The sequence below is a fragment of the Crotalus tigris genome, unplaced genomic scaffold (assembly GCF_016545835.1).
Source record: "Crotalus tigris isolate CLP2741 ecotype Arizona unplaced genomic scaffold, ASM1654583v1 scf7180000020722.197326, whole genome shotgun sequence".
In the NCBI taxonomy this organism is placed as follows: Eukaryota; Metazoa; Chordata; class Lepidosauria; order Squamata; family Viperidae; genus Crotalus; species Crotalus tigris.
Window position 1 is genome coordinate 67,267 of NW_024098150.1, and position 130,060 is coordinate 197,326.

General features: G+C 45.1%; 2 protein-coding genes across 3 annotated transcripts in view; both read left to right on the forward strand.

The window, feature by feature from the left end:
- Positions 1-19,210, forward strand: part of NARS2 (asparaginyl-tRNA synthetase 2, mitochondrial) — a 52,972-nt gene extending 33,762 nt beyond the window's left edge. For both annotated transcript variants that reach the window (XM_039368220.1, XM_039368221.1), the window contains 7 exons: positions 367-465; positions 3,312-3,349; positions 4,102-4,168; positions 7,026-7,163; positions 8,460-8,557; positions 14,875-14,901; positions 18,978-19,210. In XM_039368220.1, coding sequence (XP_039224154.1) covers positions 367-465; positions 3,312-3,349; positions 4,102-4,168; positions 7,026-7,163; positions 8,460-8,557; positions 14,875-14,901; positions 18,978-19,122 — 612 coding nt within the window. In that variant the 3' untranslated portion in view covers positions 19,123-19,210. The remainder of the gene's footprint in view (positions 1-366; positions 466-3,311; positions 3,350-4,101; positions 4,169-7,025; positions 7,164-8,459; positions 8,558-14,874; positions 14,902-18,977) is intronic.
- Positions 19,211-32,736: 13,526 nt separating this feature from the next.
- On the forward strand, positions 32,737-120,231 carry LOC120319396 (GRB2-associated-binding protein 2-like). Its single transcript, XM_039368219.1, has 3 exons — positions 32,737-33,069; positions 118,785-119,085; positions 120,197-120,231. The coding sequence occupies exons 1-3, from the start codon at positions 32,974-32,976 to the stop codon at positions 120,229-120,231; spliced, it is 432 nt and encodes a 143-aa protein (XP_039224153.1). The 5' UTR covers positions 32,737-32,973.
- The last annotated feature ends 9,829 nt before the right edge of the window (positions 120,232-130,060 follow it).

A 130,060-nucleotide genomic window follows, 5' to 3' on the forward strand; every position in this document is an offset into this window, starting at 1 on the left:
CAATGGGCCACAAACTCCCGGCACCCGACGATGCATAAGTGGGTTTTGGGTTGCAGTTTGGGCACTCGGTCTCTAAAAGGTTTGCCATCACTGATCTATTATCTATAAATTTGTCTGTCTGTCTCTCTATCCACTTTACTTTTTACAACCCAACGTATATAATGGTCTCACTCTGTGAAATGGGTTTAGGGCTGAGAGAAAGCGACTGATCCAAAATCACCCCTTCAGGTAAGTCACCAACTTACCTGCTATGGTAATAAACCTGTTGCAATTGATTTGTCACGTATTTATTTTTAAAAAGTAGGACGTTTATTTGGGGTTATATTCTTCTCTTTTAACCTGTTTATTTTTTTCCTCTTTCCTTAGATTATAGAAGATCTTTTCAAGACCGTGACAGACAGAGTGCTAGCCAAATGCCCTCAGGATGCTGTCCTTTTTCATAAACGTATAGCTCCTGGCCATGAGGTAAATTTTTTCTAATATATATATAATTTCCTGCTACCTTTCCTGTAACTTAATTACAGCCAGGCTTAAATCAATTTTTTTAGTGTTCTCTCGGACACCAATATTCTTCTCTACCTTTGGATCATTTATGGCTCTTTTGATTCAGGGACGTGATGCCTTCAGAGGGCATCAAATGAAGATACCAAGCAATGGGACCCTGGTTGAACCAGGCCAATGAAGGGGGGGGGGGGGCTATGCAAATACAGATAGCCCTCAACTTACAACAGTTCATTTAGTGACTGTTCAAAGTTACAACGGCACTGAAAAAGAGCGATTGATGACCATTTTTCACACTAATGACCATTGCAGCCTCCCCATGGTCACGTGATTTACATCCAGATGCTGGGCAACTGGTTCACGGTTACGACGGTTGCAGTGTCCCGGGGTCATGCGATCCCCTTTTGCGATCTTCTGACAAGCAAAGTCAATGGGGAAGCCAGATTCACTTAACAACCGCATTGCTAACTTAACAACTTCAGTGGTTCACTTATCAAATACGGCAAAGAAAAGACATAAAATGGGGCAAGACTCACTTAACAAATGTCTCACTTAGCAATGTAAATTCTGACCTCAGTTGTGGTCCTCGAATTAGGGCTATAATTGAGCCCAGAATTATGGTCCTATGTCATGGTGGTTGTTAAGCAAGCTACCACGTAACTGTGCCTGATTTTACAGTCCTTTGTGGAGGTTATTAAGTGAATGCCCTGATCATTAGGCTGCATTAAAAGAGGGAAAGAATCAAGATCACATGAAGTGTTAATACCACTTTACAAGGCCTTGGTAAGGCCACACTTGGAATACGGCATCCAGTTTTGGTCACCACGATGTAAAAAAGATGTTGAGACTCTAGAAAGAGTACAGAGAAGAGCAACAAAGATGATTAGGGGACTGGAGGCTGAAACATACAAGGAACGGTTGCTGGAATTGGGTATGTCCGGTTTAATGAAGAGAAGGACGAGGGGGGACATGATAGCAGTGTTCCAATATCTCAAGGGTTGCCCCAAAGAAGAGGGAGTCAAGCTATTCTCCAAAGCACCTGAAGGCAGGACAAGAAGCAACGGATGGAAACTCATCAAAGAGAGAAACAACCTAGAACTAAGAAGAAACTTCCTGACAATGAGAACAATTAACCAGTGGAACAACCTGCCTCCAGAAGCTGTGAATGCTCCAACACTGGAAGTTTTTAAGAAGAAATTGGACAGCCATTTGTCTGAAATGATATAGGGTTTCTTGCCTGAGCAGGGTTGTTGGACTAGATGACCTCCAAGGTCCCTTCCAACTTTATTATTATTGTTAAGTGAAGTCTGCACTCTTTACACAGGACTGTTTTTTCTGATGGGGGGGGGTTTTGTTTTGTTTTTTTGCTGGGAACCAGAAGTAAATGCTGAGAAACCATAAACAAAAAAAACCAGTCTCCTGACTGTGGGATGCAACAAAGGCAGATTCGTTGCTAAGCACCCAAATTTTCAATTATGTGACAGTAGGGAAGCTGACATGGTTACACAGGTAGTCCCCGACTTACGACGACAATTGAGCCCCAAAATTGTATTGTTAAGACATGTGTTAACTGTTTTGCCCCATTTTACGACCGTTGTTGCCCCCGTCATGAAGTGAATCATTGCAACCAATAAGTTAAGTCAACCGATTGTGGAGTGAATCTGGTTTCCGCATTGAGTTTGCTTATCGGAAGGTCGCAAAAAGGGAATCGCGTGACCCCGGGACCCTGCAACCGTCATAAGTATGAGTCAGTTGCCAAGCATCCGAATTTTGATCACGTAGCCGTGGGTTTGCTGCAAAGACGGTAACCGTGAAAAACAGTTGTAACTCTGAAAAATGGTTGTAACGGTGAAAAAGGTCATAAGTCACATTTTTCAACTTTGAACGGTCACTAAACAAACTGTTGTTAAGCCGAGAACTGCCTGTACTTGCAAGGCCCAGTCATAGGTCTAACGAAACAAATGGTTGTAAAGCTGAGTATGTGGAGAAAAATAAAGCTACTAATGGCTATTATTTCTAAGGATCCAAGTTATCATTGATTATCCTGGGACATCATTATTTTGTTCATTTTCTGTGTGTGAGCCTGTTCCGAGCCTCATATAATTGGCTGCCCTGAACACTGAACTAGACAAGCTTTTTGTGTAGATTTGTATGGTTTCTGTAAAAATGCAAGAATGCTTTCCCTTGTTTGAAATAGTTTAGGCCAGGGATAGGCAACCTTGGCTCTTTTATGACTGGTGGACTTCAACTCCAAGAATTCCTGAGCCAGCCATGCTGATGGGAAAGGGAGAGGTTTCCAAGCTGAGCCATGCTGGCTGAGGAATTCTGGGAGTTGAAGTCCCCAAGTCATGAAGGGGCCATAGTTCCCCCCTGCTGGCTCAGTAATTCTGGGAGTTGAAGTCCATGAGTCATGAAGGAGCCATAGTTCCCCCATGTTGGCTCAGGAATTCTGGGAGTTGAAGTCCACGAGTCATAAAAGAGCCAAGGTTGTCTATTCCTGGTAGATGCCACATACGGTACTTTATTAATTCAAACCACATTTAAAATGCTTCAGGTGGGCTTATCTAGATGCAAAATTTGCTGTCCTTTGACTCTTTGGATTTCTCCAAGGTTTTCACAGATTTTTCTCAAGTTTTTTCCCCTCAAATTCCTTAGTTTCTCCTAAAACGGAAATTGTTTGCTTTCAGTTTGATGCCTTTGAGCAGCCCAATGACTTCTGAAAAACTTCTTTTTTTTTTCCAAAACCTTATCTGTTTCTGACACTGTCAATTTTAATTTTTCCTTTCCCTTCTGTTCCCTATCCTCATTAGGCCAAATTAGAAAAAATGTTGAAGAACCGGTTTTTAATGTAAGTATATTGAAAAGAAAAAGGGGTTTGTTGCTGTTGCTGCTTAATTCATAAAGATACAGTAGTGGCCAAAATTGTGCACAATAGAAATGCCACCTTTGGTTAAGTTTCCACCCATTTTTCTTCTAATTTCTTTATAACTGTAGCCTCGTTCACTTAATAATACTATTTTACATCGCTTTCTGGGTGACCAGTCAGCTCTTTGCACCATGACTTTAATTTTATTACATTTACAAGCTCACTAAATGAAAGAACACAAAAAAACCCCCCAACCAACTGGATAGCGATCACATAACACACTGACCAACATCTTCCTCTCAGCTTCAATACATGACATCAATCACTGGATCCTACTGTGATCTGATTGGCTCATGGCCAAAACAAGATGACACCCGATTGGCTCTCTAAACACTCATGCTCATTGGCTACAATCAGATGAAGGAAAGCTACCTGAGATCAACTTGAGCAAGTTGTGCTTCCTTTTTCTGGTTATTTGGCTAGAACTTTTCGTACGATACAGTACAGATAATTGAACAAACTGTGTTGCATTACAGTCTCGATTAAATTATCTTTCCATTGATATATAATTTTATGGTACTACTCCCCCCCCAAAAAAGTGGTGTTATTAGCCCTCAAACCTCAAAAATACACTTTTCCCAAAAAGGTTTCCACAATTTTGGCCACTACTGAACACATGTACCTTCTAGCAAATAATTGCCTATACTTACGTTTTGTTTTGTTTTGTTTTGAAGAATGTCCTATACTGAAGCCATTGAAATTTTGGAGAGGTCTCACCAAGAATTCACTTACAAACCAGCCGTGAGTATTTGGGGGAGATGTTTATTGGTTATGGTGGGGGGAAGGCTAGGTAAAACTCAGGTATTTAGAAGGTTGATAGAAACCTCCTAGAGTGCTGAGGAATTCTGGGAGTTGAAGTCCACAAGTCTTAAAGTTGCCAAGGTTGAAAACCCCTGTTCTAGAGTTGCTTCTCAGAGTAATGAAAAGTCATACAGGTAGCCCTCACCTTAAGGGGCCACAGTCGACCCCAAAATTTAACGTTGCTAAGTCAGACATTTGTTAAGTGAGTTCTGCCCCCCCCTCCCCGTTTTACGACTTTTCTTGCCACGTTGGTGAAGCGGATCACTGCAGTTTGTTAAATTGGTAAGCGGGTTGTTAAGTGAATCTGGCTTCCCCCGTTGATTTTGCTTGTCTGAAAGTCGCAAAAGAGAATCACGTGACCCCAGGGGACACTGCAACCGTCATAAATATGAGTCAGTTGCCAAGCGTCTGAATTTTGATCACGTGACTACGAGGACACTACAACGGTCATTGTAGCATTGCTGACCCATTTATGTAGATTGTACCGCATCACGGTGATCAGTCTAGATCCAACTTTCACTATTGTGCATTAGAGTCTCCAGATAGGATAGGATAGGATAGGACAGGACAGGACAGGACAGGACAACAGAGTTAGAAGGGACCTACAGGTCATCTAGTCCAACCCCCTGCTCAGGCAGGAAATCTTATACCATTTGAGACAAATGGTTGTCCAATCTCTTCTTAAAAACCTGGAGTGTTGGAATACCCACAACTTCTGTAGACAAGCTGTTCCACTGGTTAACTGTTCTCACAGTCAGGAAATTTCTCCTTAGTTCTAGGTTGTTTCTCTCCTTGATTATTTTCCATCCATTGCTTCTTGTCCTGCCTTAAGGCGCTTTGGAGAATAGCTTGACTCCCTCTTAATAATAATAATAATAATAATAATAATAATAATAATAATAATAATAATAATAATAATAGTAAAGTTGGAAGGGACCTTGGAGGTCATCTAGTCCAACCCCCTGCTCGGCAGGAAACCCTACACCATTTCGGACAAATGGCTGTCCAGTCTCTTCTTAAAAACTTCCAGTGTTGGAGCATTTACTGCTTCTGGAGGCAGGCTGTTCCACTGATTAATTGTTCTCACTGTCAGGAAGTTTCTCCTTAGTTCTAGGTTGCTTCTCTCCTTGATTAGTTTCCACCCGTTGCTTCTTGTCCTGCCTTCAGGTGCTTTGGAAAATAGCTTAATTCCCTCTTCTTTGTGGCAACCCCTGAGATATTGGAACATTTACATTCTCTTTCACCCTAATATACAAAGTTTACAAAACTGTGCATTCCCTTGGTGATGTTCTCCTTCTGAACTGGACCTCTCTGTATTTTTCTGTTGCTTTCCGTTTTACTATCATTGTAATTACGCAACCATATTTATTTATTTAAACATTTCTACCCTGCTGGAACAAAATAAAACAACATTCCACATCTTACGCACTACATGGCAGAACAATTTAAAACATCCGTGATAAGCCAAAACTGTAGAAGTACACACCGTTAAAGCAGTAAGTGAATATAAACCGCAAGTTCAACAGTAACAATGAACATTAAAGATAGACTCCTAAAATCAGGGACAAGCTCCCCAAAACAACTGCCTCTTTAGCAATTTCCAAAATATAAACACAGAGGCTGTTTCATAGTAGATTGGCCAAAAAGGCCAACACAGTGCTAGGCTGTATTAACAGAGGGATAGAATCAAGATCACATGAAGTGTTGATACCACTTTACAAGGCCTTGGTAAGGCCACACTTGGAATACGGCATCCAGTTTTGGTCACCACGATGTAAAAAAGATGCTGAGACTCTAGAAAGAGTACAGAGAAAAGCAACAAAGATGATCAGGGGACTGGAGGCTAAAACATACGAAGAATGATTGCATGCAGGAATTGGGTATGTCTAGTCCAATGAAGAGAAGGACGAGGGGTGACATGATAGCAGTCTTAGAATATTTGAGGGCTGCCACAAGGAAGAGGGAGGGTCAACCTCTTCTCCAAAGCACCTGAAGACAGAATAAGAAGCAGTGGATGGAAACTAATCAAGGAGAGGTCAAACCTAGAACTAAGGAGAAATTTCCTGACAAAGAGAACAATTAACCAGTGGAACGACCTGCCTCCGGAGGTTGTGGGTGCTCCAACATTGGAGATTTTTAAGAAGAGATTGGATAACCATTTGTCTGAAATGGTATAGGGTCACTTGCCCGAGCAGGGGGTCAGACTAGAAGACCTCTCTATGTCCCTTCCAACTCTGTTCTGTCTACTTAGAGCAGTGGTTCTCAACCTGTGGGTCGGGACCCCATTTGGGGTTGAACGACCATTTCACGGGGGTCGCCAAACCATGCAGTCCGCCATTTTTTTCCCCTTTTCCTTAGCTGTGCTACTCCCTTTTATTCTATTGGCTCTTGAAAACCAATAGAATAGACTCTCTTGAATAGAGTCTAATTCTATTGGCTTTCAAAAGCCAATAGGAATTGTCCAGGCTGTCTCTGCCCTGCTGAGCCCGCCAAAAGTCTCATTCTGCAAACGGTGCTGCACCCGTTGAGTAGTCCTCGACTTACGACCGGTTGAGTAGTCCTCGACTTACGATCGGTTGGGGGTCGCGGCATTAAAAAGGTTGAGAACCACTGACTTAGAGCAATGTTTCTCAATCTTAGCAATTTTACACTGTGTGGACTTCAACTCCCAGAATTCCTCAGCCAGCTTCACCATGCTTTTAACTAGTTTGCAAACCTAAAGCAACTTGATAGTATTAGGGTTTGTTCATTTTACAACCTGCTTTTTTTTTTTAAAAAAAAAAAACTCTTTTCTTAGTGGGGGCAGGATCTCCAGAGCGAGCACGAGAAGTACCTGGTGCAACACTGTGGCGACGTTCCCGTTTTTGTGTACAACTATCCCTATGATCTGAAGCCGTTCTACATGCGAGACAACGAAGATGGACCTTGTAGGACTGTAAGAACTTATTAATTAAAATGCTTTGATCAAGGCAGACATGCCCTCTTGATTTCTTGCTTTGCCCTTTTAAGCTTTTTGGAATGAAATAAATTGTCTTCTAGGACTAAATTGGTTTCTGCTGACAGGTGTTTAGATTGCATTTGGGGGCTGCTTAATGCTAGGTTAGAGATGGGAGGAAAGAGAAAAAGTTGATTGACAGTAAGTGTGTCAGCCTTACCAGGTAGATCAGGGGTAGGCAACTTCGGCTCTTTTATGACTCGTAGATTTCAACTCCCAGAATTCCTGAGCCAGCCATTCTGAGGAGAAAGGGAGAAGTTTCCATGCTGAGCCATGCTGGCTCAGGAATTCTGGGAGTTGAAGTCCACAAGTCATGAAGGGGCTATAGATCCCCCATGCTGCCTCAGGAATTCTGGGAATTGAAGTCCACAAGTCACGAGGGGGCCATAGATCCCCCATGCTGGCTCAGGAATTCTGGGAATTGAAGTCCACGAGTCATGAAGGGGCCATAGTTCCCCCATGCTGGCTGAGGAATTCTGGGAGTTGAAGTCCACGAGTCATGAAGGGGCCATAGTTACCCCATGCTGGCTGAGGAATTCTGGGAGTTGAAGTCCACGAGTCATGAAGGGGCCATAGTGCCCCCATGCTGGCTGAGGAATTCTGGGAGTTGAAGTCCACGAGTCATGAAGGGGCCATAGATCCCCAATGCTGGCTCAGGAATTCTGGGAATTGAAGTCCACAAGTCATAAAAGAGCCAAAGTTGCCTACCCCCGAGGTAGACCATACAGGAACACACTCAGCTGAGCTAATTCTACTTTATTGTAAAACCTCATGGACAGAATTTTGCAAGTTAAGAAAGTACAGGTAGTTATAACGGCTCTGAACAAAGTGACCGTTTTTCACCCTTACGACCGTTGCAGCGTCCCCGTGGTCATGTGATCAAAATTTGGATGCTTGGCAACTGACTCATACTTACGACGGTTGCCGTGTTCTGAAGTCATGTGATTACCTTTTGTATCCTTCCGACAGGCAAAGTCCATTTACCTTTAACCGTTCAGGAATGCCTCTAGAGCAGGTGTAGTCAACCTTGGCTCTTTTATGACTCGTGGACTTCAACTCCCAGAATTGCTGAGCCAGCTGTGCTGGCTCAGGAATTCTGGGAGTTGAAGTCCACGAGTCATAAAAGAGCTAAGGTTGACTACCCCTGCTCTAGAGACTAGCCGGAGGCCTGGTGCTGGTGTACCTTCACACCAAGAGAGATTTCAGAGATGCTTCTCACTTTCTGTTCCCTACAAGGTAGCAGCGGTTGATCTACTGGTCCCAGAAGTTGGAGAACTTTTCGGTGGGAGTTTGAGAGAAGATCGCGTGGATTTTCTGCAATCTCGCTTACAAAGGTAGCGGGGGATTATTCTGCCCGGCTGTTGGGGAAGGGGCTGGGAACCCCTTAATAAGTAATCGGAGAGTTTTCTGAAAGACATCAAAAATGTGCAGGAGAAAGTCTGCGTTTAGTAATGATATTGGTGTATAGCAGTGTTTCCCAAACTTGACAATTTTAAGGCATGTGGACTTCAACTCCCAGAATTCCACAGCCAGCATTGCTGGCTGTTTAATTCTGGGAGTTGAAGTCCTCATGCCTTAAAATTGTCAAGTTTGGGAAACACTGGTCTATAGTTTTTTTATCTGTGTCAGACCAGTATCTTCTTTAGGTATTAAAGTAATGTTTAATAGAAGAGGTAGGGGGCTCAGACAGGAGAGGACCTCTGGGAAATCTGTTTGCTAGTGATCCCATCTACTCTTAAGTGATTACAATGCAGGAAGTCCTCGATTTACATCAGTTCATTTAGTGACGGTTCAAAGTTAACAACGGTATTGAAAAATGTGACTTAGAACCATTTTTCACATCGAGGACTATTGCGGCATCCCCCGGGTCACGTGATCAAAATTCAGATGCTTGGGCACTTGTTCATATTTATGACCATTCCTGTGTCCCCGGGTCACGTGATCCCCTTTTGCGACCTTCTGCCAAGCAAAGTCAATGGGGAAGCCAGATTCACTTAACAACTGGCTTACTAACTTAACAGTCGCAGTGATTCACTTAACAACTCTGGCAAGGAAGGTCGCAAAAGGGGGCAAAACTCCCTTATCATATGTGTCCCTTAACAACAGAAATTTTTGGCTCAGCGGTTGTCCGAGGACTCCCTGTATGGTGTCTTTGAGTCTCTTTTTCAAAAGCGATGTTCAGACTTCTGTTTTTGTGCACGTCTGAATTTGGATAAGGGAAGGACTTGCAGTTTTGAGATCCTGCCTGTGGGTGTTAGGACAGTGGTTCTCAACCTGTGGGTCGGGACCCTATTTGGGGTCGAACGACCATTTCATGGGGGTCGCCAAACAACGCAGTCCGCCATTTTTTCCCCTTTTCCTTAGCTGTGCTACTCCCTTTTATTCTATTGGCTTTTGAAAGCCAGTAGAATAGACTCTCTTGAATAGAGTCTAATTCTATTGGCTTTCAAAAGCCAATAAGAATTGTCCAGGCTGTCTCTGCCCTGCTGAGCCTGCCAAAAATCCCATTCTGCAAACGGTGCTGCACCAGTTGAGTAGTCCCCGACTTACGACCGGTTGAGTAGTCCTCGACTTACGACCGGTTGGGGGGCACGGCATTAAAAAGGTTGAGAACCACTGTGTTAGGAGAAACAAAGTATTCCGATGCTTTTTTGGGAACTGCAAATTCCGATTGGCCTTGCCTTCCTCTTGGAGAGTTTTTCATCTATCCTTTCGTGTCAAACTATGGGTCACGGATTCTTGTGCAAGATATTTGCAGACATTTCACTATCCAGCTCCGTAATATCATCAGGGCTGTTGAGTGCGGAGTTGGCTCCCTGTTTTTGTAGATCTTGTCTTGTCTTAATCCATGCTTATCTGGGTATAGGCTGCCGGAGGTGATACGTGATGGTCTTTTTGTTTCCTTCTTCGTTTTTTCATCGTCTCTTTTGAATGTTGTATAAATGTGCTTTATCTCTGTGTGTCCGTTGATGGCTCATTTGTCTGAATGCCAAGCTTCTTTGATTTTTCTAGCATTTGGGGGAATTAGTTTGGAAGAGAAGAGAAGAGAAGAGAAGAGAAGAGAAGAGAAGAGAAGAGAAGAGAAGAGAAGAGAAGAGAAGAGAAGAGAAAATGTGGAACAGGATGGGACGGAACAGAACAGAATAGAATAGAATAGAAAATATGGAATGGAACAGAATGGAGAACGGGATGGGATGGATGGGATAGGATAGGATAGGATAGGATAATGGAATGGAATGGAATAGAATAGAATAGAATAGAATAGAATAGAATAGAATAGAATAGAATAGAATAGAAAATATGGAATGGAATGGAATGGAGAACGGGATGGGATGGGATAGGATAGGATAGGATAGGATAATAGAATGGAAATAGAATGGAATGGAATGGAATAGAATAGAATAGAATAGAATAGAATAGAATAGAATAGAATAGACGGGACCTTGGAGGTCTTCTAGTCCAGCCCCCTGCTCAAGCAGGAAGACCTGTACCATCTCAGACAAGTGACTATCTAGCCTCTTCTTTAAAACCTCCAGTGATGGAGTGCCCACGATTTCTGGTGGCAAGCTGTTCCACTGGTTAATTGTCCTCACTGTCAGGAACTTTCTCCTTAACTCCAGGTTGCTTCTCTCTTTGATCAGTTTCCAACCGTTGTTTCTCGTCCTGCCCTCTGGTGCTTTGGAGAATAATTTGACCCCCTCTTCCTTGTGGCAGCCCCTCAGATACTGGAACACTGCTATCATGTCTCCCCTGTTTCTTCTTTTCTTTAGACTAGCCAAGCCCAAGTCCCGCAGCCGTTCTTTGTATGTCCCAGTTGAAACCAGGATTGAGTCTGCCCGTACGTTATGAAATTAAAGGAGTTTTTTCATCGTGACGTCTGACTGCTAGTTGATGTTCGCGGATGTGCCGTGCTAGTTTTTTTTTTTTTCTGGGGTGGTTGTTCAGCTTTTCTGTCAAGCTGTGGGTCAGCGATTCTTCTGCAAAAGGGCTCCACGCCCAGCATCAAATGGATTGTACAGGATTCCACAAAGCACTTAGGTATTCCCCCCTCCACCCCCAGCAATTTGGCAGGCCGTGCCTTCTCCTGCTGATCAAATACTGTCCTTCTGAAAAAGCCAAATTGAAAGTGTGGTTATTTCTCACGCACCTTCCTTTGGGGCTGAGCTGTTGTTTACTTTCTCCTTTATTATCTCTTAATAGTTCTGCTAACAGTTCTTGCCTTCTCTCCTCCAATTTTATCTCTGCAATTCTCTATGATCTTACCTGGTCAATAAGAGTCACTTGATAGTACGTGATCAATCCATCTGTGCTCAGGGCAAGTCCTGCTGTTTTTGTTTTTTTTTTTAAATCGTGTGTTTCATTGAGCCTTATTATAACATAAAATATTACGAAAACAAAGATGAAGGGGGGAAAAAGGAGGAAAGACAGAACTCTTTAAAAAAGAAAAGGAGAAAAGAAAAAAAGCGTTGATTCCAACTCTTTTCCAGACAGAAAGATAATTCTCATACGACCAATTTCTTTTTTTTTTATTTATAATTTTTTATTTTTCCAAACTCTCCTCCATATATACACCGTGATATTTATCAGATGTTAACATACATTCTTTTTACATTCATATATAAGATACTTTTAATAAAATGAAATAAATACATACACACGACTTTTGGTGTTGCTCGCCCATTTCCCCTTTCACTGTATCCACACTCCTTCTTCTCTACCTTCTTTCTCCCTTTCTTCTCTTCTCTACTTCCCTCTTCTTCCTCTCCTCTTTCCTTCACCACTCTCCTCCCCTTTCTCCCCACTTCTCCTCCTCCAACCTTCCTACTTCCTTCTCCCCTCCTTCACTCTTTTCTCTCCTCTCCTTTCTTCCCTCTCATCCCTCTTCAGATACAATTCAGGGGTAATGTCCGAGCAACTCCAACATATGACCAATTTCTGTTGTTTAAGCGAGACGTTTGTTAAGTGAATCTTGCCCCATTTTACGACCTGTCTCACTACAGTCGTTAAGTGAATCACTGCGATTGATAAGTTAGGGTCACGGTTGTTAAGTGAATCTGGCTTCCCCATCGACTTGCTTGTCAGAAGGTCGCAAAAAGGGATCACATGACCCCGGGAATACGGCAGCCGCTGTAAGTACGAGACAGTTGCCAAGCGTCTGAATTTTGATCACGTGACCACGGGGATGCTGCAGTGGTCGTAAGTGTGAAAAGGGGTTGTAACTCACTTTAATAATAATAATAATAATAATAATAATAATAATAATAATAATAATAATAATAGTAAAGTTGGAAGGGACCTTGGAGGTCATCTAGTCCAACCCCCTGCTTGGGCAGGAAACCCTACACCATTTCGGACAAATGTAAATTGAGGACTCCCTGTAAAATACTAATAGTTACAACCTCAACTTTGTACATTACCTATACTTATTACAAGCCAGTTCTGCAATTACCAATTATTAAATCTTCAAAATTCTGAATTTCATTTATTTTTCTCTATTGTAAGAATAAGGATAAGGCCTGAGGCTAAAAACTGGTATACTGGAGTTTTAGTCTCGCCTTATGCATGAAAACTGACTTTGGGCCAATCACTGCTAGATGGTGAGTTCTAGTCCCACCTTAGGCATGAAAGCCGATTCGGTGACTTTGAGCCAATCACCAGGAGACGATGAGTTCTAGTCCCGCCGTAGGCATGCAAGCCATTTGGGTGACTTTGGGCCAATCACCAGGAGACAGTGAGTTGTAGTCCCGCCTTAGGCATGAAAGCCCACCAGGTGACTTTGGGCCAATCACCAGGAGATGGTGAATTCGAGTTCTGCCTTAGGCACCAAACCAACTGGGTGACCTTGGGCCAGTCACTGTCCCTTGACCCTAAAAAGGAAGCATTGGCAAACCGCTTCTGAAAAACCTTGCCAAGAAGGGACTTCTCCAAGCAGTCTCTGACCATCCTACGTGATTGAGCTGACAGGAGAGAGAAAAAGCATTTTGATAAGGCAATGGGTGCGATAGATCAGGGCTTTTCAACCAGTGGTACGGGTACCGCCTGTGGTCCATTGGCACCTGGCAGGTGGTATGCGACCATCCTAGAAAAGTGGTAGCGGGGGAGGGGAATGGGCTGAACCGGTGGCAGCCCCGCACAAGTCTGAGCGAGAGACGGCTGGAGCTGCAGGGCTGTCAGGGCTCAGCAGAAGCGCCAGGATCAGTGCCGCTTTCCAGCTGATTGGCACTTCTTCGGGGCTGTCAGGGCTCAGTGGAAGCACCAGGATCAGCGCCAGGCTCCAGCTGGAGCTCAGCGCTGATCCTGGCGCTTCTGCTGAGCCCTGAAGAAGCACCAATCAGCTGGAATGTTGCAGCCTCTCCAGGGTCTTGTGATTTACATTCAGATGCATGGCAACCGATTCATATTTATGATGGTCACAGTGTCCCAGGGTCATGTGAAGTGACCAAAACCTGCTGCAACTATCCAGCAGACGGGGGGAATAAAAACCAAACACCCCCACCCCATCCCCGCTGCCAATCCTCAACAGAAATGGTCACAACAATGAAAACCTCGGACAGGAGGAAGAGCGTCACCGGGCGGGCAGGCAGGTGTCTTGCTCGGCTGTGGCTTGGGGGGCACTTTTTTCAGTGCCATTGTAACTTCGAACAGTCACTAAGCGAACTGTTGTAAGTCGAGGACTACCTGTACTTCATCACTTTTTTCCCTTTTTTGGGGGGGGGGTTTCATCAAGTTTTTGACACCTTGCTAGGCGACTGGTGGTACTCAGATATTGCTGTATCCTAAAAGTGGTACAATGGGTGAAAAAGTTGAAAAGCCCTGCATCAGCAGTCCCCAACTTTTCCAGCTTGACGGCCCGGCAAGGGGGGGGGGGGGAGAGAGAGCATGGTTTTGTGCAAGTGGCAAGTGCCCATATGTGCACACCAAGCACCAAGTGGAGAGGAGCTGCAAGCACACACAAGTGTCCAACGCTTGCAGGAGTGGAAGTGTGTGTGCATGCACACTTGCCCAATGCTTTTTGCAGCCCGGTTCTGACCAGGCCATGGCCCAGGGCTTGGGGACCCCTACGATAGATGGTTTCATTTTCTTACATATCCTCTGCGCTCTTCCAATTTCCTGGTTTCACGTTTGATTCTATGATCTGTGTCCATCATTCCTTCCTCCTTGCGAAGACAAGCTTCTGGACTCACCTCTGACTCATTCATAACACTCGTGATTACGTTCCTCCCTGTTATCCTTCACCAATTTGTCATCAAATCTGCTGGGAGCAAAATTCACAGTTTGCAGGCCTGAGAAAAATTACCACCTTTGTCCGTAAATTTTCTCTTTTTAAACTCGCTTAACGTCTGGACACAAAAAAAAAAAGGGGGGGGGCTTTTCAATTATTTCAGTGTCTTTGTGTTCGAAGTGAAGCAAAATTCTGTGGCACCGTAAAACTGTGGAAGCCCACTGCAGCTAGCGATGACCCTAGCTGCAATCAGTTGAACATCTTTAAGAAGCTGCAAAACATCAACGTTGATATTAATTTAATTATAATATTATTTATATATGCCATCTCTTCGTTCAGCTCTGGGCAGCATGAAAAATCTGATATTTTTGCCAACGTCCTAGCATTCTTTCCTCTGGCTGAGAAAATATTCTTTTGTTGTTTCTGCAGGTTGAAGCTTGAAGACACCTATCAATGGTAAGATATATTTCCTAGATATTATTTGTCTCTTTCACTGGCCTTTGGAAATCTTCTGACAAAAAACAAATAAATTCTCAATTCAACCAGAAACCAACCTTTATTATGTTAGTGATGGCCCCTTGTAATAAATGTGACAATGTGCCACCAGTTGGGATACAGGAAAGTCCCCCTTTTTTTTAATTAGCCAAGGGACCAGCACTGTACAACTAGTCCTTGGGCTTACGACCATAATTAGACAGAAATTAGTCATAACAGCCATTAAGTGGATCACCACATGGCTGTGCCTGATTTTCCAAACTTGTTTGCAGCAGTGAATGTGACTGTTATAAAGCGAACTCCGTGGTCGTTAGGCAAAGCCATTGTCTACAAATGGAATTTTTGCTGGAAAATGGAAGTAAACGCTGATTTCTGGCAAAAACATAAATTGTGGTCAAAAAGCTGTAAAAGTAGGCCTGTTGCCATAAGCTTGGGGTCAGGGGGGCTGGCTGTTGGAATTTTGAATCTGGGTTGTAAGTAGCCCTTAGCGCAGGGCTCTTTTATGACTCGTGGACTTCAACTCTCATAATTCCTGAGCCAGCCATGCTGAGGGGAAAGGGAGAGGTTTCCAAGCTGAGCCATGCTGGCTGAGGAATTCTGGGAGTTGAAGTCCCCGAGTCATGAAGGGGCCATTGTTTCCCCATGCTGGCTCAGGAATTCTGGGAGTTGAAGTCCCCGAGTCATGAAGGGGCCATAGTTCCCCCATGCTGGCTCAGGAATTCTGGGAGTTGAAGTCCATGAGTCATGAAGGGGCCATAGTTCCCCCATGCTGGCTCAGGAATTCTGGGAGTTGAAGTCCACGAGTCATGAAGGGGCCATCGTTCCACCATGCTGGCTCAGGAATTCTGGGAGTTGAAGTCCAAAAGTCATAAAGGGGCCATAGTTCCCTCATGCTGGCTCAGGAATTCTGGGAGTTGAAGTCCACGAGTCATGAAGGGGCCATAGTTCCCCCCATGCTGGCTCAGGAATTCTGGGAGTTGAAGTCCACGAATCATGAAGGGGCTGTAGTTCCCCCATGCTGGCTCAGGAATTCTGGGAGTTGAAGTCCCCAAGTCATGAAGGAGCCATTGTTCCCCCATGCTGGCTCAGGAATTCTGGGAGTTGAAGTCCACGAATTATAAAAGAGCCAAGGTTGCCTACCCCTGCTTTAGCGCATTGGAGGTAGTCCTCGACTTTACAACGGCACTGAAAAAAGTGACTTATGACCGGTTTTCACACTTAACAACCACGTGGTCAAAATTTGAATGCTTGGCAACTGGTTCATATTTATGACCGTCGCAGTGTCCCGGGGCCACGTGATCCCCTTTTACAACCTTCTGACAAGCAAAGCCAATGGGGAAAGCCAGGTTCACTTAACATCCGTGTTACTAATTTAACAACTGCAGGGATTGGCTTAACAACAAAAGATCCCAAAACGGGGGTAAAACTCACTCAACAAGTGGCTCGCTTAGCAGTGGAAATTTTGTGCTCAGCTGTGGTCGTAAGTCGGGGACTATCTGTACTTGTTAACCTCTGAGTGCAAAAGGCTTCAAGTCCTCTTGAAGGTAAAACTTGAAAACACCATCTGAGTTTCCACTGGAGGCATAAAAACAAGCCAGACGGCGACAGACACCAAATAAAGATATTTTTACATTTGTCACAGTTCCCTTTTTTCCCCCCTATCCTTTATTTCTCTCTCCCTCCCCCAGTTCTGCTCCATGACATCATTTCCTCCTTTCTTTCCAAATTTACAAAACTCTGCAAAGGCAAAAAAACCCCACTGAAGGCTTCTGAGATACTCCTCGGCCGGTGATTCTTAAATTTTTGAGAAGCAGAAAATATCTCAAAGGAGCAAAACCCCAGATAAATAATTGTAGGGTTAGAAAGAAACATAACCACAGAGAGACCACTGTACACTGACTGTGGTTTTCAATAATTTATCTATTTCCCCCCCTTTTTTTGTAAAGAGATCCACCTTGGAGTAGTGATTAAGGTGCTGGACTAGAAATTGGGAGTTCTAGTCATCCTTTAAACGTGAAAGCCAGTTGGGTGACTTTGGGCCAATCACCAGGAGATAGGGAGTTCTAGTCCAGTGGTGGCGAACCTGTGGCACGCGTGCCAGAGGCGGCACTCAAAGCTCTCTCTGTGGGCATGCGCACCCTCGCCCCCGCCCCTCCTCTCCCCACGGCCCCCTCACCAGCAGCCCCCCGGAGGAGAGTCACCCCTGGGCGCGGCTCGCATGGAGCAGCACTGCCAAGGACATTGCAGCTCGGCAGACTTTAACAAGACTCCACCCTCGTGCCCCATTGCGCGCAGATGATGTGGGGCGTGGGCAGAGGTCATGCCCACCATGGTGCTGCTGGACCGCCATGGCGATCTGCGGTGGGCCATGGAGGCAATGGGTGGCCCGGCGGGCGGTTGGGGGCGGTTTTGGGGCACTTGGTCTCTGAAAGGTTCACCATCACTGTTCTAGTCCTTTCTCTGAAAGCCGGCTGGGCGACTTGAGGCCAGTTACCAGGAGACAGTGAGTTCTAGTTCTTTCTCAGGCCTGAAAGCCGGCTGGGTGACTTGAGGCCAATCACCAGGAGACAGTGAGTTCTAGTCCTGCCTCAGGGATGAAAGCTAGCTGGGTGACTTGGGGCCAATTATCAGGAGACAGTAGTTCTAGTGCTGCCTCAGGGATGAATGCCAGCTGGGTGACTTGGGGCCAATCACCAGGAGACAGTGAGTTCTAGTCCTGCCTCAGGGATGAACGCCAGCTGGGTGACTTGAGGCTAATCACCAGGAGACAGTGAGTTCTAGTCCTGCCTCAGGCATGAAAGCTAGCTGGGTGACTTGGGGCCAGTTACCAGGAGACAGTGAGTTCTAGTTCTTTCTCAGGCCTGAAAGCTGGCTGGGTGACTTGAGGCCAATCACCAGGAGACAGTGAGTTCTAGTCCTACCTCAGGGATGAAAGCCGGCTGGGTGACTTGAGGCTAATCACCAGGAGACAGTGAGTTCTAGTCCTTTCTCAGGCCTGAAAGCCGGCTGGGTGACTTGAGGCCAATCACCAGGAGACAGTGAGTTCTAGTCCTGCCTCAGGCATGAAAGCTAGCTGGGTGACTTGGGGCCAGTTACCAGGAGACAGTGAGTTCTAGTTCTGTCTCAGGCCTGAAAGCCAGCTGGGTGACTTTGTGTCAGCCCCTCTCTCTGAGCCCAAGCCACATCACAGGATTGTTGTGAGAAAAATTGGAAGAAGGAATACTATATATGTTCGCTTCCTTGAGTTATTTATCAAAACAAACAAATAAATAAATAAAGTCAGGATAAAAATCTTATAAATATATAAATAGAAAATCATATTGAGAAATTGGAAATGTGATATTTCAAATATCAAGATGTTGGAAATGGGTGATCTACCCTGTCTTGCCAAATATTTCCTGCAAATCAAAAGATACAGCAATATGTATGACTGTGGTGGAGGTTTTGTGGTATATGGCAATACCTTTACCGATCACATTATAGAGCAGTGTTTTTCAAGCATGGCAGCTTAAAGGTGGGTGGACTACAACTCCCAGAATTCCCTTGCTGGCTGGGGAATTCTGGGAAATGAAGTCCACCCATCTTAAAGTTGCCAGGGTTGACAGACACTGAATTAGAGGAACGTATTCATTAGTAAATTGGCAATGTTGCTAAGTATAAAATATAAGGTATTGCAGATTTATTTTTATTTTATTTTTTCCTGAGTTGGTGTTTTTAATTCAGGGGTCTTCAAACTTGGCCCTTTTATGACTTATGGTGGACTTCAACTCCCAGAATTCTTCCAGCCAGTATGCTGTCATAAAAGGGCCAAGTTTGAAGACCCCTCTTTTATTTTTTCTCCTTTCAAGTTTTTCTTAGGGTTGTTTTTTTTTTTAATTTAAAATTTTGTTAACTTTTTTTTTTAAAGAGAGTTTTTTTAAAAATGTCGGGTGCTGCAGCAGCACTATAGTAAACAGGAAGCTCTGATTGCAGATAAGTGATTAAACTGATTGGGAAAGAAATCCAAGGCTAAATTATCTCATTTCTTTGCTGTGCAGGTACGTAGAGCTGCGCCAATTTGGATCAGCGCCCCATGGGGGATTCGGAATGGGGTTCGAGCGGTACCTGCAGTGTATCCTGGGAGTTCAGAATATTAAGGATGTCATTCCGTTCCCGCGATTTCCTCACTCGTGCGTTTTATAACTCTTTGTCCCAGCTTCTGTTTTCCTTCTGTTGTAAATTTACGGCCTGCATAAATGACTCTATGCAACATTTAGAGAGAAAAAAATAAGAGACTTCGGTTTTTTCCTGCCTATTTTTTTTTTCTATTTTTCCTTTTTCCCTTCTCAGTTTTCCACTAAAGGGAGGGTAAAACTCAGATTTTGAAGGCCTCTGCAGAAGTATGTATTCGTGTATATCAGGGGTCTTCAGATGTGGCCCTTGTATGACTTGTGGACTTCAACTCCCAGAATTCCTCAGCTAGCGTGCCGGAGTTGGTCCACAAGCCATAAAAGGGCCAAGTTTGAAGGCCCCTGACTTAAATCTAACAAACAAAATGGAGGCTGGCTGAGGAATTCTGGGAGTTGAAGTCCACAAGTGATAAAAGGGCCAAGTTTGTAGACCCCTGGTGTATATATTCCATTTTCTTCAAATCAGTTTTTAAAAAACGCAGGGCCTTTTTAACTTTCTGACACCTGCCTGGATGTAGTCCAATTATACAGGTCATCCTCGAGTTACGACTATTCATTTAGTGGCCATTCGAAGCTACAGTAGGGCTGAAAAAAACAAGTCCTCACACTTATGACCAAAGCAGCATCCCCACCACCATGTGATCACAATTCAAGGAGCTTGGCAACTGGGATGTATTTACGATGTTTGAAGCCTCTCGGGATCAGGGGATTGCCATTGGCAACCTTGCCAGCCAGATTTTGACAAGCAGAGCCAATGGGGGAATCTGGATTTGCTTACCGACCTTGTGATTCAGTTAACAACTGCAATGAATCACTTACCAACTGTGACAAAAAGGTTGTAAAAATCAGGCGTGACTTTCTTAACAACCGTTTTGTTTATAATAATAATAATAAAGTTGGAAGGGACCTTGGAGGTCTTCTAGTCCAACCCCCTGCTCAGGCAGGAAACCCTATACCATTTCAGACAAATGGCTGTCCAGTCTCTTCTTAAAAACTTCCAGTATTGGAGCGTTCACAGTTTCTGGAGGCAGGTTGTTCCACTGATTAATTGTTCTAACTGTCAGAAAAATTTCTCCTTAGTTCTAGGTTGCTTCTCTCTTTAGTAAGTAAAATTCTGGCCTGTGATTGTTAAGTCAAGGACTGTCTGGATTGAATATATTCAAACTTTCCTAGATCTTCATCTACCAGCTAAGATAATTTCAGCACAGCTCAGATCTCAGCACCTGGAAAAGCAAGAATTTTAATTAGTTTGTGACTGGATGAAGTGAAGATTAAAGCAGCGATGAAATTGTTAAGCGCCACCGCTTTGAACTTGTAAAAGCATCTGAGCTTTTGACTCAGTTTTATCAAGATAAGAAGATGAAAAAGCTCCTTCAAGATGCGTTTGATTCTTAGGGACTTCAGAAACAAGACTGCGTAGCTTTCTTAGCCACAAAGCTGATTTCCCATCGTCTTGTTCCAATGTTACATTTGGTTTTGTTTTTCAACGTTCCACTTGAGCGTTGGGATTTCCCTAATTAACATTTCAAATTATATTCTGATTTGGTAAGTTTGAAAACAATATATGCTAAAAACTAGTATACCAGAGACCGTGAGTCCTAATCCCACCTTATGCATGAAAGCTAGCTGGTGACTTTGAGCCAATCACCAGGCGGCTGTGAGTTCTAGTCCCATTTTAGGCATGAAAGCCGGCTGGGTGACTTTGGACCAATCACCAGGAGGCTGTGAGTTCTAGTCCCATCTTAGGCCTGAAAGCCGGCTGGGTGACTTTGGGCCAATCACCAGGCGACTGTGAGTTCTAGTCCCATTTTAGGCATGAAAGCTGGCTGGGTGACTTTGGGCCAATCACCAGGTGCTTGTGAGTTCTAGTCCCATCTTAGGCCTGAAAGCTGGCTGGGTGATTTTGGGCCAATCACCAGGTGCTTGTGAGTTCTAGTCCCATCTTAGGCCTGAAAGCTGGCTGGGTGATTTTGGGCCAATCACCAGGTGCTTGTGAGTTCTAGTCCCATGTTAGGCCTGAAAGCTGGCTGGGTGACTTTGGGCCAATCACCAGGTGGCTGTCAGTTCTAGTGCCGCCTTAGGCATGAAAGCCAGCTGGGAGATTTGAGGCCAATTATCAGGAGAGGGTGAGTTCTAGTCCTGCCTTAGGCATGAAAACCAGCTGGGTGACTTTGGGCCAATCACCAGGCAATACTGAATTCTAGTGCCACCTTAGGCATGAAAGCCGGCTGGGTGCAGAGAAGAGCAACTAGGATGGCTAAGGGGAGCAATTTTGGCTCCGCTTGAAATTAATAGATTTTGACCTTGGCTTGTTGGATAGGAAGCTGGTTTGGTTGCGGAAGGTGCATTGGATTACAGGAAGCTACCTGTACAGGTAGTCCTCAACTTACGACTACAACTGAGCCCAAAATTTATGTTGCTAAGTGAGATGTTAAGTGAGTTTTGCTACATTTTAGACCAGTGTTTCTCAACCTTGACAATTTTAAGGCATGTGGACTTCAACTCCCAGAATTCCACAGCCAGCATTGAGTTGAAGTCCACATGCCTTAAAATTGTCAAGGTTGAGAAACACGGTTTTAGACCTTTCTCGCCACAGTCGTTAAGCGAATCGCTGCCGTTGATAAATTAGTAACACGGTTGTTAAGCAAGACTGGCTTTTCCCCCCCTCCCCCATTGACTTTGCTTGCTAGCAGGTCGCAAAAGGGGATCACATGACCCCGGGACACTGGAACCGTCATAAGTATGAGTCGGTGGCCAAGCCTCTGAACTTTGATCACGTGACCCCTGGGGATGCTGCTACGGTCGTAATGTGAACAATGGTCATAAGTCACTTTTTTCAGGGATGTTGTAACTTTTGAACGGTCACTAAATGAACTGTTGTTGAGGACTACCTGTACGATCACATGAAAAGGCCTAAATGTGGCCAAAGTGTGGTCACTCAACCAAGGAGGTAACCATCAGAACGTCGGAACCTGTAGTATGTCAAGTGTAAGAGGAGGGAAGTCAGTAAACAGGATAATGGCACCAAGAACAGCCTATTTTTCTGCTTGCAATTTGCACCAACAGATGGCAGCACCGAGCTGACTTTGGCTGATCTTGAAAAGCCTAAAAAAAAAAAAAAACCAAAAAGCACTGGAACTGGTTCTGGAGGGATAGGAGACCACCAGGAAATCCTCTAGCTACAGTCTAGGCTGGGAAGTTAGAAGAACCCAAGAGAAGAACGGTGGCAATGCTTTGTATTACAACACGCTCGCCCCAAGTTGGACTTGCCTCACAGGAGACTAAATTTTAACGTTGTGTAAATCCAGCACATTGTGTGACCCAAGCTGTTAAGCCATACAGGGAATCCTCGACTTACGACCACAACTGAGCCCAAAATTTCTGCTGCTAAGCAAGACAGTCTTTTCAATGAGTTTTGCCCCATTTTGTGATCTTTCTTGCCCCGGTTATTAAGCGAATCACTGCAGTTGTTAAGTGAGTAGCACGGTGATAAAATAAATCTGGCTTTCCCCTTTGACTTTGCCAGGCCGCAGAAGGGGATCACATGACCCCGGGGGACGCTGCAACCGTCGTAAGTACATGCCAGTCTGTGCCAAGCCTCTGAATTTTGATCACATGACCATGTGTGAAAAACAGTGCTAAGTCACTTTTTTCAGTGCTATTGTAACTTCAGACCGTCACTAAATGGATTATTGTACCTCAAGGTCTGTCTGTAATCCACTTTCTTTGTCTGGGTGTAGTGTGATCTATGAATATAGCATTTGCATGCTGTTAAAGCAGTTTAGGGTTAAGAGTCTTAACTCAGTTTATAAGTAGCTCTGGTGATATGGATCCCAATTGATGGAGGATAGTTAAGCTCTAGTTACAATCCAGCATTTATGTCCAAGGACATACAGTAAATGAGATGTGATCTAGAAGAGGGAGTTGGCCGAAAAATTAGAAAACCTGGAAAAAGCTCAAATCTTAAATGCTTCCCCACCCCCAATAATATAGAGCTTCTTTATAAGGCCTTTAAAATTAATGTGACGGTTGTGTGTCGATGATTGTTTGTTAACAGCAATAAAGTAAAATAGACGTGGTGTAAATCAGAAGCAGGACATTACTGCTGAATTACAGTTACTAGCATCCCTCGTTATTGGATGTAGTGAATGAGGCTTCTGGAAATTTTAGCTTGCCAAATCTGGAATGCAAATAGATCCGTGTTTAACAGAATAATGGAGTTGGAAGGGACCTTGGAAGGTCTTCTAGTCCACCCCCCCTGCTCAGCCAGGAAACTTTATAGTACCATTTCAGACAAATGGTGATCCAATCTCTTCTTCAAAGCCTCCAGTGGTGGAACACCCACAACTTCTGAAGGCAAGCCGTTCCACTGATGAATTGTTCCCACTGTCAATAATAACAGAATAGCTGAGTTGGAAGGGACCTTGTAGGTCATCTAGTCCAACCCCCTGCTCAAGCAGGAGACCTTATACCATTTCTGACAAGCCTCCACCTTTGAGGGCAAGCTCTTCTGTTGGTGGATTGTTCTCACTGTCAGAAAAATATATTCCTTATTTCCAGGTTGCTTCTCTCCTTGATCAGTTCCCATCTGTTGCTTCTTGTTTTGCCTTTAGGTGCTTTGGAGAATAGCTTGACTCCCTCTTCTTTAGGGCAGCCCCTGAGATATTGGAACACTGCTATCATGTCCCCCCTCGTCCTTCTCTTCATTAAACTAGACATACCCAATTCCAGTAACCGTTCCCTATATGTTTTAGCCTCCAGTCCCCCGATCATCTTTGTTGCTCTTCTCTGCACTCTTTCTAGAGTCTCAACATTTTTTATATAGCGTGGTAACCAAAACTGGATGCAGTATTCCAGGTGTCACCTTACTAAGGCTTTATGGAGCAGTACCAACACCTTGCATGATCTTCATTCTATCCCTCTGTTAAGGCAAGTTAAGATTGCACTGGCTATTTTGACCATCGTCGCTGGAGGTTTTGAAGAATTGACTGGACAACTGTTTGACCAGGATGGAGTAAGGTCTTCTGCCTTGAACAGGGGGGGTTGGACTAGAAGACCTCCAAGGTCCCTGGGATTCTATATTCTGATAATGATCTCCTTGCCTTGAAGCGGGTGGAAGGAAGCTGCGCCCCGTGGCGTGAAAATTTTTCTCCTAAATACAGCTAGTCCTTGATTTAACAACCGTTCGTTTAGTCACTGTTTCAAAGTTACGATGACACTGGGGAAAAAATGACAGGACTGTTTTTCACACTTAACGACCGTCGCAGCATCGCTGTGGTCAGATTTTATAAACCCCGGCAGGCCTGGGGTTTATAAAGTCTGACCCCTGGATGACTGTAATTGTACTGTTCGTTTGTCATGTTTTATGTTGTTTTTATTGTTAGCCGCCCAGAGTCCTACGGGAGTGGGGCGGCTTATAAATTTTAAAAATAAAATAAATAATCAAAATTCTGACACTTGGCAACTGATTCGCATTTATGATGGGTTGCATCCACATGATCCACTTTTGCGACCAGCAAAGTCCATGGGGAAGCCAGATTCACTTAACAACGGTGTTACTAACTGAACCACCGCGGTGATTTACTTAACCACCGTGGCCAAAAAAGAAAACGTGGCAAAACTCACTAAACAAATGTTTCCCTTAGCAACCCAAATTTGGGGCTAAAGTTGCGGTCGTTAAGTCGCGGACTACTTGAAATATTTGGGGAAGCGGGAACTGCGGGAGAAAATTTCTCTGCTGACACAAAATTGTTTTCCCGGCTCGTTTGCCTGCTTGCACCGAAACTGCAAAGAGCGACATCATCTCGTGATGCCATTGTGGGTGGTGGTGCTTTGACTCACGGATGACACAACACCGGTGAGCAGATCAGGGCTTATTTTTCTCACCCAGCAGACATGAAGGAACTCTTGAGAAGTTACTTCACCCTCTCTACTTCCTGGTTTGCCTTGGAAAGGTGAGGCCGCCAATATTTAGCAGTAGGAGGGGATTTTGGCAAGCTGAGGGAGAACCGAGAACCGTATTTCACAGGAAAAACAACCTCCCTGGCTTTTGTAATGCAGCGGTGCCTGGCAATGCCTGTAAAAACACTTGTGTAACCCTTCCAGTTCATTCCTTCCCAGTGAGGAAGAATGCTAATCAGATCACTGTCATTTCCAAGGCATGTTTTTTCTGCCTTCGTGACGAGAAGACGTCGTTAGGGTGTGCATGTTTGAGATACGGATTCCCCGATTTCATGCAAAAGATGGTTACGTTACTAGTCTTATTTTCCACTCCCCGCATTTTCCCACAAGAGCATAACAGGGAGCTGGTGTAGACGAGAAGGACTAGAATCTTGATCTCTTTACTGCTGGTCCAGCATCTTCTCCATCAGACCATACCGGTTTGTGGACTGAAGAGGCAGAGACTCACCCAAGGCATTTGTCTGTCCATTCATCCATCTCTCCATCCATCTCTCCATCCATCCATCCATCCATCCATCCATCCATCCATCCATCCATCTATCCAGCCAGTTTTGGTCACCACAATGTGAAAAAGATGTTGAGACTCTAGAAAGAGGGCAGAGAAGAGCAACAAAGATGATCAGGGGACAGGAGGCTAAAACATATAAGGAACGGCTGCTGGAATTGGGTATGTCTAGTTCAGTGGTTCTCAACCTTTTTCATGCCGCGACCCCCCAACCGGTCGTAAGTCGAGGACTACTCACCGATCGTAAGTCGAGGACTACTCAACTGGCGCAGCACCGTTTGCAGAATGGGATTTTTGGCGGGCTCAGCAGGGCAGAGACAGCCTGGACAATTCCTATTGGATTTTGAAAGCCAATAGAATTAGACTCTATTCAAGAGAGTCTATTCTATTGGCTTTCAAAAGCCAGTAGAATAAAAGGGAGTAGCACAGCTAAGGAAAAGGGGGGAAAAAATGGCGGACTGCGTTATTTGGCGACCCCCGTGAAATGGTCGTTCGACCCCAAATGGGGTCCCGACCCACAGGTTGAGAACCACTGGTCTAGTTTAATGAAGAGAAGGATGAGGGGGGACATGATAGCAGCCTTCCAATATCTCAGGGGCTGCCCCAAAGAAGAGGGAGTCAAGCTATTCCCCAAAGCCCCTGAAGGCAGGACAAGAAGCAACAGGTGGAAACTAATCAAGGAGAGAAGCAGCTTAGAACTATGGAGAAACTTCCTGACAGTGAGAACAATTAATCAGTGGAACAACCTGCCTCCAGAAGTTTTTAAGAAGAGATTGGACAGCCATTTGTCTGAAATGGTATAGGGTTTCCTGGCTGAGCAGAGGGTTGGACTAGATGACCTCCAGGGTCCTTTCCAATTGTATTATTCTATTCTATTCAATTCTATTCTATTCTATTCTTCCATATCAGTTATTTTGTTGCTTGCTTTTGAGAACAAAATGTCTTGTCTTTAGCTGTCCAGACCTGACTGCCTAGAATGGAAATTTTCTTAGGTAATTGTGAAGAAAAGAAGTGGTGTGCAATTCAGTCATTACAATTTAATAATTCAAAGTGGTTATTTATCGATGAGATGGTGCGAGATCTTAGCGCGGCTGCTTAGTGTTGTTGCATTGGAAGGGCTTTAGGTAAGAAACGAGCTGCTGTTTGGATAGTCCTCAACGTACGACCACAACTGACCCCAAAGTTTCCATTGCTAAGGAAGATCGTTGTTAAGTGAGGTTTGCCCCATTTTATGACCTTTGCTTGCCACAATTGTTAAGTGAATCTGGTTTTCTCATTGACTTTGCTCGTCAGAAGGGTGCAAAAGGCGATCACGCGGCCCCGGGACACTGCAACTGTCATAAATACAGGCCAGTTGCCAAGCCTCTGAATTGTGATTACCTGACCACGGCGAGGCTGCAACGGTCATAAGTGTGAAAAATGGTCGTTAAGTCACTTTTTTTCAGAGTCGTTCCAACTTGAAACATTCAGTAAATGAATGTAATTTGAGGACCGCTTGTGTGTGGCCTGCGATGATCTAGATCGCCATTAGAGGGCGGCAAAAAGTAAGTAGCTTCTGTTGTTCTTTGCTGCTCTCTAGTGGCCAGCTAGAATTTTGCAGGGCTCTATGCAAGAATGAATTGTTTATCCAGCTAATCCGGCAGCTTTTTCTAAGGAAGTTGGCCTGAGGGATAATTCCATCCCCTTTATGACCTGGAAGTATGAAGCACAAAGAAGGAAACAAGAGGTTCAGAAAAATATGTGACACCTGAAAGAAAGGTGGCCGTGGTTGACAAAAGTTTTCTCCCTGGGGTACGAGGTTTTCATGCTACAGAAAATGAACGTGATTAGATCATGTTACCTGCGTTTTATTTAATTTCAATTTAATGATATTGAAATGGGAGTGGGGCCTGGCCCTGCCAACTTTTTAAGATAATAATAGTAGTAGTAGTAGTAGTAGTAGTAATCAAAAAGTTGGAAGGGACCTTGGAGGTCATCTAGTCCAACCCCCTGCTCAGGCAGGAAACCCAATACCATTTCAGACAAATGGCTGTCCAGTCTCTTCTTAAAAACTTCCAGTGTTGGAGCATTCACCGCTTCTGGAGGTAGGAGCGATGGAGTCATCGCTCATGTATCTAGTCCTCAACTTAACAACCATTTGTTTAGTGGCCATTCAAAGTTACAACAGCAATGGATGGAAACTAATCAAGGAGAGAAGCAACCTAGAATTAAGGAGAGATTTCCTAACAGTTAGAACAATTAACCAGTGGAACAACCTGAAGCGGTGAATGCTCCAACACTGGAAGTTTTTAAGAAGAGACTGGACAGCTATTTGTCTGAAATGGTATAAGGTTTCCTGCCTGAGCAGGGGGGTGGAGTAGATGACCTCCAAGATCCCTTCCAACTTTATTATTATTATTATAGCACTGAAAAAAGTATGAGGTGTTGGTTGCTTGTGTGATTTCTTGACAATGAAGAAATCCTGCGGTGCACATCAGGAAGTGACACTGCAAGGGGACAGAAGCTGGCGGTGAGGAAAAGCATTATGAACTTCCTCTGCAGACGCCACGGGTTGTTGTTTGTGGCAGGCTGTTTAGTGGGAAAACAACTGAGGGTTTTATCCTAGCATCGGCCCTTGCTTCCAGCCGTGGCCAATCCTGGAAGTCCTCGACTTAGCAACCACAATTGTTGCAGAGCAAGGCAGTCGTGAAGTGAGTTTTGCCCCATTTTACGACCTTTCTTCCCACCGTTGTTAAGTGAATAACCGCAGTTAAGCTAGTGACGGGGTTGTTAAGTGAATCTGGCTTCCCCACTGACCTTGGTGGTCAGGTGGTCGTAAAAGAGGGATCACGTGACCCCCTGGGACACCGCAACTGTCATAAATATGAGTCAGTTGCCAAGCATCTCACTTTTGATCACGTGACTGACCACGGAGATGCTGCAGTGGTCAGTTAGTGTGAAAAAAGTCACTTTTTCCAGTGCTGTTGTAGTACCTGTACCCCCTTCTGTTCTGGCTTAACAGCCATGAGCAAAGTTTCCCTCCCTCTCATCATACAGGAACTAAGGAAAGACAATAATCAACACACATCCAACCAATTGGTTGAAAACAAACAAAGGGAATATTAAGAAATTAAATAAATGGGGGGGGAAGCCAGCCAGTTTGGCCTAGTGGTTAAGGCGCTGGCCTAGAAACGGAAAGAAAATGAGTTCTAGTTCGGCCTTAGGCATGAAAGCCGGCTGGGTGACAGGGCCATTCACTAGGAGATGGTGAGTTCTAGTTCGGCCTTAGTTAGGAATGAAAGCTGGCTGGGTGACTGGACCATTCACTAGGAGACGGTGAGTTCTAGTCCTGCCTTAGGCATGAAAGCCTGCTGGGTGACTTTGGGTCAATCACCAGGAGATGATGAGTTCTAGTTCTGCCCTAGGCGTGAAAGTCGGCTGGGTGACTTTGGGCCAATCACCAGGAGACGGAGAGTTCTAGTTCCACCTTAGGCAGGAAAGCTGGCTGGGTGACTTTAGGCAAATTACCAGGAGACGGAGAGTTCTAGTTCAGCCTTAGGCATGAAAGCTGGCTGGGTGACTTTGGGCCAATCATCAGGAGATGGAGAGTTCTAGTTCAGCCTTAGGCATGAAAGCCTGTTGGGTGACTTTGAGCCAATCACCAGGAGACGGTGAGTTCTAGTTCCACTTTAGGCATGAAAGCCTTTTGGGTGACTTTGGGCCAATCACCAGGAGATGGTGAGTTCCGCGCTAGGCATGAAAGCTGGCTGGGTGACTTTGGGCCAATCACCAGGAGACGAAGAGTTCTAGTTCCGCCCTAGGCATGAAAGCCGGCTGGGTGACTTTGGGCCAATCACCAGGAGATGGTGAGTTCTAGTTCCGCCCTAGGCATGAAAGCTGGCTGGGTGACTTTAGGCCAATCACCAGGAGACGGTGAGTTCTAGTTCCGTCCTAGGCATGAAAGTCGGTTGGGTGACTTTGGGCCAATCACCAGGAGACAGTGAGTTCTAGTTCCACCCTAGGCATGAAAGCTAGGTGACTTTAGGCCAATCACCAGGAGACGGTGAGTTCTAGTTCCACCTTAGGCGTGAAAGCCGGCTGGGTGAGTTTGGAGAAGGAGAGGAGGAAGAGAAGGAGAAGAAAGGAAGGAGGAGAGGAAGGGAAGGACAAGGGAAGACAAGGGGGAAAGGAGAGGAGAAAAAGAGGGGGGATATGAGATTGTTGAACGCCTCTTGCCATACCCCAAATTCGTCTGGAGAACAGAATGAACTTTTTTCTGATTCAATTTGAATTGAGGGAATCAACCCCAAACCTGCTTGTCACTTAAATCGGGGCGCGACTTCGGAGCCAAACTACCAAGGGTGTCAGCCAGGAAAAGAAGGCATGGGATGTACCCCAGAGAAGGTCTGTTCTCTCCCAAGGCTTCAGCACCGCTTGCCAAAATGATAAGCTAAGCAGGGCCAGCTCTGGTTACTGGCTGAATGGGAGAACACCAGAAAAAGTTGGGACAAAAAGGAGTGAATTTTGTTTTTGTTTTTGCTAGTGACGCAAATAGAGAGATACATAGCAAGTTGCAAGCCTGGCGCCACTCCGATTCCCATTTCAGGCATGGCTCTTGAGTATTGGGAGTCACGGGCACCTTCTCCGTTTGAAAAGTGCCATTTTTTGGAACTAGGCAGCTGGTCTTAAGTTCTGCTGAGGTTTTTAATTGCATAGATTTTCTTTTTAAGACATTGCTGTGTAAGCCTCTTCAACGCAGGCTTTTCCTGCAGCCTGGAGAGAAACGATGTAAGGTTTTTTAAAGACATCCGCATGTAGCCCTTCCTCCAAATTCAAAATAGGATTTCTGAACCTTACGCCCCCCCCCCCAGCCATTTTTCCCCTCTGAATTCCCCCATGAGAACTCAGGAGTCTGTGAAGGTGAGGGTATTTTGCTAATGAGCCCACCCACTTGTGGGTCTGCAAGCCTGTGTAGCTCAGGGGTGGTCCCTTTTGTGTAGTTAGGCTGTCTTTTCAATATTGGCCGTCTATTTTATCTATCTATTTAATCTACCTGTCTGCCTGTCTATCATTTCTCTTCTGTGTGTCTCTGCTCTTTCTATTTATTCTCTCATTTGACTATTCTCTCTCCTATCTATCTGTCAGTCTATAATCCATTCTCTCTCTCTCTCTCCATCCATGCATGCATCCATCTATCCATCCATCTCTCTCATCCCGCTATTCTCTCTCCTATCAGTCTATAATCTATTATCTTTTTCTCCATCTGTGCGTCCATCCATGCGCGCATCTATCTATTCATCCATCCATCCATCCATCCATCTCTAATCTTTATTTTTTTCCTTTCTTTTCTCTGCCTGCCTGCCCCTCCCTCCGTCTATTTTTCTCTTTCTTTTTTCTTTCTTTTTCTTTCTTTCTCTTTCTATCTATCTATCTATCTAACCATCCTATCTGTGTATATATATGTATATATCTGTTTTCTGAGGTTTTCACGGGTGTTTGTATGTAGGTCTTTGGTTATTCGGGTTTTCTCCCGCGTCAAATTGGAAGTATCTTGGCGACGTTTCGACAAAGTCCCATTCGTCATCTTCAGGCTGGTGTTTTTGGATTCGTGCTTCTAGGAGCAATGTGTGATCGTAGCTGTTTCTTCCTTTTAACAGGAAAAAACAGGAAGAAACACCTACGATCACACATTGCTCCTAGAAGCACGAAGCCGAAAACACCAGCCTGAAGATGACGAATGGGACTTCGTCGAAACGTCACCAAGACACTTCCAATTTGACGGGGGAGAAAACCTGAATAACCAAAGACCTACGTATATATCTATATGTATATATCTACAGTATATATATCTATATGTATCTCTATCTCTATCTCTCTATATATCTCTATCTCTGTCTATCTATCTATCTATCTATCTATCTATCTATCTATCTATCTATCTATCTATCTATCTATCTATATATATATATAATTAATAATAATAACTGTGCGATGATCCATAATAATAATAATAATTGAAAGACTGGCAAAAGCAAGCAAGGGTAGTACCAATAGTAATAGGCTCCTTGAGTGCAATCCCAAAACAACTGGAGCACCACTTGAACACCGTTGGCATTGACAAATCCGCTATTAGTCAATTGAAAAAGGCAGCCTTACTAGGAACTGCTTCCATCCTGCAATGATACCTGTAATACTATCAAACACCCACATCTGCCTATCCCAGGTCCTGGGTAAGGACTCAATAGGTAGACAAAATGCCAAATCCAGTCTGAACATCTGGCTGACTGTGCGATGATCCATAATAATAATAATAATAATAATAATAATAATAATAATAATAATAATAATAATGTTGGAAGGGATCTTGGAGGTCATCTAGTCCAACCCCCCCCCCCACTCAGGCAGGAAACCCTATACCATTTCGGACAAATGGCGGTCCAGTCTCTTCTTAAAAACCTCCAGTGTTGGAGCATTCACTGCTTCAGGAGGCAGGTTGTTCCACTGGTTAATTGTTCTAACTGTCGGGAAGTTTTTCCTTAGTTCTAGGTTGCTTCTCTCCTTGATTAGTTTCCATCTAAAATCCATATAAACCCATATAAAATCTGTCATACCCATCCATCCCCGATTACAGCAATTTCTAATAGAATTGGTGACTTGGGGCAGGTTTTCATTTCATTTCATTTTTTTTTTCTTCCCCGAACACCAAAGACTCGGACCTACTTTTGGGAGATCCTCGGAGCGAGCAATTCACACGTACAAAAGTTCTCCCCCCCACACACACACACCCAACGTTTAACCCCACGGCTCTAAGTGCCCCCAACCCCATCCCCGAAGTCAACCGCTCTCCTAGCGCTCGGCGGAAGACGCGTGTAGAACATCCCCCCCCCCGCCCATAACGCTTCTCCAGCCCAGCCAGGTCGTGTGAACTCGGCCCGGGCGCGACGCCAGAGGGAGTCGCTGGCTAGAGCCAAGCGGGCTGCTAGGCTAGGCAAGGTCCGGGGTCCCGCGGGATGCGGCCGGGGTGGGGGGTGGGGGCAAGGCGGGCAGGCGGACCAGCGAAGCCCCCGGAGTCGGCAGCGTCCCGCCTCCCGCCCCGAACAATGCCGCCGGCCAGCCAGCTCGCCTCGCTGCAAGCCGAGCGGGGAGGCGTGGTGTGGCCGGGCGGGGTGGCGGCGGCGGCGAGGCGCGGGGGGGGCGCGTCTTGCTTCCCGGGGAAGTGCGAGTCGGCGGAGCGATCCGGCGCGCTGCCTGTGGCCGGAGGGGAGGACGAGGAGGAGGGCTCGCCAGCCGGAGGAAAAGCCCCGGAGGAGCATGGAGGCGGCGCCCCGGGGAGGCGGCCGGCCGGCCGGGCGCGGGCGATGGCGAGCGCCGCTGACCGCCCAGCCTTATTATTAGCCCGGCAAGGCGGCCGCCTCCAGGATGAGCGGCAGCGGCGGCGGAGGAGGAGGCGGCGGCGAAGTGGTTTGCTCCGGCTGGCTCCGCAAATCCCCGCCGGAGAAGAAGTTAAGGAGATACGTAAGTGTCCGGGGCTGCTGCGCTCCCGGGGTGGCGGGCGCAAGAGCGGGCTTTTCCCGGAGGGCGAGGGTCGCCCGGCCCGGCTCTTCTGCGCGCCCCTTCGCTCCTCTTCTGGCCGGCCTTGACTTCCAGGCTCCCCCCGGCGGGGAGGGGCACCGGCGATCGGGGGAAGGGAAGGGAAGGCGGGCGGGGGGCGTCCCTCGGTCTGCTTTGAAGCCGATCGCTGGTGCCCATCCCCGCCGGGGAACCTGGAAGTCAAGGCCGGCCAGAGGAGGGGGCGGCGGGCAGGAGGGAGGGAGGGAAGCCCGGCCGCTCCCCTCCGCTTGTCCGGGACCCCCGCCCGGCGCGACCCTCCCCAGCCCCGATCGGCCTCTCTTCCTCGATCCGGCCCCGAAAGGGCTCCGAGCGGGGGTCGGGGCTGGGGGGCCGAGGAGAGCAGGTGCAGCCGCCGCGCCTCCCGCCCTTCCGAGGGGGGCAGAGCTTCCCCGCCCCGCGGCGATCGGGGTTACCGGGGAGAGAGGCCCCTTCCCCGCGGACCCCCCTCCGCTGCAAAGAGGCCGGCGATCCGGAGAGCGAGCCAAGCGGAGATCGCACAGCCGGGAGCGGGAAGGGGGGGGGCGGTTGCTGTCCGGGGAGCCGGGCTGGCGATGCGCCCTCTCCGATCCAGCTGGGGAAGGGGGGGGCGGCGGCCATCGGGCCCCCTTCCCGGCCCTGCCGGAGCGGCCCCGGCGCTGCAGCCGGCCAGCAGGGTGGAGCCGCGTGGGGCGTCGTGCAGCTGACCGCCGCCGCGACCTGGGCGGAGCGGGGCTCTCCCCTTCCCGCGGCGGGGGTGAGCCGGGCGGCTGCTACAGGTGGCGGCGGCGGCGGCTGCGTTGTTTGGGTTGGGGGGTGTTCGGCTTTGCCTGGCGGCAGCCCGCCCCCTAGCGGCGCCGGGGAGGAAAACGGCCTCTCGGGCCCGGAAAGATCTTTCGGAGACCTTGGTCGGGTTCCCACGAGCGCGACCCGGGTTGGGTTCTCACGACCGTGACCCGGGTCGGGTTCCCAGGAGCGTGAAGGCCACGGCGCGGCTCCTCCCGGATGACCCGCGCGGTCCTGGGTCGGGTTCCCAGGACCGCGACCCGAGTCGGGTTCCCACGACCGCGCGGGTCATCCGGGAAGAGCTGCGCCGTGGCCTTCGCGCTCTGGACTGAGCTGAGCTGGCTGCTGCAACTGGATCGGATTAGCGTGTACGGCGCTAAACCCGGAAAGGGGGTTTGCTAACTGGCTAACCAGGTTCGGCGTGTTGTGCACCTGCGGTGGGGCGAGGCCCTGGGGCGGAACGCGCGTTGGACTCGCCTCTTGATTTATGGCATTTGCTCTTTCTGCATTGTGAGCAGGTTGCCTGCTGAAGTTATTGTTTAACCGCCGAGTTTGCATGCCTAGAAAGTAAAAATGACCTGGTCTCGGTTCAGATGTTGGGCTGCGTTTTGTAGGCTCCCATACAGACAGCAATAGCCCTTAGACTTATATGCCGCTTTACAGTGCTTTCCAGCCCTCTCTGAACTGTTTAGGGTTAGCTTATTTGCCCCCAACAATCTGAGCCCTCGTTTCACTGACCTAGGAAGGAGGGAGGGAGAGAAAGAAAGAGAGAGAAAGAGAGAGAGAGAGAGAGAGAAATAGCAATAGCACTTATATACCACTCCATAGTGCTTTACAGCCCTCTCTCTAAGTAGTTTACAGAGTCAGCATATTTGCCCCTCACCAATCTGGGTCATCATTCTACCGACCAAGGAAGGAAGGAGGAAAGAAAGAAAGAAAGAAAGAAAGAAAGGAAGGAAGAAAGGAAGAAAGGAAGAAAGAAAGCACTGATATCCTGCTTCACAGTACTTTACAGCCCCCTCTCTAAGCAGTTTACAGAGTCAGCAGCATATTTGCCCCCCATCAATCTGGGTGATCATTCTACCGACCAAGGAAGGAAGGAAGGAAGGAAAGAGCAAAAGAAAGGAAAGAAAGAAAGAAATAGCAATAGCACTTATATCCTGCTTCACAGTGCTTTACAGTTCTTTCTCTCTCTCTCTCTCTAAGCAGTTTACAGAATCAGCATATTTGCCCCCAACAATCTGGGTTCTCATTTTGCCGAACTTAAGGAAGGAAGGAGGGAAGGAAGAAAAAAGAAAGATAGAAAGATAGATAGATAAAGAAAGAAAAAGAAAGAAAGAAAGAAAGAAAGAAAGAGAAAGAAAGCACTTTTATACCACTTCATAGTGCTTTTACAGCCCTCTGTAAGCGGTTTACAGAGTCATCATATTGACTCCCCAACCATCTGGGTCCTACTGACCTTGGAAAGATGGAAGGCTGAGTCAACCTTGTGTCAAAATAGGCAAAATGGAAGCCCCGCCCCTGCCATCAAAGCCCTGCCTCCTTTTTTATGTGCATTGCAGGGTGCAGGGCTTTGAGGGTGCAGCCGCGTCTGCCATTTTGACTGCTTTGACCTGCTTTGCATTTTCACGTCCTGCTCCTTCCTTCAGATCAAAATACAGGGAGCCCACTTGTTTAGTGACTGTTCAAAGTTACAACAGCCCTCAAAAAAAGTGACTTATGACCGTTCATATTTACGACCGTGGCAGCATCCTCAGGATCACGTAATCAAAATTCCGATGCTTGGCAACTGGCTTGTATTTATGACGGTCGCAGTGTCCCCTTTTGCGACCATCTGACAAGCAAAGCCAATGAGGAACCCAGATTGACTTAACAACTGCAATGGTTCACTTAATATCTATGGCAAGAATGGACGTAAAATGAGCCATCGCAGAACAATGGTCTTGCTTAGCAACAGGAATTCGGGACTCCACTGTGGTCGTAAGTCAAGGACAACCTGTATAAAGGCTGTTGAGTCAAACTCTGCTCCAGTCATCTTTCTGAGTGGATTTGGGAGACCTTTGGGGATCCTGGTCAAATGTTGGCTTGTTTCACCTTCAGGTCTGGGATTCTTGGTTTCTCTCCCTCTCAGCTCTGATCCAGCTTAGCTTTTCAAGATCCACCAGGGTCCAGATCTAGAACTAAGGAGAAATGTCTTGATAGTGAGAGCAATTAATCAGTGGATCAGTTTGCCTTTAGAAGTTGTGGGTGCTCCAACATTGGAGGTTTTCAAGAAGAGACTGGACAAGCATTAGTCTGGAATGAGCCTGGGGTTGGACTAGAAGACCTCCAGGGTCCCTTTCGACACTGTTACCCTGTGATTCTGCATGGAAGGACTTTGCCCCTTTGGATAGGCAGCTGCAATCTGAACCCCCTTTTCCTCCATTCGGTTCCCACCTCTGGTTCTGTAACTCATAAAACAATATCCGTAAAAATTCCGTATAAATTTGCTGTTGGCTCAAAAGGGAATGATTAAAAAAATTGACGTCTCTTTGGAGCTGAGCCCAGAAACAAAAGCCTGTGGTTTTCTTGACGAGAGAGAAGCGGTTTCTTATGATGGGGAATTATTGTTTCAAGTTTCCGGTCTAGTCTATGACTCTGGCATTTCCTGGTGGTCTCTACTCCTTTCTGCTGAGGGAGGTACTTTCTCTTTAAGCGAGGCCTCAACTGGACCATCCTTCCAATTCAACTTTTTCTTTTTCCAGGGAATGCCTGGGAGTGGGTACTTGGCCAGGAACACAGGTGCATTCATTTAGTGACCATTGGAAGTTACAACGGCACTGAAAAAAGTGATTTATGACCATTTTCACATTTAACGGCCATTGTAACAACCCCATGACCAGCGGATCAAAATTCAGACCCTTGGTGATTGGCTCATATTTATGACGATTGCAGTTCTGGGAATTAAAAGAATAACAAGTCGGAAGGGACCTTGGAGGTCTTCTAGTCCAGCCCCCTGGTCGAGTAGCAAAACCCTACACCAGGTCAGAAAAATGGTTTTCCAATCTCTTCTTAAAAATGTCCACTGTTTTTAAAGCAAGTTGTTCCACTGATTGAATTGTTCTCACTGTCAAAAAAAAAAAAAAAAATTCTCCTTTGTTCTAGGTTGCTTCTCTCCTTGATTAGTTTCCATCCATTCTTGTCTTCAGATGCTTTGGAGAATAGTTTGACCCGCTCCTTTTTGTGGCAGCCCCTCAAATATTGGAACACTGCTATCCAGTCACTCCTCGTCCTTCTTTTCATTAAAGTAGACGTACCCAATTCCTGCAACCATTCTTCGTTTGTAATAGCCTCTAATTTAACCCTCTTTGTTGCTCTTCTCGGCACTCTTTCCAGAGTCGCAACATCTTTTTTATAATATGGTGACCGAAACTGGATGCAGCATTCCAAGGGTGGCCTTACAAAGACCTTGTAAAGTGGTACTAACACTTCACACGATCTTGATTCTATCCCTCTGTTGAAGTCCACCAGTCTTTTTTTTTTTAATTAAAAAGTTTTACAAAAATTACAAAATATACCCCAAAATATACCCCATTTCTGCTAAATTTGACACTTTAAGTGTCCATTCTTCTATAGTTGGCAAACAATCCTTCCAATATTGCCCTACCAACAGCCTTGCTGCTGTTATTAAATTCAACATCAAATTAGTTTCCTTAACATCAAAATCTACAATTATACCCAACAAAAATAGTTGAGGAGTAAACTTTATCTTTCTTTTAAAAATATTTTGAATGTTCCACCAAATTTTAATCCAAAAAGCTTTTATATATCTACAAGTCCACCAAATATGAAAGTAATTTTGCATCAGAAGTCCACCAGTCTTAAAGCTGGCAAAGTTTTGAGAAACATCACCCTAATATTGGAGGTAATCAATTCAGAACCAACTCTAGGTCAATAACAAACTCATGCAGGTCTATTCAGACAACCTGCATTCAGAGGGACGGATTTATTGGGCACAAATTTTGCAAACTAAATAAGGTATTATGAATCAGCAAACTCCTGAGTTTGATTTGGCAAGATTCTCCTGCCAGGAGTGAAGTGATGGATGTGGCTTGGCCACTGTTAGTCAGAACTCAGAGACATTGGGACTGTGCATTCCTAATCCTGGGAGAATCTAGATTTGAGGGGCTCTAAAATATTCCAGCGCCCTTAAAATGACTTTTAAGTTAAGAGCGGGGCGGAAGATTGAGGCCACTGTCTTGCAATGAAATGAAGAGATGGGTGCGCGGGCTTGCCAAATTTAGCACTGTGCTAAGAAAGTGAAAAGGAAAATATTTTTAAATTCTCACTGTGAGAATCTCCTTTAGAAGAGGATATTGGTAACTCAGGGTTGAACTGTAGGGTCCTTGTTGCCCTCTGAGCTTGGATGTTTTTTTGCAGACGTTTCATGACCCAACTAGGTAACATCATCAGTGCTACAAGGGAGAGGGGTTTGTGGAGTGGAGGAGGAGGAGGAGGAGGAGGAGGAAAACTGTAGGTCTGTGGTGCCCTCTGAGCTTGGCTGTTTTTTGCAGACGTTTTTTGCAGACGTTTCATGACCCAACTAGGTAACATCAGTGCTACAAGGGAGAGGGGTTTGTGGGGTGGAAGAGGAGGAGGAGGAGGAGGACGATGACGACGACAACAACTGTAGGGTCTGTGGTGCCCTCTGAGCTTGGTAGTTTTCTTGCAGACCTTTTATGACCCTATTAGGTAACAGCCTCAGTGCTACAAGGGAGAAAGATTTGATCTCTGAAGAGTAGAGAGAGCAAAACCCTTTTTAGCACTGACAATGTTCCCTAGCTGGGTCATGAGACGCCTGTAAAAAAACAACCCAGCTCAGAGAGCACCAAAAAAAACCCTCACAATCTCTTCCTCGTCCTTCTTCAGGATACGCTGAATATATCTTGCAAGCCGCTTGGGAGCTGCTGATGGCAATTGTCGTTTTTTTAGAGGTTTTTTTTTGGTCTTTGAAACCAGCAAATAGGACATCATGCAAGAGGTTCTCAACTTAACCACCATTCATTTAGCAAATATTTGAAGTTAAAAGGCACTGAAAAAGTGTGACTTGTAACCGGTCCTTGCGCTTAACAACCAACGGCAATAGGATCAAAATTCGGCTGCTTGTCCACTGGCATATATATATATTTACAGCAGTTGCAGCATCACGTGATCATGTCACGTGATCACCGTTTGCTCTCTTCCAATCGGCTCCCAACAAGGAAAGTCAATGGTGGGGGGAATGGATTCTCTTAACAACCACATGATTCACTTAACAACTGAAAAGATTTGCTTATAAACATGCAAAGCAAAAAAAGGTTGCAAAACTGGGTTTGACTCCTTAACAATTGCTTTGCTTAGCAGTGAAAATTCCTGGCAACGTTTAAATATTTTCCCACTGCTTTGCAGGGGCAAAGTTTAAATATCCTGGTTTTAGCAACAGCTTTGAGAGCTGTCAGTGAGGGCTGATGAGAGAGGCTGAAATTACTGGGAATTTTGTGGGTTGAGTCGAGGACAGCTGCGTGTAAAAACGATGTTGAGACTCTGGAAAGAGTGCAGAGAAGAGCAACAAAGATGATCGGGACTGGAGGCTAAAACATATCAAGAACGGTTGCAGGAATTGTGTATTTCTAGTTTAATGAAAAAAAGGACATGATAGCAGGGTTCCAATATCTCAGGGGTTGCCCCAAAGAAGAGGGAGTCAAGCTATTCTCCAAAGCACCAGAAGGCAGAAGTTACACTCAAAGTTACAATGACACTTAAAACAGTGAGTTATATTCGTTTTTCACACTTAGGACCGTTATAGCATCCCTATGGGCACAGAATCTGGGTAATTGGTTCATATTTATGATAGTTGCGGTGTCCTGGGATCAAGTGATCCCCTTTTGTGACCTTTTTGACCAGAAAAGTCAATGGGGAAAACCAGGTTCACTTAAAAACTATGTGATTATCTTAACTGGACAGCTGTGGCGAGACAATCCGTAAAACGGGGCAAAGTTGACTTAACAACTATCTCCTTTGGCAGTTGTGGGCTCATGTGTGACAGTAATTCGAGGACTACCTGTATTTTGATCATCGTTCTAGACAGGTTGACCCACATCCTGGCAAAGGGCTGACTTATCATCACCCCAACTTCTATTTTTAAGAATTCCTCAGGGCATTTTCTAGGCCTCTGAAATGGTCTAGTCCAGGGGTAGACAACCTTGGCTCTTTTATGACTCGTGGACTTCAACTCCCAGAATTCCTGAGCCAGCCATGTTGAGGGGAAAGGAAGAGGTTTCCAAGCTGAGCCATGGTGGCACAGGAATTCTGGAAGTTGAAGTCCACAAGTCATGAAGGAGCCAAAGTTCCCCCATGCTGGATCAGGAATTCTGGGAGTTGAAGTCCACAAGTCATAAAGAGGCCATAGTTCCCCCATGCTGGCTGAGGAATTCTGGGAGTTGAAGTCCACGAGTCATGAAGGGGCCATAGTTCCCCCATGATGGTTCAGGAATTCTGGAAGTTGAAGTCCACAAGTCATGAAAGAGCCAAAGTTCCCCCATGCTGGATCAGGAATTCTGGGAGTTGAAGTCCACACGTCATAAAGAGGCCATAGTTCCCCCATGCTGGCTAAGGAATTCTGGGTGTTGAAGTCCAAAAGTCATGAAGAGGCCATAGTCCCCCCATGCTGGCTGAGGAATTCTGGGAGTTGAAGTCCACAAGTCATGAAGGGGCCATAGTTCCCTCATGCTGGCTCAGGAATTCTGGGAGTTGAAATCCACGAGTCATAAAAGAGCCAAGGTTGCCTACTCCTGATCTAGTCAATATAAGCAAAGCGGGAAAGGTGCCATCTGCTCCTCTAATTTTTGTTTAAAATTAAAATTAAATTTTACCAAAAGCCAATCGGCGAAGGAGTCTGGTAACGATCAAGTCTGTGGCACATTCAGGGCCGAAAGGGATATTTCAGGCGCAAAGGATATTCTGGGATAATAAAAAAACGGGTTGCAATAATCCACCGCAAAGAAGAAAGGCAGTTGAAAGGAATTGGCTTAATATGAAAGGCTGTTTTATCTTGCTTGTAGCTCTGACAGATCAAGCAGAATCTTTGTCACACTTATCCAGGGACACGCTTGACTCTCCCTCAGTCTGTTTACATTTTGTTAAGCACGTCACACCCGCAAGGAGCATCGCTCCTGGTACTGAGGGAATCCCATGCTGATTTATGGCTTAGCATTTTTTTTTTTTAAAAAAGGTCTTGAAATCAGCTTCGTGGACCTGCTGGTAGTCCTCAACTTACAACCATTCATTTAGTGACCATTTCAGAGTTACAACGACACTGAAAAAAGTGGCTTAGGACCATTTTTCACACTTATGACCGTAGCAGCCAGGGTCATGTGATCAAAATTTGGCCACTTGGCAACTGGTTCATATTTATGACGGTTATAGTGTCCTGAGATCACGTGATCCTCTTTTGCAACCTTCTGGCAAGCAGTCAATGGGGAAGCCAGGTTCACTTAACAACCGTGTTACAAACTTAACAACTGCAGTGATTCACTTAACAACTGTGGCAAGAAAGGTCACAAAATGGGGCAAGATTCACTTAACGATCGCCTTGCTTAGCAACAGAAATCTTGGTCTCAATTGTGGTCGTAAGTCGAGGACTACCTGCACAGAATTATAAAATGACAAGAGTTGGAAGGGACCTTGGAGGTCTTCTAATCCAACCCCCTGCTCAAGCAGGAGACCCTCTACCATTTCAGACAAATGGTTGTCCAATCTCTCCTTAAAAACCTCCAGTGATGAAGCACCCACAACTTCTGGTGGCAAGTTGTTCCACTGGTTAATTGTTCTGTCAGGAAAATTTCTCCTTAGTTCCAGGTTGCTTCTCTCCTTGATTAGTTTCCATCCGTTGCTTCTTGTCCTGTCTTCAGATGCTTTGGAGAATAGCTTGACCCCCTCTTCTTTCTGGCAGCCCCTCAAATATTGGTACAATGCAAGCCTTAATTTTCAGCCATGTTTGTTATGTAGAAGTCCCATTCTTATCCAGGTGTTTCCAGACAGACAAATGTGTTCCCCCCCCCCTGTACTTTAGTTGCAAACTATTTTGCAGAAAAGATTTTCTATCTTACACACACGCTCTTTTTCCTTTTTATCAAGCCCTATTGCTCCAAAGGTGTGGCAGCCACAAAACAAACTTAAAACATGGTAAGTGTCTATGTAGATAGCGTTCTCCTTTGTGCTTATCAATTTAAAGAGTATTTCTGAAGATGGAAAGGGCTGTTTTATAAAAAGAATAGATGGGAGAAAAATCAGTCAGCAACCGGAAACTAGCAAGGCAGGGCTGCTTTTTAAGTCAGTGTTGAAAGTGTGGCTTTGGTGTGTTTGTGTGCATGCTTTTGGGACTGCTAGTTGGAAGATGGTGTCTGTATTTTGCAAATACTGAAAGGGTGGTCTTAATTTACTTGGCCTCATCAAAAGAAGATCTGGGCTAGGAGGCAACTTTAAGACCTGTGGACTTCAACTCCCAGAATTCCAGCTGGGGAATTCACCCCTGGCCTAGGTCTAGGACAGGGGTAGACAACCTTGGATCCTTTATGACTCGTGGAGTTCAACTCCCAGAATTCCTGAGCCAGCATGGCTCAGCTTAGAAACTTCTCCCTTTCTCCTCAGCATGGCTGGCTCAGGAATTCTGGGAGTTGAAGTCCACATCTCTTAAAGTACCAAGGCTGAGAAACAGTGGGTTAGGACAGGGGTAGGCACCCTTGGCTCTTTTATGACTCGTGAACTTCAACTCCCAGAATTCCTGAGCCAGCCACGCTGAGGGGAAAGGGAGAGGTTTCCAAGCTGAGCCATGCTGCCTCAGGAATTCTGGGAGTTGAAGTCCACACCTCTTAAAGTACCCAAGGCTGAGAAACAGTGGGCTAAGCCAGGGGTAGGCAACCTTGGCTCTTTTATAACTCGTGGACTTCAACTCCCAGAATTCCTGAGCCAGCATGGGGGAACTATGGCCCCCTCATGACTGGTGGACTTCAACTCCCAGAATTCCTGAGCCACCATGGCTCAGCTTGGAAAGCTCTCCCTTTCCCCTCAGCATGGCTGGCTCAGGAATTCTGGGAGTTGAAGTCCACGAGTCATAAAAGAGCCAAGGTTGCCTACCCCTGGTCTAGGAGAACAGATTGCGGAAAGGGAAAGAAACGAAATAAAATAATGGCTTTTTTTCCTCTGGCATTATATTTTTTTTTTCAATTTTAGTTCTGCCAGAGCTTTGAAAGCAAAGATGGAAGAACCCAAAAGGTCTTTGTAGAATTGCGGCAAATTTGGCAGCCTGCTGCAATGTTTTCAACCTTGTTAGGTTGAAGATGGGTGGACTTCATCTCCCAGGATTCCCCAGCCAGCTTGAATTCCCCAATGAGGGGTTAACCAACTGCATTGTAAGCAAATGACCAATTCCAGCTATGTGCTGGATTTAGGGAGGCGTGCAGGCGGTCGTGTAAAATTGCACAGTGGTGCAAATGGTTGAAAGGAGGCTCATTCTTCAGTTATGTAGATTTCCACACCCTGAGTTGCCAGCTGTGGGATTTGAAGTCTTCCAAACATCGGGAGGATCATTTGGGGAAGGACAGGCTAATGTTATCTCAAGAATGTAAGAAATCCCTCCTTTTTACAGTCTTAGCTTAGAGCTTGTCTCTCAAGCTTGGCAACTCAGCTAGTTGAGGGACTGTGGTTTAGAGTCAGGAGAGAAGAATAGAATAGAATAGAATAGAATAGAATAGAATAGAATATAGAATATAGAATATGTAGAATATAGAATATGTAGAATATAGAATATAGAATATAGAATATAACAGTGGTGGCGGACCTATGGCACGCGTGCCAGAGGCGGCACTCAGAGCTCCCTCTGTGGGCACATGTGCTGTTGCCCCAGCCTCGCCTTCCCCCACGACCACCTCACCAGCAGCCCCCCTGGAGGAGGTCATGGCAGCCAGGCAGTGTAAACAAGAATCTGCCCTCACGCCCCATCGCGCACAATTGATGCTGTGGGGCGCGGGCAGAGGGCATGGCCGCCATGGTGCTGCTGGGCTGCCTGGGCAATCTGTGGCGGGCCCTGGAGGCGGTGAGTGGCCCTGCGGGCGGGCGGGGTGGGGGACAGTGTGGGGGCGGAGCAGGGGCAGGGGTGGAACGGGCGGGGCCAGATTTTGGGCACTCGGTCTCTAAAATAGTGTTTCTCAACCTTGACAATTTTAAGGCATGTGGACTTCAACTCCCAGAATTCCACAGCCAGCATTGCTGGCTGTGGAATTCTGGGAGTTGAAGTCCACATGCCTTAAAATTGTCAAGGTTGAGAAACACTGCTCTAAAAGGTTCGCCATCACTGATATAGAATATAGAAAAGAATAGAGCTGAGTAGAGTAGAGTAGAATTTTTGTATTGGCCAAGTGTGATTGGACACACAAGGAATTTGTCTCCGCTGCTCGATTGTGCATGCAAGCATAAGCTCTGATTGTGCATGCAAGCAACAAGTGAGAAATCATAAAATACATATCATCATAAACCTTAAGATACAATACTCAGTGATCGTCATGGGATACTAAATAAAAGCAATCGACATAAATCTTAAGATACAAACAACAAAGTGATAGTCCTCGGATGCTAAAGGAAAAGGTAATAGGAGAGATGAGAAGGATAATAGTAATAAAGCCTTACTATGTGGTTTGACAACCCAGAGGCACGAGACAGTGTAGTGGGAATTCGTTGTTTAGCAGAGTGATGGCATGGGGGGGGGGGAACCGTCTCTGTGTCTAGTTGTGCAATGCCCCATAGTGTCATCTTGAGGGAAGGAGTTGAAGACCACTTGCCATGTATCTCACAAGCACAGCTAGTCCTCGACTTACAACCATTCATTTAGTGACTGTTTGAAGATACAACAATGCTGAAAAAAAGTGACAGGTCTTCGCACTTTTGATGGTTTGCAGCATCCCCACAAAAGTTGGGCGTTTGGCAACCGACGTGTATTTACAACAGTCACAACATGCCAGAGTCACGTAACTGCCATTTGCGACCTTCCCAGCTGGTGTCAGACAAGCACAAGTCAATAGGGGTGACCTGGGTTTGCTTAATGACCACATGACTCACTTAACAACGGTGGTTAAAAAAAGTCATCAAATCAGACGCAAATCACTTAATGGGAATCATTTAATAACAGAATAATGACCGCACGATTCCGTTAACAACTGCAGCGATTTAGCTTAGGAACCATGGGAAAAAAAAGTTTCTAAAATCAAGTGTGACTCACTTAATGACTATCTTGCTTAGCAATGGAAATTCAGGTGATAAGCCACAATTGCTTTCTGTAAATTCGGAATATTTCCAGAAAGGATCAGTTACAGAGACTACCTGAGCAGGGGGTTGGACTAGATGACCTCCAAGGTCCCTTCCAACTTTATTGTTATTATTGTTATTATTATATTTTATTCATTAGACATGAATCTCAGTCAACTGAACATTCAAATTGGCTGGCGCTGATGGTTGACACAGGTTGCTACCAGCATCCTAGGTGTCAACCAGGTACCTCCTTAAAATGTAAGATGTTCCGAGTCGCGCAGTTTTTTGTAACATTGCTGGAGTTATTGCAGGAAGCTGCAGTTTCTTGATGTGTTTTGCAAAGTTTTTGGACATAGTTCCCAATGCCCCGATGAGAAAGAAAGAAAGAAAGAAAGAAAGAAAGAAAGAAAGAAAGAAAGAAAGAAAGAAAGAAAGAAAGAAAGAAAGAAAGAAAGAAAGAAAGAAAGAAAGAAAGAGAAAGGGAAGTGTTTTGTAGCACCTCCAGTCCCTAGTTACCTTTCCCTGTGTTTTGAAACAGCTTGACCCACTGTTGTGTAAATATTTTGCCAAAGATGGATTTACAGGAGGTGGGGAGGGGCTTTTTTTTGGCCACCATCCAAAATTAAAGTGTCAGATATTTGCAGAGTGGGCTTTCCGAAATAAGCAACACACACAGCTGAATCTGTTTTTCTACTTTAGAATCTGAAAGAGACACTTGGTGGGTCGGGAGACCACAATATTTAAATTTCCCCGACGATATTTTTTTCCTGCTTAACATACTAGCCCATTTGCAGAGACCCATAGTAAATATTTGCTTAAAGACATGAATGAGTAACAGTTGTCCTCACTTGTGCAGGTCACAACCTCTGGAACGGGGTTGTGTTGTATTTTTATTTTATGGATCAATCAGATTTTTACCCTGCCATTCTTGCTTTGTAAGTAACTCAAGATGGCAAATATACACGTAATCCTCAACTTATAACCAATCGCTTAGTGGCCATTCATGAGATGACAATGAAAAGGAGGACACAAATAAATTGAAGAAAAAAATATCGTAAATAAAAGAAACATTTTATTCATTGCAACAATAATACAGAATACACTATAATATGATAAATGCATAAAAAAAACATTTGTAACAATAACATTTTATATTGTAATTATGCTTACATGTCGTGCCCCCGCCCGCAGCCACCCCGCCAGTACTGCTGCTCCGCCGTGTAGAGCGGGCCCCATGGTTCCCAAAGCACCAGCTGTGCTGGTTCCGGCCCCGGGGGGCAGCCCACCGTCAACACACCTCACCTGCAGCCACCTGACCAGCACCACCGCCTACCCTGCGCAGCCCCATGTAAAGCAGGCCCCGTGGCTCCCACAGCACGTGGGGCAGCCAGCCACCACCACCCCTCACACCCCCACCCACAGCAGCCCCGCCACCCCTGCCTCTTGTGCCCGCAGCCATTATTGCCCTAGCAGGGCCGAAGATCAAGAGAAAGTTATCGTGGCGTCGCCGCTCCAGTCTCCTCCAGGTATCTTCAGGACTAACTAGGAGATGGTGTAGTTGGATAGCAGCGAGGAGTGCAAAGTTCCTGCCAATTCGCCTTCGCTGCAAACAACTTGCATGTGCAAAGTTTGCCAGCCGTGTGTTTTGGCACGTTCAGCAGCAATTCCTATTGGCTTTCGAAAACTAATAGGGGGAGTAGCACAGCTCATGCAAAAGTTGAAAAAACCCATCAAAAAAAGGTGCTGGAACGCCGTTCTGAGCGTTTTATGAGGGAAAAAGAAAGCCCTGCAGATTAGTCTTCAAATATCGAAAAGGAGGACATGTAGGACAGTGGTTCTCAACCTTTTTAATGCCGTGACCCCCCAACTGGTCGTAAGTTGAGGACTACTCAACCGGTCGTAAGTCGAGGACTACTCAACTGGTGCAGCGCCGTTTGCAGAATGGGACTTTTGGCAGGCTCAGTAGGGCAGAGACAGCCTGGACAATTCCTATTGGTTTTTGAAAGCCAATAGAATTAGAGTCTATTCAAGAGAGTCTATTCTATTGGCTTTCAAAAGCCAATAGAATAAAAGGGAGTAGCACAGCTAAGGAAAAGGGGGAAAAAATGGTGGACTGCGTTGTTTGGCGACCCCCGTGAAATGGTCGTTCGACCCCAAATGGGGTCCCAACCCACAGGTTGAGAACCACTGATGTAGGAGGACACTTTGTGAGGGAGGACAGAACTTACAAAAGGAGGACTATCCTCCCTAAAGGAGGATGGTTGGTCACCTTATCATTCAGACTTATGATGGACCAGTTAAGTAGCTGTTCACAATCCTGCAGAGCTTCTCCCTTAAGCCAGCAATAACACCCCCCAATTTCAAGGTGTATAAAATCAGGCACAGTTCATTGACTAGCCCAGGGCTCCCCAACCCCAGGCCATAGTCCACTACTGGGCTGTGGCCTATATGGAACCGGGCCACGCAAGAAGTGAGTTAGTCTGCACACACATATCCATACAGCTCCACTTGCAGTCGAACTATGTGGCATATGAACGCACGCCAGCCCCCGCTGGCTTGAGTTGAGTTGTGCATATATGCCAGCCCGCCATTTGCACAATCCAGTTCCCCTCCCCCCCCCAGCCAGGCCACCAAGCTGCAAAAAGTTGGGGACCTCTGGACTAGCCTGCACTATCCTGGTTGGCTAACGACATTCAGAAAGAAAAGGAGTGTTGGAAGAAAAATCAGGTCCAGTTCCAAGCTGGGAATAAAATGGAGGCTGCTTAAGAAAGATAGTCTGTTTATTCAGGAGCAGAACCAGCAACAGCCTGCAGTTCTGGGACAGCTGACCACTTGATTTGATGAGTACAAGATTTTTTATACAGTTTTAGAGCATTTCGTAATTTGGAAGCTTGCTTTGTGTGCTTTTGTTATTAGATATGTTTAGCTTGTTTCACGAAGGCTAGTAATGGATCTAGAATACTGACTTCCTTGGGTTTTAATCCTATCAAACAAATGTAATTCATTTTGCCCCCTTATCTTTAGTCTGTCTATTACCTCCATTGAGCCCTCTTTGTGAATCAACAGGCCTGATTCAATGTTTCCGCTTTTCACAATAGCCAGAGGTTTCGTGAGTGAAAGATTGCTTCTGTATTTCTTTTCCTGGGTTTTAGTCTTGTGATTTGGGAAGGCATAGTAAAAATGATTGGGGTGTCTGTAAGGGGTTCTTACCATATGAGAATGCAGGCAAACCAGAGGATTTAGCACCGGCTCATTCCGCACTTATTCACAAGACCTTACTTGGGGTACTACCTCCAGTTTTAGTCACCCCAATGTAAAAAAGATATTGAGACTCTGGAAAGAGTGCAGAGAAGAGCAACAAGGATGGTCAGGGAAGTGGAGGCTAAAACATAGGAAGAATGGTTGCAGGAATTGGATATGTCTAGTTCAGTGGTGGCGAACCTATGGCACGCGTGCCAGAGGCGGCACTCAGGGCCCTCTCTGTGGGCACACGCGCCATGCTCCAGAGATGGCAACTGTCCCTCTTCAACCAGCTGCCTGCTAATTCACCGAGGTTCCACGTGGCTGGATGCATCCCAGCACCCATGCGTTCGCTGGCCTCTGTGAGCGGGGGCCGATGGTGTCAGGCAACAGCAGCCCTGGCCCCTGCTTCGCTTTGCCCTGTGACAATGGCACCCCCGCCCTGCCTCACCTTGCCTCGCCTCGTCCTGCAGGACGAGCCTCCTGCCCACTGTCCCGCCTGCCATAGACCCCCTGGATCTCCCCCAACTCTGCCCGGCCCCCATAGGTGTCCCTCCCCACGAGCAACATTGAGGTGATCATGCCCACCTTGGCTACACCCACCCAATCTGCCATGACCACCACAGCCACACCCACCCAGTGGGCTACGCCCACCCAGCACCCGGTGATAAATAAGTGGATCTTGGATTGCAGTTTGGGCACTCGGTCTCTAAAAGGTTCGCCATCACTGGTCTAGTCTAATGAAAAGAAGGATTAAGGGTGACATGTTAGCAGGGTTCCAATATCTCAGGGATTGCCCCAAAGCCAACTGAAGGCAGGACAAGAAGCAACGGATGGAAACTAATCAAAGAGAGAAGCAACCTAGAACTAAGGAGAAACTTCCTGACAGAACAATTACAGTGGAACAAGCTGCCTCCAAAAGTTGTGAACGTTCCAACACTGGAAGTTTTCAAGAAGAGATTGGACAACCATTTGTCTGAAATGATAGGGTCTTCTGCCTGAGCAGGGGGTTGGACTAGATGACCTCCAAGGTCCCTTCCAACTCTGTCCATTCCAGTGGTTCTCAACCTTTTTAATGCCGCGTCCCCCAACCAGTCGTAAGTCGAGGACTACTCAACCGGTCGTAAGTCGAGGACTACTCAACTGGTGCAGCACCATTTGCAGAATGGGACTTTTGGCGGGCTCAGCAGGGCAGAGACAGCCTGGACAATTCCTATTAGCTTTTGAAAGCCAACAGAATTAGACTCTATTCAAGAGAGTCTATTCTATTGGCTTTCAAAAGCCAATAGAATAAAAGGGAGTGGCACAGCTAAGGAAAAGGGGGGTAAAAATGGCGGACTGCGTTGTTTGGCGACCCCCGTGAAATGGTCATTCGACCCCAAATGGGGTCCCGACCCACAGGTTGAGAACCACTGGTCTATCTATTCTATTCTATTCTATTCTATTCTATTCTATTCTATTCTATTCTATTCTATTCTATTCTATTCTATTTATTCCATTCCATTCCAATCACATTCTACTCTACTCTATTCACTCCACTCCACTCCATTCTCATCACACTCTACTCTACTCTACTCTACTCTACTCTACTCTACTCTACTCTACTCTACCCTACTCCACTCCACTCCACTCCACTCCACTCCACTCCACTCTCATCACACTCCACTCCACTCTTCTAAACAGCAAAGTCTCAGTGAATCATATCTTAGCAGCTACCTGCAGTGGATTTGCATTCAATTACATTGTCCCGCAAGTCAAACCAATTAAATGTTTTCTCTGCTTCCAGGTGGATTTTTGTCCTCCTGGGTTTCAGAAAGGGGCTGTCAGTGGTTCACAGTGTAAAGTGGAAGCACCAGCTTGGAAGCTGTTAATAACAAGATGCTGTGGGTGACAAGGGGTGTGCATCCATTCCAGATGTTGTATAGATGCAGAGTTTTAGGCCCTCCCCGTGCAAGCAGCTGGTCACTTGAATGGGAGGATTTAGCTCTGGAGGGGGAGAAAAAAAGGATGCTAATGCAGATGTTAAACCCTAGATCATATCCTGTGAAACAATGCACTTCTTGCTTTTACTATCAATCCACCTTTCTCCCCATTGGAAATTCAAATCTGATGCTCTGTGTGCGGTAGACAGAAAAATTCAGGAGGAACCGGAGCGGAGAGAAATTGGGGAAAAAAACCCTGCAGCATAATTAAACAGAGAATGCAAAACAAGCCATGTTTTCCTTGGTGACTTCCTGCCATTGGGTTGCTTTTTAGGAGCAATGATATCTGCCAAGTAGCAGCTCAGAAAAATGTTTTGGAATTAAAAAAAAAAAAAAAAAAAAAGCAGGAACGTAGGAAAATGTCAGCCGTGCCTCGACGGATTCTAATCCTATCTCATCGTGCAAGATCATTTTTAGGTTGTTGTTTTTTTTCCTTTTCAAAATTGCATTTGGTGGGAAAAGGGCCTGTGGAAATGGGAACTTTTGGGGATTTTTTTTAAATCCACGGGATTTTTTTAGGAGAGGGGGGAAAAAAAATAATCACCAGGATTATGATGCTCGTGCCTGCTGGGGAAAAAGGGAAAAGCAGACCTGAAAAATTAGAATTACAGTATGATAGATCTTCTTGATGGCCACAAATACCAGCAGTCTCTACCCTGGTGTACGGTTAATTATGCAATTAAAATTCAGTGAATACGGAGCAAATAGTATCTTTGGGAAATGGGGAAGCTTTTAATCAGGAAAAGGATAAACTTTAAATTGCTCTCCTGGTGTCCTTATTGTCACTTTACAACGTGGAAACATATTGCCTGTCCTTTAGCCAAAAAAAGCTTAAAAACGTAAAATCCTTGGCCAAACTACAGGTAGTCCTTGATCAAGGGTACGCAACTTTGGGCCCTTCATGACTCGTGGACTTCAACTCCCAGAATTCCTGAGCCAGCATGGCTCAGCTTGGAAACCTCTCCATTTTCCCTCAGCGTGGCTGGCTCAGGAATTCTGGGAGTTGAAGTCCACAAGTCATGAAGGGGCCACAGTTCCCCCATGCTGGCTCAGGAATTCTGGGAGTTGAAGTCCACAAATCATAAAAGAGCCAAGGTTGCCTATCCCTGGCCTTGATTTACAACCTTTCATTGAGGGATGACTCAAAATTACAATAACACTGAAAAAACGCATTTGTGACCGTTTTTCACACTTACGACCATTGCAGCATCCCCAGGGTCACGCGATCGAAATTTGGACTCTTGGCAACTGACTCATATTTATGACGGTCGCAATATCCCTGGATCACGTGACCAACATTTGAGGCCTTCTGACGAGCAAAGTCCATGGGGAAGCCGGATTCACTTAACAACCGGTTCCTAACTTAACAACTGCAGTGATTCGCTTCACAACCGCGCCAAGAAAAGTTATACAACGGGGCAAAATAACATTTAACAAATGTTTTGCTTGGCTGCCAAAATTTTGGGCTCAATTGGGTTTATAAGTTGAGCTCCACCTGTAATGTTTGCATGGGGATAACCTACAAATGCTTGTGCAGAAGAACTAGCTTTACAGTTGGATGGGCCTCGGTAGTCCTTGAGTTATAACTTGTGTTCTGACCGATGCCTGTCCCCTTGACAGTTAGAAGGATTAACCAGTGGAACAACCTGCCTCCAGAAGCTGTGAATGCTCCAACACTGGAAGTTTTTAAGAAGAAACTGGACAATCATTTGTCCGAAATGGTATAGGGTTTCCTGTCTGAGCAGGGGGCTGGACTAGATGACCTCCAAGGTCCTTTCCAACATCATAATTATTATTATTATTATTATTATTATTATTAATCATCGCACAGTCAGCCAGATGTTCAGACTGGATTTAGCATTTTGTCTACCTATCGAGTCCTTACCCAGGACCTGGGATAGGCAGATGTGGATGTTTGATGGTATTACAGATATCGTCGCAGGATGGAAGCAGTTCCTAGTAAGGCCGTCTTTTGCAATTGACTAATAGCGAATTTGTCAATGCCAATGGTGTTCAAGTGGTGCTCCAGTTGTTTTGGGATTGCACCCAAGGAGCCTATTACTATTGGTACTACCCTTGCTTGCTTTTGCCACAGTCTTTCTAGTTTCTATTTGTAGGTCTTTGTATTTTGTTATCTTCTCCAGTTCTTTCTCTTCTATTCTGCTATCTCCAGGCACTGCCACGTCCACTATCCAGATCTTTTTGTCTTTCTTATCGACAATTGTTAGGTCCGGGGTGTTATGTTGCAAGTGCCTGTCTGTTTGAATTCTGAAGTCCCAGAGCAGTTTAATTGTATCATTTTCTATGACTTTATGACCTCATCAGTTCTTGCTTACAGGCAAATGATATTTCTTGCAGATTTTCCAATGCACCATTGTTGCTACTTTGTCATGCTGCTGCTTGTAGTCAGTCTGTGGGATCTCCTTGCAGCAGCTTACCAGGCTGCTATTATTGTTGTTATTATTGTTATTGTTGATATTGATATTATTGCCCTTTGTAGCATCTCATAGTTATGTGACCACATTTTACATCGGTTTTGCCAAAAATCAGCACTGACTTCCAGTTTGTGCCCAAACAATTTTCCGAAAACCGGCGTTTCCTTCCGCTTTCCTAAAAAAAAAAAAAAATATGCTCCATAGCAAACAATGGGCTTGCTTAATGGCCACCGCATTCACTTAACGACTGTGGCCTTTGCTTAACGACCGCCACAAAAACAGTTGTAAAATCAAGAGTCCAGTTACGTGATGGTCTGCTTTACAACCATCACAACCTCCGAATGTAAATTGGCAGGTGCAATGACAGTCGTAACCCGAGGACTGCCTGGGGTATGTGTAACTCTGATGGTCGATGGAGCCGAGTCTCAGTTGAACAGACAAAACAACTTGACGATTTACTCTGTTGCGCCGTGAGGACTTGAAGGCCATCTCCGTCGGTCGCGGCGTACGAGAACAGTTGAGCGCAACATTTTCATCGCCCAGCGCAACAAGGCTTAAGTGGGTTTTGTCCCGTTTTACGACTTTTCACGCCACAGTTGTTAAGCAAATCGCTGCATTTATTAAGTTAGTCACCTGAACCTGGCTTCCCCGTGGATTTTGCTTGTCAGAAGTTGGCAAAAGGGGATCACGTGACCCACTAGGGTAGTGGTGGCGAACCTTTTAAAGACCGAGTGCCCAAAAACTGGCCCCGCCCCTGCCCCGCCCCATCCCTTGCTCTGCCCCTGCTCCACCCCGCCTGCCCACAGGGCCACTCACCACCTCCAGGGCCCACCGCAGATCACCCAGGCAGCCCAGCAGCGCCACGGCAGCCTCTGCATCATCTGTGCAGGATGGGGCGTGAGGGCAGAGTCTTGTCTACACTGCCAGGCTGCCATGTCCTTGGCTGCGCTGCTCCGTGTGGGCCACGCTCAAGGGCGACTCTCCTCCAGGGGGGCTGCTGGAGAGGAGGGGATCGTGGGGGAGGTGAGGCTTGGGCAACAGCACGTGTGCCCACAGAGAGGGCTCCGAGTGCCGCCTCTGGCACGCGTGCCATAGGTTTGCCACCACTTCCCTAGGGACACGGCAACCGTCATGAATACGAGCCGGTTGCTAAGCGTCTGAATTTCGATCACATGATCACGGGGAGGCTGCAAAGGTCGTAAGTGTGAAAATCGGTCATAACGCTCTTTTTCCAGGGCCGTCATAACTTGGAACAGTCACTAAATGAACGGTTGTAAATCCAGCGTAGCAAACATCCAAGAGGGGGAGAGTAAGGGAAGGAGGTTCAAAGGAATACAGGTAGCTTGTATTCCTTTGAACCTCCTTCCCTTCTCTCCCCCCTCCCCCTTGAACGTGTGTGCCCAGTTAGTTGTGTGGCTGTTTTAAGTCTAGCTACCCATTAGGGCTGTGCATGATGGGCTTTGGAGAAGGAGAGACTCCTTGTCCTTAAATGTCCACCCGGGGAGGAGAACTGCAAAGGCAGATGTGTCCTTCAATTCTTTTTTTTTTTTTTAGCTGCATTTGCAGCTAAAGAAAAAAAAACCCCAGACTTGCACTTTCACAAGGATAAACGGCTGCTCAGGGATGGCCGTGGAGCGACACACACAGCTGGGTGATTGTCGCAGGGGGCTGAAAATCAACACGCAACTATGTTCATTGCATTGGGCACATCAGCAAAGCGCTTCTTAATGAGTCCCCGTGCACCGAAGAACGACGTATTCGCAGGACTCAGCAGCAATTTTGGCTCCGCTTGGAAATTAATAGATTTTTGACCTTGGCTTAGATGGGTAAAGAAGCTGGTTTGGTCGCAGAAGGTGCATCGGGTAGCGTAGCGGAAGACTATCTTTCCTGCAGACTTGACCCTCGAACAGAGAACCCTATTTGTTAACTTTATTTTGTTTTTGTAAAAAAAAAAAGAAAAATTGAAAAAAGGAAAATACTCAGGAAAGGGGAAAAAAAACAATAACAAGAGCACTCCGGCTTATACAGGCTGTCCTCGACTTACAACAGTTCATTTAGTGACCAAAGTTTCAACGGCACTGAAAAAAAAAGGGATTTAGGACCGTTTTTCACAGCTGCGACTGACCGTTTGCAGCATCCCCAGGGTCACATGATCAAAATTCGGACGCTTGACAACTGACTCACATTTATGACGGTCGCAGCGTCCCCGGGGTCACGTGATCCCCTTTTGCGACCTTCTGACAAGCAAAGTCAAGGGGGGGGGGAAAGCCGGATTCACTTAACAAGCGTGTGGCTAACTTAACAACTGCAGTGATTGGTTTAACAACTGTGGCAAGAACGATTGTACAGTAAAATGGGGCAAAACACACTTAACAAATGTCTCGCTTAGCAACCGAAATTTTGGGCTTGGTTGTGGTCGAGGACTACCTGTATACTGCTTCACAGTGCTCTACAGCCCTCTCTCAGTGATTTACAGAGTCAGCATGTCGCAGTCCCCCCAACAATCTGGGTCCTCATTTTATCCATTTCGGAAGGATGGAAGGCTGAGTCAACCTTGAGCTGGTCAGGATCGAACTCCTGGCTGTGGGCAGAGTTTGCCTGCAATGCTGCATTTTAACCACTGGGCCACCACGGCTCCTTCCTTCCTTCCTTCCTTCCTTCCTTCCTTCCTTCCTTCCTTCCTTCCTTCCTTCCTTCCTTCCTTCCTTCCTTCCTTCCTTCCTTCCCACTTAGCAATAGCACTTAGACTTATATACCATTTCACAATGCTTTACAGCCCCCTCTAAGCGGTTTGCAGAGTTATCATGTTGCCCCCAACAATCTGGGTCTTCATTTTACTGACCTCGGAAGGATGGAGGGCTGAGTCAACCTTGATCCAGTGAGTATCGAACTCCTGGCTGTGGGCAGAATTAGCCTGCAATGCTGCATTCTAACCTCTGCATCACCATGGCTCGCTCCTTCCTTCCTTCCTTCCTTCCTTCCTTCCTTCCTTCCTTCCTTCCTTCCTTCCTTCCTTCCTTCCTTCCTTCCTTCCTTCCCACTTAGCAATAGCACTTAGACTTATATACCACTTCACAGTCTTTACAGCCCTCTCTAAACAGTTTACAGAGTCAGCATCTTGTCCACCAATAATCTTGGTCCTTCCTTCCCTGGGAAGGAAGGAAGGAAGGAAGGAAGGAAGGAAGGAAGGAAGGAAGGAGGAGGAGGCGGAGGGGAAGAAGGAGGAGGAGAAGAAGAAGAAGAAAAAGAAGAGAAGAAGAAGAAGAAGAAGAAGAAGAAGAAGAAGAAGAAGAAGAAGAAGAAGAAGAAGAAGAAGAAGAAGAAGAAGAAGAAGAAGAAGAAGAAGAAGAAGAAGAAGAAGAAAGAAGAAGAAGAGTTGGAAGGGACCTTGGAAGTCATTTAGTCATCTAGATACAGAATATTTTCAAACATAGAACTTATTTTATCAATGGCTGGAAAAACGGGATAGAGAATAAGAACATAACTCGTATTACTAAGCAAAACAAATCAACCCAGACAACACGTCATTCATTAAGCATGAATGAATTGTAATAATAGAAAATTAATACAATACTATAAAAAAAAACCCTGCAGCAATTCACTTAACAATCGTGGCAAAAAGTTTGCAAAAGGGGGCACAACTCACTCCGCAGCTGCAAATTCTAGACCCAATTGCGGTCGTAAGCCAAGGTCCCATCTGTAGGTAATTTCCCCCCCCCCACCCCCCAGCAACGTTTTTTGCACCAACAGACAATTTATCCTTGTCTTCTGCTCCTGTATTTCATGTCTCCGCCGTTCTCACTCCACCGAGCAGGCGTGAAAATGGCTTTTTCTCTTTTGAAATAACAAGCCATCATTTGCTGGAACCGGGAAGCGTTATGATAGCTTTGTCAGCCTGATCGAGATGACCCAGAAGGGCGTGGGCAGTCAGGTGGAAAACGCGTCCACTTTACAACCTGGTTTTCCTCCGCTGGCTGAAAGAAACCGTCAAATCATCCCGAGTATCGGAATCCTGCAGCGAGAGACAAAACTTGGTTTGCAAAGCAAAACATCGGCCGTTGCCAAAGACACTTCCTGGCCCCGAATGCTTTGATCAGAATTTATTTATTTATTTATTAATAAAATTTATATGCCGCCCAATCCCTAGGGACTCAGGGCGGCGTACAAAATTAAAACAATAAATATAAAAATAAAAATGAGTGCATTCATACAACGTCCCAATCGTGTCCCAGCCCCCCCTCGGGGACATCAACCCCAGGCCTGCTGGAACAGGAAAGTTTTAATGGCTTTCTTGAAAGCCGGCAAGGTGGGAGTAGTTCGAATTTCGGGGGGGAAGTTGATTCCACCACGTCGGAGCCACCACAGAAAAGGCCCTTCCCCGAGGGCCCGCCAGCTGACATTGTCTGGCCGACGGGACCTGAAGGAGGCCCAATCTGTGGGACCTCACCGGTCTCTGGGAACTATGTGGCAGTATGCGGTCCTGTAAGTAACCTGGTCCTAAGCCATGAAAGGCTTTAAAAGGTGATAACCAACACCTTGAATTGCGTCCGGAGACCCACAGGAAGCCAGTGCAGCTCGCGGAGGATAGGTGACACATGGGTGCATCTTGGTGCACCCACAATCGCTCTCGTGGCTGCATTCTGAACCAACTGCAGCCTCCGAACGCTCTTCAAGGGTAGCCCCATGTAGAGCAGGTTAACAGTAATCCAGTCTTGAGGTGACAAGGCATGAGTAACCGTGAGTAGAGCCTCCCGGTCCAAATAAGGCTGCAACTGGTGCACCAGGCAAATAACAGAGCAAAGGAATTGAGGGTTTTTTAGTAAATCAGGTCTGAAATAACTAACCTTTTGCAGGTGGTCAGAATCAGTACAGGTGAAGTCCTTGACTTACAACCATACATTTAGTGACTGTTCAAATTTGCAGCGCCACTGGGGGGAAAAAGGTGACTTATGATGACTGCAGCATCCTGGTGGTTCACGTGATCAAAGCTTGGAAACTGGCAGGGATTCATGACAGTTGCAGTGTCCCGAATTTACACGATTCCCCTTTTGTGACATTCTGACAATATTCCAGAGCAATGAGGAAGCCCGGTGCGCTTAACAACTGCATAATTCGCTTAATAACTGCAGTGACTCCCTTAACAAGAAAAGGTGTAAAATGGGGCAAGACTCACTTAACAACTGTCTCGCTTAGCGACGAAAACGGGCTCAATTCTGGCTGTAAGAGTGAGGGCTACATGTAGGTCAGATTGGCTGGTGGAGACCCAGGTGCATCAATTTATTCTCCCAGGCAGAAATAAAATAAACCAGTTCTGTTTTGCAAGAGCCGTTTTGCATCACATTGTCGCTGTTTACCTGTGGTTAACAGAACGGTGGAATCACAGCTGGAAGGGACCTCGGAGGTCTTCTAGTCCAGCCCCTATACCATTTCAGACAAACAGCTGTCCAGTCTCTTCTTGAAAACCTCCAGTGTTGGAGCATTCACAATTTCTGGAGGCAGGTTGTTCCACAGGTTAATTGTTCTCGCTGTCAGGAAATTTCTCCTTGGTTCTAGGCTGGTCCTCTCCTTGATTAGTTTCCATTCGTTGCTTCTTGTCCTGCCCTCTGGTGCTTTGGAGAATAACAGTTGGAAGGGACCTTGGAGGTCTTCTAGTCCAACCTTCTGCCCAAGCAAGAGACCTATTCAGGGGTCTGCAAGCTTGACAACTTTAAGACTTGTGGACTTCAGCTTCCAGAATTCTGGAAGCTGAAGTCCACGAGTCTTAAAGTTGTCAAGCTTGCAGACCCCTGCCTTACACCATTTCAAATAAAGAGCTGTCCAATCTCTTATTAAACTTCTAGTAGCAAGTATGGATTTATTGCTCCAAGTGTGGGTAAGGCTGAGGACTGCAGAATCAGGGTTGAGATACAGCAGAATGATGTCACAATTTTCTCAAAATCGGTCCTTCGATGTTCACCTCTTAATGGCAGTAGGCGTGAGCTCTCCGAGTCTTTTTCCCGAGCTATAAATATCACTTCCTGGGTTGATTAAAAAAAGCACAATCCACTGTGTTTCTTGCAAGGCCTTTTTTTTTTTTCCCCTCCCCGGAGCGTCTTTCCTGGGTGTCTGTTTTGTCTCAGGCCTGTGATGCAAGCAAAACGGCATTTCTTGTTGGTGTGTTTTGGCCTTTTGGAAATGGTTCCTGAGAAAGGAGGAATAAAAATTTGAGAACAAATAAATAGCATAACAGCGCAGCGTTGAACCTGGTCTGTTGTCTGCAAATGGAGGAAGGAATAAAGTGATTGGGATTCAGGGTGATTCTTTCTTTCTTTCTTTCTTTCTTTCTTTCTTTCTTTCTTTCTTTCTTTCTTCTTCTTTCTTTCTTTCTCTTTCCTTCTTTCTTTCCTTCTTTCTTTCCTTCCTTCCTTCTTTCCTTCTTTCTTTCCTTTTTTCTCTTTCCTTCTTTCTTTCCTTCCTTTCCCCTTCCTTCCTTCCTTCCTTCCTTCCTTCCTTTCTTTCTTTCTTTCTTTCTTTCTTTCTTTTTTCTTTCTTTTTTCTTTCTTGCCAGCTCAGTTAGGAACATGTCTGCATCACGGAAGGAGAAGCTGCTCGGCCTTAATTAAGGATGCCCACAGTGAGGTTTAATGCAATTTTGATAATGGGCTTTGAATCAAACCACATGTCTCTCTCTTCCTCTCTCTCTTAGTGAGCCGGTGCCAAGAGAACGGATGTCACTGGGAAGACACACAGGGGTTTCGGGCATCACTGCTCATTTGGGGAGGGGGAAAGTTAGCTCAACTTCCCTTTGCACTGATCAGCCCATTTTTTTTTCCTAGCTTGATGTCTAAACCAAAAATAAATGAATCATCCATTTATCTAAGTGATGCCTTAGTAAATCAATTAATGGCCAATAATCCCACAGTTATGAAAAGATTTCCCAGTGTAGAAAATATGTATGTATGTATGTATGTATGTATGTATGTATATCAAGAGCTTTAGCGTCTGTTCAAATTAGCCCAATTAAATGATCACAATAAATCAGTGGTTCTCAACCTTTTTAATGCCGCGATCCCCAACCGGTCGTAAGTCAAGGACTACTCAACTGGTGCAGCATCGTTTGCAGAATGGGACTTTTGGCGGGCTCAGCAGGGCAGAGACAGCCTGGACAATTCCTATTGGCTTTTGAAAGCCAATAGAATTAGACTCTATTCAAGAGAGTCTATTCTATGGCTTTCAAAAGCCAATAGAATAAAAGGGAGTAGCACAGCTAAGGAAAAGGGGAAAAAAATGGCGGACTGCGTTGTTTGGCGACCCCCGTGAAATGGTCGTTCGACCCCAAATGGGGTCCCGACCCACAGGTTGAGAACCACTGCAATAAATGAACTATAATAAAGGAACAATTATTTTTCAATATGAAATGGTGCTAACAATCCTTCAGATTTGGTCTTACACACAACTTCTGCTGTGCAGAAAACATAGTGAGAGAAATAGCAAGGGTAAAATAGGAATTAAAATAATAGGCTACAAAAGAGTGAAAAATTTACGTTCCACATTCAGAATAACACAGAGAAAGATGCACTGGGTTCCTTTTCATCTCCTGTTTTTTTATATGACGGGGACCAAGAATAACAGATTTGGAAAGGAATAGAATAGAAATATAGAATAGAATAGAATAGAATAGAATAGAATAGAATAGAATAGAATAGAATAGAATAGAATAGAATAGACCTCAGTGATCTTCTAATCTAGTCCAACCCCCAGCTCAAGCAGGAAACCTATAAAAGTAATCCTTGACTTACAATAGTTTATTTAGTGACCACTCAAAGTTACAACAGCAATGAAAAACGTGACTTATGACCGTTTTTCACAGTTACGACCTTTGCAGCATCCCCGAGGTCACGTGATCAAAATTCGGATGCTTGGCAACTAGTTCGTATTTATGACCGTTACAGAGTCCCCGACCTTCTGACAAAGTCCATGGGGAAGCCAGATTCACTTAACAACCGTCTTACTAACTTAACAGCTGCAGGGATTCACTTAACAACTGCTGTAAGAAAGGTCATAAAATGGGGCAAAACTCACTTAACGACAGAAAATTTGGGCTCAGCTGTGATCATAAGTTGAGGACTACCTGTACCATTTCAGGCAACTGGTTGTCCAATCTCTTCTTTAAAAACTCCCGGTGTTGGAGCGTTCACAACTTCTGGAGGCAGGTGGTTCCACTGATTAATTATTGTAACTATCAGGAAATTTCTCCTTATTTCTAAGGTTGCGGCTCTCCTTGATTAGTTTCCATCCGTTGCTTCTCATCCAGCCTTCAGGTGCTTTGGAGAATAGCTTGACTCCCTCTTTTTGAAGTTCTCTTGGTCAAGGACATTCCCTGAGACAACTTGGCTGGCTTTTCATATTTTTATTCATCAATCATCCTTTGATCTTCTTTTGATCTTGGGCGCATAATTGTTAGTGCACCTGGCCTGCGATTGGATTTTCACGCCCCTGTGCGCTCAGATGGATTGTATGTACTCAGCCACCCATCACATATTTCATGACGCTCAGTACATGATCCATCACAGAAGACATTTACTCACTGAGTAAGCCTGTAGGAAGTTAGATTCCTTGTTTCATGACATTGCCCATCGTTGATCTTTTATTCACTTTATGATCATTTCTTTGATTGTTGCAAGGCAGACAGTTGTTCAGTCAGGTGGGCATACAAGTTGGATAAATAATAATTGTTATTATTAAACCTCCACGAATTCTCGTGGCAAGTTATTCCACCGATTCATTGTTCTCACTGTCTGGAAATTTCTCCTTAGCTCTAGGTTGTTTCTCTCCTTGGTGAGTTTCCATCCGTTGCTCCTTGTCCTGCCTTCAGGGGCTTTGGAGAATAGGTTGACCCCCTCGTTTCTGTGACACCCCCTCAGATATTGGGATGCTGCTATCATGTCCCCCCTTGTCCTTCTCTTCGTTAAACTAGACATAACCAATTCCAGCAACCGTTCCTTATATGTTTTAGCCTCCAGTCCCCTGATCATCTTTTTTGTTCTTCTCTGTACTCTTTCTAGAGTCTCAGCATCTTTTTTACATCATGGTGACGAAAACTGGATGCAGTATTCCAAGTGTGGCCTTATAAAATGGTATTAACACTTTGCGTGATCTTGATTCTATCCCTGTCTCTTTCTCTAACTTCTTCTTTTGCTTTCTGTGTTTCCCAACATCTGGGTCTTTCCCAAGGAGTCCTCTTTTTTTTTTTTGGTGTCCAAAATATTTGAGCTTCAGTTTTAGTTTCTGTCCTTCCAAAGAACAGTCTGGGTTGGTTTCCTTTAGACTTTCTTTTTTCTTTTTTAACCATCCTACTTTTGCATAATTTGCAACTCTTCCAACCTTGCAAGGAACCAACGTTTGGCTGCAAACGTTCAGCATTTGTAGCTTTTAAAATGCCTTTAAAAGCCAGCCTGCCTGGAGCTAAAAAGTCTTTCTTGGGAAAGACAGATGATGCCTAAGAAATTGGCACTTGCTCTGCAGCTTCCTGTTAATGTTTTAAATGGGAGGATTGCAACTCTCTCTCTCTCCCTGGAGCTGGTCTTGAAAAGCCTCCAGAAACTTCAGCTGGTCCAGCATACAGCTGTTTGGGTAGATGAAGGAGTTGCCACATTCTCTCACGTAAGCTGGAATGCAGAATTGGTGAACGCTCCAAGGCTGGAGGTTTTTAAGAAGAGAATGGACAATCGTTTGTCTGAAATGGCATAGGGTTTTCTACCTGTTGGACTAGGTGACCTCCAAGGTCCCTTCCAATGCTGTTATTCTATTCTATTCTGTTCTGTTCTATCTTGTTCTATTCCTTAATTCTATTCTATTCTATATTATTCTATTCTATTCTATTTTCTGTTCTGTTCTGTTTTGTTCTGCTTTATTCTCCTTTCCTTCTTCTCTTCTCCATCCATCCTTCCTTATTCTGTTCTGTTCTGTTCTGTTCTATTCTGTTCTATTCTATTCCTTAATTCTATTCTATATTATTCTATTATATTCTATTTTCTGTTCAGTTCTGCTTTGTTCTGCTTTATTCTCCTTTCCTTCTTCTCTTCTCCATCCATCCTTCCTTATTCTGTTCTATTCTATTCTATTCTATTCTTACTAAGACCTTCCAACTCTGTTATTCTGTTCTGTTCTGTTTAAGCTGCCCTGGCTGCAAGGACCCTTGGCTTCCAGGTGCAATTTTCTGCAAAGATACAGAGTGTAATTTCCAGTTTTGTTTGCCCCCACCTCACTCCTAGCCAACCCCTTTATCCAGATCCAGATTACACCCACCTGTTCAGTTCAGCTTGAAACAGCAAAGCTTGATGGTCGTCTATTGAATCTCAGCAAACATAAAAAAAGAATAAAACTGGATAAAAAGCAAGCAAAAATAAGGAAAAAGGGGGAAATATTAAGTACAGGCAAGAATTTACATCTATGTACCACTAAAACTCTAGTTCCTGTAGAACAGTGAAAGGGTGCATTGTGGGGCAAACCTTTTTTAATCAAATTACCCAAAATGGACCAACTTAGAATCAGAATAGAACTGGAAGAGACCTTTGAGATCTTCTAGTCCAGCCCCCTGCTCAAGTAGGAGACCCTATACCATTTCAGATAGGTGGCTCCCAGTCTCTTCTTAAAAACCTCCATTGATGGGGCACTCACAACTTCTGGAGGCAAGCAGTTCCACTGGTTAATTGTCCTCGCTCTTAGGAGGTTTCTCCTTAATTCCAGGTTGCTTCTCTCCTGGATTAGTTCCCATCCATTGTTTCTTGTCCTCCTTCAGGTGCTTTGGAAAACATCCAAAATCCAGGACTTGTGACTCCCGGGGAATTGAAATTTGGCAAATTTTATAAAATGTTTTATGATATACAGATAGTACGACCACAGTTGTGCCCAAGGTTTCTGTTGCTAAGCAAGACAGTTGTGAAGTGTGTGCTTTGCCCCGTTCTACAACCTTGCTTGCCACAGTCGTTAAAGTGAAACACTGCAGTCATTGATAATCATAATCAAGTTGGAAGGTACCTTGGAGGTCATCTAGTCCAGGGGTAGGCAACCTTGGCTCTTTTATGACTCGTGGACTTCAACTCCCAGAATTCCTGAGCCAGCCATGCTGAGAGGAAAGAGAGAGTCTCCAAGTTGAGCCATGCTGGCTCAGGAATTCTGGGAGTTGAAGTCCACAAGTCATGAAGGGGCCATAATTTCCCCATGCTGGCTGAGGTAATTCTGGGAATTGAAGTCCACAAGTCATGAAGGGGCCATAATTTCCCCATGCTGGCTGAGGAATTCTGGGAGTTGAAGTCCACAGGTCATGAACGGGCCATAGTTCCCCCTGCTGGCTCTGGAATTCTGGGAATTGAAGTCCACGAGTTATGAAGGGGCCATAGTTTTCCCATGCTGGCTGAGGAATTCTGGGAGTTGAAGTCCACAAGTCATAAAAAGGCCAAGGTTGCCTACCTCTGATCTAGTCCAACCCCCTGCTCAGGCAGGAAACCCTATATAAGTTAGTGACGCAGTTGTTAAGTGAAATCAGCTTTCCCATTGTGCTTGTCAGAAGATCACAAGAAGGGATCACATGACCCCCAGGAACACTGCAGCCGTTATAAATATGAGTCAGTTGCCAAGCACCCGAATTTGGATCCGGTCACCATGGGGGATGGTGCAACAGTCGTGTGAAAAATGGTCATAAGTCACTTTTGGCAGGGCTGTTGTCTCTTCCAATAGTCACTAAACAAACTGTGATAAGTCAAAGACTACCTGTAAACATGGTCATAAAGCCTATGTAGATTCTCCGTCCTCCAGGTCAGGGTTGTCCCAAAGGTGCTTTTTCATGAGGCAAGTGGACTTTCTTTTTCCCTCTTTGAAGACGTTTCGCTTCTCATCCCAGAAGCTTCTTCAGCTCTGACTGGACGGTGGGGAATGGCAGGATTTATACTCCTTGCAGACAGCTGGTCATTTGCATTCTTTAAAGGGTCATTGAGGCCACCTGGAAGTTTATCTGTGTCCTCAGGGTCACCTGAGTGGTGCAAATGAGTGTGGAGCCCTCTTGGAACTGCGGAAAGGACTGTGTTATAGACTGGAGATGGATGATGTCGTTTATATTTATATTCCTTGCAGACAGCTGGTCATTTGCATTCTTTTAGAGAGTTGTTGAGGCCACCTGGAGATTTGTCTGTGTCCTCAGGGTCACCTGAGTGGTGCAAATGGGTGTGGAGCCTTCTTGGGACTGTGGAAAAGACTGTGTTATAGACTGGAGATGGATGATGTCATTTATATTCCTTGCAGACAGCTGGTCATTTGCATTCTTTTAAAGAGTCGTTGAGGCCACCTGGAGATTTGTCTGTGTCCTCAGGGTCACCTCAGTGGTGCAAATGGGTGTGGAGCCTTCTTGGGACTGCAAAAAGCAGTGTGTTGTAGACTGGAGATCGATGGTGTCGTATCCCTCCCCCTCTGTTGAGAAAGGGCTATTCAATTTGGACACAGATGGCCTCTTTGACCCCTCTTTCAAACCAGCGGTCCTCTCTGTCCAAAATGTGGACTTTGCTTCTTCGAAAGAGTGGCCTCTGTCTTTTAAATGGAGATGGACTGTTGAATCTTGTCCTGATGGGTTTGTTCTCCTATGTTGCGCCATGCGCTTATGAAATGGCTGTTTTGTTTCCCCAGTGTACAGATCTGAACTGCATTGTGCTGCACAGGCCACGTTGTTCAGTTTGTCTCTGGGTGTTTTGTCCTTGGGGTGGACAAGCTTCTGCCTCAGTGTATTCGTAGGTTTGAAGTTGCACGTATGTTGTGTTGGCTGAAGATCCTCCTGAGGTTTTTTTATTAAAAGTTTTATAAATTTATTACAATATTAACTCCCCCACACCCCTTCCCCCCTTCCCCCACTTCCCAGAGCTGATTACAGGGTAAAACAAAATAATAAACAAATATAATCCAACTAACATAAACCAACTATACTATCAATCAAAACCATAAGACACTTTAACTCCTCAATACAAATGTTAACAAATTAAGTCAAAAATAATAATATAATTAAAACTATTAATAATTATCTAAAATCTACTCAAAAGCAAAATAATACTTTTCAACTTCATATTTCTTCTGAATATAATCAATCCATCTTCTCCAAACCATAATATATCCTTCTGAGTTTTTCAGATATTCCTGCAACGTACGGAACGACTACGTTGCTTCGTTTATTGTTTTCCTCTTCGTCTGTTATGGATGAGCTCCTGATGGGTCTTTTTGGGGATTTGATGAAGGCCCACTTGAGATGGCCACAAATTCTGATGGTTTCCTTGGTGTGTCTGAGTTCTTTTCCATGACCACAAAGCAGTTTATGACATAATGCAAAATGTCACAAAACACTTCTCATGCGGATGTTTGACCGTGCTATTGTAAATCACATCCCGACCCCGCTTTACGGGCACCCTAATTGCCAGGCTTCCCTGAGGTCATAAGTCAAGGATTATTTGCAGTGCTTTGGATTTTGAAAGCAAAAGCCTGTTTCGAGGAATATCATGAAAGGGGTGCAGGGACCCCTTGCCTTCCGCATGCCTTCTGCAGCTCAGGAGATGAATAGAGTTTGAAGGACTCGTGTTCTCATTTTGTCAAAGTCCCCTTTCTGGATGGTGGTTCGTTTTGTCCTCTCTGCTCCCCCAATCTCTCTTTATCTCTCTCACACACACAGAAGATCCCCTCGTTTGTTTCGTAGCCCTATCAGAGGAAACGAGGATGCGTTTACGGGGATTTTGGGGAGGGCATTCCCCTAACCCGCCCAGTTCATCTGTAATCTGAAATCAGGGGTGTCCAGACTTGGCCACTTTAAGACTTGAGGAGTTCAACTCCCAGAATTCACCAGCCAGCCACACTGGCTGGGGGAATTCTGGGAGTTGAAGTCCACAAGTCTTAAAATAGCCAAGGTTGGACACCCTTGTCTTAGATCTGGGGGGTCTTTAAACTTGGCCCTTTTATGACTTGTGGACTTCAACTCCCAGAATTCCTCAGACAGACACACGTGCCTGGCTGAGGAATTCTGGGACTTGAAGTCTACAAGTCATAAAAGGGCCAAGTTTGAAGACCCCTGTCTTAGATGAAAGAAAAGTGAGACGTGAGGATAAGGCAGACGTGCTCTGAAGGTGAGAGGCCTTGGCAGCATGGATCTTGCCTGCCGCTTCATGGCTTGGAGTCTGTTGAGGGGTGGGAGCAAAGTCTCTGCCCTGACAAGAGGAAGGAAGGAAGGAAGGAAGGAAGGAAGGAAGGAAGGAAGGAAGGAAGGAAGGAAGGAAGGAAGGAAGGAAGGAAGGAAGGAAGATTGACACTTTGGAAGGAATAACCTCAACCATAGAGAGGCTCTGAAAAAGCCAAGACAAGACAGGTCATTTTGAGATGGCCAATCGGGGACTTGTTAAAGTGGACAGTCAAAGTGATTTTTTTTTTTTTAATATGGCAGCATTTTTGGGACTCCCACATTAAAAAAAAGTTATCCTACCTATCTACTTTAACATGTCCCCCTGATTGGCCACCTCAAAATGACCTGTCTTGTCTTGTCTTTTTCAGAGCCTCTCTATGGTTGAGGTTATTCCTTCCAAAATGTCAAGTCTCAACCTTCCTTCCTTCCTTCCTTCCTTCCTTCCTTCCTTCCTTCCTTCCTTCCTTCCTTCCTTCCTTCCTCCCTCCCTCCCTCCCTCCCTCCCTCCCTCCCTCCCTCTCTCCCCCTTTCTCTTCTTCCTTCCTTTCCTCCTCTTTCTCTTCATTTCCTCCCTCCCACCCTCGCTCCCTTCCTCCTTCTTTCTCTCCATTCCTTTCCTCCTTTCTCTTCTTCCTTCCCTCCCTCCCTCCCCCTTCCTTCCTTCCTTTCTCCCTCCTTCCTTCCTTCCTCCTTCTCTCCCTTCCCCTTTCTCTACTTCCTCTTCCCTCCCTCCCTCCCTTCCTCCCTCCCTTCCCCTTTCTCTCCTCCCTCCCTCCCTTCCCCTTCCTTCCTTCTTTCCTTCCTTTCTCCCTCCCTCCTTCCTTCTTTCCTCCTTCCCTCCCTCCCTCCCTCCCTTCCCCTTTCTCTCCTCCCTCCTCCTTTGCAAAGCAACTCTGCCCATCTCCTCCCCCATGAAAGTTTGACATTGTAGCTCCACCTTGGTGGAGAAACTTACAAGGGGACACAAAGGGGCATAGATCACCCAAAAACCGCCACAGGTAGAGAAGAATCCCACCAGTGGAATCAACTCAGCTATAGTGCAGAAGATGAAATAGTCCAGAAGATGAAAGTTGCTGACTTCCCAGTGTAGCTCATAATCCTGGGATCTCCTGGTGGTCTCTTTTCCCAAGTCCTAACCAGGTACAACTAATTTTTTTTACTCTTTTAAGATTGGATAAGGTTGACAGGAAGTTGCTAATGAATACCACATGCTACTGCAAGCTTTCTGTATATTGGAAAAGGAAAAACGGATAGCTAAAAATAAGTAATCAAGTCTACCGCAATTACATTTAGCTCTAATTACCTGTAAATCGTACGTCTCTTTCTGCAATTTAAACATCGCTGAATGTCAGTATGCTAAAAAGAAGCAGATGTCAACTTTTAACAACCGGGTAATGAATTAAATTGAGAATTACTAGCATCAAAATGTACCTGCAGAGAACTGATCTAGTATAGTATGATCAAAAAAACCATGTCTTAATAATAATAATAATAATAAAGTGGGAAGGGACCTTGGAGGTCATCTAGTCCAACCCCTGCTTAGGCAGGAAACCCTATACCATTTCAGACAAATGGCTGTCCAGTCTCTTCTTGAAAACGTCCAGTGTTGGAGCATTCACCGCTTCTGGAGGCAGGTTGTTCCACTGGTTAATTGTTCTGTCAGGAAGTTTCTCCTTAGTTCTAGGTTGCTTGTCTCCTTGATTCGTTTCCACCCGTTGCTTCTTGTCCTGCCTTCAGGCGCTTTGGAAAATAGCTTGACTCCCTCTTCTTTGGGGCAGCCCCTGAGATACTGGAACACTGCTATCATGTCACCCCGCATCCTTCTCTTCATTAAACTAGACATACCCAATTCCAGCAACCGTTCCTTATATATTTTAGCCTCCAGGCCCCTAATCATCTTTGTTGCTCTTCTCTGTACTCTTTCTAGAGTCTCAACATCTTTTTTACATCGCCGTGACCAAACTGGATGCAGTATTCCAAGTATGGCCTTACCAAGGCATTGTAAAGTGGTATTAACACTTCACCTGATCTTGATTCTATCCCTCTGTTATTGCAGCAGGAGGACCTGTCTGATGGATGACATGTGGTTCCTGTTAAAAGGTTCTTGTAGATCCAATAAAATGACTTTGCAGATAGTTCTCGACTTACGATCACAACTGAGCCCAAAATTTCCGTTGCTAAACAAGTTACGTGAGTTTTGCCCATTTTACAACCTTTCCTGCTACAGTTGTGAAGTGAATCATTGCAGGTGTTAAATCAGTAACACGATCGTTAAGGGAATCTGGCTTCTCCATCGATTTGCTTGTCAGAAGGTCGCAAAAGGGAATCACGTGATCCCAGAACATAGCAACCGTCATAAATGTGAGTCGGTTGCCAAGCATCCAAATTTTGATCAGGATGCTGCAATGGTCGTAAATGTGAAAAAAGGTCATAAGTCGCTTTTTTCAGTACTATTGTAACTTCAAATGGACACTAACTGAATTGTTGTAAGTCGAGGACCACCTGTATATATGCTGGGAGCTCTTGAACGAAAGACGGGAGATAAATCTTAAGAAATATGGTGCTAATGTGCAAGTGGAGAGTCAGTTGGCCTGGCAGTGGGGAGACATGGGTTCAAATCCATGTCCAGGCATGGAAGCCACCTGGATGGCTTTCAACCAGTTGTTCTCTCTGCACCTCGCCCACCTCACCGCTTTGTTTGTATTTCACTGTGTCACGCTGAATTTCTTCTCCACAAATCACTGCTAAATGACAGCTAATGAGAGACAGTTTGGTCTAGTGCAGGGGTAGGCAACCTTGGCTCTTTTATGACTTGTGGACTTCAACTCCCAGAATTCCTGAGCCAGCATGGGGGAACTATGGCCCCTTCATGACTCAGGGACTTCAACTCCCAGAATTCCTGAGCCAGTATGGGAGAACTATGGCCCCTTCATGACTCGTGGACTTCAACTCCCAGAATTCCTGAGCCAGCATGGCTCAGCATGGAAACTTCTCCCTTTCCCCCTCAGCATGGCTGGCTCAGGAATTCTGGGAGTTGAAGTCCCCGAGTCATGAAGGGGCCGTAGTTCCTCCATGTTGGCTCAGGAATTCTGGGAGTTGAAGTCCCCAAGTCATGAAGGGGCCATAGTTCCCCCATGCTGGCTCAGGAATTCTGGGAGTTGAAGTCCACGAGTCATAAAAGAGCCAAGGTTGCCTATCCTTGGGCTAGTGGTTCAGGCAGCATACTAGAAACTGGGAGACCGTGAGTTCTGGTTCTGCCTTAGGCATGAAAGTAGGCTGGGTGACTTTGGACCAATCACCAGGAGATGCTGAGTTCTAGTCCCTCCTTGGCAGGAAAGCCAACTGGGTGACATTGGATCAATCACCAGGAGACAGTGAGTTCTAGTTTCACCTTAGGCATGGAAACTGGGTACGCGACCTTGGCCCAATCACCAGGAGACATTGAGTTCTAGTCCCGCCTTAGGCATGAAAGCCAACTGGGTGACTTTGGGTCAATCACCAGCCCGGTCTACCTCACAGGGTTGTTGTTGTGGTGAAAATAGGAGGAGGAAGGTATGTTAGATATGTTCACCGCCTTATTTGTAAAAATAAGAAAGAAAGAAAGAATTCAAATAAACAAATCTATTCCCCTGTCCTCTGCCACGATTTTTGCATCTTTCTGGGAACAAGGAAACGTTTATTTCCCAATTCAACAGTTGTCTTTCCATTTTTCCACAAGAGGAAAAGAAAAAAAAAGCTGCTGCGGGTGATTGCCTGTATCCACACCTTCAACGCCGCGCTCCACTTAATGCCATGGGAGAGCTGGAGGCCACCCGTTGCAGCTGCGAGACAGAATGAAACATTGCACTGAAAGCCAGCATCATGCTAAATCTCCTCCGCGGTAGGAATAAACCGGCATAATAAACTAAATCCCCAGGCCCGTTTGACATTTACTCAACCCCTCAAATTGTCAGCTGGGGTCCCTCTGCTTTAATGCACACGTCTCTCCTCTGACTTATTCATTTACAATTCTCACAGGCCATCAGTTCCCAATGCAGGGCAGGTTGCAAACAGAATTCATAAGGACAGGACACTTTAAAGCAACGTTTCCAAAGCCCGGCCGTTTTAAGATGGACGGACGTCAACTCCCAGAATTCCCCAACCAACAGGGTCAAGGACTTTGTTATTTATACGAATAAAGCAAGGTGGTAAACATAGATAATACTCCTATTTTCCCCACAACAACAACAACTCTGTGAGGTGGGTTGGGCTGAGAGAGAGGGACTGGCCCAAAGTCACCCAGCTGGCTTTCATGCCCAAGGCAGGACTAGAACTCACAGTCACCTGGTATTTGGCCCACCCCTAAACTTTCATGCCTAAGATGGAATTAGAACTCACCGTCTCCCAGTGATTGGCCCAAAGTCACTCAGCCGGCTTTCATACCTAAGGTGAAACTAGAATTCACCGTCTCCTGGTGATTGGCCCAAAGTCACCCAGCTGGTTTTCATGCTTAAGATGGAACTAGAATTCACTGTCTCCTGGTGATTGGCTCAAAGTCACCCAGCTGGCTTTCATGCTTAAGGTGGAACTAGAATTCACCGTCTCCTGGTGATTGACCCAAAGCCACCCAGTCAGCTTTCATACCTAAGGTGGAACTAGAATTCACTGTCTCCTGGTGATTGGCCCAAAGTCACCCAGCCGGCTTTCATGCCTAAGACAGGACTAGAACTCACTGTCTCCTGGAGATTGGCCCAAAGCCACCCAGTCGGCTTTCATACCTAAGGTGGAACTAGAATTCACTGTCTCCTGGAGATTGGCCCAAAGCCACCCAGTCAGCTTTCATGCCTAAGATGGAACTAGAATTCACTGTCTCCTAGTGATTGGCCCAAAGTCACCAAGTCAGCTTTAATGCCTAAGCCAGGACTAGAACTCACTGCCTCCAGGTTTAGACCACACTGGCTCTCAAACTTTCACCACCACGTTGAAACTTTTCACTCCTCCGAAGTTGGGGGCTTCATTCTGGCCCTTGTGGAAAGAGTGGGTGAAGAAGACAAACTTGGGGTGATGAAACAGAAAAAAATGAAAACAGCACCGGCATGGTTTCATTTATTCGATGAGTTTTCTAATGAAATAACAGCCTTGGGGAGATGGGGGGAAAAAATGAAAAACAGCAGCTAAAACGTGCCATCTCTAGAACAAGAATTATCCACAAGCTTTTTTTTTTCCCTCCTTGGGGAGAGATCGGTCAATTAGCTAATTGGTTTGGGGGGTTCAAATAATTTGCCCTTGGGACAGCTGAAAGCAGCCCCCCCTTAAAACTTTAATGTTTAATGCATGTAATAATGGCAGGAGGAGAGCAAGGGAGAAGAAGTTAAGAAAATATTGGGAAAACACCAAAACGGTGTCAGGTGCGAAATATTTCTCAGCCAACTGCTATTGCTGCCTTCCATGTTGGATGCTTTAGGGCAGGGGTCTTCAAACTTGACCACTTCATGATTTGCGGACTTCAACTCCCAGAATTCCTAGCCAGCATGGGGGAACTATGGCCCCTTCATGACTTGCGGACTTCAACTCCCAGAATTCCTCAGCCAGCATGGGGGAACTATGGCCCCTTCATGACTTGCGGACTTCAACTCCCAGAATTCCTCAGCCAGCATGGGGGAACTATGGCCCCTTCATGACTTGCGGACTTCAACTCCCAGAATTCCTCAGCCAGGCACGCTGGCTGGGGAATTCTGGGAGTTGAAGTCCACAAGTCATAAAAGGGCCAAGTTTGAAGACCCCTGCTTTAGGAAGTTCTTTTGGGTACAGGAAGTCCTTGACTTATGACCAAAATTGAGTCCAAATCTTCCATTGCTAAGCAAGACAGTTGTTAAGTGAATCTTGCCCCGTTTTGCCACCCTTTTTCGCCCCAGTTGCTGAGTGAATCGCTGCAGTTGTTAAATTAGCAATCCGATTGTTAAGTGAATCGGGCTTTCCCCATAGACTTGCTGGTCAGAAGCTCACCAAAGGGGATCACGTGACCCCGGGACACTGCAACCGTCCTAAATATGAATCCTCTGAATCAAGCCTCTGAATCTTGATCACGTGACCCTGGGGATGCTGCAACAGTCATAAGTGTGAAAAACAGTCATAAGTCACTTTTTTTCAGTGCCAGTGTAACTACAGTCACTAAACGAACTGTTGTAAGTTGAGGGCTACTTGTAATTCCCAGCTGGGCTAGGATGGGGTTTGGCGTTCAAGATGCCTGCAAAAAAATTGGATTTTACCTTCCATGTATAATTTACCTTCCGGTGTCGGTAAAATGAGGACCCAGGGGTCAACATGATGACTCTCTAATCCGCTCAGAGAAGGCTGTGAAGCACTATGGGCTGGTATAACAGAATAACAGAGTTGGAAGGGACCTTGGAGGTCATCTAGTCCAACCCCCTGCTCCGGCAGGAAACCCTATACCATTGCAGACACATGGTTGTCCAGTCTCTTCTTAAGAACTTCCAGTGATGGAGCATTCACCGCTTCTGGAGACAATTAATTGTCCTCACTGTTCAGAAGTTTCTCCTTATTTCCAGGTTGCTTCTCTCCTTGATCGGTTTCCATCCGTTGCTTCTTGTCCTGCCTTCAGGCGCTTCGGAGAATAAGTGGACCCCCCCCCTCTTCTTTGTGGCAGCCACTCAAATATTGGAAGATGCTGTCATGGCACCCCAGTCCTTCTTTTCACTAGACTAGACATGCTCTATTCCTGCAACTGTTAACAGAATAACAGGATGGGAAGGGACCTTGGAGGTCATCTGCTCCAACCCGCTGCTCCAGCAGGAAACTTTATACCATTTCAGACAAATGGCTATCCAATCTCTTCTTAAAAATCTCCAATGATGCTTCTGGAGGCAATTAATTGTCCTCACTGTTCAGAAATTTCTCCTTAGTTCTAGGTTGCTTCTCTCCTTGATCAGTTTCCATCCGTTGCTTCTTGTCCTGCCTTCAAGCGCTTTGGAGAATAGCTTGACTCCCTCTTCTTTGGGGCAGCCCCTGAGATATTGGAACACTGCTATCCTATCCCCCCTCGTCCTTCTGTTCATTAAACTAGACATACCCAATTACCCGCAATTTCAGCAACCATATATAAATCAAAGTCCTATTGCTATTCCTATCTCTTCCCTCTGTCAGGAAACTCATCACTGTGATTCTATAGGACAGGAAATGTTTCCTTTCCCCATCAGGATGTTTACCATAAAGCAGCTCTAAGGTTGCATGTGTTTGTGTGTGTGTCTTTGTGTTTCCTCCCCACAGAGGCTGTTGCGAAAGGAAAACAAGTGGCAAGCTATAGTATTTTTTTTTTCACACCAAGCCACATGATGCTTGTTTTTCACTTTCCCCCTTATAACGCTGATAAAAATCAGCCGTGCCGACAGTTTATTCTTATGTGGCTGAAGTTCACGTGGCTTTGAAGTTCCAAAAAAGTACCATGAAAATAGCTTTCTATAGAATAGAATTCCTTTTTTTCTACCGTGAGGTTTCTCATAATTCATCCTCGACTTACGAGTACAATTCAGCTGTCGTGAATGGAATGGAATGGAATAGAATAGAATAGAATAGAATAGAATAGAATTAAGGAATAGAATAGAACAGAACAGAACAGAATAGAATTAAGGAATAGAATGGAATGGAATGGAATAGAATAGAATTAAGGAATAGAATAGAATAGAATAGAATAGAATAGAATAGAATTAAGGAATAGAACAGAACAGAATAGAATAGAATTAAGGAATAGAATTAAGGAATAGAACAGAACAGAATAGGAATTAAGGAATAGAATAGAATAGAATAGAATAGAATAGAATAGAATAGAATAGAATAGAATAGAATTAAGGAATGGAGTAGAGTAGAGTGGAGTAGAGTAGAGTAGAGTAGAGTAGAGTAGAGTAGAGTAGAGTAAATAGAATAGAATAGAATAGCTGGAAGGGACCTTGGAGGTCTTCTAGTCCAGCCCCCTGCTCAAGCAGGAGAACCTATATATCATCTCCAACAGGTGAATGTCGAGTCTCTTCTTAAAAATCTCCAGTGATGGAGCGCCCATGATTTCTGGAGGCAACTTCTGTTCCACTGGTTGATTGTCCTCACTGTCAGGAAGTTTCTCCTTAATTCTAGGTCGCTTCTCTCTTTGATCACGTGACCATGGGCATGATGCAACCGAAGTTGCTACCAAAGCAATCGAAGTTACAACTGCCCCGGAAAAAGTGGCTTATGACCGTTTTTCACATTTACGACCATTGGAGCATTCTCCCACGGTCATGTGATCAAAATTCCAATGCTTGGCATCTGTTTCATATTTATGATAGTTGCGATGTCCCCTGGGATCATGCGATCACTTTTTGTGACTTTCTGACAAGCAAAGTCAATGGGGGAAGCCAGATTCACTTAACAACCGTGTTACACAACTTAACAACTGTAGTGATTCATTTAACAGCTGTGGCCAGAAAGGTCATAAAATGGGGCAAGATTCACTGAACAACCATCTTGTTTAGCAACAGAAATTTTGGGCTCAATTTTTAAGAAGTGACTGGACAGCCATTTGTCTGAAATGGTATAGGGTTTCCTGCCTGAGCAGGGGGTTGGACTAGATGACCTCCAAGGTCCCTTCTGACATCATTATCATCATCATCGTTGTTGTTGTTGTTGTTATTGTCATAAGTCGAAGACAACCTGCATATTTTTTTAAAAAATGGCATAATGTAAACCAGTCTGGAATTTGCCACCAAGGTGACTTCCCCCGCAAAAAAAACAAGAATTTCAGATAAATTAAGATTTACTTAAGACAGAAAGAAACAGCTGCTATTATTCAAGCACATCCCTTAATATAGAAATAATGTTCGACCTCTTTGACACCTATTTTGTTGCCCCACCTGTCATAACAGACTCCTTCCCAAACTCCATCTGTCTTTTGTTTTTGTGCCAGTCAGATCTGCAATTGTTGGTTTGGACTATGTGAGAACAAAACTTTAACAAAAGGGTTTTGTTTAAACCCCTCGCGGGGCACCGCATATGGGAGGCAGCATTACGTAAGACACAGAAAACAGTGTTTCTCAACCTTAGCCATTTTAAACAGTGTGGACTTCAATTCCCAGAATTCCCCAGCCAGCAAAAGTAAGAAGGAACTACCCCCCCCAATAAAGAGCAGATAGGACCAAAAAAGAAGAAAGGAGATTATAATAACTTTAAGCCAGCATCTTTTATGATATCTCTCCATATCTTTCTATATATGGCCTCCTTGGCGCTCTCTGAGCTTGGCTGTTTCCTTGCAGATGTTTCATTACCCAACTAGGTAACATCATCAGTGCTAGAAGGGAATGGGGTTTGTGAAGAGGAGGAGGAGGAAGAAGAGGAGACAGACCAAGAATAAATGGATCTAAAATGCCCTCCTTCTATTCTAAAACCCATCAAGAGGCTAAGAGAAGAGTTTGCATTTGCCCAACAATAAATCACAAATTAATGGAATTATTCCTGGAACAGTCCATGGCATTTCTAAGTTTTAAAAGCTACAGGTCGCCATCGTAACCTGTAGAGAAAAATTAAAGCCACAATTAGACGGAGGTGGCTGTTTTGTTTTTTGTTTTTAATTCCTTTAAGTTTGCCACGACTAAATAGAAAACACACAGCATAATGAAGTGTTTCTTACTGTGGCTTCATCCATTTGATTTACAGGCTGCTAAAATGCTTGGCCTTGAGATTTGAGTTCGGAGCAAGAGCAGGTTTATTAGACTTCACTTCCCTGCCATTTTAATTAAGATGAATTTGCAGAAGGGGAACGGGAGGCAAGCAGAGATCCAGGGATTTACCTGCTAATCTTGCAGGGAACGTTTGCACAACAAAAATACGGGAGGAAATTTATGCCTTTTAAAGCCCCATAAACGGTGCAGTTAAGGCTGACAGCCCTGTAGTTTTATTTTTAGTAAGTCTTGTCTTTAGTAAGCCACCAAAGCACCAGAAGGAAGGACGAGAAAACAATGGTTGGAAACTGACCAAAGAGAGAAGCAACCTGGAATTTATTTATTTATTTATTTATTTATGAGACTTATATACCGATACCGCTTTAAGTGCAAGCACTCTCTAAGCGGTGTACACCAGTAAGCAATGTATATATATATTTACATTGCCCCCAACAATCTGGGTCCTCATTTTACCTACCCCGGAAGATGGAAGGCTGAGTCAACCTTGAGCCGGTGAGATTTGAACCGCTGACCTGCTGAACACAGTCAGCTAAAGTGGCCTGCAGTACTGCACTCTAACTGCTGCGCCACCTCGGCTCTTTTAAGGAGAAAGTTCCTAATAGTGAGGACAATTAACCAGTGGAACAGCTGGGCTCCAGAAATCGTGGGCGCTCCACCGCTGGAGGTTTTTAAGAAGAGGCTAGAGCAGTGGTGGCGAACCTATGGCACGCGTGCCAGAGGCGGCACTCAGAGCCCTCTCTGTGGGCACATGCACCATGCCCCGGAGAGGGCAATCGTCCCTCTTCAACCAGCCACCTGCTAACTTGCTGAGGTCCCACATAGCCAGATGCATCCCAGCACCCATGCGCTCGCTGGCCTTTGTGTGCAAGGGGCGATGACGTCAGGCAGCAGCCACCCCGTCTCACTTTGCCCTGTGACAATGGCACCCCTGCCTTACCTCGCCTCACCCTGCAGGACGAGCCTTCTGCCCACCGCCCCACCTGCCAGAGACCCCCTAGATCTCCCCCAACCCTGCCCGGCCCCCACAGGCGTCCCTCCCGACGAGCAACATCAAGGTGATCACGGCCACCGTGGCCACACCCACCCAATCTGCCATGACCACCACAGCCACGCCCACCCAGTGGGCCACGCCCACCCGGCACCCGGTGATAAATAGGTGAGTTTTGGGTTGCAGTTTGGGCACTCGGTCTCTAAAAGGTTTTCCATCACTGGGCTAGAGTCTAGACAGTCACTTGTCTGAGAGGGTATAGGTTCTCCTGCTTGAGCAGGGGGCTGGACTAGAAGACCTCCAAGGACCCTTCCAGCTCTATTCTATTCTTCTTCTATTCTTGTTGGAGAGAGTGGGGATTACTTTGAAGTGAAGGCACCACGAAATCGGACCGCAAATACAGGGAGTCCTCAACTTTCGACACTTTGTTTAGTGACCGTTTGAAGTTACGACAGAACTGGAGAAAAAAATGACTTTGGACCATTTTCACACATACGGCCTTTGCAGCTTCCCCATGTTCATGGGATTAAAATTCAGATGCTGAGAGTTTCTTGCAGTTGTTCGCTTAGCCACGCAGTTGTTAAGCAAATCCGGCTTCCCCCATTAACTTTGCTTGTCAGAAGGTCACAAAAGGGGATCGCGTGACCCCCCAGGACACAACAACCGTCGTAAGTACATGTCAGTCGCCAAGCCTCTGAATTTTGATCACTTAACCACGGGGAGGCTGCAACGGTCGTAAATGTGGGAAAAAAATGGTCCTAAGTCACTTGTTTCAATGCCGTTGTAATTTTGAGTGGTCACTAAATGAATTGCTGTAAGTCGAGGATGACCTGTACAATAGTGGCCAAAATTGTGGAAACCTTTTTGGGAAAAGTGTATTTTTGAGGTTTGATGGTTAATAACACCACTTTTTTTGGGGGGGGAGTAGTACCATAAAGTTACATATCAATGGAAAGATAATTTAATCGAGAATGTAATGCAACAAAGTTTGTTCAATTATCTGTATTGTGTTCTATTAAAAGCTATAGCCAAATAACCAGAAAAAGGAAGCACAACTTGCTTAGGTTGATCTCCAGGTAGCTTTCCTTCATCTGATTGTAGCCAATGAGCATGAGTGTTTAGAGAGCCAATCAGGTGTCATCTTGTTTTGGCCATGAGCCAATCAGATCACAGTAGGATCCAGTTAGTGATGTCATGTATTGAAGATGAGAGGAGGACATTTGTCAGTGTGTTATGTGATCGCTATCCAGTGGGTTGGGGGTTTTTTTGTGTGTTCTTTTGTTTAGTGAGCTTGTAAAACGTCATAAAATTAAAGTCATGGTGCAAAGAGCTGACTGGTCGCCCAGAAAGCGATGTAAAATACGTATTATTAAGTGAACGAGGCCACACTTATAAAGAAATTAGAAGAAAAATAGGTGGAAATTTAACCAAAGGTGGCATTTCTACTGTACACTTTTCCCAAAAGGTTTCCACAATTTTGGCCACTCCTGTATATAGATGGAACCCCAACAGGATATCCCAGCCTTGTAGGCCAGTCTGGAAAGTCAAAAAACATCTGGAAAAAGGCAGTAACAAACCCCTTCCCTATTGGTATAAAATCAACTGCCCATTCCTGAATATGTCTCCTCAATTCAAGTTATTCTGCATTATCTTTATCAACTGCTGTGCTGAATATCCACTTCAATGCAGCACATTTTCTGGTCCTGTCAGGCTAATTGAGCCAATAACCAGAGCTTGGGGCTGTGTGGATTAATTTTTACAACTTTCAGGCTAAATCCTCATAATCCCCTCCGCCTTCATTTTCTGATAGCATCGCATTCTTTTAGCTGCTAAATAGGACCGCCGATACTAAATTCTTTGGCAGGGCCCTTTCATAAACCAGTTGGAATGCTAATGAGGAAGCATTAAATATAATCAGCGATTAATGCAAGTAAAAAAACCACTTGCTGAACGTTCAAGAGTGGGGAATACAGTATTTCAGGAAGTTTTAAATTTCATTTATATATAGAATAGAAATAGAAATAGACTAGACTAGACTAGACTAGACTAGACTAGAATAGAATAGAATAGAATAGAATAGAATAGAATAGAATAGAATAGAATAGTCCTCAAATTAGGACCACAATGGAGCCCAACATTTCTGTTGCTAAGCAAGACCATTAAGTGAGTTTTGGCCCATTTTACGACCTTTCCTGGCTCAGTTGTTAAATGAATTTCTGCAGTTGATAAGTTAGTAACCAGGTTGTTCAGTGAATTGGCCTTCCCCCGTTGATTTTGCTTGTCGGAAGATCGCAAAACGGGATCACGTGACCCCCGGGGACACTGCAACCGTCATAAATATGGGCCAGTTGCCAAGTGTCATAATTCTGATCAGATTACTGTGGCGATGATCACATTATCATGGGGAGGCTGCGATGGTCGTAAGTGCGAAAAACAGTCCTTTTTTCAGTGCCATTGTAACTTTGAATGGTCACTAAATGAACTGTTTTAAGTCAAGGACTAGAATAGAATAAAGCTGGAAGGGACCTTGGAGGTCTTCTAGTCCAGCCCCCTGCTCAAGCAGGAGAACCTATACCATTTCAGACAGGTGAATGTCCAGTCTCCTCTTAAAAATCTCCAGTGATGGAGCGCCCACGATTCCTGGTGGCAAGCAGTTCCACTGGTTGATTGTCCTCACTGTCAGGAAGTTTCTCCTCAATTCCAGGTTGCTTCTCTCTTTGATCAGCTTCCAACCATTTTTTCTTGTCCTTCCCTCTGGTGTTCTGGTGAACAACCTGGCCCATCTTCTTTGTGGCAGCCCCCCCCCAAATACTGGAACATTGCTATCATGTCTCCCCTATTTCTTCTTTTCTTTAGACCAGTGGTTCTCAACCTTTTTAATGCCGTGACCCCCAACCGGTCGTAAGTCGAGGACTACTCAACCGGTCGTAAGTCGAGGACTACTCAACTGGTGCAGCACCGTTTGCAGAATGGGACTTTTGGCAGGCTCAGCAGGGCATAGACAGCCTGGACAATTCCTATTGGCTTTTGAAAGCCAATAGAATTAGACTCTATTCAAGAGAGCCTATTCTATTGGCTTTCAAAAGCCAATAGAATAAAAGGGAGTAGCACAGCTAAGGAAAAGGGGGAAAAAATGGCGGACTGCATTGTTTGGCGACCCCCGTGAAATGGTCGTTCGACCCCAAATGGGGTCCTGACCCACAGGTTGAGAACCACTGTTTTAGACTAACCAAACCCAAGTCCCACAGCCGTTCTTCGTATGTTTTACTCTCCAGGCCTTTGATCATCTTAGTTGCTCATCTCTGAATTTTTTCCAAACTCTCAACATCTTTTTTGGGATATTGTGACCAAAATTGGCTGCAGTATTCCAGGTATTGTCTCACTAGGGTTTTATAAAGCGGTACTAATACCTCGCGTGATCTTGATTCTATGCCTCTGTTTATACAACTCAGGATTGTGTTAGCTTTTTGGGCTGCTACTGCACACTGCTAGATAGAAATATTTATGTTTTATTCCTGGCTAATTAAGCAGGAGGGGTTAATTCAAAGTCAAGAGAGAGATTATACAATAGTCCTGGATTTACAGCCATTCGTTTAGTGACCGTTCGAAATTAGAACAGCACTGAAAAAAAGTGGCATGACTGTTTTTCACCCTCACAACCGTTGCAGCATCCCTGTGGTCACGTGATCAAAATTTGGACGCTTAGCAACTGGCATGTCTTTATGACAGTTGCAGTGTCCTGGGGTCACGTGATCCCCTTTTGTGGCCTTCTGACAAGCAAAGTCAATGGGGAAGCCGGATTCACTTAACAACCGTCTTACTGATTCGACAACTGCAGTGATTCCTTTAACAACTGTGGCAAGAAAAATCGTAAAATGGGGCAAAACTCACTTAACAACTTGCTTAGCAACAGAAATTTTGGGCTCAATTGCCCAAAAATTGTTGTAGATCGAGGACTATCGCAAAGCCACTATTTTGACTTCTTTTTCACACACAAACACCCACACACTCATGGAAAACATTTCTGTTCCTCTCTCTATATCAGCGGTTCTCAACCTGTGGGTCGGGACCCCATTTGGGGTCGAACGACCATTTCACGGGGGTCGCCAAACAACGCAGTCCGCCATTTCCCCCCCCCCCCCTTTTCCTTAGCTATGCTACTCCCTTTTATTCTATTGGCTTTTGAAAGCCAATAGAATAGACTCTCTTGAATAGAGTCTAATTCTATTGGCTTTCAAAAGCCAATAGTAATTGTCCAGGCTGTCTCTGCCCTGCTGAGCCCGCCAAAAGTCCCATTCTGCAAACGGTGCTGCACCAGTTGAGTAGTCCTCGACTTACGACCGGTTGAGTAGTCCTCGACTTACGACCGGTTGGGGGTCGCGCCATTAAAAAGGTTGAGAACCACTGCTCTATATGACCCAGCAAGGCAGGCGTAGGCAACCTTGGCTCATTTATGACTGGTGGGACTTCAACTCCCAGAATTCCTGAACCAGTGTGGCTCAACTTGGAAACCTCCATTTCCCCTCAGCATGGCTGGCTCAGGAATTCTGGGAGTTGAAGTCCACGAGTCGTAAAAGAGCCAAGGTTGCCTACCCCGGAGTTAGGGCAATGGGTCTTGCTGCAGCTTAAAAATTAACACATTTATCTTCCCATAAATGTTCAAGTTTTGTAGACTTTCTTCATCTTATGCCCGGATTGTAACAGTAAATTTGTTGGCCTCTTTAAGACATTTCTCCGGGAAAAGACCAAATGGATTTTTTCTCTCTGGATGTAATCAAGGGTGAATTTGTAGGATTGCAGAGTTTAGTCTTCCAATATATCAGAGGTTGCCACAGAGAAGAGGGAGTCAAGCTATTCTCCAAGGCAGAAGAAGCAACAGATGGAAACTAATCAAGGAGAGAACTAACTTAGAGTGAAGGAGAAATTTCCTGACAGTAAGAACAATTAACCTGTGGAACAACCTGCTTCCAGAAGTTGTAGGTGCTCCATCCCTGGAGATTTTTAAGAAGAGATTGGACAGCCATTTGTCTGAAATGGTATAGGGTTTCCTGCCTGAGCAGGGGGTTGGACTAGAAGACCTCCAAGGTCCCTTCCACTCTGTTATTCTGTTATTAAGAATATCATGCCATAAGTACTTAGCTTAAAAATATTCTTAATTAAACTGATCCTGGAGACCCTTGGCTGAAGTCATCTCCATTCAACCTCAGCTAGAGAAATGGGACAAACCTATGGTGTTATGTGCAATTTGTAACCATGCAAACTCTGTTTACGTCAATGTTTCTCAATCTACTTTAAAATATGTAGACTTCAACTCCCAGAATTCCCCAGCCAGCATTTTGTTTGCTGGGAATTCTGGGAGCTAAGTCCACAAATTTTAAAGTTGTCTAGGTCGAGAAACATAGGCCTACATCCATGTTTTCACAGGCCAGTCCTTATTTCTCCAAAATGCTGTTCAGTTTAACAATGACTTTTTTTTTTTTTAAATTCCTATCTCCTTTTTTGGAAACATGTTATATTCATCAAGATTTTTCTTTTTTTAGATAGAGCATATACTCACTCTGTCCAATTATAGATCAGAACTCAGTCTGCTGACAAGCTGTATCCAAATGCATTCAGCAGTTGAGTTGGAAAGAAACCAGAGACTGCAAGATCGTAAGAAGAAAGCCTGTTTTTTTTAAATCTTTTTTTCCCCTTTGTTTCTTTTATTAACTGAACACAAAAAACAATAAGGAAAAACAGAATGTGCGTAACTATGTATGTATATTGTTTTGTGTTGGGTTTTTTGGTCTATTTTATTTTTGGGGAATTTTGTATTTTGTATTTTAACTTTGTCTTGAATAACGTGTGTGTTTGTGTATGTGTGTATGTGTGTGTGTATATATACTTTGTCTTGAATAATATGTGTGTGTGTGTGTGTGTATTATTCAAGACAAAGCTAGAATGTAAAATAAAAACTCCCCCAAAATAAAATAGACCAAAAAAACCAACACAAAACAATAGAAACATTAAAAAAGGAATAGGTGCATCAAAAAAGAAAAAAAATCCAGGACATATGCATATTATTTCCCTTAATTGAATCCCGATTAATACGTTACTACAACATTGGTTTCCATCCCTTGCCCCCCCCAAATTCTTAAATAATAAATCCACACAGAAGTTATTGATCTGTCTTCTATCAATTATATTAGCAATGAAATAGTTAAATAGGAAGAATGATAATACTAAAAATAGAAAGTTACGGAGAGAGAGAAAAAACAAAACAAAAAACAGACAGGGCATATATGTACATTAAAATTCTACGCAAACAGTATAACCAGTAGCTAGGTTTCGCTGCAATTATCCACACTAAAGTATGTTAACTGACTCATTTGTAGGTTGCTAATGCCATCAACTCTGGCGGTGCGTGGAAGAATTGAATCTGTATATTTATCTTTCCAGGATGAAAAATACTGTATTCTTTTAACATTAAGTGGCAAATGGAAAATCCATTTTCTTTATCCAATTTCCAGGCAAGAGGTGTGTGGTTCAGGAGAATAAGAACATCTGAGAACATTAGACTGTATCTCAGAATTAATACACATCATAACTTCTTCTTCTCCAAGTGAACCATTGTAGTATTACAGGTGGATCTCAAATTATGATGACCAGTAATCCCAAAATTTCTGTTGGTAAGCAGGACAGCTGTTAAGGGAATTTTGTGATTTTTCTTACCAAAATTTTTGTTGGTAAGCAGGACAGCTGTTAAGCCCCATTTTGTGATTTTTCTTGCCTGTGCTGTACTACCTGTACTGTTTACGTCTGTTCCTTCCCATAATATTTGCTGCAAGGTTATTTTTTGGGTTTGGGTTTTAAGCATCCAGCTTGTTTTTGAATATCTGCAGAGTCAGCGTGGAATGAGGCAGCCTTATAAAACCAAATTATAAATAAATAAATAAGTCTGGTGACTTGCACACATCTTAGGAACATTAGTCATTCGCTTTCCAAATGGGCTGGAGTTTCAACTAAGAATTTCTAGGGATGGTTTGAAATTCTCTGAATTTTACTTCTGGAGGGCGTACATCCAATTGAATAGAAGGTTGGTGTTTCCAGTAGATTCTACCCTGAATTTAATTTTACTTCTGGGATGTGGGATGTGGGGTGTGACCTCCAGATTTTGCTCAGATTAGTGCTAAGTTAAGGACTTATTATAACTATAGTTTGTTGAACAAGCTGTCAGTTATGGTTGAGGATCTCTCCGTGGCTTCACGGGACATGTTTTAGCACAAGCGTCTTCAGACTTGGGAACTTTAAGGCTGGTGAACTTCAACTCACAGAATTCCTTAGTCAGACATGACTGTCACTGCACGGCTAGCTGAGGAATTCTGGGAGTTGAAGTCCACCAGTCTTAAAGTTGCCAAGTTTGGGAATACCGGTTCTAGCAAAGCAGGGGCCATTGGGTTTTGAAACCCTAACCTTGATTGGAAACTAGGGTTATGGGAACATAGCCACTTGGAGCTTAGTCAACAAACCATGGCTTAAATCCACATCTAATCTTGGTCTAAGGGTATGTTAGTCACTAACATACTCTTAGACCAGGGGTAGGCAACCTTGGCTCTTTTATGACTCGTGGACTTCAACTCCCAGAATTCCTGAGCCGGCCATGCTGAGGGGAAAGGGAGAGGTTTCCATGCCGAGCCATGCTGGCTCAGGAATTCTGGGAGTTGAAGTCCACGAGGCATAAAAGAGCCAAGGTTGCCTATCCCTGTCTTAGACCAACATTAGGTGCGACATTTAACAGTTAGTGACCTTCTTCCTCGTCAGAAAGTTTTCAAAAGGGGATCACCTGCCACCGTCATAAATATGAGTCAGTTGCCAAGCATCTGAATTTTGATCACATGACCGATGGGGGATGCTGCAACGGTCTTAAGTATGAAAAACGGTCATAAGTCACTTTTTTCAGTGCTGTTGTAACTTTGAACGGTCACTAAACAAATTGTTGTAAGTCCAGGACTGAGGACCACCTGTATATGGAAATTATGGAGCCTTTCACCTACTTCTACCTTCCTTGATAGGTATAAAGGAAACTTATTTGTTACTTGAGAAAATAAACCCCTTTCCAGCCTGCAGATTGTTTTGCAGATGGTCTTCTGAACGCTCCCTGTAGCATTATTTTAGATTTTTTTTTTTTAACCATAATTATTTGGACTGAATCCTTTTTCCAATCCAGGAGGCTGGGAAGTGGGGAAAAAAATAACCAGTCAGGTTTAATTAAATGGATCTCTTTTCAGCGTGCAGATTCTTATAATTTCTTTTAAAACAGGTTTTTTTTCTCATGTGTACAGAGTTATATATATATATATATATTTTAAAAAACAAACGCTGTTGGGAAGAATTCTGTCCACCCCCATTCTTATTTATTTTGGCCAGCAGTGGCGTTCCATATTTCTCCCAAAAAAACAAAACAAAAAAAAAACACCTCTTGTAGACTTTAAAAATTCAGCAAAAACATAGTAGTTGCTAAGTTACCATTTGGGCGGCCTGTAGTTTTTCTTCCTTGACTGCAGCTACTTTCAAGATCAGAGAAAATATGTTCAAGGTCATTTAAGATTAAGGAATCCCAAATTTCCTCTTACTTTATTATTGTTTCTCTCTAAAGATAAAGAGTTTTAAGCTTTTTTTTTTCCTGCTTTAAGGTTAAAAAAAAATTAAGTCTCCTTTAGGTCGATCTCAACTTGCAGTTTTCTTAGCCAAAGTGCAAAAATGCCCTTTTCTAAAACCCTAACCCAGGGATCTTTCAAACTTGGCAACTTTAAGACTTGTGGACTTCAGCTCCCAGAATTCCTCAGCCGGCAGGCCTGCAACCTTGACAACTTTAAGACTTGTGGATTTCAGCTCCCAGAATTCCTCAGCTGGCGGGCCTGCAACCTTGACAACTTTAAGACTTGTGGATTTCAGCTCCCAGAATTCCTCAGCCGGCGGGCCTGCAACCCTGACAACTTTAAGACTTGTGGATTTCAGCTCCCAGAATTCCTCAGCCGGCGGGCCTGCAACCTTGACAACTTTAAGACTTGTGGATTTCAGCTCCCAGAATTCCTCAGCCGGCGGGCCTGCAACCTTGACAACTTTAAGACTTGTGGATTTCAGCTCCCAGAATTCCTCAGCCAGCTATGCTGGCTGAGGAATTCTGAAAGCTGAAGTCCACAAGTCTTAAAGTTGTCAAGGTTGCAGGCCCTTGGTTTAGAATAGATGATCTCTGAGGGACTGAGCTAAGCTGTGCTGGCTGAGGAATTCTGGGAGTTGAAGTCCACAAGTCTTAAAGTTGCCAAGTTTGAAGATCCCTGCCCTAACCCCACATCCCAGTTCCCAGAAGGTCAGCCAGCTCTTTGAAGCGTCCTGAAAACTTACAGGTAGTTCTCGACTTACGACCACAACTGAGCCCCAAATTTCCGCTGCTAAGCACGGCAGTTGTTAAGTGAGTTTTCCCCATTTTACAACTTTTTTAGCCACAGTGGTTAAGCGAATCACTCCAGTAGTTGAGTGAACCTTGCGGTCGTTAAGCAAATCTGGCTTTCCCCATTGACTTTGCTTGTCGGAAGCCGGCTGGGAAAGTTACAAATGGCGATCATGTGACCCTTGGACACTGCAACTGTCGTAAGTATATGCCAGTTGCCAAGCATCAGAATTTTGATCATGTGACCGTGGGGGGACACTGCAAAGGTTGTAAGTGTGAAAACTGGTTGTAAGTCACTTTTTTATACTTATGACCCTTGCAGCATCCCCCCATGGTCACGCGATCAAAATTTTCCAGTGCTGTTGTAACTTTCAAGGGTCACTAAAGGAATGGTTGTAAGTCGAGGACTACCTGTAGGGCTGGACTTGCAGTGACCTTCTCCGCTTTTCAAAGAGAGCTCATTTTGGACACAGCAGGAAGAAGCTGGATTTGTAGCCTGACAATTATGTGTCTAGAGGGCTTCGTATGTAACGGAGAGGTTACAGGACAAAGTGGTCCCGGGTCTTTTTTGAGACAAAGATTTGTTGAGATGGGTCATAAGTGGAGGGAAGGAAGGGAGGGAGGGAGGAAGTGAGAGAGGGAAGGAGGGAGGGAGGAAAACAGGGAGGAAGGAAGTTAGGGAGAGAGGAAGGAAGGAAAGAAGGAAGGAAGGACGGAAGGAAGGAAGGAGGGAAGGAAGAAAGTAAGTGAGGCAGGGAGGGAGGGAGGGAGGAAAGAAAACGGAGGGAGGAAGGAAGTGAGGGAAGCAGGGAGGAAGGAAGGAGAGATAGGAAGGAAAGAAGGAGAGATAGGAAGAAAGGAAGGAAGGAAGGAAAACGGAGGGAGGAAGGGAGGGAGGAAGGAGAGATAGGAAGGAAAGAAGGAGAGATAGGAAGGAAGGAAGGAAAATGGAGGGGGGAAGGAAGAGGGAGGGAGAAGGAATTTGAGGAAGGAAGGAGAGAGGAAGGGATATAGGAAGGAAGGAAGGAGAGATAGGAAGGAAGGAAGAAGGACATAGGAAGGGAGGAGAGGGAGGGAGGAAGGAAGGAAGGCGAGATAGGAAGGAAGGAGAGGAAGGAAGGAAGAAAGAAAGGAAGGAAGGAGAGATAGGAAGGAAGGAGAGAAGGAAGGAAGGAAAGATAAGGATGGATGGATGGATGAACGGAAGGACTTTGATTTTGTGGTTATGAAACTGGACTAATAGTCTTTATTTAGGAACAGCAGCCTATTGTAAATTAGGATCAAATGATGCTTTTTCCTTATACATCGTGGGTTCAAGCTGACCAAATGTAATTATTAATCCTCAGCTGATTTGCTTCCGTTCTTCTTGATGCCAAGTATTTAGTTCCACTGCAATGGAGGCCAAATATTTAATTCTACCCTAAGACGTCAATGGAATCACCGTACCCTTACTATAGCTAAAAGATTGATATTGCAACATTTGAAAGAGAAATATATGGCTCCCATTTACCGAAAGGATGGAAGAATAGATTAGAGAGAGTGATTTTGGGCCAGTCCCTATCTCTCAGTTCAACCCACCTCACCGGGTTGTTGCTGAGGGAAAAGTAGGCAGAGGGAAAATGTGCTGGATACGTTTGCCGCTTTGAGTTATTTATAAAAATAATAATGCTGAAACACAAATGAAAAAATATACTTGCTACTTATGAGAAGAGCTGCCCTATAGACGTAGTCTTTCTAGGGATAAATATAATGAAATATAGGATTCATTTCTACAGAATCCAGTTGGCTGAAAAAGGGCTGGCTGAGGAATTCTGGGAGTTGAAGTCCACAAGTCTTCAAGTTGCCAAGTTTGAAGACCCCTGCTTTATAACGTCAAACGGTCACTAAGTGAATGTTGTAAGCTGAGGACCACCTGTACATTATCGCTTGGGGGCCGTTTGAAATTACGACGGATTTCCCGGGGCTACTTCAGGCCCAGATTCGAAGTACTGATGGCCAGGCCTTCTCCATTGGGTTGCTTGGCAACCGGCTCACATTTACAGTCATTTGAGTGTCCACATGACCACAATTTAAGACTTTTTTTTTTGCAGAAACCTGCCTTTACTTCTGATTTCTGGCAAAAAAAAAAAAAGATCTACTGCTGACAGTGGAGTCAGTTAACAATTGCTACCTTCACTTAACAACCGACACAAAAAAGGTTTTAAATTTGGATGCAGTCAAGTGATTAAGATGCAGTTAAGACCTGCTTAACGATCAAAACAACTTAAGACAAATTCTGGACTTCGTTACGGTTATATAACGACTTGTGTGCCTCCGTACCCTTGCAAAATGTTTGCGTTAGATCATTATACCCAGAATTATATTTTTTTTACTGTAACCACATATCATATTTTATATTTTGTTTTTATTTTTTTTTCCTGTTGTATGTTTTCACTTATTTTTAAACATTTTTTTTATGTATTTTCTTATTGTGTGCTTGGGCTTTGTATCTTTTTTTTTCTTTTTCTAGTATTATTTTAGAAAGGAATAAAATCTTTTTTAAAAACAAACAAAAATAATTCCACCCTAAGAGGCAGCAGCGTTTATAACCTGTGAGGGCTCAAGGAATTTGCAGTGTTATTTTCAACCCCGCAAACTATTAATATGCTAGCAGCAAACCGCAAATGTCAGAATGTAGACTTTTCTTTCTACAAACACAGGGGGATAATATTATGGTTAGGTGGTTTCAGAAGGTGGAGAGGGAAAAGAGCAAAGGAATTGGGGTGTTTTTGCAAATCAAGGTGAATCAGGTCTGAAGTAACCCATTGCAGGTGGTCAGATTCAATACAGATAATCCTTCACTTAATAATAACAATAACAATAATAAAGTTGGAAGGGACCTTATAGGTCATCTAGTCCAACCCCCTGCTCAGGCAGGAAACTCTATACCATTTCAGACAAATGGCTGTCCAGTCTCTTACAACAACAACAACAACATCATCATCATCATCATCATCATCATAATAATAATAATAATTGGAAGGGAGGTCATCTAGTCCAACTCCCTGCTCAGGCAGGAAACCCTATACCATTTCAGACAAATGGCTGTCCAATCTCTTCTTAAAAACTTCCAGTGTTGGAGCATTCACCGCTTCTGGAGGCAGGTGGTTCCACTGGTTAATTGTTCTCACTGTCAGGAAGTTTCTCCTTAGTTCTAGGTTGTTTCTCTCCTTGATCAGTTTCCATCCGTTGCTTCTTGTCCTGTCTTCAGATGCTTTGGAGAATAGCTTGACTCCCTCTTCTTTGGGGCAGCCCCTGAGATATTGGAACACTGCTATCATGTCTCCCCTCATCCTTCTCTTCATTAAACTAGATATACCCAATTTCAGCAACCGTTCCTTATATGTTTTAGCCTCCAGTTCCCTAATCATCTTTGTTGCTCTTCTCTGTATTCTTTCTAGACACTCAACATCTTTTTTACATCGTGGTGACCAGAACTGGATGCAGTATTCCAAGTGTGGCCTGACCAAGGCCTTGTAAAGTGGTATTAATACTTCACGTGATCTTGATTCTATCCTTCTGTTAATGCAGCCTAGCACTGTCTTGGCTTTTTTGGCAGCTGCAGCACAACCATACATTTAGGGACCGTTCAAATTTTCAACAGCACTGAAAAAAAAAAGTGACTTAAGACGGTTGCAACCTCCTTGTGGTCACGTGATCAAAATTTGGACGCCTGGAAACATTCATGACAATTGCAGTGTCCCAAATTCACCTGATCCCCTTTTGCGACTTTCTGACAAGCCAAGTCAATGGGGAAGCCCGATGCGCTTAACAACTGCCCAATTTGCTTACTAACTGCAGTGACTCCCTTAACAAGAAAAGTTGTAAAATGGGGCAACGCTCACTTAACAACTGTCTCACTTAGCGACGAAAACGTTGGGCTCAATTCTGGCTGTAAGGTGAGGGCTACATGTAGGTCAGGTTGGCTGGTGGGAACTCAGGTGCATCCGTTTTTTCTCCCAGGCCGAAATAAAGTAAACCAGTTCTGTTTTGTCAGAGCCATTTTGCATCACATTGTCCCCGTTTACCTGTGGTTAACAGAATGGTGGAATAACAGAGTTGGGAGGGACCTTGGCAGTCCCAAAGGTGCTTTTTCATCACCTTTTTCAACTGGACATCCTTGTTTTTTCTTTGAAGACCTTTCGCTTCTCATCCAAGAAGCGTCTTCAGTTTTGACTGAATGGTGGGGGAATGGAAGGATTTATATTCCTTGCAGAGAGCTGGTCATTTGCCTTTTTTTTTAGAGCAAGGGTCTTCAAACTTGGCCCTTTTATGACTTGTGGACTTCAACTCCCAGAATTCCTCAGCCAGCGTGCCTGGCTGAGGAATTCTGGGAGTTGAAGTCCACAAGTCATAAAAGGGCCTAGTTTGAAGACCGGTTTTAGAGAATCGTTGAGGCCACTTGATCTGTGTCCTCAAGTTCACTTGAGTGATGCAAATGGGTGTGGAGCCTTCTTGGGACTGCGGAAAGGAGTGTGTTGTAGACTGGAGATCGATGGTGTCGTATCCCTCCCCCTCTGTTGAGAGAGGGCTCTTCAATTTGGACACAGATGGCCTCTTTGACCCCTCTTTCAAACCAGCGGTCCTCTCTGTCCAAAATGTGTACTTTGCTGTCTTCAAAAGAATGACCTGTGTCTTTTAAATGCAGATGGACTGCTGAATTTTGTCCTGATTGGTTTGTTCTCCTATGTTTGATCCTGCATGGGAGAAAAAAATCTGAATTATTCTTTCTTACTTTGAGAATAGTTTCCTGAATAAGAAAGCAGAGCATTTTGTCACAGAGCACAAAAAATGATTTTTGAAGTCAGTCTCAGCATTTCACAATGCTAGCTACCACCTGCCTGGAGGAACAAGTATTGACTGATGTAACCTATCAGGTATACCAGGGGTCTTCTAACTTGGCCCTTTTATGACTTGTGGACTTCAACTCCCAGAATTCCTCAGCCGGTGTGCATGGCTGAGGAATTCTGGGCGTTGAAGTCCACAAGTCATAAAAGGGCCAAGTTTGAAGACCCCTGAGGTATACTATCTGCCAGTGCCAGCTCCTGGACCCAATTCCCAGCCTTTTTAATAGTTGTTATTTTGCCAAACACATGTTACCCACATGGTAATGGTCTCTGTGAAAGCATTTTTTGATTATTACTTTTTTTTAATGCAACTAAGATTAGAAGCTCCTTTGGAAAATTAGCTGAAGGATTTGCTGCAGGTAGAGAGGCCTGTATACGAAAATAGAATTCAATCTCTCTCTCTCTCTTGTGATAGTATCCAAAATCAATATCTTCAAGAAATAATAAGTGGGGCTATTTTGAATCATCACCAGACTCTGATCTAATTTGCAGTGGGGGAAAAACCTGCCAGGATGACTTCAGCTTTCTTCAATTGCTTGGATGTTTGTTTGTTTTTTTAATTTGGATCTAGGAGCAAATGCAATAAATACATTTGTTAACATCTTGCAGTAGCTTTCATCAGGTGTTGTTTGGATGCCTTTTTTGTTTTTAATTGAGGAGCACATGAATAAATACATTTACATATTGCAGTACAATTAATCCTCGACTTAAACTCTTATTGAGACCAGAAAATTCATTGTTAAGTGGTGTGGCTGCTAAGTGAGACATCATGAGTTCATACCTGATGTTATGACCTTTCATGAGTGTGGTTGTTAAGCTGGACATCACATGATTCCCGTTTGTGTGACCTTCAATGTTGTCTTCTCCTTTGACTGTGCTTGTCAGAAGCCGGCTTCGTCCATTTACATTAAACCTGGTTTGCTGGCTGGATAATATTGCAATAATTTCAATCAGTCAATCAGAATAGAGCTGGAAGGGACCTTGGAGGTCTTCTAGTCCAGCCCCCTGCTCAAGCAGGAGTCCCTATATCATTTCAGACAAGTGGCTGTCCAGTCTCTTCTTAAAAACCTCCAGAGATGGAGCGCCCACAACACCTGGAGGCAAGCTGTTCCACTGGTTAATTGTCCTCACTGTGAGGAAGTTTCTCCTTAGACAATAGACAAATCTCCAATAGACAAATCACTTCTTCAATCAATCAGAATAGAGCTGGAAGGGACCTTGGAGGTCTTCTAGTCCAGCCCCCTGCTCCAGCAGGAGACCCTATACCAGACATGTCAAACACAAGGCCCGGGGGGCCGGATGCGGCCCGTGAAGTGGTTTCATGTGGCCCGCGAAGCCATCCTGAAAACAGTGAGGGAACGGCCCCCGCTGCCTTGGCCCTGGCCCAGGCCGGCCGAGAGCCAATGTACAATTTTGTGGTGGCCATCTATGCTGAAACGCATTCAGTCTTAGCTCCACAAGGCCATCTGGAAACAGTGAGTAGCCAGCCCCTGCCGCGTCGACCCCGTCCCCCGGGTGCATGCTGGGAGGTGTCACCCATTATGAGGAATGAAGAAATGCACCATCGCCTGGAAGTGGCCAGCAAATGGCCCTCGCCTACTTCACATATCCGGCTTGATGGGCTCTGGGGGAGGGGTTTCGGCAGGCAGCGGGGCGCTCTCCTCACAGCGCCGAGAGGCTGAGCCAGGTGGCGCAAATCCAAAAAGAAACGCGAGGCCGCCCAGCTCCCAGCCTGCCCAATTTCAGCAGGCAGCGGGGCACTCTCCTCACAGCGCCAAGAGCTGAGCTGGGTGGCGCGAATCTGATGAGAAGTGCAATGCTGCCTAGCCCTCAGCCTGCCCAGTTACAGCAGGCAGCAAGGTGCAAAGTTGGCGAGCTTTGCACCGCCGGCTCAACCTCTTGGCGCTGTGAGGAGAGCGCCCCGTGGCCTGCTGAAACCACGCCCACCCAGTAGGCCACACCCACTCTATCCACGCCCACCCAGTAGGCCGCACCCACCCTGGCCACACCCATCCGGTCCCCCCAAGGGCAACCGCAATGCTGATGCGGCCCTCAGTGAAATTGAGTTTGACACCCCTGCCCTATACCATTTCAGACAAATGGATGTCCAATCTCTTCTTAAAAACCTCCAGGGATGGAGCACCCACAATTTCTGGAGGCAAGCCGTTCCACTGGTTAATTGTTCCAACTATCAGGAAATTTCTCCTTAGTTCTAGGTTGCTTCTCTCCTTGATCAGTTTCCATCCATTTTAACCCCACTCTCCCTCCCTATCCCCACCCCACTGGTGGATTCCTCCGTGATATGTTCCTTCCAGCCCTAGCCCCTCCTTTGCTATTGTGTTTGTTGGAAACTTTTGCTGTAGCTTTTCTCCATTCCTGACGGTTGGCTGGCTATCTTGATTTTTCCAGATGTTAATCTTCTCTACCACCTCATCTCCGAGGAGATGGTGCATTTCGGCAAAAAAAACACACCCCAGACAGTGATGTCACCGGCTCTTGCATTCCTTCCATCCTGTAGCCTTGCCAGGGCCTGATTTGTGATACGACCCAGACGAGGCCAAAACATGACGTTCCTTGTAGCCTAGATGAGAAAACACTGGCCACCAACCAAGCTATGATTCAAAGATCTTTGTGGGCGTAACCAGAGTTTATACCGACCTTTGCAGACAGAGCTGGAAGGCTTGTATAGACGAGCTGGCCAGCTTTGGGATTGAACACTGGTTCTTGACATGGCTTGAAAAATGGAATTTATTTATTTATTTATTTATTTATGAGACTTATATACCGCTTTAAGTGCAAGCACTCTCTAAGCGGTGTACACCAGTAAGCAATGTATATATATATTTACATTGCCCCCAACAATCTGGGTCCTCATTTTACCTACCTCGGAAGGATGGAAGGCTGAGTCAACCTTGAGCCGGTGAGATTTGAACCACTGACCTGCTGAACACAGTCAGCTAAAGTGACCTGAAAGGAAAACCAAAGCTGGATTACTGCAAAGGAAAAGAGAATATGGGATGGGATGGGAGGCTGCAAAATGAGATTCAAACAGAGGCTGGGTTCCTAAAATTTGCTCAGCTAGGTGTAGGAGAAATCTAGAGACTGTAGTGAGGACAATTAACCAGTGGAACGGCTTGCCTTCAAAAGTCGTGGGTGCTTCATCAGTGGAGGTTTTTAAGAAGAGACTGGACATTCACCTGTCTGAAACAGTATAGGTTCTCCTGCTTGAGCAAGGGGCTGGACTAGAAGACCTCCAAGGTCCCTTCCAACTCTGTGATTCCCTAAGTAGCAGTGTTAAAAGCAGCTAAAATGGGCACCTTTTTCAGCCATACTCAGGTGTAAATGGGAAAAGGCTTCAGGTGTGGTTAATTTAAAAGCCCAGAAGCAGGTAAACAATAGAGGAAGTAGGTTAAAAAGATCCACCAAGGGTTGAACTCTATTTCCTTAGAGGAAGAGAAAGTCATCCTGTCCTCCTTCTAAACAAGGGGGTCTTCAAACTCGGCCCTTTTATGACTTGTGGACTTCAACACCCAGAATTCCTCAGCCAGCGTGCCTGGCTGAGGAATTCTGGGAGTTGAAGTCCACAAGTCATAAAAGGGCCGAGTTTGAAGACCCCTGCTCTAGACTGATCCAATTCATGCAAACTTTCAACAACAATCCAACCAGCCCCAAACATCCTCTATACCAAAAAAAAAAAAAAAGCCTCAAATCCTATTCAATTTGTCATTGTCGTTTCTGAGACAAGGCCCAAGCCTTGCTGGATTTTCAGCCCACATTGACTTGGGAGATCAGCAGAGTTCTTTAAGAAGAGCCAGCAAAAATTCACAGGGCGTTAAGTTGGGGATAAACTTGCGGCATCTACACAGTCCTACAAGTATATAATTAATCAGTGGAACGGATTGCCTTCAGACATTGTGGGTGGTCCATCAGTGGAAGTTTTTAAGAAGAGACTGGACAGCCATTTGTCTGAAATGGTAATAGGGTCTCCTGCTTGAGCAGGGGGTTGGACTAGAAGACCTCCAAGGTCCTTTCCATCTCTATTCTGATTGACTAAACCAGGGGTAGGCAACCTTGGCTCTTTTATGACTCGTGGACTTCAACTCCCAGAATTCCTGAGCCAGCATGGGGGAACTATGGCCCCTTCATGACTCGTGGACTTCAACTCCCACAATTCCTGAGCCAGCATGGGGGAACTATGGCCCCTTCATGACTCGTGGACTTCAACTCCCAGAATTCTTGAGCCAGCATGGGGGAATCTTTGGCCCCTTCATGACTTGTGGACTTCAACTCCCAGAATTCCTCAGCCAGCATGGCTCAGCTTGGAAACCTCTCCCTTTCCCCTCAGCATGGCTGGCTCAGGAATTCTGGGAGTTAAAGTCCACAAGTCATAAAAGAGCCAAGGTTGCCTACCCCTGGACTAAACAATTTGATAATTTGATTCCTGGAATACTTTAAAAAACAAAAAACAAGCAGAAGATGCCCCCCCCAAAGAGTTCATTATTTTTTGCTGAAGTTACAAGGGCACTGAAAAAAGGGACTTGTGACCATTTTTCACACTTAACAATTCTTGCAGCATCCCCATGATCACGTGATCAAAATTTGGCCCCTTAGCAACTGACTCATATTTATGACGGTCACAGAGTCCCAGGGTCAAGTGTGATCCCCTTTTGTGACCCTCTGACCATCAAAGTCAATGGTGGAAGCCAGATTAACAACCGGGTTATTAACTTAACTGCAGCGATTCACTTAACAACTGTGGCAAGAAAGGTCATAAAATGGGGAGAAAACTCCCTAAACAACTGTCTCGCTTAGCAGTGGAAATTTTGAGCTCAGTTGTGGTCGTAAGCCGAGGACCACCTGTATAATATTGGCTCCCTATACAATGGATTCACCTGCCTGATGTCCCTTGGGCATATCATTCGTTTACTGACTGTTCGAAGTACAGCGGTACAAACTTAGCAACTGCAATGCTTCGCTTAACGACGGGGAGCAAGCAAGGCCATAAAACGGGGCCAAACTCACTTAGCCACTGTCCTGCTTAACAACAGAAATTTTAGACCCAATTGGTGGTCTGTAAATCGAGGACTACCTATATTCACCAAGTGATTCTGTTCACTTGCTGCTGACAGAGGCTATATTTACATGCTTTGGCATGTGGCTTTCCTCTGTTTTATTGTCTTCCTCTGCACACAGACACACAAACACACTCCCACAGCTCCTCCCTCCCTGATGAAGCCCCTTTCTTTCTCTGCCTTGCATAAAGGCATAAATATTTAAGAAGCTAAAGGGGAGCTTTTTCCTTCATCCATTATTCAGCCAAACAGCCTTGCTCTTTAATGCTCCAAAGAAGAGGCGCTCAGCCACGTTAAAAGGCTCCCGCTTTGTGGACCCCGCTAAGCCACTGGGTCAGACTTGCCAAAGAGTAGGAGGAAGGGATGGGGGGGGGGGAGGAGCATTTGTCCGAGGAACAGATCTAAAAAGCCATCACCCCGTTTGTCAGCCGTGGAGACAAGAAATCAAAACTTTGTAAAAACTTTAGTCAGGCCACATCTGGAATGCTGCATCCAGTTTTGGACACCACATTACAAAAAAGGGATAGAATCAAGATCACGTGAAGTGTTAGTACCACTTTACAAGGCCTTGGTAAGGCCACACTTGGAATACGGCACCCAGTTTCGGTCACCACCAGAGCTTTTTTTCTCATAGAATGCCCAGAACGGAGTTCCAGCACCTTTTTTGGATGGAAACTTGTAGGGTAAGCAAGGCGGGTTGTATGATGTGTATGAGTTTTGGCACCTTTTTTTTCTTTTTAGAAAAAAAGCACTGGTCACCACGATGTAAAAAAGATGTTGAGACTCTAGAAAAGGTACAGAGAAGAGCAACAAAGATGATCAGGGGACTGGAGGCTAAATAATATAAGGAATGGTTGCTGGAATTGGGTATGTCTAGTTTAATGAAGAGAAGGACCAGGGGTGACATGATAGCAGTCTTCCAGTATCTCAGAGGCTACCCCAAAGAAGAGGGAGTCGAGCTATTTTCCAAAGCGCCTGAAGGCAGGACAAGAAGCAACAGGTGGAAACTAATCAAGGAGAGAAGCAACCTAGAACTAAGGACAAACTTCCTGACAGAACAATTAACCAGTGGAACAACCTGCCTCCAGAAGCAGTGAATGCTCCAACACTGGAAGTTTTTAACAAGAGACTGGATCGCCATTTGTCTGAAATGGTATAGGGCAGTGGTGGCGAGGTTGTTGCACTGATTAATTGTCCTAACTGTCAGGAAGTTTCTCCTTAGTTCTAGGTTGCTTCTCTCCTTGATTAGTTTCCATCCATTGCTTCTTGTTCTCCCTTCAGGTGCCTTGGAAAATAGCTTGACTCCCTCTTCTTTGGGGCAGCCTCTGAGATACTGGAACACTGCTATCCTGTCCCCCCTCCTCCTTCTCTTCATTAAACTAGACATACCCAATTCTAGCAGCCGTTCCTTATATGCTTTGGTCTCCAGTTCCCTAATCATCTTTGTTGTTCTTCTCTGTACTCTTTCTAGAGTCTCAACATCTTTTTTACATCGTGGTGATCAAAACTGGATGCAGGATTCCAAGTGTGGCCTTTCCAAGGCATTGTAAAGTGGTATTAATACTTCACGTGATCTTGATTCTATCCATCTGTTAATGCAGCCTATTATCCCTCTGTTAATCTTACCTAGGTAGTCCTTGACTTACAACCATTTTTTTAGTGACTGTCCGAAGTTACAACAGCACTGAAGAAAGTGATTTATGACCGCTTTTCACACCTATGACCATTGCGGCATCCCCGTGGTCACATGATCAAAATTCAAAGGCTTGGCAACTGGCATGTACTTACGACAGTTGCGGTGTCCCGGAGTCACGTGATCCCTTTTTGCAACCTTTTGGGAAGCAAAGTCAATGGGGGAAGCCAGATTCACTTAATCACACCACGTTGCTTAACAACTGTGGCAACAAAAATTATAAAAGGGGACAAAACTCACTTAACAACGGTCTCGCTTAGCAATGGAAATTTTGGATTCTATCATGGTCATAAGTCGAAGACATGCTCGCTGGGGGTTTCTGGGAATTGAAGTCCAACCATTTTCAAGTCGCCAAGGTTGAGAAACGTGGCTTTAATATATATAATTGCAGCACGTTTGACTTCTGGAGTGTCGGAAAGGAATTGTATATGTATAAAAATTTAATTCCTTCACCAGTAAAACTGATTTTGGGAGTTTGGCCCCAGCCTCCTTTTTGTGTGTGTGCGTTATGTGTGTGTGCAATTTTTGACAAGCTTTGGCCTTTGAATTCCCACTGTTCTGCTTGGGAACAATTATGCAACTGATTGGGAGTATGCTGAGTTGAGAAGGACATTTAAAAATGTGTTTTTTTTCCCCTACTTTTGGAAAAAGACCCGTGAACTGGTTTCCTGTCACAACAAATAACTTAATTGACTTAAAGATTGCTGTGTGTACTAAAATATATTCAAAAGCCTGCCAGAGGAGTTCTATGAAGGCAAAAACTGATGAAATTACCAATGGTAATGCGTTGGAATGACACAAAGCTCATACAGCTTTGACAGATGAGCACAGTTCAAAGCGTCCTGAAGGTGTCTGCCCGAATGGAGATGAAACGTTTTGCAGCCAAATCGCCAAGCTCAGAGATCAAATCAAACACCCCAACAATCATAAGTCACTTTTCTAAGGGACATTGTAACTTCGAACGGTCACTAAGTGAACTGTTGTAAGCCAAGGACTCCTTGTAGGTTGACCCCCCCTCCTGTTTGTGGCAGCAGTTCAGATATTGGAAGGCTTCTGTTGTGTCACCCCTAATCCTTCTTTCCACTAAACCAGGAGTAGGCAACCTTGGTTCTTTTATGAATCGTGGACTTCAACTCCCAGAATTCCTGAGCCAGCATGGGGGAACTATGGCCCCTTCATGACTTGCGGACTTCAACTCCCAGAATTCCTGAGCCAGCGTGGGGAAATTATGGCCCCTTCATGACTTGTGGACTTCGACTCCCAGAATTCTTCAGCCAGCATGAGGGAAACTTGGGCCCCTTCATGACTTGTGGACTTCAACTCCCAGAATTCCTGAGCCAGCATGGAGAAACTATGGCCCCTTCATGACTTGTGGACTTCAACTCCCAGAATTCCTCAGCCAGCATGAGGGAAACTTGGGCCCCTTCATGACTTGTGGACTTCAACTCCCAGAATTCCTCAGCCAGCATGGCTGGCTCAGGAATTCTGGGAGTTGAAATCCACGAGTCGTAAAAGAGCCAAGGTTGCCTACCCCTGCACTAAAGTAGATATACCCAATTCCATTTTCCTACAACTTAATTGTGCCATCTGCCTCGTTTGTCTCCAAGCATCTTTGAACATTCAGGCGCACGCTTGCCGCCGTTTTCCTCCAAAATAGCATCGCATGGGAAATCGCCTCGGTCATGCCAGTCTTGGGATCATGTGCTTCAGCTTTGAAGCCTGGAGAACAAACCAGGTTGGTGTGGGCCTCTTGCGAACCCGCTGACGTTCTCGCTCGTGTGGGCCTCTTCTCTGGGGCATGTGGTAATGACTACGATCACTTGACTTCCATATGTCCTGCTTCTTCCTCCACCCCCCTGCAATATTTTTTCATCACCTTATTTTTCATTCACCTCATCAAGCTCTCTTTAATGTGGAATGCTCAGTCCTTGAGCAAGCGGTCGTATCTTGAGGACTGTCTGTATTTTTTCCCTTCTTTTTCTCTCTCTCTTTCTGTCTCTTCTCTGTCTCTCTTTCTCCTCTCTCTCTCTCTCTTTTTTTTCTCTCTCTTTCTCTTTTTCCCTCTCTTTCTCTCCTCTCTCTTTTCTCTCTCTTTCTCTTTCTCTTTCCCTCTCTTTCCTTCTTTCTTTTTTCTTTCTCTCTCTTTCTCTCTTTCTCCTCTCTTTTTTCTCTCTTTCTCTTTTCCTCTTTCTCCTTTCTCTTTTTCTCTTTTTTTTCTGTCTTTTTCTTTCTCTCTCTCCTCTCTCTCTCCTCTCCCCTCTTTCTCTTTTTTCCTTCTTTGCTTCCTTCCTTCCCTCCCTCCCTCCCTCCCTCTCTCTCTCCCTTCCCCTTCCCCTCCCCTTCCCCTTCCCCAGAATTTTCCCAAGTGAGGCCCTCTTTTTAGCTTAGTCTGCCTTTTACTGACAAAGTTATTTCCCCCAACACCAATTTTGCTCCAGTTCTGATCAATTTGTGGAACATTTCTCATGCTGATGGATAGTCCCAGGTGCCTCTCCCCTCATTATTTTGCAATATTCCATTAAGTTTTTATCCTTTCTGAATAAAAAATAGGCGAGGGCTACACCGTAATAATTGTAAGCCACAATACCACAGCAATGGTGTCAACTTTAAGCTCAGATGCAATATAAGAAGAGTTAATGCCAAAAAGATTAGCTGACTCAAAGGTAATATTTTAACAAAAGAATGCGGCCTGAGAAATGATAATTAAGTGGCAGGCTTGCTACATTTGAGGAAAGTGTTTCTGAAGAGAGGAAAACTGCACTGCAAAAAAGAATTTGCACCTAGTACTGCGGTTCTCAACCTGTGGGTCGGGACCCCATTTGGGGTCGAATGACCATTTCACGGGGGTCGCCAAACAACGCAGTCCGCCATTTTTCCCCCTTTTCCTTAGCTGTGCTACTCCCTTTTATTCTATTGGCTTTTGAAAGCCAATAGAATTAGACTCTCTTGAATAGAGTCTAATTTTATTGGCTTTCAAAAGCCAATAGGAATTGTCCAGGCTGTCTCTGCCCTGCTGAGCCCGCCAAAAGTCCCAGTCTGCAAACGGTGCTGCAAGTTGTCTGCAGAGAAGGCGAGCTGTCTGGAAGCTTCCACCCCTCCCTGCTGAGCAACTACTAAAAATGTAAGGAAAAGAGGGCCAGGGGTGGGAGGTGGGAGGCCGGCGGGCACAGGGAGGGTTGCTGGCACGCGTGGGGCCCGGCGGGTGCCTTACCTCCCTTGGGCTGGGCCAGCTGGTGGCCCAGCCGGTGGTCGGCCTGTGCCGTCTCTGCTGCTTGCCAGCTACACCTCGGCTGACGCAGGAGGTGGCACCACGCATGCACGGTGCTCCCGGGCAGGGAAAGTCCTCGACTTACGACCAGTTGGGTACTCCTCGACTTACGACCTGTTGGGGGGTCGCGGCATTAAAAAGGTTGAGAACCACTGACCTAGTAGGACATAGGCCAGTGGTGGTGAAGCTATGGCAGGTGTGCCAGAGGAGGCACTTGGAGCCCTTTCTGTGGGCACGTGTACCTCACTCTTTGGCTAGGTTTTCGCAGAAAAAAGCCATTTCTCAAGCCCTTTCTTAGCCAAAACAAGCGAGCACGCTGTTTTCAGCTTTGAATTATATCAAATCTGACACCAGAAACAGACTAACAGATGACCTGAGTGCTGCATGTATTGCTCTCAAATTTACAAAGTATAAGCCAAGGTTAGACAAGTTATCAGCCTGCATACAACAGCAAAAATCACATTAATTGTTCAAAAGCATGCCAAATGCAAACGTCTACCTTTCAGTAAAAAGTTGTTTGTATCATTGAAAGCTTTGTTACTGTGTTTTTCTTTTAAGACAAAAGATGTTAAATGTACGAGTTGGTTTTTTTTAAATTAAAACCTCAGTATTCAGATTAAATTGCCGTGTTGGCACTTTGCGATAAATAAGTGGGTTGTCTACTCTAGCCTCTTCTTAAAAATCTCCAGTCTGTTTTGTGGGCTGTCCATGAAGACAGGGCTTCCTTCCTTCCTCCCCCCCCCCACAACAAAATGGATCCTTGTCTATATTTAGCTCTTCTATTAGCTGAGATGTCAAAGAGGAAATTGCATTTCGTCCCTGCTAAATTGAAATTGGCAATTTAGCTTGAGGGTTTTTTTTTTTTTTCAAAACGAATGTCTCCTTTGTAGGTTTCGCTACCATCAGGTCCATATCAGGGAAAGCACAGCTGGACAGATGTGTAAAATAAAGTTTATTAGGTCGCAAATCTTGGCCCGGTAAGGCAGAAGGACGTTTCAGGAAAATTGCCTTTGAAGAGGAAAAAGATCCTTTTTTTTTCCACTGTGGAAACCATCTTAACTTCCATTCTTCTAAAGCTCCCCCCATAAGCATATTTGGTTGGATAAATTCTCCATGAAAATTGATTTACTGGTAGTCCTCGGCTTACGACCACAACGGACCCCAATTTTACCGTTGCTAAGTGAGTTCGGCGAATTTTGCCCCCATTTTACGATCTTCCTTACCTGCAGTTGTCAGTAACACAGTTGTTAAGAGAATCTGGCTTCCCCATTGACTTTGCTTATCAGGAGGGTGCAAAAGGGAGTCACATGACCCCGGGACACAGCAACCATCATAAGTATGAACCAGTTGCCAAGCGTCCGGATTTTGATCATGTGACCCTGAGAATGCTGCAACGGTTGTAAGTGCAAAAAAGGGTCATAAATCACTTTTTTCAGCGTGTTGTAACTTCGAACATTCACTAAACAAACTGTTGTAAGTGGAGGACCAGCTTTATTGCAGATTGCAGGAATGTGCAAACTGACACACACAAAAAAGGCCAGACACTTTTACTTGTCCTGAATTTGTGCAAAAAAGTATGGCTGCGTCCAGAGAACATTCTTAACAGTGGTTTATTGATGTATTAATTTTCTGGGTTTGCAAAGCACCTCGAATTATAAATTGCCTAAATTCACTGAGTTTGCACAAGGTAGTAAAAAAGAAACAGTCTAACCAAACTTGACAACAGCTAAATTTCACATGTTGTAGAAATGCAGCTCTGAAGTCTTTATCTGATTGGGTTAAGCATGCTGTGTAAGCCCAGTTAATCTAGAAGAGGGGTGGGGAAACTTGGCTCTTTTATGACTTGTGGACTTCAACTCCCAGAATTCCTGAGCCAGCATGGGGGAATTATGGCCCCTTCATGACTTGTAGACTTCAACTCCCAGAATTCCTGCTCCAGCAATGAAGGAACTAGCAAGCCAACTGTTTGTCCCTGCATTAAACAGGGACAAGGCTACAAAAAGGCAGCTGTCATCTTAATTATTTTTAAAATATCTCCCTTCCGCAGATGGCTCCATGTGCCTAAACTAAGGGTAGGCAACCTTGCTTCTTTTATGACTCGTGGACTTCAACTCCCAGAATTCCTGAGCCAACGTGGCTCAGCTTGGAAACCTCTCCTTTTCCCCTCAGCATGGCTGGCTCAGGAATTCTGGGAGTTGAAGTCTGCAAGTCATGAAGGGGCCATATTTCCCCCATGCTGGCTCAGGAATTCTGGGAGTTGAAGTCCCCGAGTCATGAGGGGGCCGTAGTTCCCCCATGCTGACTGAGGAATTCTGGGAGTTGAAGTCCACGAGTCATGAAGGGGCCATAGTGCCCCCATATTGGATCAGGAATTCTGGGAGTTGAAGTCTACAAGTCATGAAGGGGCCATAGTTCCCCCATGCTGGCTCAGGAATTCTGGGAGTTGAAGTCCACAAGTCATGAAGGGGCCATAGTTCCCCCATGCTGGCTCAGGAATTCTGGGAGTTGAAGTCCACGAGTCATGAAGGGGCCATAGTGCCCCCATATTGGATCAGGAATTCTGGGAGTTGAAGTCCACAAGTCATGAAGGGGCCATAGTTCCCCCATGCTGGCTCAGGAATTCTGGGAGTTGAAGTCCACAAGCCATAAAAGAGCCAAGGTTGCCTATCCCTGGCCCAAACCAAACATTAAAAACAATAACCCTCTTAGGTCCTTGGTTAGGACTTGAACTATTAAGTTCTTACCAGTGCTAGATTGTGAATCGAATTGAAGATTAACCAATAATAATAATAATGTGGTGATAACCGAAGGCTTCTGTGGTCCTTGATACCTAGAAGCCAGCTTCAGATCAAAAGCAGCCACTAGTGACTTCGAAACACCTAACCATTGTCTTGGCCCCAGCATGGAAGAGGTGGGCCAATCTCTGTCTTCTGGAGGGTGTTTTAGATTTCCCAGTTTAACTGGACCTTCAGTCCTGGGAGGCTATGAGTGAAAATAAGTGAATTAGCATTCAGGGCTGTGCACAGATATCCCAAGGGAGACATCACCGGGGTGGAAAAATGACCCCCTGCCATCCAGAGGTCACCGTTTTTTGTGATGTCTGTAATTTTCAATTAATTTAATGGCTTTGTTCTCTCAAGCACACGAGGACAAAAGGGAGGGAGGAAAGAGTGGATGGAGAGACAGAAGGAGAGGAAGGGAGGGAGGGAGGGAGGGAGGGAGGGAGGAAGGAAGGAAGGAAGGAGAGAGGGAGGGAGGGAGGAAGGGCGAGAGGAGTGGAGGACAGTCAGGAGAGAAAGGAAGTAGGAAGGAAGGAGGAAAGGAGAGGAATGGAGGACAGGAAGAGAGGGAGGGAGGGAGGAAGGAGGAAGGAAGGAAGGAGGAGTGGAGGAAAAGAGAGGAGTGGAGGACAGTCAGGAGAGAAAGGAAGGAAAAAGTAAAAGGAAAGAGGAAGGGAAAGAGGAATGGAAGACAGAAAGAAAGGAAAGAAAAGGGGGAAGGGAGGGAGGGAGGAGGAGTGAAGGAGGGGAGAGAGGAGTGGACAGTCAGGAGACAAAGGAAGGAAAAAGGGTGAAAGGAAGGAGGAAGGGAGAAAGGAATGGAAGACAGAAAGAAAGGAAGGAAAAGGGAAGGAAGGAAGAGAGGACTCAAAAGGAGAAAAAAGGAAAAAGGGGAAAGAAAGGAAGAGAGGGAGGGAAAGAAAGAAAGCAAGAAAAAGAAAAAAGGAAGGAAGAAAAGAAAAGAAAGAAAAAGAAAGAAAGAAAGAAAGAAAGAAAGAAAGAAAGAAAGAAAGAAAGAAAGAAAGAAAGAAAGAAGGGATTGGGGAGAGCAAGCTAGGCTGTTTGGCAAACAGCCAGCCAGTTAATTGAGGCTCAAACCATCCATCAAGGTCTTCTTCTAAGCACAGCCAAGCGTGAGGCTGCATTCACTTTTTTGGCAAGCTGACGTCTTTCTCCTCCTGCGTGTGACCCAGCACGCAGCTTTTTTTAGGCACAGCTGTTGGAGAAGGGAGAACCAATATTTGCACAAGCATGGAGAAGGCTCTAAATTTAAGGCTCTGTCTAGCTACACATAGGCCGGGTTAATGCTAAATGCCTGCTCCATTTCTAAAACACTTAATAAGCCGGCCATAATGCCCATTTCCTTGTCTTAATTAAAGTAATGCTGAGATTGGCATGTGTGTGAAGGCTGAAGGAACACAGGTAGTCCTCGACTTACAACCGCTTGTTTCGCGACCGTTCAAAGCTACAACGGCTCTGAAAAAAGGGACTTAACGATCATTTTCCACACTTACGACCGTTGCCGTCTCCCCCCCCCACGGTCATGTGATCAAAATTCCAACCCCTGGCAACCGGCTCATATTTACAACAGCTACTAGTGACCCCCGGATCGTGTGATTTAGCAACCTTCTGGCAAACAAAGTCAACGGGGGAAGCCAGGTTCACTTCACAACCGGGTTACAACTGCAGGGATTCCTTTAACAAACGGTAGCAAGAAAGGTCATAAAATGGGGCAAAATTCACAACTGTCTCACTTAGCGACAAAAGTGTCAGGCTCAGTTGCAGTCGCAAGGTGAGGACTGTACATTTATAGTCAAGGGCAGCAAAATACTACGCGGATCCAGCGCTGTATTTTAACTTGAATCGTCTTTTAAAATTGGGGGGTGGGAGGAATGAAACAGGAGGCAAATCTGCCCCAAAAGAATAAAGCTTATTGTCAAGCTTCATCTTTGATTACAAGGATTCCCTGGCTGGGAGTTCAAGTCTGGGAGTTGAAGTCCACAAGTCATAAAAGGGGCCAAGTTTGAAGACCCCTGTGTTAAACCCCTGTGTTTGGTCACCACAATGTAAAAAAGATGTTGAGACTCTGGAAAGAGTACAGAGAAGAACAACAAAGAGGATAAGGGGACTGGAGGCTAAAACATATAAGGAACGGTTGCTGGAATTGGGTCTGTCTAGTTCAGGGGTAGGCAACCTCAGCTCTTTTATGACTCGTGGACTTCAACTCCCAGAATTCCTGAGCCAGCATGGGGGAAACTTTGGCCCCTTCATGACTCGTGGACTTCAACTCCCAGAATTCCTGAGCTAGTATGGCTCAGCATGGAAACCTCTCCATTTCTCCTCAGCATGGCTGGCTCAGGAATTCTGGGAGTTGAAGTCCACGAGTCATAAAAGAGCCAAGGTTGTCTACCCCTGGTCTAGTGTAATGAAGAGAAGGACGAGGGGGGACATGATAGCTGGGTTCCAATATCTCAGGGGCTGCCACAAAGAAGAGGGAGTCAAGCTATTCTCCAAAGCGCCTGAAGGCAGGACAAGAAGCCACGGGTGGAAACTAACCAAAGAGAGAAGCAACCTAGAACTAAGGAGAAACTTCCTGACAGTTAGAACAATTAATCAATGGAGCAACCTGCCTCCAGAAGCGGTGAATGCTCCAACACTGGAAGTTTTTAAGAAGAGACTGGACAGCCATTTGTCCGAAATGGTATAGGATTTCCTGCCTGAGCAGGGGGTTGGACTAGATGACCACCAAGGTTCCTTCCAACTTTACTATTATTATCGATCATCACACAGTCAGCCAGATGTTCAGACTGGATCTGGCATTTTGTCTACCTATCGAGTCCTTACCCAGGACCTGGGATAGGCAGATGTGGATGTTTGATGGTATTACAGATATCGTCGCAGGATGGAAGCAGTTCCTAGTAAGGCTACCTTTTGCAATTGACTAATAGCGAATTTGTCAATGCCAATGGTGTTCAAGTGGTGCTCCAGTTGTTTTGGGATTGCACCCAAGGAGCCTATCACTATTGGTATTACCCTTGCTTGCTTTTGCCACAGTCTTTCTATTTCTATTTGTAGGTCTTTGTATTTTGTTATCTTCTCCAGTTCTTTCTCTTCTATTCTGCTGTGCTCCAGGCACTGCCACGTTATCCAGACTTTTTTGTCTTTCTTATCGACAATTGTTAAGTCTGGGGTGTTATGTTGCAGGTGCTTGTCTGTTTGAATTCTGAAGTCCCAGAGCAGTTTAATTTTATCATTTTCTATGACTTTCTCTATTTTATGATCCCACCAGTTTTTGCTTACAGGCAAATGATATTTTTTGCAGATCTTCCAATGCACCATTGTTGCTACTTTGTCATGCCGCTGCTTGTAATCAGTTGTGCAATCTTCTTGCAACAGCTTACCAAGTGGTCCACTGTTTCTTCAGCTTCTTTGCATAGGCGGCACTTACTGTCTGTTGCTGTCTTCTCAATTTTGACTTTGTATGCATTTGTCCTTAAGGCTTGGTCTTGTGCAGCCAGAATTAGTCCCTCGGTCTCTTTCTTCAATTTTCCTGCTCTTAGCCATTGCCAGGTTTTATTATTATCTGCTTTCCCAGCTATTTTTTTCATGTATTGGCCATGTAGTGCTTTGTCTTCCCATGCCTCTATTCTGTTCTTCATTTGGTCTTTCTTGTAGGCCAGTTTGGTCTCTCCAGTAGTCAGTAAGCCTTCCTGATATACTAATTTCAGTGCATCTTCATCATTGTTCTTCAGATATTCTTCCAAAGCCATTTTTTCTTCTTCAACCATCTGATGTACTTGTAGCATTCCACACCCACCTATTTGCCTTGGTAGATAAAGTCTGTCAATGTTGTTGTTGTTGTTGTTATTATTATTATTATTATTATCATCATCATCATCTTCTCATCTTGGGGTTGATTGCTGGTGAGGCGGTGTTTTCTCCTTTTGCTTTCCTTTTGGGTTTTTGAATTGTCTCTTTTGAAGGGTATGTAGACGTTGTTTATCTATAGGTGTCTGTGGATGGCCCGTTTTTCTCAGGGCCTCCATGCACTCTCCAGTATTTTTGGACTTGGCTTGGTCTATTTAGGATGCTCAGAGTTTTCCAGCTGAAACTGTAGTTACATCTGTCCATGTGCTGGGCAATTAACGAGTTTTCAGCATGTTCCCTGACTGCTAGTTGGTGTTCATGGACGCACTTGGCTAATCTTCTGTCTGTTTAAGCACTTGAGCACTTGAAGCATCACACATCTTGATGTAAGCACTGTTAGATCCCTGCTTGAACCGTCCTCTTTAGGCAATGACTTTTTAACTAACTGTGGTTATTCTGGGTTCTTGAGAGGCACTGTGGAATCCATGGGTGAAGAAAAGGAGCAGACAAATCTTGCAAGCAGAGAGGAAGACATGGAAAAGGGGAATGCATGCGTGATAAATACAGTTAGTCCTCAACTTATGACCCAGAATTTCTGTTGCTAAGTCAGAGATCTGTTCAGTGCATTTTGCTCCGGGTTACAACGTTCCTTGCCACCGTTGTTAAACGAATCACTACAATTCTTAACTTAGTAGCAGGGTTGTTAAGTGAATCTAGCTTCCCCGTTGACTTTATGTATCAGAAGGTCCCAAAAGAGGATCACGTGATTCCGGGACCCTGCAACTGTCATAAATATGAGTCACTTGCCAAGAATCTGAATTCTGATCGTGGGACAACAGGGATGCTGCAATGGTTATAAAGGTGAAAACTGGTCATAAATCGTTTTTTCTCAGTGCTGTTGTGACTTTGAACAGTCACTAAACGAACCGTTGTAAGTTGAGGACTACCTGTACTTAGAAGCTAGAGTATGGCAGTGAAGAAAGGGAAGTGTTTAAACCAGGGGTAGGCAACCTTGGCGCTCTTATGACCATGCTGGCTGAGGAATTCTGGGAGTTGAAGTCCATAGGTCATGAAGGGGGCCATAGATCCTCATGCTGGCTCAGGAATTCTGGGAATTGAAGTCCATCAGTCATGAAGGGGCCATAGTTCCCCCATACTGGCTCAGGAATTCTGGGAGTTGAAGTCCACAGGTCATGAAGGGGCCATAGTTTCCCCATGCTGGCTCAGGAATTCTGGGAGTTGAAGTCCACAAGTCATGAAGGGGGCCATAGATCCTCATGCTGGCTCAGGAATTCTGGGAGTTGAAGTCCATGAGTCATGAAGGGGGTCGTAGTTCCCCCATGCTGGCTCAGGAATTCTGGGAGTTGGTCCATGAGTCATGAAGGGGCCATAGTTCCTCCATGCTGGCTCAGGAATTCTGGGAGTTGAAGTCCACAAGTCATGAAGGGGCCATAGTTTCCCCATGCTGGCTCAGGAATTCTGGGAGTTGAAGTCCATGAGTCATAAAAGAACCAAGGTTGCCTACCCCTGGTTTAAACGATAGTTTCCCAACCTGGGCAAATTGAAGGTGAGTGGACTTCAACCCCCAGAATTCTCAGCAATGACTATGGTAGCTATGGAATTGTGGAAGTTGTAGTCCGTCTACAGGGAGTGCTTGACTGACGCTCACAGCTGAGCCCAAAATTCCTCTTGCTAAGCAAGATAGTTCTTAAGTGAGTTTTGTCCCATTTTGCAACTTTTCTTGCCACTGTTGTTAAGCGAATTATTGCAGTTGGGAAGTTACTAACACAATTGTTAAGCTTCCCCATTGACTTCGCTAATCAGAAACTGATCACATGACCCCCGGAACACTGCAACGGTCATAAATACGAGCCCGTTTCCAAGCAACCGAATTCATATAACCACGGGGATGCTGCAACAGTCGCAAGTGTGAAAAACGGTCGTAAGTCACTTTTTTCAATGCCGGTGTCACTTTGCCTAGTCCAGGGGTAGGCAACCTTGGCTCTTTTATGACTCGTGGACTTCAGCTCCCAGAATTCCTGAGCCAGCCATGCTGAGGGGAAAGGGAGAGGTTTCCAAGCTGAGCCATGCGGGCTCAGGAATTCTGGGAGTTGAAGTCCATGAATCATGAAGGGGCCATAGTTCCCCCATGCTGGCTCAGGAATTCTGGGAGTTGAAGTCTGCAAGTCATGAAGGGACCATAGTTCCCCCATGCTGGCTCAGGAATTCTGGGAGTTGAAGTCCACGAGTCATGAAGGGGCCCTAGTTCCCTCACGCTGGCTCAGGAATTCTGGGAATTGAAGTCCACAAGTCATGAAGGGGCCATAGTTTCCCCATGCTGGCTCAGGAATTCTGGGAGTTGAAGTCCCTGAGTCATGAAGGGGCCAAAGTTCCCCATGCTGGCTCAGGAATTCTGGGAGTTGAAGTCCACGAGTCATGAAGGGGCCAAAGTTCCCCCATGCTGGCTCAGGAATTCTGGGAGTTGAAGTCCCCGAGGCATAAAAGAGCCAAGGTTGCCTACCCCTGGCCTAGTCCCACCAAGCGAATGGTTGTTAAATCGAGGATTACGTGTAAATAAAAGAAAAAAAACAAAGTGATGCCCTCAAGAAGTGCGCAGATCCCATCCACAGCTCGCTGACAGCCTGTGATTAAAGATTACCATTCTTTCCTGCTTTTAAAATTCTAATCCCAGGCCTCCACTCTCTTTTCTTGGCATCCCTTCTGAAATGGATTTGACAAGTACATGCTCTTCTTGGCTCAGAGGCGCATGATGTGAGAAACAGATCTTAAAGTCAGCGTGCCCCAGTGTGCTCTTTCCCACATATAAAACAGATGTTTGCTTAGGAGAGGAAGATTGTAAGGTCATCAAGCTCTTGGCATCTGGCCTTGTAAAGTTGCCCTAGAGCAGTGTTTCTCAACCTTGACAATTTTAAGGCATGTGGACTTCAACTCCCAGAATTCCACAGCCAGCAATGCTGGCTGTGGAATTCTGGGAGTTGAAGTCCACGTGCCTTAAAATGGTCAAGGTTGAGAAACACTGCCCTAGAGCAGTGTTTCTCAACCTGGGTGACTTTTAAAATGTGTGGACTTCATCTCCCAGAGTTCCCCAGAAGCCCACAAATCTTTTTATTATTATTATGAAAAGTTTTAAAGATTTTATACAATATATACCCCAAATCCCTCCCACCCCTCCCCCACTTCCCAGAGTTGATTACAGGGTTACAAATAAACAATCATAATCTAACTAACATTACCCAACTATACAAACAATCAAATCCATAACATACTTTAACTCCTTTTCAAAATAAATATTAACAAGTTAAATACGAAAATAATAATATAATTAAACCATAAAACTAAAACTAATATAAATTCTACCATATTAAACTATTAATAATAATCTAAAATTTACTCATAAGCTAGAAATCAGTGTTTCTCAACCTTGACCATTTTAAGGCATGTGGACTTCAACTCCCAGAATTCCACAGCCAGCATTGCTGGCTGTGGAATTCTGGGAGTTAAAGTCCACATGCCTTAAAATTGTCAAGGTTGAGAAACACTGCTAGATAATACTTTTTAGTCTCCTATTTATTCTGAATATAATCTATCCATCTTCTCCAAACCGAGATATATCTTTCTTGTGAATAGAAGAAGCTCACAAATCTTGAAGCAATATTGACTGTGGGATTTTGGGAGTTGAAGCCCACACATCTTGAGGCAGGCTAGCTGGGGATTTCTGGGAGTTGAAGTCCAAACATCATGAAGCTTGTTGGCTAGGGAATTCTGGGAGTTGAAATCCACATATTTTGAAGCATGCTGGCTGGGGAATTCTGGGAGTTGAAGTCTGCATCTTGAAGTAATATTGACTGTGGGATTCTGGGTGTTGTCCACACATCTTGGAGCATGCTGACTGGGGAATTCTGGGAGTGAAGTTTACACATCTTGAAACATGCTAGCTGGGGAATTCTGGGAGTTGAAGTCCACACGTCTTGAAGCATATTGTCTGGGGAATTCTGGGAATTGACATCCATGCATCTTGAAGCATGCTAGCTAGGAAATTCTGGGAGTTGAAGCCCACACAACCTAGAATTGTCAAGCACGAGAAACAAGGCCTTAGACAAACTTAACCTTGGCGCATTGCAACTTTAAGCCACTGCTAAAACCTGTACTGTATAGTGTTTTTCCACTCTTCTTTCGCCAGGCACCTTGGATCCAACCCTTAAAATTTTTCCGCAGTGCCTGAATCGATGCTCTACAAGGACAATCTGTGATATCCGAAGAGGCAAATCATCTTCAAATTTCACTTGCTGTCCGTGAAAAGCACAAACAGATTCAGGAGACAATGCCAGTGTCAGAGCCTGTTCCAATCTGGGTGAAACATCAGGGTTTATTTGCTCAATGTGATAATGAAGGGCTTGGCAGGATGGCTGAGATGCTTGATAAAAGGAAATGCTTGTAATTAAAGTTCGGAACTGACTGGCATCAATGTGATGATTGCTAATTTAAGATGGTTTTAAAAGCGAACTGGACAAATTCAAACAGATCCGTCTCTCAGAGGCCTCTCATCGTAATGACCATTTATTACCTTGTGAGTCAAAATAATCCTTAAATCTGAACTGTGGATAAGAAATACAAGTAGTCCTCGACGTTACGACCACAACTGAGCCTACAATTTTCTGTTGCTGAGTGAAACGTGTGTTAAGTGAGTTTTGCCCCCATTTTGCCTCTTTTCTGGCGACAGCTGTTCAGTGAATCAATGCAGCTGATAAATTAGGAACACGGTTGTTAAGTGAATCTGCTTTCCCCATTGACTTTGCTTGTCAGAAGGTCACAAAAAGTGACCCCAGGAGGTTGCAGTTGTCATAAATATAATGAGTCAATTGCCAAGGGCAGGGGTAGGCAATCTTCGCTCTTTTATGACTGGTGGACTTCAACTCCCAGAATTCCTGAGCCAGCCATGCTGAGGAGAAATGGAGAGGTTTCCATGCTGAGCCATGCTGGCTCAGGAATTCTGGGAGTTGAAGTCCACAAGTCATAAAAGAGCCAAGGTTGCCTACCCCTGGCCAAGGGTCTGGATTTTGATCCCATGACCATGGAGATGCTACAGCAGTTGTTAAGTGTGAAAAACAGTCATAAGTCACTTTTTCGGTGATGTTGTAACTTCGAACAGTCCCTAAATGAACGGTTGTAAGTCGAGGTATAATATAAGTTGAGGTACAGCAGGGGTCTTCAAACTTGTCCCTTTTATGACTTGTGGACTTCAACTCCCAGAATTCCTCAGCCAGCCTGTAGGCTGAGAAATGCTGGTTTTATCTAGGACAGAGGTGGGGAACTATGGCCCCATAGGAATTCTGGGAGTTGAAGTCCACAAGTCATAAAAGGGCCAAGTTTGAAGACCCCTGAGGTATAGGGTCACCCGCTAGAGCAGAGGGTTGGACTACATTACCATTTCAACAAATGCATGTCCAATCTCTTCTTAAAATCCTCCAGTGATGGAGCACCTACAACCTCTGGTGGCAAGCTGTTCCACTGGTTAATTATTCTCACTGTTAGGAAGTTTCTCCTTAATTCCCTGTTGTTTCTCTCCTTGATTAGTTTCCATCCAATTGTATCTTGTTCTGCCCTCAGGTACTTTTGAAATAAATTGACACTCCCCCCCCTTCTTTGTGGCAGGCCCTCAAATACTGGAACGCTGCTATCATGTCTCCTGTAGTCCTTCTTTTCTCTAGACTAGCCATTCCCAAATCCTGCACCTGTTCTTCATATGTTGTAGTCTCCAGAGCCTTAATCATCTTAGTCAGTGTTTCCCAAACTTGACAATTTTAAGGCATGAGGACTTCAACTCCCAGAATTCCACAGCCAGCAACGCTGGCTGTGGAATTCTGGGAGTTGAAGTCCTCATGCCTTAAAATTGTCAAGTTTGGGAAACACTGATCTTAGTTGATGGTTAAAGATCGCATCTGATGGATGTGGTCTGTGTGTGCTTGTTTGCATTTCATTGTATTGAATAATTCATCATAAATAAAAACTGCAGAACTTAATTACAGTAATTACAGTAGAGTAATTGGTTGGTTTTCACTTTAAAATCTACTTTTCCATTTTTATTAGTGCTCTAAAATTGATTTACTTCGTATGTTCCACCTGCCCCTTGAATTCCCATTGTATCAACTTTAGTGTAGTCTGGCTTGACCAACTTGGAAAGCCTTGTAACATACAAACATGCTAAATAAATGTTTCTCCAGACTGAGCTTCCACAAACCTACTAACTCAGCCGTTTGTCATCTAGGATCAGAGTGTACTGACAATACTCCTCAATCACAGCTCTGCATTCATTGCCCATTCGAGGTTATTTCCAGCCAATTCGAGATCATTCCAAGAGGTTTTTTGGGGTCGGGCAGAAAAAAATCATTTACAGATATTGTGTAGGACATGTTCTGTCTTCTTTCTGACAAAAACAACATTGTTTAGTAAACTGGGCTCTGGGTTTTGGAACTTCTGGTCTCTTACTTAGCAGCCCTACCTAAAAGCCAAAAATATCATGGTTAATAGGGGCTTGCTATCTTGCAAAAATCTAACAGATGGGAAGGACAAATCCCTAACTCCAGCTACCATAAAACTAAAGCTGAATGATTCAGAAGGAATGCCTCAGACTTTATGCGAGCATAGCACCTCCCAGCTGCTTCTGAAAGCAACCGTCTCTTCTTTTTTTAAGCTTTCCGAAAGCAACTCTGAAAAAAGATAGGCTGCCTGAAGAGTTGTTTTCAATAGCTGACTCATTAAAACAGCCCCATCCCTTTGTTTAAGTTGATGTAGAAGGCTGAAAAGAGACTCATTAAAGCAGCCCCATTGCTTTGTTTACGCTCAGGTGCAAGTCTGAAAAACAGACAGGGTGGCTAGAAGAGTTGTTTTCATGAGCCGACTCATTAAAGCAGCACTATCTCTTTGTTTAAAATCATGTGGAGGTCTGAAAAAAAAGGGGGATAGGGCTGTGTTAATCGGCAAGTCCAAAGCAGCTCAGGCGCAAGTCTGGGAAAAAAAATGGGGCTGCTTGAAGAGCTGTTTTCATCAGCTGACTCATTAAAGCAGCCCCATCTTCTTGTTTTAGCTGATGTGGCGGTGTGAAAAAAGATGGGGCTGCTTAAAGAGCTGTTTCCAATGAGACGACTCTTTAAAGCAGCCCCATCTCTTTGTTTAAACTCATGTGGAAGTCTGGAGGCTGGGGGGAAAGAGATGGGGCTGTATTAATTAATAGCAAGTCCAAAGCAGCTCTTTTGAATCATTCCCAGGCGCGCGCAGCTCCCGCATAAACCCATAATGTGTTTTGACAATCCCCGCTGTATTAGGACACACAAATGAATTAGCATGCATCTCTTGACACACATTTCAGCCAACAGGCTTCAAAACAAGTCCTCTGGATGTTTTCTCTCCTGCTGTGATTTATTTGTCTCCGAAATTGCAGCCGATGCGACCGACAGTGTCATCCCCTCCTCTGCTGAAGTACAAATCACTCAAAACTGGGTGGATTTGTCACCTGTGTCTCTTGAAGTTGCAATGATGCCCTAACGATAATGTTGAATGTCAGAATTAGCCATTGGAGAAGGACAACTACAGGAACTCCTCAACGTACGACCAGAACGGACCCCCCCCCAGATTTCTGTGGCTAAGTGAAACTTTTGTGAAGTGAGTTTTGCCCCATTTTAAGACTTTTCTTGACACGTCGTTAGGTGAATCACTGCAGTTGTTAGGAATATGGTTGTTAAGTGAATCTGACTCCCTCCCGTTGACTTTGCTCGTCAGAAGGTCGCAAAAGGGGATCACATGACCCCAGGAGACTGCAACCGTCATAAGTACGTGTCAATTGCCAAGCGTCTGAATTTCGATCATGCTGCAACGGTCGTCAATGTGAAAAACAGTGGTAAGTCAGTTTTTTTCAGTACCGTTGTAACTTAGAGCAGTCACTAAATGAACTGTTGTAAGTTGAGGACTACATCTGTTGACCCGGGGAAGCGTCTGTTCCCCTTCCTCTTCCTCGTTTACTGAAAGAGACCCTGAGTTTCTCTCCAAGAGGAAGAAATAGCAGGAGGAAAATCGCAAGATTTGGGCGTAGCGCTCCGGCCTCAAGTGTTGGCCAGCTTATTGATTTCTTTAAGAAGTTAATAAGATGCCCCAATCTGTTTATACCTCTGGGCAGTTTCCAGAATACCAATTTAAAAAAAAAAACCAATTAAAAACAAAGAATGACGACATCTGAAAGGAAGAGAAAAAATTTCCGACAATGGACAGGTGACACGGAAACACAAAATGTTTTTTTGACAACATTAGAGAAGAGACAGGATTTTTTAAAAACAGGAAGAAGACCCTCTCCCTTTATAGTTTTATGCAAATGAGAATGGATGTGATTGGGTGCAGCTGCCCGGCATTTCATTGGGTAATGACAAGAGCAATGTAGGTCGTCCTCGAGTTACAGTCATTCATTTAGTGACTGTTCAAAGTTACGACGAAAAAAGGGACTTATTGTTTTTCACACGTATGACCGTTGCATCGTTCCCCAGGGGTCATGTGATCAAAATTCAGACACTTGGCAACTGACAGGTGTTTATGACGGTTGCGCTGTCCCGGGGTCCTGTGATCACCATTTGTAACCTTCCCAGCTGGATTCTGACAAAGAAAAATCAATGGGGGAAGCCAGATTCACTTAACAACGGGAGTGATTCACTTAAAAACTGTGGCAGAAACAATCATAAAGTCAGGTGCAAGTCACTCAACAACCGCCTCGCTTAACAACGGAAAAATTTGGCTCAATCTGGGTCGTAAATGGAGGATTTATGATTAAAGACCTGAAGACTAAAACATGTTAAGAACGTCTATGGCAGTGTTTCTCAACCTTGACAATTTTAAGGCATGTGGACTTCAACTCCCAGAATTCCACATCCAGCATTGCTGGCTGTGGAATTCTGGGAGTTGAAGTCCACATGCCTTAAAATTGTCAAGGTTGAGAAACACTGGTCTATGGAGACTCTACATCATCCAGGTCAGGGGTGTCAAACTCAATTTCATTGAGGGCCGCATCAGTATTGCGGTTGCCCTTGGGGGGCCGGGTGGGTGTGGCCAGGGTGGGCGTGGATGGAGTGGGTGTGGCCTACTGGGTGGGCGTGGCCAGCTCTACATTGTTCGCGTCAAGGGTGCCTGTGGGGGCCTGGGCAGGAGTGGGACAGATCTGAGGGTCTCTGGCAGAAGGGGGTGGGACCGGGGCAAGCACCAAGGCATGGTGCTTTTCTTCATTCCTCACAAAGGGGTGACACCTCCCCAGCATGCACCCAGGAGCGGGGCCAATGCAGCAGGGGCTGGTTCCTCGCTGTTTCCAGACAGCCTCGTGGAGCTAAGACTGAATGCGTTTCAGCACAGATGGCCACCACAAAATTGTACATTGGCTCCCGGCCGGCCTGGGCCAGGGCCAAGGCAGCGGGGGCCGTTCCCTCAGTTTCCAGGATGGCTTCGCCGGCCATGTCTGATCCAGATCATGGTTGTCCCAAAGGTGCTTTTTTTCAGGAGGCAATTGGACTGCCTTGTTTTTCTTTGAAGACATTTTGCTTCTCATCCCAAGAAGCTTCTTCAGGTTCTGATTGAATGGTCAGGGAAATGGAAGGATTTATACTCCTTGCAGACAGCTGGTCATTTGTATTCTTTTAGAGCAGGGGTCTTCAAACCTGGCCTCTTTTATGACTGCTGCACTTCAACTCCCAGAATTCCTCAGCCAGCATGGGGGAACTATGGCCGCTTCATGACTTGGGGACTTCAACTCCCAGAATTCCTGAGCCAGCCATGCTGAGGGGAAAGGGAAAGGTTTCCAAGCTGAGCCATGCTGGCTGAGGAATTCCGGGAGTTGAAGTCCACAAGTCATAAAAGAGCCAAGGTTGCCTACCCCTGGACTATTGTAACCAATCCTGAGACAGTTGCTTCTGTTTCCAAGAATTCAAATTCAATTCTCTTTTTTTCTGTGTCTTCCAGGCCTGGAAGAAACGATGGTTTATCCTTCGCAGCGGCCGGATGAGCGGCGATCCTGACGTCCTGGAGTACTACAAAAACAATCACTCCAAGAAGCCTCTGCGCGTGATCAACCTCAGCTTTTGTGAACAGGTGGACGCCGGGTTGACCTTCAACAAGAAGGAGCTGCAGGACAGTTTCGTCTTTGACATCAAGACCAGCGAGAGGACTTTCTACCTGGTGGCCGAAACGGAGGACGAAATGAACAAATGGGTGAGGAGCATCTGCCAAATCTGCGGGTTCAACCAGTCTGAAGACCATTCAGGTGAGTTCCGTGTTTCGCGTCGGGGGAGGGAGGGATCAAACCTAGTTGGACTAGATGACCTCCAAGGTCCCCTCCAACTTTATTATTATTTTTATTAAATATTTCGGGCAGAGGAGGCGGGCGACAAACTGGGAAGCGGAGGTAGGAAGGTTGGACATCAACACAGCAGCACAACAAAATAACAGAGCGGGAAGGGACCTTGGAGGTCATCTAGTCCAACCCCCTGCTCAAGGAGGAAACATTATAGCAGTGGTGGCAAAGCTATGGCACGCGTGCCAGAGGCGGCACTCAGAGGCCTCTCTGTGGGCATGCGCACCATGCCCCAGAGATGGCAACTGTCCTTCTTCAACCAGCCGCCTGCTAACTCGCCGAGGTCCCACGTGGCCGGATGCATCCCAGCATGGCTTGTTTCCCTCCCCCCCCCCCCATCCCATCCCTCCTGGCCTCGCGTGCTCTCCTTTTCCCAGGCATGACCCACTGCATCGCCTCCTCAGCTGTCGGCCAGCCGTCCACCTCAGAGGCGGCTTCTCTGAACTGCTGGGGACGGGCTGTGGAGCCCGAATGCGCCGGTCGACGGGCTGGCAGGCTGTGGCTGCTGACAGACACTGTCGGCCCCCATGCGCTCGCTGGCCTCTGTGTGCGGGGGCCGATGATGTCAGGCAGCAGCAGCCCCAGCCCTTGCCTCATCTTGCCCTGCGACAATGGCACCCCCGCCCTGCCTCGCCTCACCCCTCAGGATGAGTCTCCTGCCCACCGCCCACCTGCCAGAGACCCCCTGGATCTCCCCCAACCCTGCCCGGCCCCCACAGGCTCCCTCCCCACAAGCAACATTGAGGTGATCATGCCCACCTTGGCCACACCCACCCAATCTGCCATGACCACCACAGCCACGCCCACCCAGTGGGCCACGCCCACCTGGGACCGGCGATAAATAAGTGGGTTTTGGGTTGCAGTTTGGGCACTCGGTCTCTAAAAGCTTCGCCATCACTGTCTTATAGGGTTTCCTGTTTGAGCAGGAGGTTGGACTAGAAAACCTCCAAGGTCCCTTCCATTATTCTGTGTTCTGTACATCAGGCCTTTACAACCTTTTCACCCATTGTGCCACTTTTAGGATATGGCAGCATCCGAGTACCAACAGTCGCCTAGCAAGGTGTCAAAAACTTGATGACAAAAAAAGAAAGGAAAAAAGTGATCAAGTACAGGTAGTCCTCAACTTACAACGGTTCGCTTAGTGACTGTTCGAAGTTACAATGGCACTGAAAAAAGTGCCCCCCAAGCCACAGCCGAGCAAGGCACCTGCCTACCCATCCAGTGGCGCTCTTCCTCCTGTCCGAGGTTTTCATTGTTGTGAGCATTTCTATTGAGGATTGGCAGCGGGGGTGGGGTGGGGTGGGGGGGTGTTTGATTTTTATTCCCCCCCATCTGCTGGGTGGTTGCAGCAGGTTTTGGTCACTTCACATTACCTGGGACACTGTGACCGTTATAAATATGAATCAGTTGCCAAGCATCTGAAGGTAAATCACAAGACCTTGAAGATGCTACAACATTCCAGCTGATTGGTGCTTCTTCAGGGCTCAGCAGAAGCGCCAGGATCAGCGCTGAGCTCCAGCTGGAGCCTGACGCCGATCCTGGCGCTTCCGCTGAGCCCTGACAGCCCTGCAGCTCCAGCCGTCTCTCGGTCAGGCTTGTGCAGTGCTGCCACCGGTTCAGCTCATTCCCCTTCCCCGCTACCACTTTTCTAGGATGGTCACGTACCACCTGCCAGGTGCCAATGTACCACAGGTGGTACCCGTACCCCTGGTTGAAAAGACCTGCTGTACATCATAGTTAAAAACCAGAGATGTTTCTTCTGAGTTGAAAATGTGTTGTGTTTGAGGATGTTTGAATGGTGTGCATTTGCTTTCCTTTGCTCTGTGGGCGATAGCAGTTTTCCCCCAACAACTATCAGATGTCCCCGGAATGAAATGTTTAATCCAGATGTTGGTGTAATGAAATGTTTAATCCAGATGTTGGTGTTCATGGAGGGTTTTAAAGGTGGGAACGAGACTGTAAATCCTTTGGAGAGCAAACGGCTCCAAGTCTTACATTTGCCAACTCACTCAAACTCCAAAACCACGTGACCCAAAAAGTGGTTTTGCTCCTGACGTTTAACTGCACAATTCAGCCTTTTTATTTTTGTTTTCGGGGCGAGGGGGGGCAGAGGCAGGAAATGGGGTGAGATGGTGTCCCAGGCAGAGGCCTCATGCTAACTACTCTTAGCAATAGCACATAGGCTTCTATACCGCTTCCCAGTGCTTTACAGCCCTCTCTAAGCGGTTTACAAATGTCAGCCTATTTGCCCCCAACAATCTGGGTCCTCGTTTTACTGACCTCGGAAGGATGGAAAGCTGAGTCAACCCTTGAGCCGGTCAGGATCAAACTCCTAACTATGGGCAGAGTTTGCCTTCTAACCACCAGGGCTCTTAGAAACAGGTGATCCATTTGCTCTAAGTCAGTGATGGCGAACCTTTTAGAGACCGAGTGCCCAAACTGCAACCCAAAACCCACTTATGCATCGTTGGGTGCTGGCTGGGCATGGCCCACTGGCTGGGCGTGGCTGCGGTGGTCACGGCAGACTGGGTGGGACTAAAAAGTTCAATCAATCAATTCCAACTTTGCAAGATCTTTTTTTTTCCCGCGAGAAGTTGAAATTGAGTGATTGATTGAACCTTTTTTTTTTTGCACATGGCAGCGGAGGCCTAAAGCAAAAAGGTTTTATAAAACCCAGCTGAAGGCCTAGCGTGCCCACAGAGAGGGCTCTTGAGTGCCGCCTCTGGCACCCGTGCCGTAGGTTCGCCACCACTGCTCTAACTCTATTTTTGTTTGTTTTTATTCCTTGTCCTTCGCCCCTCCCCACACATTGCTGGAATATAGTTATTTGGCCTCCAAATTCCAGCGGTAAGGCCTCAAGAGATGGCCAAAATTATTTATTTGTTTTTGTCAAATCCTACAGCCCCCAACTCAACCAAGCAAAATTGTAAAACATTCTAAACAATTTAAAAGGCATTAAAACAATAAAAACAGCCACAAAATAAATATGTATAAACAACAGCTGTGATGATTAATCAGCTACGGTTGCAGGAATTGGGTATGTGTGATTTAATAAAGAGAAGGATGATAGCAGTGTTCCAGTATCTCAGGGACTGCCCCAAAGAAGAGGGAGTCAAGCTATTCTCCAAAGTGCCTGAAGGTAGGACAAAAAGCAAGGGATGGAAACTTATCAAGGAGAGAAGCAACCTAGAACTAAGGAGAAATTTCCTGACAGTGAGAACAATTAATCAGTGGAACAACTTGCCTTATAGCCACAATGAGAAATTTGTTAAATGAGCTTTGCCCCATTTTGTGACTTTTCTTGTTGAGTCATTGAAGTTGTTGCGGACTTGTGGACTTCAACTCTCAGAATTCCTCAGCCAGCATGGGGGAACTATGGCCCCTTCATGACTTGTGGACTTCAACTCCCAGAATTCCTCAGCCAGCATGGGGGAACTATGGCCCCCTTCATGACTTGTGGACTTCAACTCCCAGAATTCCTCAGCCAGCATGGGGGAACTGTGGCCCCTTCATGACTCGTGGACTTCAACTCCCAGAATTCTTGAGTCAGCATGGGGGAACTATGGCCCCTTCATGACTTGTGGACTTCAACTCCCAGAATTCCTCAGCCAGCATGGGGGAACTGTGGCCCCTTCATGACTCGTGGACTTCAACTCCCAGAATTCCTGAGCCAGCATGGGGGAACTATGGCCCCTTCATGACCTGTGGACTTCCAGAATTCCTCAGCCAGCATGGAGGATCTAAGGTCGCTTCATGACTTGTGGACTTCAACTCCCAGAATTCCTCAGCCAGGCATGTTGAGTTGAAGTCCACAAGTTACAAAAGGGCCAAATTTGAAGACCCCCTGTTATAGGATTTTCTCCTTGAGCAGGTGGTTGGAATAGATGACCTCCAAGGTCTCTTGCAGTCCTATGATTCTAGGATCCACCCATCTTAAAGCATGCTGGCTAGGGAATTCTGGGAGTGGAAGTCAGAGGGAGATTCGACCTGGTAATATGGAATTTTTGGACAGGGAACAATTACGTAATCAGTGGAACAGCTTGCCTCCAGACATTGTGGATGCTCCATCATTGGAGGTTCTTAAGAAGAGACTGGACAACTGTTTGTCCAGAATAGTGCAGAATCTCCTGCCTGAGCCCGGGGTTGGACTAGAAGACCTCCAAGGTCCCTTCCAGCTCTGTTGTATCTATATTATTCTGTAAATCAGCTTATAAAGGCAGGTCCAGTGGTGGGATTCAGTCGGTTCGCACCAAATCAGTAGCTAATTTTTTATTGCCCAGGCCCAGAATGGACTTCCGGAAGCAGCATCCACACAGAGAACCGGTCGTTCACCTATTTGAATCCCACCACTGGGCAGGTCCTTACCAAAGCCTCCATCTTGGGCAGCCAGGCACACGGGCATCTGCTGTGGCATTTGCTTTGATGCGCAACTGTTTGCCACAGCCTCGTGACTTTGCAGCCTGGAAAGCATTACACATCGCAGCAAAGCCCAAGTGCTTCCTTTCCATTGTGTTCAGCACACTCTGGTTTCCTTCCCTGGTGCAGCCTCCTCGCGGGGGGTGGGGGGTGGGCTGAGCAGGGGAAGGAAGTGAAAAGATCAGACAACAAACACAACTTGGAGGCCGGTTCTTTGCCCAGGCTGATTTCAATGGTTCTTGGCTTCCTAGAGATAGTAAGTCCTCTGGACCAAGAACCACGGGACCCCGTCTGAAGCCCAACAGACGTGAAAAGGAGGGTGTATATTTTAAGGTTTGCCCTTATCTACGGGGAAACCAATGGAAGAGAATATTTGTAGCTCAAGGTTGAATTGTGATGGGGTCCTTGGTGCTTCCCAAGCTGGGTTATTTTCTTGCAGACGTTTCCTTACCTAACGAGGTAACATCATCAGTGCTAGAAGGAAGTGGGTTTGAGAGGGGATGGAGGAGGAGGAGGAGCAGGAGCAGGAGGAGGACGACAACAACTGTGGGGTCCTTCGTGCTCTCTGACTTTGGCTGAATTCTTGCAGACCTTTCCTTACCTAACTAGGTAACATCATCAGTGCTAGAAGGAAGTGGGTTTGAGAGTGGATGCAGGAGGAGGAGGAGGAGGAGGAGGAGAGGAGGAGGAGGAGGGGAGGAGGAGGAGGAGGAGGAGGAGGAGGAGGAGGAGGAGGAGGAGGAGGAGGACGACGACGACGACGACTATGGAGTCCTTATGCTTTCTGAGTTTGGTTGTTTTCAGACTTTTCTTATCCCAACTAGGTAACATTATCAGTACTAGAAAGGAGAGGAGGAGGAGGAGGAGGAGGAGGAGGAGGAGGAGGAGGAGGAGGAGGAGGAGGAGGACGACGACTGCGGGGTCCTTCGTGCTCTCTGACTTTGGCTGAATTCTTGCAGACCTTTCCTTACCTAACTAGATAACATTATCAGTGCTAGAGGGGAGTGGGGGTTTACAGAGAGGAGGAGGAGGAGGAGAAGAAGGAGGAGGAGGAGGATTGAACTCCGTGGCGCTCTCTGAGCTTGCAAAGTATTCCTGCAGACATTTCATTATCCAACTTGGTAACATCATCAGTGCTAGAAGGAGTGGGGTTTGCTTTCTGTTTCTATGCACGTGGCTTGCCCTGTCAGTGTTGGTGAGAGTGGTCTTGGAGCTTTCCGTTGTTTACTGTGAGGTTGTTTGTCTGCATTGAGGGGTCCTTGATTGGGGCATGGCTTAATTCTTGATTGTTTGTCTAGTGCAGCGATTCTCAATCTTCGTGTGACAGTGAGCCCGTCACACGGACGCGCCGCGCATGCGTGGCGCCGCCCCCTGGGGGGGGGAAATGGCGGATCGCGCTGTTTCGCGACCCCCGTAAAATGGTCGGTCGACCCCAAATGGGGTCGCGACCCATAGGTTGAGACCGCTGGTCTAGTGTTAATTTGGTGTTACAATCTCTGCTCTGCTGGGTGTTGATTTGCTGGAGAAGAGGTATCTGGGGCCATTGAATTCTCCCTTTGGAGCGGCATGTAACATGTAACGTACCCCCCATTATCCATGGGGATCATTTGCACCTGGAAAATTCCCAGCACCCAAGATTTACAGCCAGTCCTGGACTTACGACCGCAATGGAGCCTGCCCATCATGCTCCTCAGTCGTGGCAGTTGTAAAATTGGTTGTAAATGACCACGGTGTTCATTTAGCAACTATACAGCCTCTGGGTTTACTTAACTGCTATCACGCACACAAAAAAGTTTAAAATCGAGTTGTGGCATTGCATAGCTTTGTTTCCTGAGACTGGATCAGAAAGTTATTTTAAGACTCTTGGGCTGTTTGACTTTCGCTTTTAAAGCATCAACAGTCTCCAGAGAAGGAAGCACTTACCAAATGATGATTGAGCCTGCCCTGTTTTTCCCAGTTCTTTCTGTCAAAATGCCGGCTAAAAACCAGGTGATTTCTCTCTAGCCCCCTGCGAGCGCATTTAGAAAATCTAAAAAAGCATTTTTGGTCTCCATCACAAATGTTAAGTGGTTGTTAAGTTAGCAAAACGGTCGTTAAGTGAATCTGGCTTCCCCCGTTGACTTTGCTGATCAGTAGTTTGCAAAAGGGGATCACTTGACCCCGGGACACTGCAGCCGTCATAAATCCGAGTCAGTTGCCAAGAGTCTGAATTTTGAGCACACGGCTGTGTGGATGCTGCAATGGTTGTTAAGTGTGACAACTGGTCATAAGTCGCTTTTTTCAGTGCCGTTGTAACCTTGAACCCTCACTAAACAAGTGGTTGTAAGTTGACAATTACCTGTACAGCTAGTCCAGGGGTAGGCAACCTTGGCTCTTTTATGACTCATGGACTTCAACTCCCAGAATTCCTGAGCCAGCCATGCTAAGGGGAAAGGGAGAGGTTTCCATGCTGAGCCATGGCGGCTCAGGAATTCTGGGAGTTGAAGTCCACGAGTCATAAAAGAGCCAAGGTTGCCTAGTCCTGAACTAGTCCTTCACTTACAACTATAATGGAGTCTGCCTATTGTGGTCATATGTTGTGATAAGGGGCTTATCACACAACTGACCTGATTTTATGACCTTTTTGTGACACCTTAAAGTGGCAAAGGCTGAGAAACATGGTTTTAATTGATTTCCAGGTAACCATTCGCATTTCTGGAAGCGCTTTCTTTCCTATCTTATTTGAACTAATACAAATAAGTCCTCGACTTACAACTGTTCATTTAGCGACTGTTCAAAATTAACAGCGGCACTGAAAAAAGTGATTTATGAGCATTTTTCACCCTTACGACCATTGCAATATCCCCATGGTCATGAGATTTACATTCGGAGGCTTGACAACTGACTCACATTTATGACAGTTGCAGTGTCCTGGGGACATATAAATCCCCTTTTTCAACCTTCTGAGAAGCAAATTAGGGAAAGCCAGTTTCGCTTAACAACAAATTAGCAGGAGCAGTGATTTGCTTAACAGCTGCGGCGAGGAAAATGTACAATATAAATGGGGCAAAACTCACTTAGCAAATGTCTCACTTAGCAAGATAAACTTTGGGCTCGGTTGTAGTCATAAATTGAGAACTGCCCATATAAAAATGAGAGTTAGGAGGAAAATTAGGGGCGTGCAAGGTTTTTCCTACATGTCTTGCCAGAAAATTATAATAATAATAATAACAACAACAACAGCAACAGCAATAATAATAAAGTTGGAAGGGACCTTGGAGGTCATCTAATCCAACCCCTTCCATCCTGTGACAATATCTGTAATACCATCAAACATCCACATCTGCCTATCCAAGGTCCTTGGTAAGGACTCAATAGGTAGACAAAAATGCCAAATCCAGTCTAAACATCTGGCTGACTGTATTATGATGATGATGATGATGATGATGATAATGATAATAATAATAATAATAATAATAATAATAATAATAATAATAATAATAATAATAATATTTTAATAAAATATTAATTTTTTATTAATTAATTAATTAATTAATTAAAAATATTAATTTTTAATAAAAATATTAAAAATTTTAATAATTTATTTTTTAATAAAAATAATAATAATAATACCCCCAGTGAGGCACTACCTTGACGTGGTTGTGGGCCTTGTGTACTCTGAGGAAGATGAGAGCTATGCCAGAGGTTCAACCATACTGGACAGGTCTCATCAGAGGAGTCAGACAAAGAGTGTCTCTCCCATAAAAAATATGGTGAGACGTAAATTTCAGAATGCCATACCGGCTCGGACGTCGCCCGGGTTAACAAGGTCCGCACTAGATATTGGAGTTCCTGGATATCTGGTGAAAAATGGTTTACAGGACTCAGGACTGTTGGCTGAGCAACCAGGGCCAGCAGCTGCAGAACTACTGGAAGAAAAGGTGTTTACCCGTCGCAGATACACAGTGATGGAAAACAAAGAAATAATGATCTGTTACTACAGATCAAGTCCAACAAGAAGAGGATATCTAAAACGAATGCACCAGTTCTGGAAAGAACAACATCCAGAATCAGAAATAACAGAACAGAGACTCGCAGATCCACGCCGATTTATAACACGAAATAAAGTATTTACAGAAACAAGAATTAGACGAACTGCAAAGGTTTTACCCAGGGCAAAGAACATCAAAGCCTACAAAAGTAATTCGATGTAGATGAAAACCAGGGGGAGTTGACGGGTGAAAGAATCCAGTAGAGATATACAACTGTTCTCATTGAGGAAACCAGGCATCTCTTCCTCAGGAAGAACAAAACCCTCTAACTAAAGAAATAAAAGAATTGAAACAAAGAATAACTGAGCATCTAGAACAGCATAAAACCAACAGAATAAGGCTGCCTGCATTGAAGCTTGTTCCAAAGAAACAGCTAGCACAAGCATTAAAAGATGCAAATACTGCAATAGCAAGTATAAGCACCAATTCACTGCAAGAAACAAACCAACTAATGTACAGCACAGCTGCAGTTATAACAAAATACCTGGGATGTAAAATCAACAAAAAAGAAAAACAAACAAACAGTGCACCACAAAAATGGAAGGTTAGACTAGAAAATAAGATCAGCAAGTTAAGATCACATGCAAGCAAGCTAGAACAGATGAAAGAAAAGAAGCTGAAGAACAAGAAGACCAAAGAATACCTAATCAAGAAATACCACTTAGAAACAAGGAAGATCCAGGAAGCACTGGAAATAATAAAGCAACAAATAACAGCTATAGCCAGGAAAATCAGTAGATATGAAGCTCGAATTGCAAACTATAGGCAGAACCTCCAATTTCAATCCAATCAGAAACGTTTCTACCAATCCATCAATGGAGAAACTGCAAGAATCAGTCAGTACCTGACAAGGAAGAAACAGTGCAGTTCTGGAAGCAGATATGGGATAACCCAAAGAAATACAACAAGGATGCGTCTTGGTTAAAAGAGGTGGATGCAAATAAAACAGAAGTTGAAATGAAAGAACTAGTAATAACAACACAAATGGTAGAAAAAGGCAAAGAAAATCAAAAATTGGTCAGCACCAAGGTGGAAGATGAACTGGCATGGTTTTTGGTTGAACATCTAACTGTTATAACACCCACTCAATTGCCAAGCAATTCAACATATACTACAAGGAGGAGAATTGAAAAGTGGCCTAACAACTGGTAAAACCGACCTAATAATGAAAATCAGCAAGAGGGGCGAACACCAGGTAACTACAAGGCCAATTACCTGCTTACCACAACTTTCCAAATTACTACTGTGTGGTAGCTGATGCAGTACACCAGCATTAGTTGGGAAAACAATCTCTTTCCACCTGAAGACAGAAAGGAAAAACCGCCCCAATAGCAGAGGAACAAAAGTCACTCCTAATAGACCAAAATGTCTTTGAAAACTGCAAGAAAAGGAAGACCAACCTAAATGTGGCATGGATTGACTACAAAAAGGCATTTGACCTCTGCCACATGACTGGATCATCAAGTGCCTAGAAATAACAGGAGTCAGTAGAAACATCAGAAAATTTGTGCAAAGATCGATGGCACAATGGAAGACACAGTTGCAGATCAATGGTGAGAGGCTGGGAGAGGTTAATATCAAGAGAGGAATATTTCAAGGAGATTCATTATCACCATTACTATTTGTTATTGCACTGTTCCTCTGTCAACAATACTGAATAACTCAGGACATGGCTATCAAACATCAAAAACATCTGCCAGACTATCCCACCTCCTTTATATGGATGATCTGAAGCTGTATGGAAAAACATCATCTGAAATAGAATCGCTGCTCACCACTGTCCGTATATATAGCCAAGATATTGTAATGGAGTTTGGCTTGGACAAATGTGCCACACTTACTATCAAACAAGGAAAAATAGTGAAAACTGAAGGAATCAAGATGCCCCACGAAAATAACATTAAGAGTCTGGATGAGGAAGAGAACTACAAATACTTGGGTATCCTTCAAGCTGACAACATCAAGCACACTGAAGTCAAGAAAAAGATTAGAGGTGAATACATCAAGAGAGTGAAGAAGATCTTAAAATCCAAACTCAATGGAGGAAATACCATAAAGCAATCAACACCTGGGCAATCCCAGTCATTAGATACACAGCTGGATATGAGACTGGACTCAATCAGAACTAAAAGAGCAATGGATAGGCAGACCATAAAAATAATGACAATGAATCATGCCCTTCATCCACGCAGTGACATTGATAGACTTTATCTACCAAGGCAAATAGATGGGCGTGGAATGCTACAAGTACATCAGATGGTTGAAGAAGAAAAAATGGCTTTGGAAAAATATCTGAAGAACAATGATGAAGATGCACTGAAATTAGTATATCAGGAAGGCTTACTGACTACTGGAGAGACCAAACTGGCCTACAAGAAAGACCAAATGAAGAACAGAATACAGGCAAGGGAAGACAAAGCACTACATGGTCCGTACAT

Coding starts and splice junctions, on each gene's coding strand:
- LOC120319396 (XM_039368219.1), top strand. CDS start 32,974: ATGAGCGGCAGCGGCGGCGGAGGAGGAGGCGGCGGCGAAGTGGTTTGC. Junction 33,070..118,784: donor AGAAGAAGTTAAGGAGATAC/GTAAGTGTCCGG, acceptor TGTGTCTTCCAG/GCCTGGAAGAAACGATGGTT. Junction 119,086..120,196: donor CCAGTCTGAAGACCATTCAG/GTGAGTTCCGTG, acceptor TGCCACTTTTAG/GATATGGCAGCATCCGAGTA.